This window comes from Myodes glareolus, chromosome 18 (genome assembly GCF_982192425.1).
Source record: "Myodes glareolus chromosome 18, mMyoGla1.1, whole genome shotgun sequence".
Taxonomy (NCBI): domain Eukaryota; kingdom Metazoa; phylum Chordata; class Mammalia; order Rodentia; family Cricetidae; genus Myodes; species Myodes glareolus.
This window is the reverse complement of record NC_142043.1, coordinates 61,701,376-61,842,263: the sequence shown is the minus strand read 5'-3', so window position 1 is coordinate 61,842,263 and position 140,888 is coordinate 61,701,376. Positions and strand designations below refer to the sequence as shown.

The 140,888-nt window shown below is 52.0% G+C and overlaps 2 protein-coding genes and 1 long non-coding RNA gene across 11 annotated transcripts; 1 reads left to right on the top strand and 2 right to left on the bottom strand.

Annotated features, from left to right (window-relative positions):
* Nucleotides 1-45,030: 45,030 nt before the first annotated feature.
* LOC148119173 (uncharacterized) lies at nt 45,031-56,216 on the bottom strand. Of its 2 annotated transcripts, none has more exons than XR_015735490.1 (4): nt 56,088-56,216; nt 54,455-54,537; nt 47,016-47,199; nt 45,031-46,263 (listed from the first exon to the last, which is right to left on the bottom strand). It is a non-coding gene; the product is annotated as an uncharacterized LOC148119173 (long non-coding RNA). The 2 variants fall into 2 exon arrangements; XR_015735491.1 differs by lacking the exon at nt 56,088-56,216 and adding an exon at nt 54,742-55,047.
* Nucleotides 55,223-116,587, top strand: Col18a1 (collagen type XVIII alpha 1 chain). 4 transcript variants are annotated; one of them, XM_087898273.1, is made up of 41 exons: nt 55,223-55,919; nt 74,395-74,939; nt 81,842-81,928; nt 83,815-83,871; nt 85,535-85,664; nt 90,094-90,164; nt 90,414-90,599; nt 91,478-91,504; nt 92,245-92,307; nt 92,410-92,487; nt 92,742-92,795; nt 92,949-93,107; nt 93,571-93,633; nt 94,416-94,442; nt 96,045-96,176; nt 96,691-96,753; nt 97,764-97,790; nt 98,972-99,007; nt 99,513-99,584; nt 99,864-99,899; nt 100,163-100,252; nt 101,291-101,320; nt 101,422-101,448; nt 101,712-101,774; nt 102,022-102,096; nt 102,983-103,009; nt 103,214-103,267; nt 103,619-103,693; nt 104,851-104,919; nt 105,328-105,370; nt 105,862-105,924; nt 108,775-108,818; nt 109,149-109,277; nt 109,752-109,896; nt 109,980-110,053; nt 110,337-110,465; nt 111,600-111,632; nt 112,664-112,909; nt 113,492-113,689; nt 114,243-114,358; nt 115,332-116,587. In XM_087898273.1, the coding sequence occupies exons 1-41, from the start codon at nt 55,223-55,225 to the stop codon at nt 115,543-115,545; spliced, it is 4,554 nt and encodes a 1,517-aa protein (XP_087754399.1). In that variant the 3' UTR covers nt 115,546-116,587. The 4 variants fall into 4 exon arrangements, with proteins under 4 accessions (XP_087754399.1, XP_087754398.1, XP_087754397.1 ...); XM_087898272.1 differs by having other exon boundaries at nt 110,334-110,465; XM_087898271.1 differs by having other exon boundaries at nt 55,223-56,663.
* Slc19a1 (solute carrier family 19 member 1) lies at nt 108,882-137,069 on the bottom strand. Of its 5 annotated transcripts, none has more exons than XM_087898275.1 (6): nt 133,926-134,078; nt 128,503-128,732; nt 126,139-126,883; nt 125,737-125,932; nt 123,739-123,880; nt 108,882-109,059 (listed from the first exon to the last, which is right to left on the bottom strand). In XM_087898275.1, exons 2-6 carry the CDS (start codon nt 128,683-128,685, stop codon nt 108,913-108,915), a joined length of 1,413 nt encoding a protein of 470 aa, XP_087754401.1. In that variant the 5' UTR covers nt 128,686-128,732; nt 133,926-134,078; the 3' UTR covers nt 108,882-108,912. The 5 variants fall into 5 exon arrangements, with proteins under 5 accessions (XP_087754401.1, XP_085535895.2, XP_048307364.3 ...); XM_085679769.2 differs by lacking the exons at nt 108,882-109,059; nt 133,926-134,078 and adding exons at nt 118,340-119,239; nt 136,947-137,069; XM_048451407.3 differs by lacking the exon at nt 108,882-109,059 and adding an exon at nt 118,340-119,239.
* Nucleotides 137,070-140,888: the final 3,819 nt, after the last annotated feature.

The window sequence follows — 140,888 nt, the reverse complement described above, 5'->3', positions numbered from 1 at the left end:
GAGCACCAGCAAGGGTACGAATGCTTCCCTTGGAGCCTCAGCCCTGTGGGAACAGAGGCCTTAGGCCTTTGTGGGATGTCCTACCTGTGAGACCCCTCACTTCAGGAAAGTAAACAAACAGGGCCCGGCACATGGCATAAGAGGTAGTTACTACAAACCTTTGCAACTGTGGACTATAGAAAAGCAAAGTCTGAAGATGTGCAACTGCCCCGCTCCAAGACCACTGCTTCTCACTGCAGACCCTCTTCCCATGAACGGTCCAGCCCCGTACTGCATGTGCTGTTGGACAAGGCTTCCATGGCAGCATCTTTAATCAAGGTCTCCTCCTGGGCATATGATGATTTGCTTTGGGAGTGCCCTATCATCCACTCACAGTGACCAAACTCTGCCGTGACACATCCACACACAGCTCGGGAGGTTCAGCTATCCAGCCCAGGGATGCTTGTTGATGCCCGCCACATTGCTGAGCCCCGGCCACAGTGAGACAGGCTAGAGGGGGGTGTCACCCTCAGGCACATAGGTCCGAGGCTTTCACCCAACAGCTATATTGCCTTTCTATGGGACTATCTACCAGGACCAAGCCTGGAACAGAACTGAGGGGCAGACATAAAGGGGTCAGATGACCCCACAGGATAATCCTGGAGCATCATGAAGCAGTGGAGGTGTGGCTATGCACTAAAGTAAAAAACACGGTCAAAGGACAGCTCACATGGTCACCAGTGCCGTGCGGAGATGGACTGTCATAGAGCCAAGGGACATAGTCCAGCAGGGGCCAGAGCACAGGAATTCTCTGCGGCTCTCAGGAGGGTGCCCGCAGCCTGAATGTGAGTAGCCGCACTGTGTGCTCAGGTCTGAGGACTCCAGGATGGGGCATGACTGAGACTAGACTTCTGATATACACCTGTGCTTTATCCAACTCCCCGGCCCATTCTATGGTGTCCCTCTTCCTGGTGAAAATTTACTTTGGTGGCCATTGTAATGTTTCCCCAAAAATCCACGTGTTGAAGGTTTGATCCCAAGCCTCCGGTGCCATTAGGAAGGAAGTGGAGGAAAATCAAGGTTCTGGTGAAGAATTAAGGCATGGGGCATGCTGTTGGAGGGACTGTTGGGACCTCCACTCTTCCCAGTTTTTATCTCTCTGCTTTATGACCACCATGAGGTGGGCAATCTCTTCTGCCACAGGCTTCCTGTCACGATGTTCTGCCTGGCCTAAGTCCCAACGTGACTGGGCCAACCGTAGTCTGAATCCTAAGAAATTACAAGCCTAAACAAGGCTTCCTTCCTTATAAGTTGGTGTTTTCATGTATTTTGCGACAGCGGCAGGAAGCTGACTCACATGTGGTCCACTCCAACTTTACGGTGCCTCTCTGGACACAGGAGGAGCAGCAGAACCTGTGCCTGATCCCATTGTGCTAGGACAGCCAGGCACCATGCTGCGGACTCATCTCCTCTCTCTCTCTCTCTCTCTCTCTCTCTCTCTCTCTCTCTCTCCCTCCCTCCCTCTCTCCCTCCCTCTCTCTCTCTCTCTCTCTCTCTCTCTCTGTTTTCTCCTCTGTGCCTCTCAGCTGCGGAGGATCAACTAACAGCAGGAGGTTGAGCCCTGCTCCCCCAGCAAATCCCGTATTTTATGTGGAAGAGGAGGGCACACAGCATTAACTGAAATTTCCCTACTGCATATCTGTATTTTCAGCGCCTATGTCCCCCTTCTTTAGCAATTACTTCTTCCTTGTGTTTATGAAGGGAACACAACTCTAATAGGAGAAAACTGTGAATATTATGGGAATGATGGGGACACTGTGTTGACCCGAGAGTAGGAGAGTGTAGAATGTGTTTAGCATCCAGCGTTGCATCCAAGCACCATACTTACATCCCAGAGCTCGTCTTGGCAGTTTTCCTTGTCTGCCACACTGTTTATCACTCAGGTCCTTTGCAGAATCATCTTCCCTGTGTCTGGGAAAGACAACCAGACTTGGGGTCTCCTGCTGCTCCCTGTCCATCACCACCAAATTCCTCCCAGGTGGACTCATCTCTGCCCAGAGGTGTCTAACAGGAGAAGGAGGCAGTCAGCAAACTCTGAAGCCCAAGGGTGACTGGGACTAGCATGGCCCCCACCGTTTTCCTGGGTTCCCTCAGAAACTGCAGACAGCCCTGGGGGGCTCCATCCTGCCACCTGCAGAGGCCTGCTCTTTTGGACACACGGTTGAGCTCTCACCATCTGCCATGGTGGAAGTAGACGGGCCTGGGAGGCAGGCAGAAGACGAGAGCCCCCTCCCCACCCTGTGTGTCTCAGACTCCTCACCTGGTGCATGGCTTCCAGGTAGATAAACATGGTAATAAAGACAGACAGGATCACTGGGATCCAGGACTTGCTCCTACATGTATGCATACATGAATGCATGCCGGCCGACACACATGCACATGCTGTGTGTAACTGTGGAGACACACACACGTGGACTTGGGGTACTCAGAAACACAAAGACCTGCCAGGCACAGCCAGTGCCTAGATCTATCCTCCCCTGAAATAGTTTTGAAAATGAGTGCGGGACCATCAATCATTTTGACACTGTAACACTGCAGATCACAATTCTCTAGCTTGCCGGCTTCCTTTCTGTGCCCTTTTCACCTGGACAGGGACTCCAGGTTTGAAGGCAGATGAAGTGGGGATGTGGGCCAGGTGGATGGGCGAGACTGGGCAGGCCCTGGGTCCGGGGCAGGATCCGGCCTTTGAAGCCTGTGGATGATGTGAGAGGATCAGAATCCCAAGCAGGCCTCGGGCTGCAGCTGCAGCGCAGCAGGCAGGGGGAGGGCAGAGCCAGGCTGGGTCAGGAGGTAATAGGGGGAAAGCCAGGAAAGGAGGCCTGAGAGGGGCCTCGGAGGTTTAGGAGGGCCTTGGGTTGAGCTGAGAGGTGATAGGGAGGGACTTGGTCTCTGGTCTACAACAACAAAAAGGAATCACTTCAGGTGTTACAGGCTGGGGGTGGGGCTGTGAGGGGCTGGGGAGTCAGGCTGTGGCTCTTCTCTGTGGTCCAGATGAGTCAGGCCAGGAAGGACAGTGGGGGATGGGCAAAGATGAGGTCCAGGAGTTTGGGGGAATGTGGCTAGGTTAGTGGGAATGGCTTTCTGGAATCTCAATTTGCTGTGTGATGGATGTGAGCTTCTTTGGTTTTGTTAAAGGCCTGTCCGGGAAGGTCATGCTGTCCAGTTGCTGGAGGAAGGAGGTAGGTAGGGCATCAGGAGTGTCAAACTGGTGGGAGAGAAACAGGGTCCTGTGTGTGTCCTCGAAGGTGCTTCCTCATCTCTGGGTGTACCAAGTGTGGGGGTGGAGGTGGGGGCAGGGGTCACCCCTGGGCATGGCAGGCTTCATAACACCTGTACACCTGCTGGAGATGGGTAAGGAGCGACCAGTGTCTCTCTCCAGTGGCCACTGGGGGTAGATGTCTTTCTTCAAATAGCTGGCCTTCCTGGCAGTCCTCACGGACTGAGCACATGTCCTGCAATAGACTGGAATTAATGAATGTGGGGGGTTGTCCCTACACTTTGCTCTGGGTTTGAGCCTGGATCTCACATGTAGCCTCTGGCAGCTTCGTGAGGTAGCTTGATATGAGGGAAGAACACGCATTGAACACATTGAGCAGAGGGAGAGATTCCCATTCAGGGGCTACTAGAAGCTGGGATAGATATCTGTCCTTGTCCACCCTGCTTGTCCCTAAATTCCCAATCCACCCGACCACTCACCGGGCTCTTCCTGGCCCAGCCCAGCGCCCCTCCCATTGAGCTGTCTCCGCCCCTCTCCGCCCCGCCTCGGCCCGCCCCTGCTCGTCCCTGCCCGCCCCTGCCCTAGCCGGCAGCAGCGATCGGAGCGCTGTGGGCAAGCGGCTCACCGAGGCTCTGGGCGCAACATCAGGGGGGCGCAGACCGCCTGGCTTGCGGAGATGGCGCCCAGGTTCGGGATTCTGGCGGGTGAAGGGCTAAAGGGTACGAGGGGGTAGGAGGCGCCCGGGGCCCGCTAACCTATGGTTGTTGTCCACAGGTGGCACAGACTCCGGAGGCGGCACCTTCTGGACGTGCTCACTAGTTTGGTCTTGCTACTGGTGGTACGCGTGGCTTGGGCAAAGCCAGGTAAGCTCGAGTGGAAATATAACTCGGTGCCCCAGTGCCCGCCGGTCACCCGTGCCCTTTGTGCAGGTCTCTGGCTTATCCTGGCGATAGCCACCCTTTACTCTGCGCTCGGCAGGGAGGCAGCAGGGGTCGGGTCCCTGCCTAAACGCAAGTGGCAGGTGGTGGCTGGAGCGCGCAGGAGTCTCGCGGTGCCGGCACTTTCAGCGCTGTGCTGCTCACTTATGCTAGCCATTCATTCTCTAGACCCCGGGCGCCTGGGGTCCCGGCGTGCGGTTGGACCAGGGTGGTGCGAGATGTCCGCCTCTGGACTCCCTCGTGGATTAAACGGCTCTGGGGAGAAGTTTGTGCGCTTCTCCAGCGGCACGCTGCCGGCGGCCAGTAAGGAGCCGAGGCATCCGCCAGTGGCCCACCTCGCCGTCGTCGCCCTCCCTGGCCTCATTCTCAGCAATGCTTGAGCTAGCGGCTGCCGCGGGGTCCCTCCAGATTCTCAGGAGGGACCGTGGGCGGGATTTGTCACGGCTGAGAAAGACCGAGGAAGATCGTTAAGTGCATGGCGTCATCTTTTGAGTTTCCAACCTGTTGAGGCAAAACTGCGCGCGTTTGCCCAGGGCCGGACTTCGGTGGCCGGCTAGTCTTTGTGCGCCGCTGCAGCGCAAGGCCCCTGTCCCCCGCGCCTGCGGTGGTGTCGGGTTGCTCGCGGTTCTCTTTGATGCTGCTGAGCGCCAAGCGCAGCCAGACGGGCAACAATGCTCCTAAGCCCACGGATTCGTTGCCTTCTCCGCTGTCCCATGTGCGCACCGAGGACTTCCTTTGCGCTGAGATTCAGCAACTAACCAGCAACTGGCTGCTCTTCTCCTGCTCAGCATGCCCACAAAGCCCCTGAGTAGGGGGCTGGTGCAACGCCAGACTGCCAGGGTGGAAACCCCCGCGCTTTATCACAAAGGCGCCTGCGGGTGACCTCCCCAAAGAACCAAATTGGAACTCTGCGTACTCTCTGGTTAGCAGTGTCACCTGCGATGGTCACCGGCCTCTTGTCACAGCATCAAGAAGGATGAAAGAGGAAAAGAGGAGGGGAATCACTCTGGGAGGGAAAAATGACTTGGTTCATTGCTTCTGTGGCTTAGACACTTCTGGCTTAATAGCAGTCCAGGCCCTTTTAAACAGCAGATCTGAAAAACACCTGTTGGTTGGTAGCAGCTAATTCTTCATTTATTTGTATTAACTACGGCCAGGCCGTTCTTACTGACCACATGGCACTTGGGGCTATTAATCAAATGAAGGCCTGGCAGGGGCTGCAGACAGGGATTTGCAGGCTTGGGGCCTCTTCTGTGACCACTGATGAGAAAGGAAAGATGCTGGAGAAACCAGCACACCCCAGCCCCCAGCTAGACTTGATTTCAAGCTGAGAAAACAAAGGTGTGATGTGTTTTAATTTTAGCCTTTGGGTGGAACAAACCTGTGTGTCTGTAAGCTTTGGTGAGATCTAAGGATAATGCTTGGGGAAGGTGGCAGGTCTCTGGCTACTTTGCTGTGGCTTTTGTTGGGGTTTTCAGCCTTGTACCCTCGGGGGCAGGAAGGTCCAAGGAATGCAGACTTCAGTGTCCTGGAGGTTGAGCCAAAAGCTGCTCAGCGGGGCTTGTCTTCTTGCACCGGCCCCTCCCCCAACAGGGCCAAGACTTCTCATCCTTGTGGGGGCTGAGTCCCCTGGACCAAGATGAGCTCTAAGTTACTGGGAGAAGAGCTGATATGCCTGAAATCCAGACTGGCAAGGTGCGATTTGCTTGGGATATGTAGAAACTGGCCCCACCTACCTGGAGGCCTCGCTGTGTCTCCCAGTGTCTCTAAGCTGAGCAAAGCCCTCTTCTGGTTTTCACTTGTTCTGTGGTCCTGTGATTCTGTGGTCCAGATGCTCAGATGGTTCAGAAACAGCAGAGTGTACATTTACTCTTGAACTGCCTTTGGTGTTGGAGCTGCCACACCGCCTTTGACTCCTAGGGTGTATAGGGTCCCCATCTGTCTGTAGTTTCTTCTCTTGTGGACTCACGTATGTGCCATGTGGTTATGGACTTTTGGGAGGGATCTGTGAGGAAAGAGGACATGCCAAGGAGGCATCTAGAGGATGCTCACAGCAAGCCACACTGGAGCTACCTTTATACTTGCTTGTCCCCAGCTTTTGAGGTGCTTGACTCCCCTACCAGATTCCCTGTGCTCTGTGTTGGGTTCCTGCACCACCAAGACGTCCCACTGTCCAGGGATCACTGTCCAGGGGTGCGTTAGTGCACAGCAGTGCCAAGCAGTGCCCTGGAGCTGCATCCCCTCCGTAGGTCTGCAGGAATAGAGCACCTGGGCACTGGTAACACTAGGCTTTAAGTTAGTGGGAAAGGACTCCCATTTGGCTCACCCACTGGGGAGTCTTCAGGATTCAGATGCAAAGGCCTCAAGATAGTTTTGAATTTCAGCAAAACTTGTTTTTCAGGGTACTCTTGTTTTCCTTCAAGGGAGGGAGGACTGAGAGAGGGGAAGCCCTCTTCAAGGAGACCTAGAAGGAGTGAGCCAACCTCCCCAGAGTGCAGGCTAATCAGGCCAGAGTGCTGCCTCGCTCTCCACTGCTCCACTTTGAAAATGTACTATACAAAATGAGTATTCATGCATATATGTGCTCAGTGCCCATAAGTTCATCCATAAATGTATATGCAAAAATGTACATACAGATAGCATACATTAGTTCACACAATGCAAACCACGCATGCACTCATACACATAAATTCATTTACATTTGTGCCTCCATATGCCCACATGTGCATTCATACATAAATATGCACACAAATCGGGCAGTGGTGCCTCATGCTTTTAATTCTAGCACTCAGGAGGCAGAGACAGGAGGATCTCTGAGTTTGAGGCCAGCCTGGTCTGTCAAGTGAGTTCCAGGACAGTCAGAGCTGTCCTATTTCAAACCCCCATACCCCAAAGTGCACATGAACAGGCACGTATTCCCACAATCACACACAAATGCACACCATACATGCACACACACACACACACACACATATGCAAGCCTTCCCCACCAATGCAACTTCATCCACAAAGGGAAGCACAATACATACTCATGCATGGAAGATCATGGGGCATGCCGGAACAGTATGCACACGCATGCATACATGCACACACACACATATTCTGTGTTCATGTAAGGTGCTGAGTTCAGTCTCCATCTGGGGTGGGTTCCCTGGGTCAGGATCCTGTGTGATTTCATGGTGTAAGGACCACTACTCCATGAACATCTCTTGGACCAGAGATGCAGACTCAGGGCTCAGAGCTTTACCCTAGGCTCTCTGTTAGGGGTAAAGCTTCAGTTTTTCTGTCAGAGAAGAAACAGATAGCAACAATAGTGTCTATCTCAAGGGTGAGCCTGGTACTCTAAAATGGAATGATGTTTTCTGGCTGCCACCAGAGAGACCTACTGCATAGGACCTAGCAGAAATTCCCACGATTGGATGCTGGAGTGTGTGTGTGTGTGTGTGTGTGTGTGTGTGTGTGTGTGAACATGAGCATGTGTGTGTATGCATATGTGTGAGCATATGTGTGTATGCATGCGTGTGCATACATGTGTATGAGCATATGTGTGTGCGTGCGTGTGCGAGTGTGTGAGCATGTGTGTATATGTGCGTGCACACGCTTGTGTGTTAGCATATGTGTGTGCATGCGTATATATATGTGTGAGCTTGTGTGTGTGAAACACTAGAAAAATAAAAATATGTTTGGTATGTTATGAGGTTTAAAAATTTGGTACACTTTAAAACACAGTGGCATGGCTAGATAATAGAACAGTTTGGGGGCACCTAGCATGTACCCCATAGCCTGAACGGCTCTGTTCCTCTGGCCAGGCCAGCTTCTTCTCAAGATCTATCTCCCACCCTAGTGTTTCAGGGCTTGGGATTCAGCTTTGGTCAGGCCTGGATTCCTCTCTTGGAGCCATCTTGGCAGGCTCCCAGGCACTGTAGTGAGGTCATGCAGCAGAACATGGGGCAAGCTTTGTGCTGTGTGTTCAGATGGTATGGTGGCTGTCACCTATCCTTGAAGCATGGGTTCCCCATCATCCCTCATAGGAGAGAAGAAGGAGCTCCTTGCTAAGTGTCTTGGGCAGCTGAGGACCCTTGGTCCTCATTCACACTGCTCTGTGTCTTTCTATGATTCAGTGTGTCTCCCCATCTCACTGTAGGACTGTTTTCATGATATACAATGTATCTGTGCAACTTACACTATGTCCCTCCTGGGGTAGGCAGCCCCTTTAGGCAGGGACCCTAGGTATTTTTTTGTCTGTAGCACTAGCGCAGGCTAGATGGGGATGTGGGAGTCGGGTTGCTGGCTGAGAGATGCATGTCAGGTTGGTGGGTCTGTGCTCATGTGGGGTGGCTTTTGATCACAGATGTGCTGAGTCAGGTCAACTTCAGGCTGCAGGCGCATGTCTAGTCTTTGCCTGTGGGAGCATATCTTCTCCCTGGCTCCTTCACATGGACAAGCCTAAGCAGAGCCATCCTGGCTGCTGCAGTCAGAACCCTAGCGTGGAGAAGCAGTCCACAAGCCTATACACCTCTCTGGAATTCCGTGCTGGCAGATGGGGGTCACTACCAGGCTGATCCCCTGTGGGTACTTTGTATGTGTGGGGGAGGTGTTATAATTGGTCGGGTCAGGGACACCCAGCATCAGGCTGGAGCAGGTCCTCAGCTATCCCCAGCTTCCAGAAGGTCAGGATATTCTGGCAGAAAAGGTGCTGGCTAGACAAAAGGCTCAGAGAGGCTACAAGATGATGAGATGAGGCTACCTGTGGAGGGGGATCAGTGGTGGGTTATGGGTAAAGCCTAGGTTTAAATGCCTTTTTCCCCCCCTGAGATAGGGTTTCTCCGCATAATAGCCAGGGCTGCTTGTAGCTCACTTTGTAGAACAGGCTGGACTCAAGTTCACAGTGATCCACCTGCAAATGCTGGGATTAAAGGCGTGCACCACCATACCCTGCTAAGGTTTAAATTCTACAGGTAGAATTTGTTCATCTACACATCCTTTTTTCTATCTGTCCATCTACCTATCCATCTGTCTATTCATCCATCCTATCTATCCATCCATCCATCCATCCATCCATCATCTATCCATTCATCTACCTATCCATCTGTCTATTCATCCACCCCCCATCCATCCATCCATCCATCCATCCATCCATCCATCCATCCACTCACCCATCCATCCACCCACCCATCCATCCATCCACCCACCCACCCATCCATCCATCCATCCACCCATCCATCCATCCACCCACCCATCCATCCACCCATCCACCCATCCATCTACCCATCCATCCATCCATCCACCCACCCACCTACCCATCCACCCACCCACCCATCCACCCGTCCACCCATCCACCCGTCCACCCATCCACCCACCTGCCCACCCATCCACCCACCCGCCCACCCATCCATCCATCCATCCATCCACCCACCCACCTACCCATCCATCCACCCACCCACCCATCCAACCACCCACCCATACACCCATCCATCCATCCACCCACCCACCCGTCCATCCACCCACCCGTTCATCCATCCACCCACCCACCCACCCATCCATCCATCCACCCACCCACCCACCCACCCGTCCATCCACCCACCCACCCACCCGTCCATCCACCCACCCACCCACCCGTCCATCCACCCATCCATCCATCCATCCATCCATCCATCCATCCATCCATCCATCCATCCATCATCTATCCATCATCTATTCATTAATTTTGATTTAGAACCACTCACTGTTTTTGTTAGGTTTTTGCGTAGCTTCCTAGTTAGCAGCCACCCGGCCTCCTATTTCAAAGCTGAGCTTAGATGTCTTTGAAACAGTATCAGATTTCTGTAGCAGGGTCCCCATCTTCAAAAAGCCTGCCAGCACAAGCCATTCACTGTGAGCAGGAGCAGTGACTTGAACTGTTTGGAAAAACCGACCTGGAGCGAGCGCAGAGTGAGAGCTTGCCTTGGTGTCGCGGTAGTTAGCCTTCCACTCGGCCTCCATGTGGAACAAAGGTGGGTTTAGTGGCCAGGGATGTGTCAATGTGTGAAATCCTGCAAACCGAAATCCGGATGCTCCATGCCTCTAGGACAAAGGCAGATCTTTCCATGTATCAACTAGAGAATGCCTTCTGGGAAGTCATTGCCTGCACTTGGATGGCTGTGCTGCTTGGCTCTGGTAGGGGTGGGGAGGGGAGGGGATGGGGATGGGGGTGGTTGTGTATTGATGGTGTTTACCCTCCTACTGAGAGCTTGGATGGATGTGGGGAGAGAGTGCAAGTCTTCCAAGGCCTTGGTAGACAAAGCCCCAACCCATTCAGATGGCCCCATGCAGATTGGGGCCATGGGAGGAAGGGGTCAGCTGAAGTAGTCCTGCCTTCTCCCAAGGCCCCTCAAGGTGGCTAAAGAGGCCAGCCAGCAGAGTGGCTGCCAGCATTAGTGGGCAACCTCAGTGGCTTCCCTTTGCCTCTGGCTCATCCACACCTGGAGACGTGGGGCAGAGAGGCCACACTGGTCAGCTGGCAGGTACCTTAGGGTGAATGTCAATTCACTGCTGTCCCATTCAGTCATTGATTTTTCTCTTCTCTTGTGTGGGTTTCTGACCGCCTCGGGTGCCTTCTCTGAGAGACAGGAGGAAGGTAGACAGCGTTTGCAGACGCCAGGAGTCTGGGGGCTGAGGGAAGGGTGAGTGGCGACGGGGAGCAGGGCCTTCTCTTATCTCTGTGGAGGCAGAGTGCCAGGGGCCTGGGTTCCATCCAGCTCCGTGTTCTCACGGTCCTTATCTTGGATGCTTCCAGTCAGAGCTGGGACTGGGTGCGGGGGCTGTGGTTGGGCCTTCAGGAGAGGTAGGGCCCTTCCAGATGGGTAGAGCTAATTTTCCTCAGGTCATGTCAGAGCTAGCTACCGGTACTTCAAAAACATTGCTAATTTTATCAAACATTTTGAAGTTATGCTATTTTGACCAGCGTACCACTGCCTTCCTCTCTCGGGGGTATTTCTTCGTAGCGTTGTGTCTGTTTTGTGGCAGTAACTCTGCAGGCCACGTTTGTGTGTTGGCCCGCTTTGTGGTCAGCCTATAATGCGTAGGATTTGCCTTCATTTTCATGACTTCAAACTCATCCCTAGCGGTGGAAGCCTAGACCGGCAGACTCTGCTGAAGGATGGACTCAGCTCAGGGAGGTCATCTTGAGCGGGTTTGCTCATTTTGCTTGTCTGCAGGCAAAGGACCACATGAAGCTAGGTGCCTGCTCTGGAAAGCATTGAGTGAAGCCAGATACCCACACGGGAGGGGGAGAGGGACAGGGGAGCTGGGCGCTGATGTAAGAGAGATGTGCAGTGTGTGTCTATTGCTTTCTGCTGGAGTCCAGTTCTTGTAGCAAACCCTTGTAGAGTTAGCAGATCCCAGGGATTACATCTGGCAGGAAGCCCGGCCATCAGCTGTGCCCTCATAGGTGGTGGCTGGTGGGGTGGCTGTGTTCCCAGTGTTGCGTGACATTAGGTGGCTTCTTGACCCTTTGAGTGGGCTGGTGATGGTTCACTTGCTGCGAGGCAATGTGGAATCTGTGGCCTACCCTAAAGAAAGTATAGTTGTGCCGGATGGTGGTGGCACACGCCTTTAATCCTAGCACTTGGGAGGCAGAAGTGGGCAGGGATCTCTGTAGGTTCAAGGCCAGCCTGGTCCACGGAGTTCCAGGATGTCCTGACAGTCCTCAGCTGGCTTCAGAGGACCCATAATGCCCTGTGGGGGCCTTGTCCGAGTTGTCAGGCAGTGCCCTGGAAAAACTGGCATCCACGAGAGTAGGAGGTGTGTCTCTTACCCAGCTGTCAGTTGGACATGCTACTGATACACGTCACATTAGGAAAAACGGCTACTTCTGCTTCCCAGAGTTCTTCCTAGACAACCCAAGGTACCTGGCGTCATGACACTTACTTTCCATGTCCTTTCAGAGAGATTCCAGGGCCACCTGCCTGCATCTACTCACCAGGTGTCTTTCTAGGGCTGGCATCATTTAAGAGAAGCTGCTGAGAATTTATAAGTTCATCAGGAGACTCCTGGGGGGCTGGTACCTTTTAGGGTTCTATCCAGGGCTTGAGTTCTGGACTTAGGCCCTATATGAGGAATGAAGAAAAAAACCCCTCAGCTTTCTTTTCCTCGTCACCTCAGCTTTTCATCCAGGAACTGAACCTTCGATTACTTCCTGTCTGTGCAAGCCTAGGATCCAGCCCTGCCTGTGGGTCTGGGTAAGGCCAAGGCCTCTCTCTGTCTGCAGCGTCCCTTTTCCTTCTCACTGTGAGGTGGCCCTGGTTTCTTTATGGTCACCTCCTTCCTCTATAGAAACATCTGTGCCTAGCCTAGCCTGAGGGTCTGTGAAGGACATTCCCAAATGGGCAAAGGGTTCTAGATGAGACAAGGAGGACCAGAACAGGGTCCCGTGAACAGTGAGGTCCCCTAAGCTGGGAGAATTCAGAGCTGAGAGCTCACAGCCTCACTTGTATGTCTTCAGAAGCTACCACTGTTTTCTGAGCCACTAACTCTTGGAGGAGGAGGAGGAGGAGGAGGAAGAGGAGGGATTATATTGAGCCCAATGGCCTCTGAGCCCAGACTTCAATCCCCCACCATATGACCCATCTCTGCTTGTCTCTGTCTCTTTTTCACTTCCACGACGCATTAGGACTACATCTTGCTGGTGGGGTCTTAGGTCACCTGATCTTGGGAGGCAGCATTAGTGATGACCTCTGGTTCCTTCTGGGTTCTTGGAGACCAGCCCTTTCTCCGGGAGCACTCCCTTCTTCAGGCTCACCACAACTTAATTATTTTCTTGATGAAATGAATCTTTACCCCAAAGGGAAAGCAAACCCCAAAGTGGAGCACCAGGGGAGGCTTGTAACTGAAGAGAAGACCACCCACCTATTCTGCATCTCCCTCTCCTGTCGTTGTTGCAAGTGGGAGATGCTCTTTAGACTACAGGCAAGGCTTGAACCCTGGTACTGATGCTGGCGTAGGCCTGGCCCCTTGTGGACAGCTCCTCAGCTGGTTAGTAGTCGGGTCTGTGCCACAACCAATCTACTAGTGAGGACAGACACCAGACTCTAAGGATGGGAGACTCATCCGTCATGTATATTAGCTTGAATAATGAGTGTCCCCCAAAGTGGGCCTCATCCTCATCTGCAGACTGCTTTGAACTTCCAAGTTCAAAAGCACATTGCACCTGGGTTTAGATTGGGGATTTTGAGGTGGGAAGATGACCAGCCTTTGCGGTTGATGGGATTGCAGGGTGGGCATCTGAGGTGGGTGCTTTGAGGACACACAGTTCAGAGAATGCTGTGCCGCTGACCTTGAACACGGAGGCAGCCAATAGGTGACATACCTGCCTCTTGACACCTTCTGGGGAAGTTGGAGTGGTCTGCCCTAGAGTCTGGAGACCCCCCAACTCTGCCAGTGCCTTGATTTTCTATGTATGACCTCCAGAACTGTAATAGAATACATTTGTGCTGTGTGTTGCTTACTGTGGGCGTTTGTTCGCGTAACCCTTGGAAACAGATGTGGAAATTCATTGGCTCGCTGAAGGAGAGGAAGTAGCAACTTTAGTGGAATAAGGTCTCTGCCATGGTGTGAGGACCTCTGAAGTGTTTTGAGGTCTGGTCCTTTCCCAAGCAGGATGTTATGGAGAGCTGTCTAAGGTCCCGTGGCCAGGATGCTGTTTGTTCCTTTCAGAATAGCTAGGGACTAGCATAGTACTTGAGGCTGAAGGTGCTCCATCAACAAGCTAAAGATGAGCTCCCACCCCGTGGACACTCTCTGACCTTCAGTGGACTATTCATTGGCAGGTCCCCCTAACATAGCCTGCACATCAACCTCTGGAGCTCCTATACTTCAGGACTTGTGCTTAGAGCCAATTGGCCAAAGTGGGAGAGCGGAGGGCAGCTGCCGTGAGCAGAAACCCCCTTTCAGCGAGTGGCTGCCGGGCTGCTGGGCACTGATGGCCACAAATGCTTTCCCTGCTGTCCCTGAGATCTAGTGGGAGTTCAGCTAGACAGGACTTACAACCTCGGGCTTTGCAGAGTGGGTCAGACTATCCCAAGTCAGACAGACAACTGCCTGGGACAATGAGATACTTAGTATAAAAGTTAGCTCCTTTCCATTCTGCCTAACAGTTCGGTACCTTCAACCCCTGGAGAGCAGCTCATGCCAGCCTGGGAGATGTAATGGCAGTGGGACTGGCAACATTTTCCAAAAGGAAAGCAGATGGCTGTGTGCCCAGCAGGCTATCAGTACTCCATCAGCTTATCTGTGGACCAGCGGCTGCCAGTCTCTGGTATTCTGAACACCGCCCGGGCCTCAGCTGTGTTGAGTGATTCATATATCCTCCGTTATCCAGAATTAACCTGACAAACTCTTAGTCAGTCCATTGCAGAGACACGGTGGCAGATGTGGATCTAGGAACTGGACCTTATTCCTTATGAAAGTGACCAAATTGCACCTACCACCTAGCAAGTGGGCTTCTGGAAGTTTTAAATTACGTCTTTCATTTGCATTGCACCAAACTGGCTATGTCAGGCTCTCCTGGGGTCGTCAGTGATGTTAGCCTGGACTTAAAAGTCAACCAGCGCTGGCAACTCTCCTGGGGGCCACTGAGCTGGCTGGAGTACTGGGCCGCATGCAGACTTCGGAATAGGAATGCTGCCATGCTAGGGTTTTCAGGGAAATAGCACAGGCTTGAGGCCATGGCCTGAGGACAGTAGGGCTTTTTCTCCTCAAATGCAGGAATCGAAGATGCGGAGTGTGTGTATTAGATCGAGGTGCTGATGCTGAGCTTCAAATGTCTTACCTGCCAGCCTCCTAACATCCCCTCACTTCCCTCTCTCCCCCTCCAATCCCTACCAGGTTCCCATGATCCTCCTCTCGAGCCTTCCCAGCACCCCCACTCTTTCCAGTCCCTGTCCTTCTATCATCCTCACCCCTTTATCCCTTCTCTTCTAGGGCCCCTAATGGCATCACCTCATCTTTCCAAGTCTTCCAGTACCCGCTCCCCCCCCCCCCCAATCCTCTGTGGCCAGCCTATATCTCAGCAGGTGTTACATTCAAGCCAAATTTGTTTCTGAATGTCAATTATTTTGCAACAGTTAATAGTTGAATTATAATGCCACAGCCAGCCCCTCCTCACATTGTGGCCTATTTGCCCCCAGCCCCTTCCGAAAGACTCCATTTCCTCCTTTTGCATTTCATTGTTGGGGGGGGGGGGGTTGGCCAGCATTCCTTCTGAGATAAGATGAAAGATACAATTCTTTCTTGTGCTTTATCTCTTGAGTTCTCAGCCGCTCTATTTGACCTTTGCCCTCTAGTTTCAGTGAAGGGTTTCAGCCGTTTTCTTTCCTGTCCGGGGATTGATTGCTCTGTGAAGGACTCTGCTGAGCTGGAGTGGCCCATTGCTTCACCACTCTCAGCTGCCTTCCTTACCCTGCTTACAGGGCTCATCTCTGTCAGGCTGTGTCCTGACTCACTCAGACCTGACCAAAATGTCACCAACTGGCATCATCTAGGTTCTGGGCCACTTTAACCTCTCTTCCTGGGGAGCTGTTGCAGTCTGGGCTTCCCGAGACCTTCATTGGGGCTCCCCATCCCTTGTCGGCAATCACCCGGGGTTTGGCTTGTTCTTTTGATTGAGACAGGGTTTCTCTGTGTAGACCTAGATATCCTGGAACTCGTACTATAGACCAGGCTGGCCTTGAACTCAGAGATCTGCCTGCCTCTGCCTCCTGAGTGCTGGGATCACCTGGGGTTCTTTTCTTTTTTTAAACATTTTTAAAGTTTTGTTTATATATACAGTCTTCTGTTTGCATATATGCCTACTCGCCAGAAAGGGGCACTAGATCTCATTACAGATGGTTGTGAGCCACCATGTGGTTGCTGGGAATTGAACTCAGGACCTCGGGAAGAGCAGTCAGTGCTCTTAACCTCTGAGCCGTCTCTTCAGCCCTCACCTGGGCTTCTTTACTTTCTTCTTTGGAGCCATCCTCCAGCAAAGCTCTACAGACCTGGCCTGTGGGCCTGCCTGCCTGCTGCCTGTGAGCCTGTCTGCCTGCCTGCGGGCCTGCCTGCCTGCTGCCTGCCTGCTGCCCTGTGGCTGGGCAGTTTGGGTTTCTGCTGTCACTGTGGCTCCTGAAGGGCCCCCTAGCCTTTGTTTAATATGGCCTGTGCCCACTTCTGATTCCTCCCATACTTAAGGGGATCTTTAAAGCACCTGACATCCCGCGCTGAACCTGTTATTAGTGACCACACACCCTGCACACTATTAATCTGATCTCAGCCAGCAAGGCCGTGGCTTGGTCTGATTTTTTCTGGGCAGAACTAGGCCCTTTCCGTGAGGAATCCTGAGCCAAGCCTCTCCCAGACCTGCTCCCTGTGACTCTTCCTTAGTACTTCCCACCCTCCACCCCAAGCTTTTCCTGTAAGCCTTGGTGACCTCTGTGTGGCTGATGAGTCTTCTCCTGAACCAGTGACACCCAGTTGTGTCCTTGGCTGCACTTGGCCACACAGGTCAAGAGCATCAAATGACATGGTTCCCCACATTAATACTTGTGTGTCTGTCATTGTCACATGAGACCTGCAGCTACATAATAAATGAATGGAAGAAACACACACATGTACCAGGGAAAGGAGGCTACCCACCAGCACCCAACCTGCTATGGCCATTTCTTTTTTTTATATATATATTTATTTATTTATTACGTATACAATATTCTGTCTGTGTGTATGCCTGCAGGCCAGAAGAGGGCACCAGACCCCATTACAGATGGTTGTGAGCCACCATGTGGTTGCTGGGAATTGAACTCAGGACCTTTGGAAGAGCAGGCAATGCTCTTAACCTCTGAGCCATCTCTCCAGCCCATGCTATGGCCATTTCTGTATGTCACCTTCTTTCATGAAAAAGGAAAGAAGTGACCGAGGGGTGTCTGCAGTTATGGGACTTGGGTCTGATTGACCTTTCGGAGATCTGTGGTCTCAGTCTCTTCTGGCCCTGGGCATGACCTCAGACGACAAGTACTGGTGACCATGTGTTTTCTCCTGGGCTCTGTCATCTGCCTAGAAACCTGAGCTTTAGCAGGACCAATGCCTGTTTGAACAACTCACCTTCTCTTCTACCCCAGGGATCCTCACGTCCTTAACATGGCACGCAGGAGGTGGTGCAGCTCTATGTGGTGCCTGGAGTCCCAAGCTAGAGATCAGTTCCTGAGGCATTCATGTGCACAGTTGATATTGGATAGTTAATATTTTAAAAGTTTTTTTTTTCTTTTGGTTTCTCGAGACAGGGTTTCTCTGTATAACAGTCCTAGCTGTCTTGAAACTAGCTCTTGCAGACCAGGCTGGCCTCAAACTCACAGATATCCTTCTGCCTCTGCCTCCTGACTGCTGGGATTAAAGGCATGTGCCACCACTGCCCGGCTTTAAAAGACATATTTTTGAGTAAAATATTTGCAACAAAATTTCACGTCTCACCCATGCATGAACTCTATGACAGAGCAGCCCTAAGTGGTCCTGCTGCTGTCCAGCCGTCTCCCGGTCTCCCTGCAGAGCTGCCAGCTATGTAAGGGAGCCAGGCTGCAGAAGGTGCATTTGGCACAGGACTCCCTAGTGGGCACTGGACCAGCATCTTCCTGGTCCTTTTCTCCTGACACTGGGAGACACTGGTACTTCCTGCTGAGCGGATTACTTACCTGTGACTTACTTATTCCTCTCTCACATCCCGTGTCCTCTGCCTCTTTCCATCAGCTATTTTAAGGCTCAGCGCTATCACCTCCAAGGGGAACCAGTGTATCTCTAAGACTGGTTGGTTCCCTCTTAACACTGGCTCCCTTCTGCAAACCCTCTACATAGCCCCTCCCCTGTGCATCCTTTCTGTGTGGCCCCTCCCCTGTGCATCCTATCTGTGTGGCCCCTCCCCTGTGTATCCCCTCTGTGTGGTCCCCCCTGTGCATCCCCTCTGTGTGGCCCCTCCCCTGTGAATCCTTTTTGTGTGGCCCCTCCCCTGTGCATCCTATCTGTGTGGCCCCTCCCCTGTGCATCCCCTCTGTGTGGTCCCCCCTGTGCATCCCCTCTGTGTGGCCCCTCCCTATGCATCCTCTCTGTGTGGCCCCTCCCCTGTGCATCCTATCTGTGTGGCCCCTCCCCTATGCATCCCTTCTGTGTGGCCCCTCCCCTATGCATCCCCTCTGTGTGCTCCCCCATCCTCACTGTGTAGCTCCTCCCCTGTGCATCCTCTCTGTGTGGCCCCTCCCCTGTGCATTCTTTCTGTGTGTCCCCTCCCCTGTGCATTCCCCTCTGTGTGTCCCTCCCCTGTGCATTCCCCTCTGTGTAGCCCCTCCCCTGTGCATCCTATCTGTGTGTCCCCCTCCCCTGTGCATTCCCCTCTGTGTGGTCCCTCCCTGTGCATGCCCCTCTGGTGGGGCAGGCTCCACCTATATGGATCCCTACAGAGGGGCTTGTGTTGCACAGACTCCTCTAAGGCCCCCTGGACCGCTCAAAGAGCCAGAGGATGGGGAAGTAATGCTCTCCACCGAGTAGCCAAGGCCATGGTCTTTTGGGGCTTTAGCCTAAGACAGGGGTTGCAATAAACCGGTTTTGTTCTGTCTTAAGAGATGGACCTGTGGGAAGCTGGATGGCCTAGGCACTCTCTTTCCCGTTCTCTCAGAGACAGGTCAGACAGCTTCTGGGTCCATGGAAGGCCAGTGCTCTGGTTTGTGACGGGTATACAGAGTGCCCAGGAGGCTGTTGTCTATCCTCCTGCTGAGCCTCAGGTCCTCTTGGTGGCCTGTTCCATTCTTAGGGCAGAGAACAGTGAACTGAGTTCACGTGAGCGCTCTCCCTGGGGCCACTGGTTGCCTGGCTGAGGCCGCCCTTCCCTGTTCTTGTCGCGTGGCGGAAGCTGGGTTCTAAGCTGGACTTGGTATTTTTCACCAGGTGCACGTGCTTCTTAGCGGGTTTACTGGACATTTCAAATGTAGGCCAGCAACACAGGCTCATAGAGGAACAACCCTTCTCAGAGCCTCAGTGAGCATGTGCTTGAAGCCAGACTGCACCCTGGCCTCAAAGATTTGATCCCTCTGTCTCAGCCGCTAAGTGCTATGTGTGTGCTCTGCCCTGCTCTGTTCCAGCGTTAGTTTCTTCATTGAGACGGTGTAGCTTAACGTGACCTTGAACTCACCCTTCCCTATCCCTGCCTGAGCACCGGGATGGCAGGCACGCATTGCCATGCCTGACTGAGCCACCAGTATCCAGATGCAGGCTGTTTAATCACATCCGTAGCCACATTCTTATTATGGGCCTGGCTGCTGTTCCAGGTGGGTCTGACTCAGATGCTCAGATGAGCTGTTTCGATCCATGTTTGGGCATACAGAGCCAGGAATCAACTTCAGGAGGACCATGAACTTAGGCACAGGTGTGTCCTGGTCCCCCCACCCTCCCAGACCTCGTGTTAGGAATGACTTCTCATGTGCTTGAGCACCTGTGGAAGAGCAAGGCTTCTCTCTTTCAGAGGTAGCCTTGGCTCCGTAGCGCTCCTGACAGTTGCCAGCTGAGGTAATGCTGTCCTAGGCTGGTAGCTGGGGAACCCCTGCCTGAGTAGCCTCGGGCACCTGTTGGACGTGTTTGCAGTGTGAGGTGGGATACCTGGCCATTAGCTCCAGTGCCTATTTGCCCAGCAGGACTGTGGGCAGCACAGGGTTAACAGACAGGCTCCCTGCAGGCGAGCCCAGTGCTGGGAGACCGCGGATCTCCAGTTCTTTCTTCTTCAGCTCTTTCTGTGCTAATTGAAGACGTGACATTCCGGGGGATGAAAGCCTCTTTGTGTGGAGCCGGCAGGCAGCTGGGCTCACAGCCCTAGGTTGGCCTCGGACAGCAGCCCCCAGAGCAGGTAGCACATGGCCCTGGCTGAGGAATGTCCCCACGAGGCTCCAAAACACAACTTCCTCTTTGATTCCCGCTATCAGCTCACAGTGCCTGCCGATTTGGGTCCCAGTTGTAGGTGGAGAACGGGGGAAAGGTTGTGCCGTCTAGACACTAATCCTGAGATTGGGTTTCTTCTGCACTGTATCCCAGCAACAGGATTACAATTAGTGGGAGGTGGGGGTGAATTCTCTGGGGCTGGGCCAGGGGACCCCAGCGCCTTCTATTCCATACAACTTTCTGGTGTGGGAAGTAGGGCAGAGGCAGTAAGGGAAGCCCCTGTGCGGAAGGCTGGCAACCAAGAAGACTCCATCAGGTCTAAAGTGAAGGTGGGTTCACTGTTCCCCAAGGTCTGCAGTGGAGTCAGGGAGACTGAGCAGTAACCCGAGGAGCCATGGGCAGCAAAGACCTTGGTGGGGTCCATCTGTGGTCAAGGGCAGGCCCCTGCTCTGCTCTGTCCCAGGCTGCTCATATGTCCTGACTGCAGATTGCTGTCTTTTCAGGGACCGGAGGGCAGCCTCTTTTGGCTTCTGCCTGTGGTGTGCTCTACTCCTCTAGACTTGAAGACTCCAGCCATGCACCCCCTCCCCGCCTCTTCTGATTGGCTTCCACTGTGACTGCATTAGCCCCTGCACAGTCCCAGGGGATTTGTGTCTGCCTGTCCACGTCACACTTTTCAGGCTCCTTGAGGAATGATAGGCTGGCTTTCCATGGGACGGCGGGACTGTGCCTCAGGACTTGACCCCTCCTCAGGCAGTGTGGCCCTTGCAAGTGTTTGTTTTGCCTTTATTACAGGAGGACTACAGTTCAAATCAGTTGTCAGCTATCTGTGCCTCTTATATAGGGACTTCCTGCTGTGTTCACAGCCAAAGAATTTCCCTAAGTAGTATGTTGTCCTCATGGATGCCCTGGGTGAGAGTCAGCATCAGCCAGTATCGAGATGAGGCAGAGCCACAGAGACACACAGACCAAGCCGTGTAGCTCACATCATCCCCTGGGTGGGTACCCTTGGGAAGGCAGGGAGGAGGCAGCTTTGTAGATGGACAATCAGATGTGGGTATGTGTAGATGAAGCCGCAGTAACAATCAGACCCCATGCTTCGCCGGTGGGACAGAGAGGTGGTTGGTGGTTAGCTGTTGGCTGGAAGGAAGGCTGTTTGGAGCCAGCCAGCATTACACATTCTCACCCTTTTGTGGAGACCCTGATTGTTTTCACCTCCCAGCAATCAAGTAGCCAGGTGGATGACTGAAATGAGGGCAGCTTTAAACTCCAAGGCCCTGCCATGTAGGAAGAAGCTCACTTATCGTCTCTGCACCTGGGAGCTTGAGACAGGAGGATTGCTTTGACTTTAAAGCCAGTCTAGGCTGCATAGTGAGTACGTCTCAAAAAAAAAAAAATCAAGAACTAAACCAAGACAAAACACAAACCTCAGCCCTAACATTTCAGGACCGGCTGTCCCGTAACACTTGGTCTTCAGCACCCACGGGTCCTTCGGGTATTCTTTTTAAGACTGTAGGTGCACATGTGTGCATGGGTGTACACATGTGTGCAAGTGCACATGCATGTGTTGATGCTTGTTAGTGTGCCTGTGTAGACCAGAAGCCAAGCTAGGTGTCATTCTTCAGGCGCTGCCCACCTTTTTAGTTCTTTTTTTTTTTAAAGATTGATTGATTTATTATGTATACAGTGTTCCACCTACATGTCCAGAAGAGGGCACCAGATCTCATTGTAGGTGCTTGTGAGCCACCACAATGCTAGGAAGTGCGTGCTAGGAATTGTACTCCGGTCCTCTGGGAGAGCAGCCAGTGCTCTTAACCTCTGAGCCATCTACCATCTGCCATCTTTCCAGACCCTTGTTTCTGTTTGCTTGTTTGTTTGTTTTTTGAGATAGGGTTTCTCTGTGTAACAGCCCTGGCTTGTTTCTGATTTTTTTTTTTAAGATTTATTTATTTATTATGTATACAGTGTTCTGCCTACATGAAGGCCTGCAGGTCAGAAGAGGGTATCAGATCTCATTACAGATGGTTGTGAGCCATCATGTGGTTGCTGGGAATTGAACTCAGGACCTCTGGAAGGGCAATCAGTGCTCTTAACCTCTGAACCATCTCTCCAGCCCCCTTGTTTCTAATTTTTTGGTACAGGTTTCTCATTGGCTCGGAGCTTAGCAACTTGGCTATACTGGCTGACTGGTGACTCCCAGGCACCCTGTCTCTCCCTCCCCAGCACCGGCATTACAAGTGTATACCCCTGTGCCTACATTTTTAATGGTGTTTTGGGGACCAAATTCAGTTCCTCATGTTTGCATGGCAAGTACTCTACCAGCTGAGTTGCCTCCTCAGTCTCCTGCCTCCGGGATCTCTAAGTACTGTATGTCATGCACGTAAAACCTGTAGGGCTTTCATTCACGCTCCATTGCTGTCCATGGCATGGTAGCCCTCATCTCATCCCACGTTAGCACGTGTGTGCATACGTATGTACCTATGTATGTATGTATGTATGATACATATGTACGTATCAACCTAAGGCTTAATGAACCCTGAATCCCTGGGATTTCCAGAGACCACCTCCTTTCTCCCCTGTCTCTGCAGAGCCCCAGCTGCCCTGACAGCTATTACAGTCAACTCAGCAGACAAGGCTGGCGCTCAGTTCCTGCGGGTTGGCGCTCAGTCTCTGTGGCAGGATCAGAGGTGGTTGCTGTGGATGGCTGTCTCAGCTCAGGATGGACATACATACACTGGCTCCCTGGCTATCACTCAGTGCAGGGTAGGGGTGAGAGGCAGAGGGTGGGGAGGAGACAAGGGCTGAGCTCTGTTCATGATAGGGTAGCAGTTCTGGGATGCTGGCTTAGCACCCTAGGCAGATGTAGCCACTTGGGTGGGGTACTGTTCTCTAGAACCCTGTAGGGAGAAGGGAGTCTAACTTCATGTAATCCAATTGGCACTTAAGTCACCGGCACAGAGGCTCCCTTTTCATTATCCACAAGGCAAATTGAATTTGCAAATGGCCTCTGAGCTTAGGGGAGTTGAGGAGGGCCAAGTGCATGTCTGCTATCATCAGTTCCTTGAGCTGGGCCACCATCTTTTACTGAAATGGGTGCCTTCTGGAGCTGCTGTTGCTTGGCAGAGAGAAAGGTGTGGGAGCCGGCGTGAGTCACACTAAGCCGGGCCTTTGACTCCTCTGGAATGTGGCCTCATTCTCTTGAGTCTGTGTCTACCTGATAGCTCCTCCCCCTCTTCTCCCTAGACTCTGGGCCACTGAGTCACCATTAGCACTGAGTTCTTGGCTTGAGCTCCTGTCAAACATTAACAGTTGAAGCTGCCCCTGGTGAAGAATAACCCGCTTACCCTTCAGGCTGTGATGTCCCCAAAGGCCTGGCTGACTGTGCCCTGGAGCTGGCCAGTTTGGATTCTACTCTGATCAGGAGTGTGCGTGGTCCTTACAAGCAGTGGCTGGGCACACCCAGCTCCCCTGGCCAGAACACTTCTTCTGTTTGGTGTTTGGATGTGGAATCCGAGATGTGGGCGGTGGGTGCAGTTGTTTCCCGACGATTCAGATGCGCAGGGCAGAGAGCCATGGTGCTGGGTTATCGGCAGCTGTCCAGCAGCCAGCCAAGTCTGGGAAGCCCGGCAGTTGGGGCTGGCGGAACAGTCCTACGGGTTAGGCACTGACCTGTGGGCTCTGGAGAGCCTCCTGGTAGCATCTGATCAGTCACCTGTGGTTTGCCCAGGCAGCTGAACAGACTTACACTTCCTAACGGGGGCTGATGTGGCTGGCAGGGCCGCACAGTGCCAGCTCGCTCCTGTTTCTGGGGAAGCAGCAGCTTAGGTGTCTGGTGCCTGTTCTGTGACTTTTCACCCCTAAACCTTCTTGTTCCCCATGTGGATTCTGCCACCTTCCCATCACTGTCCTGTGTCCACTGTGCAGCAACCTGAGGTGCCCTGGAAGAGAGGGAGCCCAACCAGAGTGGAAAAGTCTTACCGGCACCCTCATCTGACATCCCTCAGCTTTTCCGCCTGTCTAGGTCTGGCTCCTGGTGAGGGAGGAATGAGGATGGCAGGCTCTGGAGTTAGGGTAACAGGAAAGAAGTTCCTAGAGCTGCTGTGGAGGGCCTGGGGTCCATCCCCCCATCTCCCAGGGCGACCAGACCAGACCCAGTGTGAGGGTTCTTCTCAGGGTCCCCAAACAAATGACTGAGCCTTGATTTGAACTTGGGTTTCAGTTTTAAACCCTATTCATAACATAGGATGCAGGGAGGAAGATGGAGAGATGACAGAGGAGGAAAGACCGATACTAAAGGTCCCATCAAGGCTTCTGTCCTCGTTGGGGATCACAGAGTGGTTCGTTAGTGCCTGCCGTCTTGTGTGAAGGGTCAAGGACCTACCTTGACTGTGGACCTGCTGCCTGGACCTGGACACAATGTCTGTTCTGGTTGACACTGTGCCCTCTGATGTGGGAGAATTTAGGAAAGGGTGGCCTCCTTCCTGGTCCTGACCTGAGTGTAAACCAGTGTCCCTTCCTTCCTTCCTTCCTTCCTTCCTTCCTTCCTTCCTTCCTTCCTTCCTTCCTTCTTTTTTTCTTTTCCATTTCTTAAGCCACTTGTTTTGCATGGGAGTCCTCTGGAGATCTGAGTTTCTTTGCAGAGAAGCAGGTTCCCTGTGCACTCCTTTCATTGCCAACACAATGTCCAACGCGTGATTGAAGCAGGAGCTGCACTGGGAGCCTACAGAGTCCCCAGGCCAAGGGTTTCACCCTCTGACATCTGAACTGACCCTAGGATGCTGGGGAAGAGAGGGAGGGGCTGGATCCCACTTCACTTTCAGGTGAGGAGTGACCGTGCCCTGAGACCACAAAGCAGGGAAATCTCCTTCTGCCCTGGACCGACCAGTGTTCTGGGGAAGGCCAGTGATCCACCAACGATGGGGTGAGGACCCAGGTAGCAGACCGAGCAATGTGGCTTTGGGCCAGGTGGTGGCACACTCCTTCAATCCCAGTACTTGGGAGGCAGAGGCAGGAGGGTCTCAGTGAGTTTGAGGTCAGACTGGTCTACAAAGTGAGTTCCAGGTCAGCCAGAGCTGTTACACAGAGAAACCCTGTCTCCAAAAACAAAAACAACAACAACAACAAAAAGAATGTGACTTTAAGTGTCTCTTAACAGGGCCACATCTGGTGTAAAAGTCTTACAGTGGCAGCTTTGACAGTGCACCTACCTAGATGGCAGAGGAGCCTTAAAGAACTCTGGAAACATTGAGAGAGGTGACCGTGTCCTGATAGGCGAGTAGGCGCTTCCTGGAGTAAGTTCCAGGGACTTTGCAACTTTAGAAAACACACCCCCAAGTCTGCCTCCACAACTTGGCCAGCCACCGGCTACTCAAACTGGCTAGCAGGGGAGCAAGTGGACACTTTGGCCCTAAGCCAGCAGGTCCCCAAGAGTGCCTTAGGGCTGGAGTTTTCAAGCAGATGCGTTTCCTTTGGTTGGTCTTTGTGGCCCTGAATGGTGGGGTCAGCATCAGGAGATGGCACTCATGACGTCAGGACAGAGCCCTCATGACAGAGGAGGCATTGTGTAGAGGGGAGTCCTTTCAGGAATGCTCCCAGGCCCAGATCTCACTGCTTTCAAGATGAACCAGAGGAAAGCATGGGCCCGGGTACTTGCTGAGCTGCCCAGACTGGCCCTGCCTGACTCCGGAAGCAGCTATGATCCTGTCCTGTCTGAGAGGTGATGGCTGGACTTGGAGTGCTAGCTACTGAGGAGAGACCTGGCCTGTGGGTCTGTAGCATCTGCTAGGGACGTGGGCTGCCTCTGTCTTCTTCTGGATGTATAGGTTGGCTGGCTATTCTTTATCGCAAGTTTGAGGCTTTGCCCAGCTCACTCCAACTCAGGCTATAATAATACAGGGGATTCAGCTTGGCCTGGAGTGAGCTCAGCTCAGAGAGCTCTGGTCATTCTGTGTCCTTTTCTCCCACGTTCAGGGCCCATTCCTGAGACCCATGCCTTTCCTCTGTGGATGTAGTAAGGAGGTTGCCATGCAGGTGGGCGGTTGTTTTGAGAAGTTACACCCTGCTCTACCTCTTGGGTAGTAGCTATTGAAAAGTTTTTACACCCTGATAAGCTTCTCTGCTGATGATCTACTCCAAATCCGACCAAATCAAACCAAATTAGAAAAAGCCCAGGTTTAATGGATAAAATGCTCCCGGATGGTTTTCCAGCTCCCCAGAGAGGGGATGAAGAAGAGATACCAAAAAAACCATGTGTCTATTTAAGGGGGGGTTGCTAAATACCCCATGGGAGTGGTCTTGAGCATCTCTGGGGGAGGGGGTCACCGTTTGGTGGGCTTTCTGAGACACAGCAGGGTTTAGCGAGAGATGGGGAAGTGGGTAGGGGGTAGAACTTCCACCAGAACAGGAATATCTGCACAGAATCTCTTGGGGCCCTGTGTGCTGTCTGCCTTTCTTACCTCTGCCTCAGCCAAGGAGACCTGAGAAGCTGTGATCGTCTGTATGTGACGGATCCCCCTTCCCTACTTCCCTATACCCTCCCCCGACCCTCTGCTCCTGCTACAAGATTCTTTTGGCTGGGTGTCAGAGCATACTGGAAGCTATACCAAACTGGAGCTGACGTGCCCCGCGGTGTGGGTTGAGCTTGTAGCTGCCACATACTGATTGTGGGCTGCACTTCTGGCCTGCTGGGGTGTTGTTTATCCACGGACACGGCTTGCTAGTCACTTGGGTGATAACTTGGGTTTGCCCTAAGTTCATCTCCTAATGGCTGTGTCCCTCGGCATTGGTGCCACCCGCCTCTTGCCTGGCATGCTCTTGTTCCAGGGCGGCCTCTGTCCTTTCTCAGGGATCTGTGGTTCAGAAACCAAGACGGACTGAGAGTGTGTGTGTGTGTGTGTGTGTGTGTGTGTGTGTCTGTGTTTTGTGACACTGAAACTCTCACACATGCCCATGAATGGGGATGAACGGGGGTGGGAGGAACTGTCAGGTTGGATGTTGCTCCAAAACCCTGTCCTATTGGCCGAGAGTCCACCCAGGAAGATGGGCTCCTAACAGCACCAAGTGCTTCTCACTTCCCTTTTAACCTTTTTTCTAAATTTTGCTTGTATATTTGCCGTTTCTTAAGTCAGATTCTCAGGTATGTTCTTGAGGGTCCTAGTCAAGTAAAGTATGCAATGTCCACAGTCATGAGTGGGCTGCCCACCGGCCAAAGGACCATACTCCTGTTTAAGCTTTCTTGTGTTGCATCCCTTACCTTCTTCATCTCTTACTCAAGGTGGCTATGGACCTGGGAGGCTGAGTGAGGCCACCATAGTTCACTCTCTGCCAAGGGGTGTTTCCCCTAGCCCCCAACCCCCACTTTCACCTAAGCGACCAGAATCTAAAGGGCTCAACGCTGCGTTCTCCAGCTCCTTCCACCCCCTCCCCCGAAGAAGCTCCTTCTTGCTCCACGCTCTCCCATGATTTCAAAGCCTCTGCAGCTGGGTGGGTGGGCGCAGACTCCAGGTGGGAAGTAGAGCTTCCTGAGGTTCTGCATCTGCAGTGACCGTGAACTCAGCTGTGGGCCGCAGCTGTGGGCCGCTGACCGTGCCGGCTCTCGCTGTCTGGCCCTGCTCTCTTCTCTGTCCAGGGAAGGTTCCCTGGGGATTCTGGCGGTTGTCACACTGCGCTCCCTTCTGTTTCCTCTACTCCCATTTTCTTGTCATCAGTCTGCTGGGGCAGGCGCTGGGCCCATGTTGGGTCTTCAGGCTGAGAGCGCTGCTAAGCGGGAGGCTCAGGAATGCGCTGGCACCTGGCCACTCCTGGGCTCTGAGCTCAGGTCTGACTAATGAAGTGACTCACCTGAGCAGCCTGAGAGCCCGAGGCAGCCTCCCTGGTAGTTTGGTCCCTTACCACAAAGAGCTGGGTGGACAGGAGGCACCCTGGATGGTGACACTGTGGGCCTCTTCACAGTGAGTAGTCAAGGCCATTAGCACCACCTCCTACACGGCTCATCCTGCATGGTTCACCTTCCTCAGCCACCCTTGGTCACTCACTGTAGGGCACCGTGACTGTGCACCTTGCTGTGTTGGTCAGGGTGGTGCCCTGTACCTCCTGTGGGTTGGATTGGGTCCGCTTAGGTTGGAAGGTGTTAGGGTTTGGATCTGAGCTGTCCCCAGCAGGCACATGTTTTGAATGCTAGGTTCCCAGATTTTGGTGCTACATGGAAGGCTGTGGAACCTTTCGAGGGTGGGGACAAGCTCTTGGGAGTAGAGCAAAGTAGGGGGAGGAGAGCATTGAGGAGTCTGCTCCTGCTTGTCTTGACCGGCTGCTTGCGTCATGTGGGTAGCCAGCGCCTCACCTTCCCACCACCCTGAACCCCGTCATGTCTCCTTCCCTGAAACTGAGTCAGAACAAACCTTTCATCCCAACATCATTTCTGTCAGGTCTCTGGTCTATGCAAAATTAACTGATAGCAGAAACCAGCACCTAGGGATTGGAGCCATTGCTGTGATCTATAGGCCGTAACTAATTTGTCAAAGGGCTGTGGTTGGTAGAAGACTGAGAATTCAGTAAACAGACGGTAATGGACAATTCAGGTGGGAGCACGGAAGTCCAGTACACCAATCGACTGACAGAGACACGGGCGGTAAACACCGTGTTCATGAGGTTTCAGTGGGGAACAAGGATTCCATTGGGAACGGGGTTACAGGACCGTGAAAGGGATAGCATGGCCTTCTTCCTATAACCTGAAAATTGGAATAAGGTTGAACTGAAAAGTAATGGACTGATGTACCTGGCAGAGAGCCCTCCCATCAAAGGCTCTGAGGTTTCAAAATGAAAATGCGTTAGAACTTCATCTAAAAAGCAAGAGCTAAGGGTGCCCAGCCAGGAGCTCCCAAGGGAAAGGTTTGTTCAGGTTTAGTCAAGGGCAGAAGTCTTTGCAGCTGTGGTCCAGCGGTGCCGGCCGCTTCTTGAGTGGGCAGCAGAACTTGGTATTGTCTGTGCAGTGCTGACTTCACAGGCATGAGGAGCATTTAAGAGTCGAGGTTAAAAAAAAAAAGAAAGAAAGGTGGGCAGTGGTGGTGTCTCTTTAAACCCAACACTTGGGAGGCAGAGGCTGACGCAGCTCTGAGTGCAGTGCCAGCCTGGTCCTGGACAGCCAGGGTTACACAGAGAAACCCTATCTTAAAAAAACCCAAACAAAAGAGTTGTGAGGTGTTGTTCTAGAGCTTAAAAACAAACAAACAAACAAACAAACCCAACTCGTGAGGCCAGCAGTGTGTACCTGGGTCTGATCGCCTGTGGAGGCCCCCAAACAGGGCGATGATGCAGGAAGTTTTGAGGGTGAAGCCCAAGTTAAGTGGAGACCCCAAGACATCGACAATGTCAAGAACATGAAATATTTGCCAAGGAAAGCTGTAGGTACTTGGTAGAGCTAGTCCAAGTACTTGGGAGGCGGTGTTTCCTGCCAGTGACAGGCCCATAACGGCAGCGCTATAGCTAAGCCAGTTGGAGCTCACAGCCCAGCGTCCCACAGATGCTGGACACGAAGCTGCAGGGATTGGTGTTTGCTTGCTTTGGCCAGGTCTTTCCTTGCTATCCCCCACATTCCTCCCTCTGGGAGTGGGAGTGTTTATTCTGTGTATTGTGTGTTGTAACTATGCAGTTTCTTTCCGATTTTTACTGAGACTCACCGTTAAGGAGTTTGCCTTGTGCTTCAAGAGATATTTTGGACTTTGGAACAGTGCTAGGGCTGTTAAAACATTTTGTGTTGTGAGAGATGGCCAGAAGCCTTTGTGGGGCCGACCAAAGAAATGTATGGTGTATAATGGAAATATCTCCTATGGACTCACGTTTTGAGTGTGTGGTCCGTGGATTGTGATGCTTTGTAGGAGGTTGAGGGGTCTTTAGGAGGTAGGGCCTGCCTGACAGTTGAGTTTTAGGGGTGAACCTTTAGAAGTTTGGTCCCTGATTCTGTCCCTTGTTTCTCTGCTTCCTGACCGCACCTGGGAAACGAGCCTTTGCCTCACACTCCCATGGCCATAAACTTCACTGTGCGTTTCCCCCTCATGATGGTCTCAAGTACCTCAAAACCCCAAGTCCAGATGAACCTTTTCCTCGTTGTTTCTGTCAGGTATTTGGTGAGGCAAAGGTAACTAGCAGAGATGTGCTGAGGAAGAGGAGGTGTCTGGGGCTTCAGGCAGTGCTATGCTTGCTGGAGACCTGACTGAGCAGACTCCAGGGGAAGGCAGGTTGGGAGGGCCCACCCGGACTGACTGGAACGCAGGGTGTGTGCAGAAAGGGTCTACAGGCTAGGAGACTTCCAGAGCAACCATGACACGTGGTGGTGGCTTCCTCAAATGTCCCGTGCTTCGTCTTCTCAGCATGGGAACCATAGGATCCTTCTACTTTGTCATCGAGGGAAAGTTCTCGTGGCAGAAAACTGAGCATCTCACAGTGAATGGTTCAGGGGTATTTGATGTTGTCCAGTAATCACTGTGATCTAGTTTGAGAACATTCTCATAGTCCCAAAAGGAAACCCAGCATCACTGATGGTCCCAGGAAACCTCTGATCTATGCCACTTCTGACTCTGTCTATTGTCGACTCCTGCTTGGGCCGAATATTCCAGGTGGAACCTGCTTGTGCACTTGGAGACTGGTTTCTTCATGTCCGTAGTGTCTCTGGGTCTGCCTGTGTAGTGAGCGTCAGGCTGCACTCGGCCAACTGCCTGGTGATCTATTGCGCTACTCTCTCTTTGAAAATGTGTCTTCTGAACTCTGTGTCTCTGATTGGAGACTGTGGCCTCTTTACAGCCCTGGTTTCTCCTGGCTTCCTTCTCCACACGGCTCCTAAGCAGCAGCCTTTGGAGATCACAGTGAAGGTCCCAAGGCACAAAGGCTGTAGGTGTCTAGGAGGAATAGTGGACCTCTGTTCCCTGGGTTGGAGCTCATCCACACTGTGGGAATCCATGTCTTCTGCTGTGCCCCCGTGAGAGAGGGGTAGTTCCCTGTGGAAGAGAAAGGAGAAATAGAGAAGACTGTCAATCAAGGACAGTTCTCAGGGTGTATTCATTCACTGGTGTGTTTGCCCATCCTTCCTTCCTTCCTTCCTTCCTTCCATCCTTCCTTCCTTCCTTCCATCCATCCATCCATCCATCTATGCATCCATCCATTCTCATTCCCCTGTGTCTGCTCTGAATCCATTCCCTGTCTTGGTAACACCAGTTCTTTCTGCCCATCCACAAGGCTCACTAAGGGGTTGGATGATCCTTCTCTGGTTCCAGGCTCACATATTCCACACCTAACAGATCAAGTGACTCCCTCAGGCTGCAGGCTCCCCTGCAGGGATGAACAGTACTGGGTGTTTTCTTCCTTCCATGATCAGAATGTTGCTTTCTTTTCAGGTCATTATCCCCATTGTTAATGTCTGGACCTGTGGGTTTCAGTTTCTTGGTAAGGTATAGGATGGCCACCTTGCTTGACACTGATGACAACTTTGATATTAAATTCTTCTGCCTTCCTGGAGCTTCTGCTTTGGCGCTTGGACCAGCCCTGGTCACCCCTGACACGGCTTTCCTTGATTTCCCAGCATGCTCTACTGCCTTGCTGGATACTTATGTGGGGATAAGAGTTGTGTCCATGTCCAAGGGTGTGACCCCATGGCTAGGGGTGTTCTGCCTCTCTAGTGGCCTCCTACCTTCCTTGTGTGTGCTGGGCTCTCCCTGTGGTCAGAGCTATAGTTCCTACCCGGCTGAGGCCCCTAGCCCATGACTTGCAGTGCTTTGATTATTGACAGCCTTTTGTGGAGAGTCACCATCAGGAAGAGGGCCTTTCTGCCTGCCCTGGACCTCAGCCACCTGTGTGTTTGAGTGGCTCATTCAAAATGAATGTCCTGGAATGATTCTCCACCTGAGCCTGGACAAGCAGACAAGGAGGGAGGTGGGATTAGGCCCACCCAGGGCAGGCTTGGGGTCATTCTTCGTGACCCTGGATCTGGCTACAGAGGCAGATGGAGAGCGTGGGTGGCTGGCTAAGTCCCTGGAAGCCCAGGAATGTAGAGCAGACTCCTCTCAGCCTGGGGTCCTAGGGTGGGTAGTGTGTATTTACTTTTATTCTTAGTAAAGAGCTCGGAGTGGGAGCTTTGAGGGCAGCTGGCAGCTACTGTGGCAACCCCGGGCCCAGGTCTCCATTGGCCGAGCACATGTCCAGAAAGGCAGGTTTGGTCAGGTGGGCGAGCCTGTCAGATCCATAGACAAGCAACAGAATCTAAAAGGGCAGGAATGGCCCCCTGCCGACAACACAACCCAAGGGGTCCTTCCATATCTAGTCCACAGCCAGCCCTAACTACCTGCCCACAGGGTGGGTCATTCCTCTTCCGGTGTGTCTATATCTGGATGACTGGCAGGGGAGAGTCACATTCTGGTCACAGTGGCTTGTCTGGTCTATAGGTTGTCCAGGGAGGGGTGAGGCACAGAGCAGGGTGTAGCCTCTTTGTCCCCTCCACTATGGACTGATGGATGCTTTCACTGAGGTCCGAGAGCAGGAGGGAGGGATAGTGACTCCCACCGAGAACCTGTTGGTACAGGGACCAGGGAGGCAACAGGCATCACCTGACCATGTGGTAGCTGTGCGAACCAGGGAGAAGCTAGACTGCTGTGGCTCAGAGGGAAGATTTGACTTTCTCAAGGCCCCTCAAGCCCTGTATGATTCTCCTCAAGGTCTTGGATTTAGAGGGCATTATGTGGTCACTAAGGCTTTCAGTGTCTGCCTTTGATGTGGTTTAAATGCCTGAGCCCTGAGTGGTGGTGGGGACAGTACAGTCACTGCCTTTGGTCTCTGGGGCCACAGCAGAGACACACCATCTGGTCCTTCTTTGGGTACTCATGAATTCACGTGGGAATGGAGAAGGCTGGTGTGGCCAGCATGCTTCTGTCCAATGGTTGCTTTCTAGCCTGGGGTGTCAGCCATCTTTATTCTTCCCTTACCCAGGAAGTCAGAGCCCCATGGATACCCTCTGTGGGCTTCTGCCCCTATAGTCCCTCCTGCCATGCCCACTCACTTCCCTCCCAGCGCTTCAGAGCAGAATGGCTTGACTGAGGGTTTTGGGAGGATCCCAGCAGGGTCCTGCCAGAGCTAGGTAATTGGTGCGCCCCCCCCTTCCCCAGGGTCTTGCTGAGGTAAGGCTGGCAGAGCTGGTACTCCAGGAGAAGGTAATATCTACGATGCTGACCCCAGCCTCCATGTCTTAAGGTCACTTGGTCCAAGTAAGTTACTGTTGGGTTTAAGCTGAATAAATACGAAAGGGGTAAATGGTGCTTAATCTGGGGTGATGATGCGTCGTCTGCAGGTGGGGCTCCTCGTCCCCACACACGCGTGTTCTACTGATGCCACCTCTGGTCACACAGGCTTTGGAGAGAGCCACACCGTCACTTTCCTCTTCTGCTCTTATTTTTGTGTGAGTGACCCTTATGTTCTGAACACCAGGTCCTCCAGCTTGCCTCTGCTCTGTTCTTGGAGTCTAGGAGGGCTGTCTGGGCCACACAGCTTGGGAAAGAGCCAGGACCAGCAGGCAAACAGTCGCTTTCTTTCTGTTTGGTCTAATCTATCACTATGGAGGTGGAAGCCTCCTCAGGCCCTCCCTGGGCTTGCAGCACACCTTTTAAGAAGGCGGCACAGGGCATCTGCAGGCTGAGAGGTACAAACTCCTTTTGCTGTCGCCGTGAGACCCTCAAGGTGAGGTGACGAGAAGACCCACAGCTCCTGCTTGAGACCTGCCACGTTCCCACGACAGAAACCAAAGAGTGAGAACACAGAAGTTTCCAACACCTTGCCTAGTCCCCTCGTCACCCTCTGGACTTCCAGAGTGACTGAATATGCCATAAAAGTCTACCCGGAAATGTCTGCTGCAGGCAGAGGCCCCTGGGCCCTTCCCTGTACTGACTGACAACCCTTGATAGGGTCTGAAAGCCAGCCGTTCCCACACAGGATTGTCGTCTTTGGAGCTCTGAAATCAGCTCAGCCAAAGAAAATAACAACAACCCTTCCCTACTGGAAGGGTCCGGGAACCCTTTAATGTTTAACTTTGTTTGACCTTGTCAGTATCCAGAAGGACAAGGAGTGGGCCCTGCTGTTTGTTCAGATGGCCATAGACACTTGGAGAATAAAGGGACATTTTATTCAATTTTTAAACTGGTTAAAGAAAAAAAAAACCCTCTTTATAGTTGACATTCTTAGGAGATTTTAAAATACTAAGTCCACAGACAGGAGGCTAAGGACCTGAGTTTGCCCACCTGACAGTGCCCCTGTCTGGGGACCACTTCTCAGAGAGCGGGAGCCCGGAGTGCAGCCGTGTGCACAGGGCTCCAGTCCCCAGCCCGGTGTGAACTCTGTCCTGTCCTCTTTACACTGACCACCAACGCCCCGTCTTCCCTCAGAGGCCCCACTGGGTCACATGCCCTCTTTAAGCCTCAGTGTTTCTCTTCTGCAGATGTACAGAGAGAGGGATAGAAAGGCTCAGCACCCCCACAGAGGTAGGTGCCTTTTGTGGACAGAGCTCTGGAAGCCTCTATGGGTGGTGTTGCTGGGTGTGGGTTTGGAGGAGCAGCCGTTTGATGCCCCTTCAGCGTTCAGTGCTCAGCCATGTCACAGAGTCCTGGCAGAGACCCATTGAGACCAGGCAGCCGTACCGGTTAGCTTGGGAGGTAGGGTGATCGGCTTTGAAGAGGGAGACCCACTGAGCTCATATTTGTCAAATGGGAGGAGGAGGTGGCTGAGTCAAGAGGTGGAGAGGTTTGGTGAGTGCTGCTTGCCGGGATGGCTGCCCTGTCATTGTCAGGGTAGTTTGTGTGCTACCCAGGGCAGCCAAGAAGATGCTGCCTTCTAGGTCCCTCTTCTCCTCCCTTGAGCCCCTCTGAGCAGTATGCGGGTGCCCAGGCCTTGTCTGTTTGTCCTTCACACCAGAATAGGAAGTGCTAGCCGGAGAGTTCCGCTCACCTGGGTCTGTGCACCGGGGCCTGTGGGTCTTCTTGGGGGATGTCCCTAAGGTCAAATGTTTTGGGAGTCTTGAAGACAATGCTGAGAAAGATTTTAAAGACATTTAACGGTCTCACCTACAAAGCCTCCTCATTTCTCCCGTCATCTGTACGAGTGATGGTGGACTTAGCAGTTGATTTCTTCAATCTGTAAGGGGGACTTCTTTGTAAAGTAGGGGTCAGGAATAGATGGACAGTAAACGACCGTGTCACCTTTACCCTTTCTGGTGCACATGCCCTAGAGGCAGCCATTCCTGTGTCCTTTACAGGGTGCATGTGATGAAGCGCTGTCCGTGACGCCTCTTATAAAACATGTCTGTCTTGTGTGTCTTCTGTAAGTCCCTGAGACCACACAGTCCTTGTGATTTTGAAGCTCAGTGTAGAATCCATTCCTAGCTCCCATTGCCGTGTGAAACAACTTTTAACTTGGCAGAATGGGCTTTGTTGAGGCCTGCAGACCGGGGCTAGCAAGACACGGGCAGCTCACTGTCTCACTGTGGGGGTTGCAGACTGGGAAGGTAGAGGAGCTGAGCAGACCCATGGCCAGCAGCCAGGCAGACACACAGCCTCTGTTTCATAGTCCTGTCTGCCTGAAGCATGATGGGCCGAGTCTCCAGAGGGGTGTGTGTTCTGCATCTTACATACGCACATAGGCACACACTCAAAAGTATGTCTCTTGGGGTCTGGTCTTGTGTGGGCAGCTTCTTCCCCACAAAGGGAAAGGTAGGTTCCTGTATCCTTTGATGGCTGCTGATCTCTGTGTGCTTCTCAGGCCTCTGTGTGGAGCCAGCCCACAGTTCCTGGGCCTCACGTGGGCCTCTGTTCAATTCTTTCGGAGGACAGTGTGTTTGCTGAATGGCATTAGCAGACCCGTCTGCAGCTGGAAGATGCTCCATGCTGGCCTGTAACGATGATTTCCAGATGGAAACCCAAGGCTCCTCAGGATGAGGCCTAAGCCTACGGCAGTCGGCAGTCAACAAAGTGCTTGTTCGGAGATTAGTTTAAAAAGTGACATGCTTGAAACCTTTATGGCTACTTGGCGTGGCCGAGACAGTTTTATTATATTTTACAGGATTATTTGTCAATTACAGACAAGGGGCAGGACCAACCCTCCTCATGATCAGAGACGCTGGGGCCCAGAGTCCTGATATGAATAGGAAGTCCAAGAAACACTCAAATCTCATTTAGGATATCCCAGGGCCTCACACAGAGACATTCTTGCAGATGAGGCCTCAGAAGACAACGGGGAGTCACTGGGACAGGGGAGGGTGGGCGTGGCGCAGGGTGGAGACAGGCCCAGAAACTCTGGATCCCAGAGATCGGTCAAGGCTGCAGAGGAGGCTCACACAGCCTCACACAGGTAAGACTGGGCCTCCTGAGACTGCTCTAATAAGCAACCTTGAGTCCTTGGCTTAAGTGTTTATCTGTGCCCAGCTGGAAGCAGGAAATGTGTGTGACTGGCTACAGTCGGGAAGTGTGACAGGCAAGTTCCTGCTGGGAAGCCATTCTGGTTTTTCTGTCACTTAGAATCCACTCACCCCCCTGTGATTCTTCTGCCTCCAGCCTAGCATGGCCTTGGTGGGGAGTCCTTCATACTGGACCTCTTCTCTCCCCACCCCAAGGGAACCCTGTGGGTTAGGCTGCCTCATCTCCCTGGCTTCCGGAGTGAAGATGCTGGCAGTGTCCCTTATGTCCCCTTGGAGATGAATTGCTGACAGGAAGCATAGCAATCATAGCTCCCAAGGACTAGGACAGGCCCTATGGGCATAGTTCTGCTGAACTCACAGAGGAAAAGATAAAATAGATCATTTTAGACCAGACAGGGCTGAGCTGTGGCTCAATCAGAGAGTGCTTACCCGGTTAGGTGGGCAGGAGGCCTGGATTCCTCCCTAGCACTGGTGGAGGCTGCAAGTTCACTCCCAGTGTGGAACATAGGGCAAGGGAGCTGCTCTGTGCTCTGCTGTCCAGATTCTAGGGTCTCCATCCCTTCACCCCAGGGTTCCACCCACTCTTGGAGTTTGCCCTGTACACGAAGGGAAATGCCATCTTCCGGAAGACAGCACAACACCATACTTGCAGCTCTGTGATGCTGGACCAGGCTGTGATGCAGGTGGGATGGAGGCTCAGAGCTGCTGGATGGACTAGCATGCCCACATGCCTTCATCTGAGGGTGGCCCACAGGTCTTGGATAAAAGCAGGGCACAGTAGGGGTCAGGCTGCATTTATGTCTGCGGGCTCCTCCTATGTGTACCTGTGCAGCAGGCCTGTGTCTAGTGTGTAGGTGTGCATGTGTGTTTCTGGCACGTATGTGTGTGTCTGTGTGTAGTTTGTGGGATGTTTCACTGTGTTCTGTGAGTGTATCTGTTGTCTGTGTGGGTGTGTGTTGCTCTCTGACTCATAGGTGTGTGCATGTGAGTATGTGTGAGCAGAGGAGGTGGGCACAGAGGTTCTATGTGTGCGTTGTGGGCTGAGAAGTTATTCTCTCGCTTTCTGAATTACTGTATGTGGTTTCTTTCCTGACACAGTATCCCGCCAAGAGCCAAAGCAAACACCTTATTTGAAAAGCTTGCAAGTGGCTGAGAAATGCTGGGTCTGCAGCTCCCTCTAGTGGCTGGTGTGCGCCTAGGTGGAGAACCTGTTCCGACAGTCTTGCCTGCAAGACTGCACCTCTAGGGGTTTGCAGATCCACAGAGTTGTCCTGGGGTCCCTGCCTCGGTGGACATGTGGAGGCTGTTACGCTTTAGGATGCCCAAGCCTGACTTTGAAAGTTTCTCAGAAGAGACTCATGTGGGCAGCTCAGTGCTCACTAGGGCCTGCTCAGTGAATCGTGGCGTGCCTGTGGTTCAGCAACCTCAGTGGTGTGGGTGGAACTTGGAGAAAGCCCCTGGGAAATGTTTGGGTGAGGGCCTGGGCCACCCACCCACTTCTCCCATGTTGTCAGTGACCCAGAGCTGGTGGGAAGAAGATTTGGGGTGCCAAGGCTGGGCTGGCTGACGCCCAGGTGTCTCCCACCTGGCTTCCAGGCTGCAGGAGATAAAGAATGGGGGTGTGTGGCCCGGCCCTGCTGGGTTGCTTGGTTTCTGGCATCCCTGAACCTTCCTAATTGCATTCCAGGGATTCTAGGTGGAATTATTTGTGTTCCTTGACCATGTGCCACCCGGCGAGGTGGCTAGTGACCAGACAGGAAATCAGCTGCCAGCATTGGCTTGGCGGGCCGTAGGTGGGTTTCCGAGCTACCACTGTGAGGAAGTGGGCTGTCCAGGCTGGTGTCCAGAGATAACTGTCCTCCAGTAACCAGGGACCTTTGTCCCTACCCTCCTGCCGAGGCTTCAGGACAAACCCAGCTGCGCTTGAGAATCACCTAGACGTTTTCAAAGAGTCGGATGGCCGTCCAGGAAAACAGAACTGACCATTGGCCATGGGCCCAGGCACAGCATGGCCCCTCCCTCAGGAGATGCTTTCTTCCAGCCATGCTAAAACAGCAATGGGTCTCCAGGACACAGACTGCTAAGGACCTCCTGCCCTCGTCCTAGCCCTGGGAATTTCCACAACTTCCTGTTGCTGGAGGAGGGCAGAATTCTCCACAGCTCCCAGACCCTTGTTGTTGGTCACTGTCTGGCAAGGAGTTGGTGCCGTCAGATGCCCTTCATCCCTCTGTGCCTTTGGCACGTCTCCCCACCTGATCCCTTAGTAGGCCAACATTCCCGGCCTCTGGTGTGTGAGTGGTGTGGGAGGCCAAGCAGAACTTTTGTGCCCACATGAGCAAGTTGTGTGAGCAGCTCCCGAGAGCACAGGATTCTCCTCCTGGGGGAGATGCTGTGGGCCCACAGGGTCCAAGTAGCTCTCAGGTCTGTGTGTGGAGAGTCCTTAGACTCCCTGGGACCGATTGAGGGGGATTACGGAAGATGGAAGATATCGTGGTTTTGCCTGGAGATAGAATCCCAGGGTAGTTTTGAGCAGGTCCTGGGGCCATATTGACATGTGGTTAAAATGCCAGCGCTGAGAGCGCCTTGTCAGAGGAGAGAAGTCCAGAGAATAGAGAAAGGATAGATAGCGAGAAAAACCCCAGCCCTGCTGTTAGCTCTAGCACGGGCAGGCTAGCAGGTGCCTCTGCGTGTAGGATTGGCAGTGTGCAGGCACACTCAGGTGGGCATGGAGGTGGTCTTTCATGATTTAGTGACAGCTTAGCCCGGTATATTCCCTTCCTACTCTTCCAAGTCCCATTCTTGCCTCTGCCTTTTCCGTTTTCCCACAACTGAAAGAAGAAAGGGAAAGCCTGCTGCGGTCCAGCTGTGAGGTCCCTGGATATTTTTCTGTTCTCACCATGGATCTACCCATGCTACTGTCATTAAGTTTTCAAACAGAACATTCTGAGGATTAAAATGTGCAGAAGCCTTTGTTTGTGGCTCTAGGGTATGGGGCCTCTAACCTAGGTGAGGTACCAGGGCTGGGCTCCCCATTGCTTAATGAGCAGCCTGGGATGGTGGCCAAGGCCCAAGGAAATCAAAGGGCTGCACTGTGCGGAGCGGAAAGGAGGCTTGTGGACAGCGAGGCCCAGCCTGACACCTGGCCCCTCCTTGGCCAGGACCCCTGGTAAGATGAGATTACAGTCATGTGATGTGAATTAGCAATGACCACATGCCAGCCTGGGCTGCCTCCAGCAGGGGCCACTGTGACCCTGGAAATTCAGCCTCTTCTTCCTGCTCCCACTGTGCCTCTGGGGCTGTGGGAGTCTCTGGGGCCTCATAGCAAATTCCACATCCTAGACAGCTGCAAACAGGATTGCAGGGCCTCATCCTGGCTCCCCCAGGGTCCCTGGGATGTGGCCATGTCAGTGTATCCCTCTGCCTCTGTTCTCACGTGATATCCTCTTGGGTCTGCACACCCCTCAAAATAATGATTGTCAAATCCAGGCCCAACCTGGTAGTCCAGAGGGTCTCGTCTTGGGATCATTGAGTGATTACATGTGCAATGTTCCTTGTCCTTGCATGGCTGTCCACAGGTCCTGGGTGAGACAAGGATGCTCGGCCTCCACAGTGTCCCGGACGCTTTCCTAGTTCCCATTAGCCCTGGAACGCTGAAGAGTGATCAGCTCCAGCCCCAAGTTTGTCCTTCCATATCTGCTATTAAAGTCAACGGACCCAAGGTCCAACATTTATCTACTTACCATGGGCCTGGAGTCACCTAGTGTGGGAGTCTCCAAGGGGAGGTTTTGGTGAGCATAGGAGAATTCCGCCATAGATACAGTGAGGGAAATGCCCCCATGTGGCCCCCCAGAGGGAATAGATGGGATAGAGAGGATCTGGAAGCATCCCATGCATTAGCGGCTCCCTTGCAGCATCTGGCTGGTCTCCATACTCCTTACCGCTTTGGATCCCCTACAGAATGCAGGGGAGAGTGATATGGATGCAGAGGGACAGGTGAGACAGGGCTGGGGCAGGGTCCATCCAGAGGAGAGGCCAGGCCTTGTAGGGTGCTCCCCAAAGCTATCCCCAGGAACGCCTAGCATCGTCCCCAGAGGGCTGTGACCAGCTGCCCAACCAGTGCGACTTTGTGTGGACGAGCTTTGTTTCTGGCTATCTGGAAGGGCAGCCTGTACCTGGATACTGCTGTGCATGATGGCCACTGCCCCCCTGGTCACTGCATGCGATGGATGTGAATGAAACCAGAGTCTCCTCCCGTGCCTGGCTTTTCTCCCTGAATCTAAAATCTGCTTGTGGGCTTTGAACTCGTGATTGTAAAGAAGCCAAGAGGCTGTGTAGTTCCTGACTGCACCAGCTGCATTGCCATGGCCCCTCTGGCCTCCAGTCCATCCTCACTTGAGCAATTAGCTCAATTTCAGCCAGTTCCTCCATGGTGATAGGGTTTCCACACTGTGCTGTGTGTTCCCCCAATAGATAGACTTGGATATATCCCAGGCACTGGGGTAGTTTTGGAATAGAAAGAGGGTTAGATGGGCGTGGATATATGAGGAATTGTGGTTTCTTGTAAACAGAGACTGCACTTTAGTTTTCTAGCCCCCTAGACCTTAATAATCAAATAGAAATTATATTAATTATGACGCTGTTTGGTTAATGACTCAGGCATATTTATAACTAGCTCTTACATCTTAAATTAACCCATTTCTATTAGTCTCTGCTTTGTCACGAGGCTCTGGCATTATCTCATTTTTCTGCATGTCTTGTTTCCTTGGAGGCTGACTTGCAGCTTTCTCCTTTGACAGCTCCATGGTGTCTGCCTGACTCTGCCTTCTTTCTCCCTGCGTTCAGTTAAGTTTCCCTCCTAGCTCTATTCTACCCTGCCGTAGGCCACAGCAGCTTCTTTACTAGCCAGTCATACAGAGGGGTTTCCCACATCAGCTCCTGTTGCTGCACCCTCCCTGTTACCACTGTCCTGATTCACAGGGGCTTCATTCTGCCCTGGCCAGCTGCAGGTCAGTTGTCTGGGTAGCCTTGCTGACAATGACCTTGACAGGCAGCCAGACTCTGGGTCCCTACTGCCATTGTATGTGTACACAGAAAGAAGACACTTGTCTTGTGTCAAGTGATAGCTATAACTCCAGGCCAGATCCAGTTTCTTCGGAAGCAATAGTGTATATGCTTAGCATAATCTTGAGGTTCCCAGGCCCCAGAAACTGATAGTCTCACTCAAGAGCCTGCCAACCTTCTGGACAGCTGAGTGGCCCGAGCAGGTCCAGGCCATGGCTATGGGGTCACAAAGGTAATAGATTTGTAAGAGAATGTGGGTCATGCAGTGTGGGTCCTGGCTCCAGGGTGTGCCTGACCTCATGGCCTTACTGAGGCCCCACTAACCCAGTTATGGCAAGCCCTCATCTCCCCACCCTTGGGAATCTAGTAGCGTGAACATGCGCTCCATTCTTCCGTGAAGGGATCCAGTTAATAAACAACTGTTAAAGCCTTAAAAGCCAAATGGGACATTCACCAAGGCTGTCTAGCCAGGGCATCCAGGAGGCCTCTGTGCTATTTACCACCTGCAGCCCACAACTACCGAGGACCCCCATCCTGGGCAGGCGGCCTCAGGCTCTGGCCTCTGCTCTAGTCCGTGTGTTCTCCTAGGTACTCAGGTCTGGGAAGTGAGGATGGTGCTGTGCCTATTCTTGGTGCGTGTGAGTCATGCCCCACGAGAGCCGTTGCCCTCCCATGTGAAGGATGAGGTGATTGTGTCTAGTCAAATATTAATTTGCTGGGTCAAGAGTCTTGGCTTAGGGGAAAGCCCAGGCTTTCTGTGTGCAGTCACAGAGAGGGACAGTTGATTCCAGGCAGCGGGGGCAGTGCCCTTGGTATGTGCCTAACCCAGGGTGCATCTCGCAGAGACCCTGGCGTCACTTAGCCCCAAGGCTCCTAGGAAGGAAATGTCATCCCTGCCTAGGCTGTTGTGCTCCCGTCCTGATGTCACCCACAGCCACCTTTCTGCACTTGGCAGTGGGCCTCTCCGTAACTGGCACTCCAAGGCCATGATACTGAGACCCTCCATTGTGTGGTACATCCAAAAACCCAGAGCAGCCAGGGTGTAGTTGCTGAAGGCTAAAGGAAAATGTGTCCACGTGACAGGAGGAGCAGAAGGGCACAGAGTGCTACTGTCCTCTCTTGTCATGGTAGGGGGTCTACGTGATGGTGGGTGGGAGGGTCTGAGCCTGGCAGCTATGTCTAAAGCAAGCCTCAAGCGCTGGGAGCCCAGGTTGCTGCTTCGGATGAGGCGCGGTGGGGGCCGCAGAGGCCCTTAGCAGCAGTCTGGTTCCTGAAAAGGCTGCTGTTGCGTTGGGAAAGCCTGTTAACTGTATCACTAAGGGAACTTGTAATTAAGGACATTATGAATAACTTCCTTAGAAAACGAGACCGAAGAGATGTGAAAGAAATATTTTGTAAAACCCTCAAGAAACACCGGCCTCATTAAAGATCAAATACATGCAGATTAAGGATCTTGGGGTTTGGAAATGTGGGAGTTCTCTTGCTTTTTCCAGCTCTGTTGACATCATTCACAAGCCTGCCACCCACTCATTTAGAGATATAATTCATTGTTTCTGGTGCATTCCGAGGTAATACTATCAACTTTAGAACATTTCCTTAAACCGTTCGGCTTTCAGCCCCTTCCCCAGCCCCTCCCCTCCGTCAGTTTTTGGCTTTCTGCCGGAGTATTGCCAATCCTGGGTATTCTGTGTGAATGACTCACGGCGTCTGGCTCCTTTCACTCAGCAAGGTGTCTCTGGGGGAGTCTAAATCATCTTTCATCCATAGCATAGCACATGCCAGTGCTTCGTTCCTTTATGTGGCTGGATAATATTCCATTGTTCGGACCACATCCACGCCGGTTGGTAGTGGATGAGTGGTTTGCTGTTTGCACTGGGCCATCTTCCCACATCTGCTATCTTTCCGCCTTTTGACTGGCAGCCTCAGTGGGTGAAAACTTGCATTTTCGGTGGCTGAGGGTTTAGCGTCTTTGGCTGTACTGGTAGTTTATCTCCGTTGAAAATGGTGTTTATTTGGATTCCTTGATCAATGGTAATAGAATTGCGTACTGCTCTTGTATTGTGAGTTCTTTGTATATCCCAGCTACAAATCCTTATCAAGTACACAAATGCAAGGCTTTCTTCCATTCTTGATGCCATTTCACGGTCCTGAGGCGCGTTTGCCTTTCTTTCCTTGTTGCTCAAGCTGTCTGTGGTCATTGTCTAGGAATTTGCCACATCCAAGGCCACAAAGGTTTACTCCCATCTCCTCTTCCAAGAGTTTTGTGTGTTTAGACCTTTGAGTCTTCTTTGGTAAATGGTGTGAGGCTGGGGTTGGCATCATCCCTGACACTTGTCCACCTTACTGTACTATCTGTTCAAGGTGACTCCTTCCCCACTGACCAGTCTTGGTGCTCACGTCAAGAGGCAGCAAACCGTAGATGAGAGGGTTTGTTTCTCTCGGTTCCGCTGCTCTGATCTGTACACCTCCCCTTGTCCAGCTCTATGGTGCCTTTGCAGTTAAGTGTGGAAACTCAGACATCTCGGTCCCCCAGCTTTGCTCTAACACAGGGCTGCGAACAGATGAGGTCAACTTACGTGATCAGTGAAATGAGTGTGTTCCTAAAACGATACTAACTTGTTAAACTGAGTCAGCAAGAAATGGACACTTGATCGACATATGTGAGTGTTAACTGTCAACTGGACAGAATCTAGAATCACCTGAGAGACAGGTCTCTGGGCGTGCCTGTCAGGGATTGCCTTGACTACATTAATTAATAGGGGAAGACCCATCTTGGGCTGGGACCGTTCTCTGGGCAAGGGATCCTGGACTGTATCTCTATCGCAGAGAGGGTGAGCTGAGCGCTGGCAAGCATGTGCGCTTCTGACTTGGATATACTGTGCCCAGTTGCTTCTGACTCCTCCATGGTGCCTTAGCTTTCTGCTGTGCTGGATCCGAGAGCTGTGAGCTAAAGTCAGTCTCTCCTCCCTGAAGTTACTCTTGTCAGGGTCTTTAATCCCAGCAACAGGAAAAGGAAGTGAGACAAGAAACCAAAAGCAGGCAGGGAGACTTAATAACACGAAAACGGTCTGTCAAGAAAAATCAGCCACCTATCAGCTCTTCACGAACTCTCAAAAGACATAAGAATAGGGACCTCCCCACCTCACCACATTCCCAGAGACAGGGCTTCACCATGTAGCCCCAGCTGGCCCACCCCCGACTCATTTTTGAGATAAGACAAGATTATTCCTGGTAGCAAAGTTAGGCAAAGACATTGAAAAGAGAGAGGGAGAAAGGGAGGGAGAGAAAAAGGGAACAAGGAAAGAAGGAAGGAAGGAAGAAAGGAAGGAAGGACAAACTACAGTCACAAACATACAAACATGAACATGGAGACAGAAAAATTTAACAAAACGATAGCAAATCAGGCTAGACATGGATGGATGGTGCACACCTTTAGTTTTATCATTTGGGAGGCAGAGGCAGGTAAGTCTCTGAGTTTCAAGGCAGCCTGCTTGCCCTACAGACCAAACTTCAGGCCAGTCAAGACTGCAAAGAGAAACCCTCGCTTAAAAAAAATAGCAAACCAAATCTAGCAACACATCAGAAAGATTATACACCCATGACCAAGTGGGATTTACCCCAGCAAAGCAAGGTTGTCTTAACATCTTGAAATTATACAATTGCATTATATCGATAGAGTGACAATATCTCATGGAATTCTCAACAGATCCAGAAAATGCATTTGGCAAAATCCATACCCCCCGCCCCCCGGAAAGAATTTCATCAACTTATTAAATGACATTTATGGAAAATGGAGAGCTAGCCCAGCTAAGGCTGGACACTCCCTCTGAGGTCAGGAACAAGGCAGGGTTGTCTGCTCTCACCCCTCCTATTCACCATTCACCACAGTCCTGGAAGAGCAGCCAGGCCAATTAGGCAAGAAAAAGACACAAAAGACACCCACATTGGGAAGCAAGAAGTGAAACCATCTCTGTTTGTAGATTCTGGGCCTTGAATTATAAAAAGTCTCAAGGAGTCCACCAGAAAGCAGCCAGAACTAATGAGGTCTGCAAGCTTGCGGGACACCAGAGCCATAGTCAAGAGCCAGCGCGTGAGTACCCTGGCAACAGACAGCCCACAAAAGTTGAGAAAAAGCCTGCTTATAATAGCTTCAAAAATTCATAAAATATCAAGGGATAAAGTTAACAAAAGAAGTGTAAAGTGTATTTCGAAACCATTGAACAACGCAAACATTAAACAACAGCAATCAAGGACGTCTGAGAAGGCGTCAGTAGTGCAGCCCAGCTGCTCACGGATCTGCGCAACTCTCACCAGAATTCCAGCTGTGCAGAGCCTCGTGGGGCCCAGAGTAGCCAAATAATCTTGGTTCTTGAAGGCTGTGTTTGGGACAGGTGTGGATGGTTCTAGAGTCTGCAGTCATCAGGGAACTCTCAGATCGGTTTTGGGCAAGTGAACGTTAAATTTCAACTCTGAGAGGTTAGGTCCCTCGCGGGCCCCCACCCACCGCTCTGAGTTTAGTTGTAAGGCACTGCCTCACTCAACTTCTCCTGGAACTTTGCCTGGTGGTTTTGAAGGCTCTGTAGGAACAACTTCTTGAGCCCCGGGGGGTGATGCATCTCTTCCCACCTCTGCTGAGTCATCTTGAGTCCCTGAGGTGAAGAGAGAAAGGAGTGTCCCAAGAGGATCAGAAAGAAACCTGTTTCCCTAATAAACAGTTGCTGCATTCTTTTGGATCCACGGGAAACTTAGCCACATTTCCTACAGGCTCCCTCTTCCCTGTGCACACATCCACACATATCCATGTACATGAGTATCTGTACACAGAAGTATCAGTGTGCATAGCATATACTATACCATTCTGCCAGGGTTTCTATTGCTGTGAAGAGATACCATGACCACGGCAACTCTTATAGAGGAAAACCTTTCACTGGAGCTGGCTTAGAGTTTCAGAGGTTTAGTCCATTGTCATGGTGAGGAGCATGGTGGTGTGTAAGCAGACATGGTGCTAGAGAAGGAGCTGAGAGTTCTACATCTTGCAAACACCAGGAAGTGGTCTGTAACACTGGGAGTAGCTTGAGCATAGGAGACCTCAAAGCCCACCCCCAGAGTGACACTCTTCCTCACAAGGCCACACCTACTCTAACAAGGCCACACCTCCTAATAGTGCCACTCCCTTTGGGGGTCGTTTTCTTTCCAACCACAACACATACATATATATTCATGAACATACCCATACATGTACACATGCAATCCACATACACAGAACCACACATGTCTCTCTGTACATTTCTGTTTAAATGGAACCCAGGCACACAGAACCATATGTATCTCTCTGCACAATGTTATTTACTTGTAGTTCATGCACACAGAGCCACATGTGTCTCTGTATACTGCCACTTACATACAATCCAATGTATGCATATCCATGCCTGTGTCTGTGTCTCCGTACAGCCGTGGGAGTCCACATATGGGCTTACATCCTTGTATGTCCACTTGCAGGCCTTTTCCTGTGATAAACTGCACCCTTAGCATGCTTGTTTGTGTCCTCTGAACATTCTCTTTCCTGAGAAGCTTGTGGGACCTGTCTGCCATGCAACAAAGGACATAGTCAGATGTTCCCAGTATCCCATCATCCCAATATGTGCTATAGATGCTTTAAATATGTTCCTTTTAAAATATTTTATTATTTTAAAAATTGTGTGTGTGTGTGTGTGTGTGTGTGTATGTGCAGTGCCTGTGGAGGCCAGAAGAGGGCGTCAGACTCACTGGAATGGGAGTTACTGGCAGTCCTGAGCTGTCTGATGAGGGTACTGTGAACTGAACTTGGGTCCTCTGGAAGAGCGTTATGTGCTCTGAACCACCAAGTCATCTGTTTTTTGGCCTCCTAAAATGGCTGCATGGTGGCATGTGTTGATGACAATGACTGGTAGCTTCCTCCTTACCCTGACTTGGTAGACACAGGCATCTTTAGATATCTTTGGATACCCACGTATCTGGGAGAGTGTGACGCTCTCAACACATCCAACTGATTTCTTCTGTTTGACTTTACTCAGGCTCCTGCTGAGATCCCTAGACAGATGGCCGTGTGTCTTTGCAATGGTTGCTCAAGGGGAGAGGACTACCTAAAGGGCTGAACAGCCCTGGAAGCCTGGTCATGTCGTGTGTCCCCTTCCACCCCTCACCCACCCCTTTTGCTTCTATCCGTCATCCTGATTACCCTGGCTGTCTGCCTCAAGGAGGCTCAGTGGAGACCCCATTGGACACATCTCTCCTGTGTGTTCCTAGACACCCTCAGCCTGTGGGTGGGACTACTGCTTGGCCTTTAATCAGGAGCCAAAAGTGTATCACTGGTATGTCACTAGTGAAGAATCTGGATTGAGGACTGGGAGATTCTTCTTCCCACCTACAGTCTCCTGTGCTCTACCAGGCAACCCCAGGGCCTGGGTGATGATGGGGGTGGGGTGGGGGTTGGCTTGGCCTCTTACCTAGGAGGGGGGAAGGGTTACAGGACTGAGTAGAGACAGAAGGAGGGTTCTCTAGGACGGTGGTTAAAAATTAGATGGGATGTTGCAACGTGCCCTCTTTTGCCTTGGATGTTGGGTTGTGTGTTTGGTGTGTGTGTGGGGGTGGAGTGCTGTGCAGGCTTCTCAGGTGATTGAGCTACCAGGGAAGGAAGAACCTGGAGCCTTGTTGTGCAGCCCTGGTCACCTGGCCTCTCATTGTCTAGCTGCGCCCCCTAACTACTACAACTGCTGCTGCTGCTGCTGCTGCTGCTGCTGCTGCTGCTGCTGCTGCTGCTGCTGCTGCTGCTTCTTCTTCTTCTTCTTCTTCTTCTTCTTCTTCTTCTTCTTCTTCTTCTTCTTCTTCTCTTCTTCTTCTCCTCCTCCTCCTCCTCCACTCCTTCCTTCCCCATCCTCCCTTTTTTTTCTTCCCTCTCCCTTCTTTTTTCCTCTTCTTTCCTGAGACAGGGTTTCTCTGTATAGTCTTTGCTGTCCCGGAACTTGAGCTATAGACCAGGCTGGAGATCTCTGAACTCACAGAGATCCTCCAGCCTTTGCCTCCTGAGTGCTGGGATTAAAGGAGTGCACCACCACTGTCCAGTTAGCCACCTCATCTTACTCTCCAGCAAAGTTCCAGGGACCCTAACAGCCAGCCAGGGACCAGAAAAGGCACTGCCTGACTCGTGTGGAGCCTGGGCTGTGAAGCCCGTGGAGCTTCTCCAGCTTGTCTGTGAGCCCTTTCTGAGTGGAGGAGCCTGGAAGGGGCATCACCAGAGTGTTCATCCTTTATCCTTGTGTTGGAAAACTTTGCCATGAGTGCAGTACCCAGAAGAGAGTTTATGGCTGTGCTCAGATGGTGGCGGTTTTTTCTGGCACAGAGGAGAGTGGAGAAGCAGTGTTTCAGTACTTTTTGGATGAATTGTCTCCCGATGGAATGACAGAGTGTCCCCTCAGAGGCTTGGGGACACTTGTCAGGTCTGACTGGGTCAGTGAGTGGAACCAGGATCAGGACCAGGACACTGTTCCAGTGCTGACTGACCTTCTCAGGCCCCTGTGTAGCCTCTGTTTCCAAAGGAAGGAGTCCACAGAAGACCTGAATCTTGCCAGAGTGGTCTAGTTCACACGGGCTGGTGGACATGGGGGAGAGCCACGAGGAATGCAGGGAGCGGGCTGTGGTGACTTCCTGGCTCCTCCACCACTGTTCTTCCCTACTCAGCTTTGGGATAGGCAGTGGCTAGCCCTGAGAGACCCGTGAAGCTGTAGGGAGTCCAAAGATTACCGTGGGCTAAGTCTCAGGGTGGCTTCGGCACAAGATGTGACCCACCTGGCAGTGATGGACGTGCTTCTGACCCTTGAACTCGCAGCTGTCTCCCAGAGCCACCCTGGGGCTCACAGCCTCTTCTGTCTTAACGGCTCACTCTGCTAAGAGCCAGTTCCTGCTCAAATGTGGGTGTCTTGGAGTTTTTAATGAAAATAAAAGACTGCATTATTCAGGAATCCAAACCAGACGGGGCCAACAAGACAGAACAAACCCTTGCTTGGGGCAGGGGTGCGTCTTGCTGCTGCAGTGAGAGGGTGGAACCTTCTGGAAGGGACTGAGTGCTGGGAGGAATGATACACACAGAGCTAATGACTCCTTTCAGATGGGTGCTTGTCCCCCTTGTCCCCATGGTGATGGGAGGAGGGTGTGGCCGCCAAGGCAAAGTGACCCTGGCCTACTGAAGATTTGGTGTTTGCTGAGACAGTAGAGGTTGTGCCTTGCTGAGCTATAGAGATGCCCCAGGGCACACAAGGAAGACCAGGGGGGTTGCAAATAGGAAGTAGCAGAGTAGCAGGGACAGTCTGGGCTCCTGGCATTGGCAGGGGAATTTGCTGGATTGAAACACAGCTGAAATGATGCCTTTAGGTTCCTGATTTGGTAGCTCTTGAGTTCCCAAGAACCCTCATGCCCCTGTCATTCCAGAGCTGGGACTGATGGTGCAGAGGGAGTGGCTTCTTGCATGGCAAGAACTTGCTGTGGCACACACACCCAAGGACCTTGGCAGGCAAGGGTGAGGGACGGCTCGTGTCTTGGTACCTTGATTCTGAAACTGAGATAAACTCATTTGTCCTCCCAAATGCTTCTAGGTTCACTAGAGGTGACTGTTCCCCAGAGTTTTGCTACTGTCCCCTTTGACCAACTCTTGAGCCCTGTTGGAGCAAACAAACAAATCCACGGACAAAAACAGAAGGGCGCTATGAGCCTGCACCCCACTCCTGGGTGTGAGACTAGGTTCGCTAGAGGTGACTGTTCCCCAGAGTTTTGCTGCTGTCCCCTTTGACCAACTCTTGAGCCCTGTTGGCATGAGGAGTCACATGTGACTATAGTCGCCAAGGGCCAAGAGAGGACTATCATTGACTGTCTGCTGTTGTAGGGAAGCTTGCACCAGTCCTGGAGGCCACATAGGCCCCTAACTCAGGAGGCCTTCGTGCTATGCTGGCTGCTCAGTTGACTCATAAGTGAGCTGGGCAGAACACGGCTCTCTAGAGGTCAGCACAAGTGTGGTCCCATGGAATGGCTTGGTTTGCAGGTTCCACACTATGGTAGCTCTGCCAAGAGGAGATTCCGCTATGGCTTCCGGGATGGTTAGACTTGACAGACTACCTGGGCTATGTCAAACAAGTCAGGCACGGGTGCCTAGGGATAGAAGTGACGTGTTTCCTCACAAGGTGGCGGGCAACAGCAGGAGAGCCAGCCCAAGGTCAGACTCGGGTGCAGTCCAAGAGGGCCTCAGGCCTTTCCTTAAGTCACGGGTTGCCAGTGGATGTGGACTTCTAGGAAAGTTGTTCTCACCGCTGCCGGAAAGAAGAAAGGGAGCTGCAGGCCGAGGGTTGGGAATCTGGGGTGTGCGGGAGGCCTGCTTTTGTGACTTTGCTTTTCCTGGGGGACACTGTGTGTTGATCCCCAGGTTTCTGACCAATTCTTCCTGTTCTCTAGGAGCTGGAGTGGGGGCCTGGGGGACACTGTGACTGAGCTTGTGATGACTTAGTTCCTCAAGAATTCAGATGTTTGCTCTAGGGCCACAGCCCCCCATCCCCAGCCTCCATGTTCAGCCCTCAACCTGCACCTGCCAGGGAATGAACCTGAGTCAGATGGGCAGGTACTCCAACCTGGGCATCTCTCCTCCTCGCCAGGTTCTTATCCTTAGACACCTTTCCTTGGGTTTAGGGATCTCTTTCTCTTTAGCTTGGGTTCTCTCCCTGGCACTGTGGCTGCTATCACCTGGGCCAGGCGGTTTCCATGCCGCTCACAGATCCTGCATCCTGCATGACACTATGCAGTCCATCTCCAAAGGGCCTGAGGTCTCCCTTGACCAGGCTGTGGCAGGGAAATAGATTGGTTCTGCTCCTAGCTCCTCAGTTTCTGTCCTCTCTCCCAGAAGGGTGATATGTTATTTGAAACCCTGACCTGGTCTCCTGTGGGCACACAGAGTGATACCAGATGGGACCCTTTATACAGAACTGGGTAGGGCTGGGTGGGACAGAGATGACAGCCTCTGGTAGGCTCGGACCTTGACTCTCCCTGAGTACACATGTGTTTTTATGAGCATGTGTGTATGTGTGACTGTGAGCATGAGCATGTGTGTTTGAGTGTATTGAATAGGCATGTACGTGTGTGTGTGTGTGTGTGTGTGTGTGTGTGTGTGTGTGTGCGTGTAAGTACACCACACACCTGTGTGGGAATGTGTGTTCGTGAGTGTGTGCACACGTGCATATGTATATAGTGTGCAAGACTCCTGATGGAAGCCAAAGCTTGGGGCCTGAGCTGTGGATCCATCCATGGTGCTCGTGAGGGAATTGCTGAATATTTTATGTTTCTGAAATGAGCAGCAAGGTCAGGGAATGTTAAACACGAGTGAGTGCTGGGCACCGTGGGCACTCAATGTCGGAGGACCTCTGTCCTCCTACGTAGGCCTATTTCAAAGTTGAAATAGGAGCCGCTGCCATTGCATTACCTCCATCCCTGGCTCCTGGCTTTGCCCGGGAATTTCTTGCTGAGTCCCTGGGTGCACAGCCAGCCTGCCAGTCATGAGGTTCGAGGAATAACCATTTGAATGAGACAGGGGTGAGGACATGGCATGAGTTTAGGGTCCTCTTCCCTCTTCCCTGCTGTGGGGCTGAGTCCCCTCTCCTCGTACATGCAGGGGAGGGGTTCTGGACTCTGTCCTGGGATTTTCCAGCAACACTTGGAGGCATGAAATCACATTAGGGAATTTTCAAGCAGACTGTTCACTGGACACTTCTAAAACAGATGTGAGCGTCGTGGGGGATTAACTTGGAGACGTAGAAGGCAGAGGCACAGATGTGTGCACATGACTGCCCGACTGCTAGAGAGGGACTTGGTCTCCAGCTGTTTGCAGCTGAATTCTGATCCCAACAACACGGCCCTGCCCTTTAGACAGCCATTGATCGATGACTCCCCACATTTGATGTGAGGACAGTTGGGGACATGCCTTTGGGGCTGTTTCATCACATGGCAGCATTGCCACTGCACTCAACCTTGGGGGAGGGTGGCAGTAACTCTGGAGACAGCCAGCGTAGAAAAAGTAGGGCCAGGAAGGGGCAGCTGGCTGAGGCTAGAGAAGTCACATAGTGTAGACCCTGGGGGTAAAGCTATGGCATCATTACATGAGAATGGATGTGTGTGTTTTTGTTCATGTCCACGCTGCCAGGTATCATTTCTTCTCTCTTATAGTTCTGGGCTCTTGAGCCAGGCCCATGGCCTCTGTGTCTCTATTTCTTCACTCTGCTAAGTGGACTCTTACAGGGTGCTCGGCATGTGTCTGGCTGGTGTGGGGATTCTGCTGGGCCTACGCTTGTACTCCGTTCTCTAGGATTGCTAGCTTCATGGAGTATGGATGGGAAGACACTTTTGTCCATCTAGATTTTTTCGTTACTGGGGAAACTGAGGAAGGAAGCCACAGAATCTATAGAGTGACAGCTGGAAGTAGGGCTGGAGTGGAGTCCCGTCCCGCTTTGAATTATTGCTGGGAACCCCAGGCCGAGGGCAGGGAAGGGATGAATGTAGGTGAAGCCAGTGCTGGGGAGGAAGTGGCTGAGCTCTGTCCCCTCTGGTGGGCCCTTCCGAATGGGACTGAGGGTGGTCATCTTTGGCACTGGCTGCTCTCCAGAGTTCATCTCAGAGTAACCCTTGCCACCTTCCTGCCTGCTGGACGTCGGGCACCTGCTTTTATGGTGATGTTTTGACCTCTTATTCTTGGGTATCTGCCTGACCGAGTTCCTGCCCCTCCTCTTCTATAGCTAACCTGTTTCTGTTGGTCCAGGCTCCTCCTGGTCCTGAGACTTCCCTCCACCCTCCCCTCCCTGAGGGCACAGGCTCCAGGCACCATGCCCTCCCTGGAGTCGCTCTCAGCATCCGGCTGGGACAAGAGGGCCTGGAGGAAGCCTGAGCAGCTGTCCCTGCTGCCCCAGGATAGCTGGGATCCATCCTGGCTTGGCCTTGGTGCAGAGCTGGGAAGGAGCAATATTCTCAGATAAAAGCAGGTCTTTCCTGAGTTGGGGGGTCCTAGGTGCTGCTCTGGTTGGAAGAGTTCAGATAGATATGGGGTACCTACAACATCCTAGAGAGGCCAAGCCCATCCCATCAGACCCAACATCCATAGAAATGAAGCCAAGGAGACAGAACGTCCTGCAAACCCCACATTCCATGGTCCTGCTTCTGGGACCCCGCAGGGCACAGCTCTCTGCCTCGCTCCCATCACGACAGAAATGGGTAAAACTTGTACCCTAGCTGCGCCCAAGATGGGGTGAATGCAGTAGAGTAAGGAGCATGGGCGCCGTGAGTGGCCCTGGTCCCACTTCTCTGGTCCCATGGACCAGAGCAAACTGCGGGGTTGACAACCCACCTCCAGCTCCTGGTTTATTCTAGACAGAATGAGGTTTTATCTGAAGCCGTGTGAAGGGAAGGATCAGAAACGGCACACGAAGCACAGAGCTGCGGACTGACCTGGAGAAGTATGCGCCTGAGCTATGCTGGAGCAACCTCTGTGTCCTGACTCTGTCATTCCCGGAACATAGCCTGAGGGGATGCCTGGTAATGGTGGTGCCCCAAGGCATAAGAACTTGGTCCTAGCTCTGTTTTAGCCCCTGGACTCCACTGAGGCTGTGGGCAGGACTCTCTCCCCAGCCTCACTTTGAAGGACTTGGGGTGATTAGAATGTCCCCACAGGCTACTAAGCAATGCCATGCCCTCTACACAGAGCTGGACTCCGTAAGACAGGAGGCAGAAGCCCGCCATTGACAGCATATCCCTTGAATGAACTCCATATATTTCCTTTACCTTCTTCTTGAGGCTTAACTGCTGCTCCAGTCTGCCAATTGGAAGCAACTCCCAAGAGTTAGTTTTGAAACACTTGCAAGGACCTAGAGACACCAATGAAAACAGGGCGGGTCATGCGAGAGAATTTAAGAATAGAGAAAGAAGTGATATGCCCATCAAGGCCCCAGTGGGGACTCTTGGTGTCCAAGGAACAGGAATTGATGGCTGAATTGATGGATTTAGGGTTTGAGCAGGTTAACTGGGGGACTGGGGATGGGGAGGGGGTGAGGGAAGGGACAGACACCCACCCTTTCTCTGAAGCAACAGCTGTAACAGCAAGCTGAGCCTTCTTCCAACTCCATTTCATCACAGAACGGTGGCCAGCCACCAGGACTTCCGGGTGTTCTCCAATGCAGGCAGTAGGAGCTGGGGCGTGGCCTCCGTGTCCCCTAGGACCCTAGCCAGGCCCCCCACACCCTCCCACACACACTCTCAGCAGAAAACTCAGCAGCTCTAAGTGGCATAAACTGGAGTTCCACCGGGTGTCCCTTGACTGCCTTTCAGCTCTGTGTCTGCTCCGGGAGGTGCAGAAAGGAAGGAGTTAAATGGAATCTGAAGGTACCAGTTGGTGGGTCACCTTGATTCTCAGGCTGGGTTCCTTCCCTTCTGCCAGAGGGAAGTGGCAGAGGAGTGAGACTGGGAAGCGTGCTTGGGGGAGGGTGGGGACCTGGCAGGCCCCACCTCCAGGACCACAGGAGCCGCCCCAGCTCAGAGGCTTGCACTGCTCTGATGGCTCCCGACCCCAGCAGACGCCTCTGGCTGCTGCTGTTGCTGCTCTCCTGCTGCCTTGAGCCTGCCAGGCCTGACAAGAACCCCCTGAACCCCTTGAATTCCCTCAGGCCTCTGGAGTGGTTGTGGCCCACCAAGACCGACAAGCCAGTCTCCAAGTCCCAGATCAGTTCACCTGTGCAGTCCACAGGGAACCCCACCACGCACGTTGTCCCCCAGGATGGCCTTACAGATCAGCAGACGACTCCTGCCAACTCCAGGCCGCCCCTGGAGGATCAGGAAGCTGGCCAGAGAGGGACCCCTACAGCTCCTGCCCTCCCCATTCCCCCGACGGCCTCTGCCGCGAGCCCAGACATGAAGGAGGAGAATGTTGCCGGCGTTGGAGCCAAGATTCTGAATGTGGCCCAGGGCATCCGGAGCTTCGTTCAGCTGTGGGATGAGGACACGGCTACCGAGAACTCTGCTGGGACAGAAACCTCAGCTTCCTCGATCCCTATGGTCCTCCTCACTCCTACTGAGTTCTCCAGCGCCCCCCAGGAGGATGAGACCACTCTCTGGCAAAGCGGAGGCAGTCCAAGTTCTCCAGATGTTCAGACAACCGAGGCCGGCACCCTGGCTGTGCCCACCCAGCCACCTCCCTCCCTGAGCAGCCTCCAGGCACCACTGAGAAGACCCCCAGGGCCACCAGCACCCCCAGGTAGAGCTTTTCTCTCTCCTACACAAACCAGGGCTCCTCCCTGGGGGAGCCAGAAGCCCCCCAGGCAGCCCCAGCATCTGGAGGGGAACAGACTCTTGCCTATTGCATCCAGGCCCAGCCAGCAGCACCGACACTCTGATGTTCACTCTGACATCCACGGGCACATACCTCTTCTGCTTCCCCTGGTGACGGGTCCCCTGGTGATGGCTTCTCTGAGTGTGCACGGTTTACTCTCTGTCCCTTCCTCTGATCCCTCAGCCCAGCTCTCTCCAGTAGCAGCTTTATCTGAGCTCCCTGGTGCTTGGGTTTCCCACGTGGTTACCTCTTCAGGTGCTGAGCTTTCCAATGACTCTGCAGTGCTGGGAACTGGCTCTCTGACCTCTACCAGCCGATGCCTGCCTCTGCCACCCACTTTGACCATCTGCAGCCACTTAGGTATTGGACACTTCTGGCTGCCTAATCATCTAGACCACAAAAGCAGTGAGGAGGTAGAGGCCGCTGCACAGGCATGGGGGCACCTCCTCCAGACAAACTGCCATCCCTTCCTTGCCTGGTTCTTCTGTCTGCTGCTGGCTCCCTCGTGTGGCCCAGGCCCACCACCTGCCCTACCACCTTGCCGTCAGTTCTGTGAGGTCCTGGAGGATGGATGCTGGAACCACCTAGACGGGGGCAGGCTGCCAGTCAACTGTGCCTCGCTCCCTTCTCAGGAGGATGGGTACTGTGTGTTCATTGGGCCAGCTGCAGGTAACCAAGTGGCCACCATCTTCCCCTTTCCATTTGGTTTTGTCAAAAGAGCTCAACCAGGGCTGATGAAAGCTTGGCATAGGATCCCCGCCCCTTCCTCACCGAGCCTGGTAACGGCACTGGAGAGGCGCTGGGGTATGGTGTTCTGTGAAGGGGAGGAGGCTGGGGTCTGGGCGTGGCTATGCCCACAGGTTCTATGTCTGCAGCAAGTGTGACAGACAGGTCATCACCTGAGACAGAGAGACAGTCCCTGCAGAGTTAGCCACGTGCTGCCTCCTCAGTCACAGACTGGAAAGGGAGAACCAAAGCAATAATGTGATGGAGGAGCTTTGATTCCTACCGAATTCCAGCTGCTCCATCCTTGTTCCTAGCCTCTGAGCCACGCTCTCTGAAGTTCTCCCTGTGGCCCCAGCCAGCCTAGTCAAAGGGCTAAAAAGTGCCAACCGCACAAGGAGGATCATAGGCCCCGGCCAAGGTCTGAATGAAGCTCTGGGGTACAATGCTGTGTGATGGGTAGAACAGAGGAGGGGGTCATTCTTCAGATTATCCCAGGATCAAGGCAGGGCAGGGACAGTTGGACCAGGTCCCAGCTAGCTTTGTTTTGTGTCCGGTCAGGGACCAGGCCCCTGGATAGTGCTCCCAAGCTGTGTTCCTGGCTCCCCAGCTACTGTTTGCATTGGGAGGCCTTGGCCAGCCTGCAGGGAATGACATCTGTCCTCTGTGGGAGGGGAAGTGGCCTTGCCCTTTAGTCAGTGGCTCAGGAGCTGGGAGACCATGCTGGGCTCACAGGGGTGTCTGCTGTAGGTATGTCGGCATGCAGCCACGAGGGTTCCCTGGGACTCTGCTGGGAATCATCTTGTTGGATGCCAGCAGGATGAACTTGGATGGTTCCTGGCAAGTGGCTGGCTCAGAGCCTGGGGCTACAGGTAGGGCAGGATCAGGCCCTAGATAGATAGTACTCATTCCCAGGAAAGAGGCACACAAGGAACTGGAATGGAGGAACAGGTGGGCGGAAGGACCACCCAGAGGATGAACAGGTCTCTGGCTGAGAAGATGCATACAGAGGGTGAGGGACGGGCTATTGGCAGAGGAGCTGGAGGTGTGGCCCCGCTCCAGGAAGGGCCTGGGCTGTGCAGAAGCCCAGGGGATGCTCAAGGCTTCATTAGGGGCCACAGCTGAACCCGAGAGGGTGGGGCTGCCCCAGGGCTATAGGCTCAGATTTTACCCAGCTGGTGTCACAATGAATCCCACACACATTCCATCCTTGAAATAGCTGAATGTGGAGTAGCTTGGGCCGCCTCCCAGTGGGAGCCCGCACCTGGCCACAGCTGGCAGAGTCCATCCTGCATGGTCAGCTCCACGGGGATGTGTCTTGACAGGAGAACAACCTACCACATCTTCTGCTGGGGCCTTGCAAGATGATGGGGAATCATGTGGGCTGCTAGCCAGGGTTTGGAGGGCCTGGCCATGTGTCTGCTTCAGGGGCAGCCAGAGGCTATAAAAGCATAGGTCCTGTTAGGTGCTGGAAGGAAGGCCACGCCTCCTTTGGGTGAGGGCTCAGCCACATGGGGTGCAGGGCCAGAGCTGGCACATGGAGTCCGTACAGTGGAGCTTCATGGGACACTAATGTCTTTAACTGTGGCTGCCTGGTCAGCCAGTGACTAAACATCTGGACACTTTGGGCTGCATCCACAGCAAGGTCCTGGGGGACTGGTCCATCAGCACTCATGCTCCCCATCCCTGTAGGCCACATCTGGGTGCCAAGCCTCATCGAGCAGAGGCCCCTTTCCAGGCAAGGTGGATGGGGGAGACGTCCATGGAAACTCAGGGGTCAGAGTAGGAGAGTCCTTACCTTCTCTGGCCTCTCAGCCTCTCTTTCCCGGGTTCCTCCACTCCAGGGTGAGCCCCATTCCTGCTGGGCCTCTGTGGCAGGCTGATCACTCCTACCCCAGTGTGGAATAGGACAAGTGGAGTTCCCCGTGGCACCAGAAAGAAAGACGAGGACGAAGATTTCACCCCTACCCCACAGTGTTTCCCTAACCCCTTAGTGCAGCTGTGAGCTTGTAGAGTGGGAGGTGCTGGGTTCGAATCTTAGCCCCATGACCGTCTAGGGGCAGGGACAGTCCTTGACTACACCAGGGAGCACGGGGATTGGGAATAATGAGTTCCTACCAGGGAGTATGCGCTTCCTCCTCGGGATCTGACCAGTACCATGGTGCGTGCTTTCCACTATAATGTGGGCCCTGCCCCATTCCCCTCACCCAGACCAGTGGGGTGTAGACTGACCCAAACTCTGCAGTCACCCTGAGCCCCTGGCCTTGCACACTTGGCCTTGTACTTACACTTCAGCACCCCCATGCGCCCAGACTTACACACCTGACGTCAGTTAACTTGAGTTTCTGTTTAACTTTGATCTGAAGAGACAAGGTGTTTCTATGGAAAAATACCTAACCACCTACCTATATACGCCTGGTGCAGCAGACCTGGCCGTCTGCGTCTACACACCTCGCCTTGCACACCTGGCCCTGTCTAGCATCCTGAGGCCTCTGTGCTCGCTTGTCTAGCCAAGCTTGTAGCTCCACACCCACGTCTTTTCCTCTGACCCCTGAGGGAGACCAGGAAGGGAATGACTGGTGCCAGGGTATCAGGGGGAAACATGACAGCATTCGGTCGGTATGTGAGGTGACAGCTGGGGGGTAGGGTCACCCCATGGGAGCTCCTCCACATGACTAGATCTGCTGGTCAGCATGCAGCTGGGTCCCTGGGAAGGGTCCTAGGTATATCGGCTTGTCCTATGGGTGTATGGGGGGAGAGAATAAGGGATGTGCAGGAGTACAGCACCCAGGGTCCTCGCCCCTGCTCCCACTAGTACTGATCTCCAGCTGCCTAGGGCTACTGTCGGGTCTGCTGCCACCTCCAGGAAACCCTTCAGCTGAGTGGGGTCTGGGAATGATGCGAAGTTTGAGTCAGGGGCTACAAGGACCCAGGCATTTGACCTCACTCTCACCCCTTTGTGTCTACCATGTGAATGACAACAGAGGCTGGTATAATTTCCCAGGGAGCCTGAAAGCTCTTGGGAAAAAGCAAGGTCTAGGGGCTCCAAATCCTGCACCTGCAACAGGCTTACAGACATACTAGGTGCAACTAAGAATCACCCAGTGTGACCGAACCTCTGGTCTTCGTGGACCATGCTGGCAGGTCGTGCAGCATTTGGAAAGCGGTGGGAGAATGTTGTGGGGGGCTCTGGGGGGTTCATCACTCTGACAGTTCACAGATGCCCCAGGTGCTCCTTCTACCCAGGACCCCACTGGCTCCCAACTATTCTCACCTTGGCTTTTATCTGGCTCCTTAATCAAATGTGAGTCTTCGAAAGGCTGCTGGTCTTTAGGACGGTTCAGTTAACTTGGGTTTCTGTTTAACTTTGATCCAAGGAGACAAGACCCCTCCGTGGAAAAATACCTGAATGCTTATCTCTCACTCCTGGCAACCTGCAGATAAATATTATGTGCGTGGTGCTAGCTGAGCTATCCACAGACCTCGCTTCCTCCCAGATCCCCTGTGCAGCTTGGGGATCTCCAGGCTTAGGGCCCAGGTGAGCAGCAGACATAGAAGGGCAGGAGCCTGGAGAACCTCCTGGAACTGACAAACATCCAAGGATTAAAGTGTGCAGTGCAATGGCTTTATATGCAGATATGAAACAGTGACCACTGAGTTATTTAGCATATCCATCACCTGTCAGGGTTACATTTAAAATCTCTCTCTGAGCAGGTGTGTGTGTGTGTGTGTGTGTGTGTGTGTGTGTGTGTGGTACTGGGGATTGAACCTAGGGCCTCACACATGCCAGGCAGGTTCTGAACCACACACCAGCCTTCTTTAAGTCTTTGCACATAGTATAGACTGTCATCTGTAGTCACCCACTGCACACCAGGTCTGTGAACTTGCCCAGCTGCCCGACTGGAGCTCCTTCTTTGCCTTGGATTAATGTCTCCCTGTTTCTACACCTCCACCAGCCGGAAAGCCATCCTTGTGTTCAACGTCTTTAGGTGGTGAGAGTCTACCTGTGAGGTTACATGGTGTTTGTTCTGTGACCAGATTGCTTCATTTAGCTCAGTGCTCACCGGATTTCTCTATGTTGACACAGGATGGGAATTCCTTCATGTTCAGTGTTGTGTGTGAGCACAGCTCTCTTTCTCATGTCCATGAACACCCATGTGGGTTCTGTGTCATGGTCGCTGTGACTACCGAGAGCTGCAGTAAAACTGGGGTATGGGTGTGTCTTCACAGCCTGGCCTCAGTCCCTTTGGATGCGGGAGATCACAGTGGTTCTATTGTGTGTGTGTGTGTGTGTGTGTGTGTGTGTGTGTGTGTGTAAGTGTCACCACGTCTCCCCTGGTGACTGACCTAGATTCCACTCCTGCCAGCAGTGGAAAGGGTCCCTCTTTTCTCTCCACCTGTTGCTTCTTGCTAACAGATGGGTGATGGCATTCTGTTGTGGATTTTGTCTGTGGCTCTGGTGACCTGTGACCTGGAGCAAGTGTAGACCACTCGGGTCTTCTTGGAGAAGTGTCTGCCCAGGTCTTTTGTTCATTTTAAAAGTCCAGTTACTTGCTTTTATATTGAGCTGTGTGAATTCTGCACCAGCTCTGGAGATTTATCCTTTCCTCCCGTGCTGTTTGGCTGACAGATTTCCGGTCTATGGGTCATCTCTTTCTCCTGCATGAAGGAAACTGGCATTTTCTTGGTCATTCTGTCAACATCGAGGTGTTGGCGTCTTTGTCTACAGGGCTTGCCTATGGTGGTAGCTTACTGTCACCGTGGCACATTACCTGTTAGAAGCTTAGGGGAAGAAAGAGTTGCTTTGGCTCATGGCCCATATGTGTCTGGCTGCATTACTATGGTCTGTGGTGAGGCCCAATCAAGGGCATGGCAAAACAAAACTACTCACTCTATCTAGGAATAGGAAAGGCAAGGGACCAGGGACAGAGTGGCCTTCAGAGACAGACCCGCCGCAAACCTTTCTTCCGGGCTCTATCTTTAACAGCCCATTCCTGGATTAACCAACCACAAGAAGTGACTCCCTTCATGACCTAGTCACCTCCCCGAAGCAGCACCATGTTGGGGCCATGCCTTAACACGGGAGCCTTTGGGGGACATTTTTCATTCGGACCATAACACTTGCTTCCTGATGGGGACAGCTGAGATGGGTTCCAACCCAGAGGGCCTGGTCCTGCCGCAGCAGCTCAGGCAGGTGGGGACGGTGTGTGATTCTGGCCTTGGTCAGCTTTGGCAGAAGATACTTGAGGAGGAATAAGAGTGCAGCTCTGCACACCTCAGGGCCAGCAGAGTCTCCAAGTGAGCCCGAAGACTGGCTCCTTGATACCATCCTTTCCGTTGGCAGCTGATCGTCTATCCTCCCGCCTTGGGGAAGTCACTGCTTTCACATATTTTTATGATGATAAAATATACTCAGCATAAGACATACTGCACGGCCACTGCTCCATATAGAGGAGGGTGCTGTCACCACCAGCCACCTACCTCCAGAGCGTCCATATCCCCAAGCTGGAACTCCATCTCTCTGAAACACTAAGCCCTCCCCAAGCCCTGCTATCCATGCATCCGCCTTTGGGGAGAATGTGTATTCAAGTCCTCGGCTCAGTTTTGACTCGGCTTCCTCTGTTGTCAAGTCTGAAATGCTCTCCTGCATGCTGGGTATCAAATGTTACACTAGTTACCACTCACGTTGCTAGGGCAATACATTTGTCAGAAGCACCTCAGGGGAGGAAGAATCTATTTAGGCTCACGGTTTGAGGATGCAGTCCACCTGGCAGGGAGGCGTGGCTGCAGGAGGGAGAGGCAGCAGGAGTTGCACCACCATCAGGGAAGCAGAGAGCTCGGGTTGCGTTTTCCTTTTTATCCAGTCTGGGGGCTCCAGGCTGCTGTGTGTGAGCTGCAGCATGTGTAAGTCATACAGACAGGATGCTATGGTATACAGCCAGGATGCTATACTGTGAGGATGCTATACAGCCAGGATGCCACACAATGAGGATGTTATACAGTCAGGATGGTACACAGTGAGGATTCTACACAGTGAGGATGTTATATAGCCAGGATTGTACACAGTGAGGATGCTATATAGCCAGGATGCTATACAGCCAGGATGCTACACAGTGAGGATGTTATACAGCCAGGATGCCTCATAGTGAGGATGTTATACTGTCAGGATGCTACACAGTGAAGACGCTGTATAGCCAGGATGCTACACAGCCAGGATGCTATACAGCCAGGATGTTATACAGCCAGGATGCTATACAGCCAGGATGCTACACAGTGAGGATGTTATACAGCCAGGATGTTACACAGTGAAAATGTTATAAAGTCAGGATGGTACACAGTGAGGATGCTACACAGTGAGGATGTTATACAGCCAGGATGCTACGCAGCCAGGTTGCTATACAGCCAGGATGCTGTGGGCAATGGCAAGGCGGGTGCAGCCCTGATGGTAGAGGAGGTATGGGCTTTGGGATTGGGAATAGCTTTCCATCATTTGAAACCCAACTTTGTGTTGTGTACGTGTGTGTGTGTGTGTGTGTGTGTGTGTGTGTGTGTGTGTGTGTGTGAATGTATGCTTAAACTGTCATAGCGTGAGGAGGACCTGCCAACATTAAAGCCTATAGCTTTGTAGCAAATAGTCATCTGGTCATATTTGTGATTTCTGGGTGCTGATACTATCTCATTGGGTTGTGGATTTGTCTGTCTTTTTTCTTGAGAAAGAGTCTAGTATAGCTTAGGAGATCTTGCTTGGGCCCTTCTGGTGATGGTTACAGGATATTACAGATATGCAACACTACACTGGGTTCATATATTTGTCCTTATGCCAGAGAGACAGTGTTGGTGACTGTAGTTTGGAGGAAGTTTTAAAACCAGAGATTGTGAGTCCACCAACTTTACTCTTGTCAAGAGTGCATTGAATTCCTTGTGGTGTGGGAGGTCCTTCTGTCTATGTGTTGCTTTTATTGGTTAATGAATAAATAAACTGCTTTGGACCTATAGCAGGGCAGAACTTAGGTAGGTGGGGAAGACAGAACGGAATGCTGGGAGGAAAAAGGCAGAGTCAGAGAGATGCCATGGAGCCACCACCAGAGATAGACATGCTGAAACTTTGCTGGTAGGCCACGACCTCGTGGTGATGCACAGATAAATGGAGATGGGTTAAATTAAGATGTAAGAGTTAGTCAATAAGAAACTAGAGTTAATGGGCCAAGCAGTGATTTAATTAAGACAGTTTCTGTGTGATTATTTCAGGTATAAGCTAGCCAGGCAGGCGGAATGAACAAGGGAGCCCTCCTCCTATATCCTTGAGATTTGGGTTTTTCAGTTTTGAGTTTCAGGATGAGGTTTTTCGTGTTTTGTAAAAGCTATCATTGGGAAGCCTGAGGCTATAGCTCTGTGGTAGAGCATTTCCCCACATGGGCAACATCCTGGGTTCAATCCCCAATGCTGCCAAAACCCAAAACTACCATTAGGATTTTGGTAAGGATTGCTTAGAATACATAGGTCACCTCAGACGACTTTTACGCTGACTATAGTTTGAATGTGTCTCTTCAGAATCTGATGCTGCTGAGGGGTGTGGCCATGGGGAGATGACTGTGGGCTATGGGCTCCCGAACGAGCTTAACACCCCCATGAAAGGAGACGAGCTTAACACCCCCATGAAAGGAGATGATGTGTGTGTACTACCTACCCTCTGTTCTTTACTTTGTCTGTGCAAGGACACAGCCTTTTGTCCCCTCCTGAGGACACAGTGAGGTGATGCCATCTTGGAAACAGAGGCTAGGTCTCAAAATGCCTTGGCCCTGATGCCCATTGCCGTGAGAAATTTGTTTCTGTTATGTATACATTGCTTAGTCTTGGTTTGCTTCAGCAGAACTGTGAGCGGGGGCGGTGTTTCATTTATCTGCCTTTAATGTCTTTCAGCAATCTTGTGGTTTTCACTGCATGAGACTTTCCCCTTCTTGGCTAAGTCGGGTTCTAAGCATTTTATTCTGTTCGGTGTTACTGTGTTGTGGAATTTTCAGACGCTTGTTGCTGTGGATGAACACAGTGATTTCTCTGTTAGCAGGGGAGCCCTACTGGCTCATCCCTTTGTTCTGTTATCAAACTTGGAGGTCACAGCCTGTGCCCCAATTCAAGTCTGGTCACCCATCCTCAGAAAGCAATTAAGAGCCAAATTAAAAATGGAAAGCATAAAAAGGAGATTTATTCAGTGGCCACATAGGGAAGAGGGAGGAGGAGATCCAGCAGACCTCATAAGTCTGTCTTCAGGTCCTGATGTGAGATCAAAGTTTAACAGAGAGCCAAGGAAGCGCACATCTAAGCAGCCCCGGTCAATCCTTCCAATCACTGGATCACTAGTCCTGCCAATCACTGGGCCTTCTGGGATGGATGCTGGGCTTCTGTCTCATCCTGGAAGGTGGTTTGACAAGATGTAAGGACCTTGTAAAATCTCTTTCCCTGAGACAAATTCCCCCTTTGGCAGGTGCCTTTTCCTTCTCCCAGTGTGGGATTCCTGGGAGGAAATTCCCCTTTCTTTGGGACACTTTGTATCAACAGTTTGACAGATTGAGAAACACAAGGATCTCTTTAGAGTTCATTTCTGCACAGACTGCTTGTAGAGTCTTTGAGTGTTTGATTATTCAAGGTTGTACTGACAACTTCTTCCTTTCCAACCTGCCCCGCCTTTGCTTTTGCTTTTGCTGCTGCTGCTCCTCCTCCTCCTCCTCCTCCTCCTCCTCCTCCTCCTCCTCCTCCTCCTCCTCCTCCTCCTCCTCCTCCTCCTCTCTCTCTCTCTCTCTCTCTCTCTCTCTCTCTCTCTCTTTCTCTCTTTCTCTAACGCACCATATACATACACATCACACCATACACAAAGCTTGAACAACGGCTAAGAAGATAGCCTGCCTTGCTCCTGCTTCCTATAGACCAGGCTTCTATCTTTCTGAGTCGGGGACTCATGTAGCTCAGGCTGGCCTCAAATTTACCACGTAGCCAAGGATAACTTTGAGTTCCTGTTCTCCAGTGCTCACCTGAGGAGTCCTTCAGTTTTAGGGATGCACTACCATGTCCACCTGGGAATTGAACCCAAGGCCCCATGCATTCTAGGCAAGTGCTCTACCAACTGAGCTACATCAGCCAGCCTGCATGTGGTGCTTGTTGTGGGCTCATCTGATGCGGAGATCTCTAGTGTTTTCATCGGGGAATGGTGCTGCAGCTTGCCTAGTGCTTGTCCTGCATCTGCTGAGATGGTTGGTTATTTCTGCATTCAGCATGCAGCATGATTGCACTGATGGAGCTCATGTGCAGACTGCCCCTGAATCCCAGGTATACACTCACTTAACTGACATGCATGGGTCTTTCAACATACTGAAAAGGTTTGCTGATAATTTTGTTGAGAATTTTTGAAACACCCTTCACTGGGAAATACTGGCCTGTAGATTTTTTTTCTTGTTTTTAGCATCTTTGCCTGGCTGTGGAATTGGAGTAATACCTGTCTCCTAGATTGAGATAGACAGTTTTCTCATCAGTATTTTGAGATAAGTTTAGAAGAATTGATGTTATTTCTTTGAATATTTTATAGATTTCTCAAAAGCAACACCCCTGGGCCCAGGGCTTTTGTTGGAAATTTTTAAAAATTATTCTTCCAGTCTCCTGCCTAGCTGTGGGTCTGTCCAAACATTGAGTTTCCTCATGGCTCAGTCTGGTAGCTTTTGTATGTCTAGAAATTTGCCCCCTTCGTTTTGGTTTTGCCATGGTCTCTCACAGCCCATTCCACCCACAGTTGGTGATGGCCCCACTCTCCTGACCTTCGCCACGGGTCACTTTCCTTTTCTGGGTCTGCTTTACAAGGTCCATCGGTTTTGTTGATCTTTCCAAAGAGCTGACTTTGGTTCCATTGATTTTCCTCAGATGTGTTCCCGTTCTTCCTTCGCTTTGTTTTGTTCTCCCTTATTTTTCCCCTTCTGTTTGCTCTGGAATAGGTTTGTTGTTGTTGTTTTGGTTTTTCCTTTTTTTCTTTTTCCTAATTCTGTATACACAATGAGTTGTTCATCTGTGACCACTTGTCTGTTAATGAAATGTTTGTAACCACATATTTCCCCTTCCAGTGATTTTTTTTTAAAATTGCCCCACCAGGTTGTGTGGGTTTTGTTGTTGTTGTTCGTTGGTTTGTGTGTGTGTGTATGTGTGCAACATTCTGATTTTTATCATTTCTGCATATTTTTTCGTGTCTTTCTTGATTCTTGTATCCTAAAATGGCTGTTTAAGAGTGTGAGGTTTAACTTCACAAATTTGTAAGTATTCCAGTTTTACTTGTTTTTAATGTCTAACTTGATCTCAAAGTGGTTGGAGAGTATATGTTAAATATGTTGAGGCTTTTAGTGGCCTGACATGTGCCTGTCTTGGACATGTTACATCTGCACTAGAGAGGAGCCTAGGTGCCACTGTGGCTGGCAGTGCCCTGTGCACGCCCACAGAGATGAGGAGTTAGTTCTTCCTTATCTGGTTGTTCTGCCCTTTAGTGAGAGGGGGTGTCAGTCTCTGCCATTGTAGAGCTGTCTGCTTCATGTATGTTAGTGGTCTGTTATGGCATAGCACCCTCCTGTATTGGTTCCTTCCCTTTTGTAACACATTGGTTTAAATTCTATTCTGTCTGATATCATAGTAACTACCTTGTATTCTCTCCACACGGGTGGTCCTTTCGCTTTCAATCTGTTTGGATCGAAAATGTTTCATGCAGACAGCATATGACTGTGTTTTTTTAATTACTTGGCCAGGCTCTATCTTTAAATTTTTAAAATTACATCTATCTATATTTATATTTATTTAAATAATTTTGTGTGTGTGTGTGTGTAACACATACATGTAACGTGGCTTACATGTAGAAATTGGAGGACAACTTATAATTACCAGTTCTTTCCACCGTGTGAGTTCCTAGGATCCATAGCAGATACCTTTACTTGCAGAGCAATTTCACTGGTCCAAATCTCTTCTCTTTAGATCAGCACTCAGTCTGTTTACATTTATTGTATTTGCTGCTCTGGAGAACTTCACTGCTGTTGATAATGCTGCTTTGTGCTAATACTTCTGTTCCTCATTTCCTGCTCTACTCTCTGTTTAGGCGATTTTTTAAAAAATGATTCATTTATTTTATGTGTGTGTTTTGTTACATGTATGTATGTGTACTATATGTATACCTGGTGCCTGCAGAGTCCAGAAAAGGGCTCAGGATCCCCTGGAACTGGAGTTAACTGTCATGAGCTGCATTGGTGGGTACTGGGAACTAAACCCAGGTTCTCTACAAAGATCATTCAGTACTCTTAACTACTGAGCCATCTCTTGATGGCTGAGCCCTTTATTTGATTTTGTAATGAAATGTTTAAATGCTTACATGTCTTTTTTATTTTCTTTTTATGAATATTCTGTTACTTTCATGTATGTGGTTACCATGTATAGTTTCACACTTGTCATCTTCGAGCTCTCTACTCTAATCTGAACATATACTAGGTTAACTCCAGGGGTTCTCAAATGTAGCTCTGTCTCCAACCCTTTTTACTGTTGAGGTCCCTTCATGAGTTTTTTGCTGCTTTTGAGGCAGAGTTTCTCTGTGTAACAGCTATGACTGTTCTGGAACTTTCTTTGAAGACCAGGCTGACCTTGAACTCACAGAGATCTGCCTCTGCCTCCCTAGTGCCAGGATTAAAGGCGTGTGCCACCACTCCTGGCTCCTCGATGACATTTCTGGACACAGGCAACCCAAAACAAAATGCGATAATCCCTTGATTATATTTAAATTAGGTAGAAAACAAAATGTAGAGTAGCCTGGTGTTCTTAAAGCAATATAGCTTTAATGATTGATTGTGGCTCATCTTTTATGGGGATCTTTGATCCTTCATGTGGCCATGTGACTTCTAATCCCTGTCTGTCCCTTGATTTCACAGTGTAGTATTTGAAAGTTCTGGTGTGAAAGGGACACTGCGACAGATTGTTAGGGGTAAAGAGTCTCTTAGAAGAGTTGTTGGTGCCGTGGACAGACGGTCAGATAAATACCAGTACGAGGTGAACTCTGAAAGGGAATCAGGTCCTCAGGGTAGGAGTTAGGATCCCTTGTAGCTCTCTGAGGAAGGCGATTTCGCAGCCAGGCTCTCTGATTCCTCTACAGGATCAGGGAAGGGAGTGGAGAGTTGGCCTTGCGTAGATGCCCCGTTCTCAGCATTGTATATCTGATGGATTTAGCAGCACCTTTCCCTGCTCCAAAGAGACCATTCCTGGATCTCTCTGCTCTACTGTGAGTCTTCCAGGAACTCACTTGGAAACATTTCCTTCACAAAGGCAAATCTTAAGACACCATTAGCTCAGATTATGTGTCAGTGACTAGCCTAGGTGCCTGAAGGCACGAGGCTCTTGCAGTCAGCATCTCTGGCCCAGAGCTCAGCCTCCCCCACCTGAGCACGTGCCTCTAGCCTAGAGTGAGGATGTCCATGAACGTGTGGATAGATCTGGTTCATCCCCATCTCAAGGCATGCAACACAAGTCCCACTGTAGTGGTCCTTTGTGGGGTAGAGTAGCATTCATTGCAACAGAAAGAGAGAACAGGCTCTCTTTGGGAGCCCTTGTTCTGTCCGCTGAGGTCTGTGCATGTATGTGGTCACACACAGGAGCACACTGAGGTCTGTGCATGTATGTGGTCGCACACAGGAGCACACTGAGGTCTGTGCATGTATGTGGTCGCACACAGGAGCAGCTCCTGTCACATAGTTCTGGTGTCTCAGGAGCTGCCCTGCCCTTTTTTCCTGTGGCTGCCTGCTTCTGGCATTTTCTTTAACACCTAGGGATAATTCTACCCACTGAGCATCTTCAGATGTTTCCCGTGTCTTGTCTTAATGGCCTGCTTACCCTTTGGCTCATTGGATTATCTGCCTGTGTAGACTAAACCCTGGCCCAGCACCTTAAGCAGGTCCTGATCTGGGTCTCTGGGACAACCCTCCCCCAGGCACTGCCCCATTCTCAAGACCCAGGACCTTATTCTTCCAAGCAGGATCATACCGGAACACATCCTCCTCACCAGAAGATACCCACCAGGACCGTTGTTGAACCACACTGATCACATGGGGTTTGGAATATCATGGAGGGGGTGGGCAGCAGGTCAGCCCAAGCCTTCACTTGCTTAAGTCAGTTTTAGTCTTTCCAGCAAGGTGCAGTGCTGTCTGGGAATGTTTCGTTCTGTGTCTTTTTCTTTTGATATTGCGGCCAGGCGTGTGCCCACTCTGGGCTTGTGTACTCTCTAGTTGCTTCTGGGCTATAAAATAGCATTAGGGGACTTCGTAAAAAAACACTCTGGAGGCTCAAGACTTCCCATCTCGCTGAGATTGTCTCTTTCAATTTCAACAGAAAAGGTGCCTCGGGAATGTCATTAAGACACACCGTTTTGCTGTGTGTGCTGAGGGCACCATTGCCAGATTCATGTGTACCCACGTGGGCAGTTCCCAGGCAAAGGTCAAAGGTCGGCTTCAACCTGACCCTGTTCTAGGCAGTGTGCTTGCAATGCTTGCCTTGTCCCTGTTGTCTACATCTTTCCCCTCAGGCGTCCTGTGCAATTTTTGCCAGATGTTTCTTCACTGTGCCATTGTCTGTGTTTACCTGGACACTTTTGGCCTAACTCACGACTGTCTTCCACCTGGGAATTTACAGTATATTCAGGTTGCTGGTCGACCTGAACCCAAGCCACCCTCTCATTTTATGCTTTTTATTGATCATGGTATTTCTTTTCCTCTCAGCTTTTGCCTTTTCCCTGCTCTGGCTTGGTTATAGTTTCTCAATTCCACAAGTACTCTGAATATCTCTTCAAACGGCTCCATTCAAGGCTTCACAAAACTAGCCCCTGAGGCCTCATTCCACAATGAATCTAGTGCAGCGGAGCCAGGCCTAGGTGGAAGTAATAAAACTCTCCATGCTGGCTGCTTAGTTCCAATAACTCTCTTGAGCCTTTCCCCACAGCAGTGTAGACAGTCACTCGCTGGAATGTTTCTGGAGGTTTCTCTCCCACCCACTGGTTTTTGAATAGCCACTCTGAGGCTTAATATTAATTACAAACTGTTTGGCCTATTAGCTCAGGTTTATTATTAACTAGCTCTTACAACTTAAATTAACCCATTTCTATTACTGTATATTTTACTACAATGCTCATGGCTTGTTACCTCACATCTTGTGTCCCCCCCCCCCCCCCCCCCCCCCCGGCGGCTGCTGGCCTCTCTCAGACTCCACCTCCTTTCTCCCCCTCTCTCTCTTGGATTTCCCTCCTGGCTCTATTCTGCCCTGCCATAGGCCACATCAGCTTCTTTATTAACCAATCATACAGAAGGGCATCCCACATCACTGGACTACTGGCTGGACTTGTACCCCTGGATTCCGCAGCTGTGTACTAGGTGACCATTGGGTACCCAAGCTGGGTCCAGCACAGATGTTACCATCCATCCCACGTCCCTACACAGCAACTGTATGTGTCTGAATAGACCCCAGAATTTAGAAGCAGGGAGGGACTGCTACGATTCCCTCTGACTCAAGGAACATATTTGTTTGAAGAGCTAGTTTTTTTCCAGAAGGTTCCATAGCTGCTGCTTGGTTGGCAGTTGGGTATCTCAGATATGAGCCTGTCTGGTGCTGGACAGGAAGTTCCTTCATGGTGACATCTCCCTGGACTCTAGGAGCAGCAGATGCTCAGCCGGGACCCAGGCCTAGGTTCTTTGGGGCAGGGCTGCCGCAGTCTGAGTTTTACATGGTTGGGAGGCCAGAGAGACCAGGGACAGGCTGCCATAGCCTGAGTCCTATACGCAGCAGCCCCCAGAGCATATGAGGGGGAAGTGAATGACCAGCCCAGGGAGGGATACACAGTCTGTACCCAGGCTGCATCCCTGGGAGAACCAATTGACAAGCTGGGGGGCCTGGTTGTCAGAAGCCCGGCACATAAAGATAGATCTGCTCCATTGCATTGGAGGAGTCAAGGACCCCTGAGCAGCCCATGGGCTACTGGCTTAGCTGGAGGCTGTTCTCCAGGGCGGGCAGACTGGATTGGCCAAGATCCTTGTTGAGAGAGGGAGCGTCACCTGCTTAGAGATGCACTCTTGTCCTGGTGCTGATGATTCATCCTGCCACGATCCCTGTGAAGGGTCTTTTTCTCATGATGTTTGCCAAACTGAGACCTTGCCAAAGGGCTATGCCATCTGCCCTCATGTTCTAGAACCAGGCCCTGCTGCTGAGGTTGGCAGTGAAGATGCTGTGAAGTCAAGTGTCTGGAAAGTTGCACTGGGAGATGGACTGGCTGTTGTCCCGGGAGGGAGGCTGGCAGGAGCTCCTGTACCACCAGGAGCCTGGTCCAGTCAGGTGGGAGTACCAGACAGTCTTCCTACTTGTCCCTCCAGAGCCAGGTCTTGATGTTCTTGTGAGGGGATGTATAGTGGTACATTATTTGTGTTTTAATAAATAAAGCTTGCCTGAACATCAGAATGCAAAGCGGCCACACTAGGCAGCTATACAGGCCAGACTGTGGTGGCACACGCCTTTAATCCCAGCATCCGCATTAGTTAGTCATAGAGGCCAGCAATGGTGGTGCATGCCTTTAATCCTTGCACTAGAGCAGAGTATACGGTGGGAGGAGACTGGTCTCGCTCAGTCTCAATCTGAGGATTCGTGGAGGCAGAATTCGCCTGTTTCAGTCTGAGGTGGAGGTAAGAGCCAGTGGCTGGCCGCTTTGCTTTTCTGATCTTCAACTTGAACCCCAATATCTGTCTCTGGGTTTTTATTATTCATGCTACTGATGTAGCATGATGCTGGTTGTAATTGGTCCCACATGTAGCTCAAGGGTGTACATGTTTGAATACAGCCCTTTCAGAACTGTACCTGCTTACTTCAGGGGAGGTGGGCTTAACCAGGTAGGACCCCATTCCTGGATCTGAGGTCAGACGGGTGACTAGAGGAGTCTCCACTTACAAAGGGACCACCGTCCTCTAGAAGGCCTCTGAGCCCTCAGAGCATGGCACAGGCCTTGCTCCTTACCCACAAATGAGCTTCCTGGACTAGGCAGCCAGGCCCTTCCCCCATCACGATGCTGTAACCAGAGAGCAGAGCCAGTGATCTTACTGCCCTGGCATTTGGCATCTACTCCCAGCAGAGCTGAAAAGAATTTCATAGAAAGGAAATGGAAGGACTTGGGAAGAGCTGACTGTAGGTCTCTAAGGACCCAGGGGTCATCATGGCACACACTGGTGCCTTCCAGCCCAGAAAGCCAGCAGCTGTAGAGTCCTGTGTGCTGGGCTAGTGGGGCGCCAGGGATTTTTTGCTGTCCTAGAAGGAGGGGCAGAATGGCCTCATCTCCCGCACTCAGGCAGCACGCAAGACTTGGCTGCAGAATTTCAAGTGTGAACTCCAGGTCCCAGCATTTCTGGTGAGAAGGAAACACTGGAGCAGCTATGATTGTGACGGATCACTGACCTCCCAAGGCTAGCCCACCACCCTTCTCTGCTCTCATCTTGAAGGCTGCAGACACTCAGCTCTTGCAAACCGTGCCCCCACCAACTGTGTCCACTCTGCTCCTGGCCAGTACCATGTCTGGTCAGCACTTAGGGCTTAAAGAGCATGTGACAGGATGAGACTTACCGGGACCCTTGCAGCAGTTCAGGATGTCCACTCGGCACACAAAGCTGTTCTTTGTCCCCTGAGGGATGCGCTCTATGGTGGCTCTTGTCTTCTGGTTTCGAGGGGCTTGGTGACTCCACTTGTCCTGTGAAGGTGGAGGTTCAATATTTCCCATCTCCTACTCTGTTGGGGCCTTGTTATTCTAGCCCCACAGTCTGACATGAGGCATGGTATCCTTACACACTCACATACTACCAAGCACACCTGCCTCCAGCCATTCCTTCCTAGGAGAGCTCTTGACTATGAACCTTCTCCTTGCCCAAGCGCCTCCTCCCAGGCTTTGTAATGCTGGACTGCTTGAGTGTGCTGAGTGGCCCTGGTGGCCCTGACCTAAAGACAAGAAGGGCTCATACATCTGTGCCCAACTCAAATGGTGCTAGGAGTGTTGTGTGTAAGTGAAATGGGTCACTGGCCACCCCGGGGCACTTTAGCAGAGTTGTAAATCCGGGAGAGTCTGTACTGGGCTGCTGCGGCCTGCCGTCTTGCAGCCTTCTGCACCGCAGTGTGGTGTTAAGCTTCAGGGAGCAGAAATGGCCAAGGAAGAGCATATCCTGAGGAACAGGCGTGTGGGGAACCCGAGTGAGAAATTGATGGTAACTTAGAAACCATAATGAAGAGATGGAGCCAGGGAAAGCCAACTTTGGAGCCTGGCCGTTTGAGGCTCCCAGGTTCGATTTGTCTCTAGCTGACTCCCAGACCAGGTGGAGCTTCAGGCAGGAGCCACCTTGTGTCGCCTCTTCTCTCTTTGCCGTAGAGAGGTCTTACTTCGTGTCTGTGTCCCTCCTGTAGAGTCAGAGTGGGGGACTTCATGCCCCAGCCCCTCACTTCCATCTTGGAATATTTGCTTTGGCCTGGGAGTCCATGAAAGCAGGGAGAGATGGCCGCACAGACCTGGATTAGGGGTGGTTTCATGCTCTGTGTCTCCTAAGATGCCACTGTGACTGAGTCTGCTCCCGTGCAGCCACCTCACTGGATGTCTTTCTCTTTGCAGAGAACATCGCTGAGGAGGTGGGACTGCCACAGCTCCTCGGGGACCCTCTGCCCCCGCAGATCCAACAGATCGAAGACCCCGACGTCGGGCCAGCCTACGTCTTTGGACTAGACTCCAGTGGTGGCCAGGTGGCCCAGCACCACTTCCCTAGACTCTTCTTCCGTGACTTTTCACTCCTGTTTCATATTCAACCGGCCACGAAGGCTGCAGGGGTACTGTTTGCCATCACGGACGCCGCGCAGACAGTGGTCTCTCTGGGCGTGAAGCTCTCGGGGGTGCAAGATGGCTACCAGAACATTTCACTGCTCTACACGGAACACGGTGCCAGCCAGACCCACACGGGTGCCAGCTTCCACCTGCCTGCGTTTGTTGGCCAGTGGACACACTTCGCGCTCAGTGTGGATGGAGGCTCTGTGGCTCTCTACATAGACTGCGAAGAGTTCCAGAAGGTGCCGTTTGCTCGGTCCCCGCAAGGCCTGGAACTGGAGCACAACTCTGGCCTCTTCGTGGGTCAGGCTGGAGCAGCTGACCCTGACAAGTTCCAGGTAACCTATGCTGCCCTGCTGTGTGCTGAGCCAGGGGAGGAGGGGGCTCTGGGGACCAGGGAAAGCAAGTTCCTCCAGTTGATGCTGCAGCCTGGGGCGCCCACACTTGTGGCTACAGTGGCTTCTGTTCCCACTTTTGCCCTTTGTTTGATATCCTGGATGCCTCACACTGGGCTTGTCTGAGTTCTTTGAGACTTTGGGGTCCCCCAAGATGCTGCTGGAGGCCGTTTCTTCTCAGGCTCTCATCCTGAGTTGATCCACATCCCCTTCTCAGGTATGAGCCAGGGCCTGGGGTGAGCTGGAGACACCAAGCTTAGGCTAGGAGAGTGTGGGGCTTTGTAGGGGCTTAGCTGCTTCACCTGAGAAGTAAGTGCTCAGGCATCTTGTGGAAAAGACAGGCTTGGGGCCATACACCTGCAATCCCACCTGGGAGGGGACGTACACCTGTAATCCCACCTGGGAGGGAACATACACCTGTAACCCCACCTGGGAGGGGACATACACCTGTAACCCCACCTGGGAGGGGACATACACCTGTAACCCCACCTGGGAGTCAGAAGGAGAATGATCTTGATAGTTCCAGATTCATTTGAGACACTGTCTCAAAACCAATGACAAAAATTACTCATTTAAAGTCAGCCTCCCGGGCTGGAGAGATGGCTCAGCGGTTAAGAGCATTCCCTGCTCTTCCAAAGGTTCTGAGTTCAATTCCCAGCAACCACATGGTGGCTCACAACCATCTGAAATGAGATCTGGTGCCCTCTTCTGGCCTGCAGGCAGACACACAGACAGAATAAATAAACAAATTAAAATAAAGTAAAGTCAGCCTCCCATAGGGTCCTCCTTTATCTGCACACACAGTCGAGGAGTACCCTGCTGGCAATGGGGACTGGGACATCATACAACAGACCTGCTTAGGTCAGCCGGTCTGGGATGTTTATTATTTTAGTGACGACTGCGTCTAGCTCCGGTCTCCCTGGGTGACAGTGAGAGGCCCGTGGCTCTCTCCTATGTTCCTACGTTTCTCGTAGGAGGGCACTCTTCCTGAGATCCCAGCTGGGAGCCCAGCCTCTTGGGAACAAGTGCGTGGGGACCCTCAGCTGGCACTGACTCATGGCTCCTGAATCCAGTACGCCAGCCATCAGCAGCTGGCCGCCCCTGCCCACCCCAGACAGGGGTCCCTGTGTGTGCAAGGAAGGACATGTCCCCAGGGACAGACAGTCAATTATGACCCAGACAAGGGCCTGCTGTTGTAAGTTGTTCTAAGTCCTGTGTCCACAGCTCTGAAAGCTGACCTTCTGCCTCTGGCAGGAACTTTTAACCCACGGGGTTCAAGAGCTACCGGGACTTTGGCACCAAACTGGGCCCCTGTGTGTTTTCCTTCTGCTCTTCAAACGCGATTCCCAGAAAGTTGAGCGTCATTGTTTCCAGAGTGGGACGTTTGTGCAGTGCTGTCCCCATCTTTTCCCAAGGGAATGGCAAACCTCAGAGGTTCTGTACGTCTCCGACTTCCCCAGGAGAGCTGGTGAGAAGTAGGGAACATGAGACTCAGTGGTGCTGATGGAGGTACAGCCACGCTGAGAGGGGTGGGCCCAGACTGTATAAAAAAGGTTTGCCCATTGGATATGTAGACACGCTGTATCGTTTTCCTTTTCATTTCTTGGTTTGTTTGTGAACGTGAGCTCCCCCCACCCCCCACTTTGAATTTTGGTGGGGGAATTCAGCCGTTCCTAAACTGATTTATACAACTCTTCATGTTTGAAAGAAACTTAGCCCTGGCTGTATATGCACACATTTTATTTCCCAGCCTGCCATTTGTCTGTTCACTTAAAAAATAACACCATTGGGGCATTTAAGGTGTTTGTTTTGTTAATTTGGGTCTGGAGAGAAAAGAGAAAAGCTCACAACCTTGAATATGAAAACTCTTTGGTGGTTAGAGCAGGGATGCAGAGAGCATTCAGGGAACTGTGCCGGTCATTGCAGACCACAGATGCCTCCCCCGCCGACCTCAGCAGTCTGACCCTGCCTGCTGCTGTGCGCTAGGTCTCAGAATCCCTTCTGTTTAAAGGACGCCGGCTGGAGCTGGGGAGATGTGCTGGTGACAGAATAGGAGATAGCTGGATTTGCAGACTTGGTACTGAGGTCTTTGGGGGAGGAGTCACTGAGTCATGTGATTCATGGCATGACCAAAGCTAGCCCAGAGCTCTGCGGAGTCAGGGAGCCAGGGAACTGAAGAGCCAGCAGGCTGGGATGGAAGCCAGTGGGAGGGGGGCTGGGCTTCCTCTGAGTCATCTCCAGTGAGGATGCTCTGCCCTACCTGCACCCACACACTGCCAGGGAGAGCCGGGCTGTGCCTACAGCTATCTAGTCCTGGTCCTTGCTGGGTGATGGTCCTCACAGAGTGATGTCATTGTCTTCTTGTCTGTCCGTTTGAGTTTGGTCATGAACGCCATTCTGGTTACCAGTTCCCTCAAAGCATGGCTTCCGGCTGTGTTTCAGTTCAGGCGTTCTGTTGGTTATGTTGTGTGTCTTGTAGTTATAATTCTTCTTGACTACTTTTTTCCTGTCAGAGGTGTCTCTACTTCTTCTCATTCTCTTGGTTTTCTTTTGTCGTTCTTTCCTAGTGTGGGTGCTAGGGAGGACTAAACCCAGGGCTTCCCACATGCTGGGCCAGTACTTCCCATGGAGCCCAGCCCAGCCCTGCGTTGTCTTTATGAGGTCCACACCTTCTTGGCTTAAGGTTCCTTTTGTGGTTCTCTTTTACCTCCAGCAACCCCCGCCCCCAACCCTTGGTGCCTTTGACCCCAGGAGAGACCCCGCTAAGCTCAGCTTTCCCGGTATTCTCATTCAGCTGAGCATCTCAAGGTCAATTTTCATTTCCTTCATCCAGACTTGAGGCTATGAATTTTCCTCAGGGTGCAGCTGTGGCTCCATCATCAGAGTAACGGATGCGTGTGCTGGTGCGGTGAGGTGGCCCCAGCCCTCAAGTGTGTGATGTCAGAGCAGGCCTTCCTGTATGGGAGCTGGAGCAGGCAGCAGGGGTCAGAATCTGACCCCAGCCCTTCTCCTGTTCCTGATCGAGAACCGAGCCCTCATAGGTCTACTCTCAGTCCGTCTCTCCCAGTGTTTCTCAGCAGTCTGTCCCACTGGCTCCTGCTCAGTGTTCTGGCAAATAAAGCTCCACAGACCCCTCTTCTATGCATCTGAAGTAGCCTGTGATGGGTACAGTGCCGCAGCATGTATGCCATTTTCTTCCTGGGCATTGTGAGAGACCAAAGGAGGCTGGCTGTGATGACGTGGCCTGTCGGGACTTGGTATAAGGGCAGTAGGGATGGATGCCAGGCATTAGCAAACAGATCAGGCAGCATGACTGGGTCACACTGCAGCAGGAACTGGCCATGGGAGGTCGAGAAGGGAGGGAGGGAGGGGAAGATAGGCTAAGGGGAAAAGGGTGGAGCAAAGAGGCCACCCTGAAGGCCATGGGGGAAACTAGGACACAGCCCAGGAGACCTCACTAGCAGGTGGCCCCACTTCATGGCTTCAGCCTCTGACCTCTGCTGGCTGGGACACTGCTTCTGCCATGACAGAGCCAGGTGAGCCAAGACGGTGTTGGGCCTCCTGCTGACGGTGATCTGTTTTTAGTGACTTCCCCACGGCTAAAGCACTGTTGGTCGGTCTGGCAGGAAGAGTTTCACGTGGCACTCATCTCTAAATGTTCACGTCCCCCATTTTCCAAGGTCCAGATTGCATAACTTCTGGGTCCAAGTCCATTCAATATTTGCAGTGGGTCTTATGGTTTTTGTACAACTGACATCGTCCCCATTAGCTGTTGGGAGAACTCCAGGCGGGGGTGGAAGAGTCACAAGGGCAGGAGACAGAGCTGAACGCAGCGCAGACACAAGTCTTTTCTGCCCTCTGGAGGCCTTTTCCAGTCGCAGGCACCCCCAGCCTCGGCAGAGAGAGTGGCACCGTCCACAGCAGTGAGCCCGTCTATGTGGAACGCTGTGTCTATTGCTGAGACCACCCGAAACACCCCTGGCCAGCTCTGCCCTTAGGAAGCTGTTTTCTAGTGTTTAAACCCAATTCCTCCTGACCCTGGGGGCTCTCCACTGTCACCAAGGCACCGGCTGCAGCCGCTCGGGGGGGGGGGGGCTTCTGAAGATGTCCATTCTGTCCCCAGATGCTGTGTTGACCTGAGAAAGCTGGCTGACAAGAAGTGTGCCTCTCCCTGTGACTGTGGCAGGGACTGATTGGTGCAGGGCTCCTGGGCATGGGTGATACCCACCCTTACACACACACACACACACACAGAGTCATATGCTCCTTCTCACACAATTGTATGTACTTACTGATGTGTTGTCCTGGTGTTACTAGCTTGGTAGAACTCCCAGAATCCGCTTGGACCCAAATCCAGCCAGATCATTCTTCACCTGCTGGTCCAATACTGTCCCTCTGATCTTTTTAGGGAGTACAGATACCAGTTCTGTTTCCCCCTGACCTAGAGGCCTCCCGAATCTCAGACCACCATAGCACATGGGATAGAGGACATGTAGTCCCTCCTGTCACAGTGTTGGTCCTGCGAGGTCAAGCCCTGTTTCTTGAGGCCCACAGGGTTGACCTAGCCTAGAACTTTCTTTCTGTTGCTCCTTGCCAGAGACTCTCCTCTTGTGACCTTGGATGGGGCCTGGGTTTCCTCATGGCCAGTACATTGAAATCTGTGGCTTGTGAGGATGGGCTCTGCTGGCCCAAGGGCTTTGTAGGGATTCTGCCCCTGTCCTCTCAGGTGCCGGGGACTCTGTAGATTGTGGTGACTTTGGGAGAGAGTGGGGGTAGGCAGGTGAGGGTAGAGAGCATGCAGAGGGACCTGTATAGTCTCACTAGTTTGGTCTAAGCAAGGGACACTAGTGTCAGACCTGTGTATCCCAGCTACTGAGGGCAGCACCTGGGAGATGGTGGTCCCCATGTCCCATCACATGGGTCACTGAGAGCAGCTTCTCAGTCTGCTGCTGTCGAGTGACGTCACCACCTCTCTCTCACATGCCTGGGGATAACCCAGTAGACATCAGTGTCGGATAGCGTCAGATAGCTGTCAGGATTGCAGATATCTAAGGACCTGAAGCCAAACCACCCTCAGTGTGGGCCTGCTGGGTGCTGCAGGTGTGAGCTGTCCCATGCAGGTGTGAGTCCCATGTATGTACCAAGCATGAGTCCCACATATGTACCTGATGTGAGTCCCATGTATGTACCTAGCATGAGTCCCACGTATATACCTGGCGTGATTCCCACGTATGTACCTGGTGTGATGTACCCCGTGTGTGTATGCTTTTTCACTGCCAACGAAGGCCTTGCCCTGGCTGGAAATGACCAAGTCAAAGTGTTTGTGGTGAACAGGGCTCTCCTGAAGCCTGCCTCCCTCTCCCCTACCATAACCATCTAGCAAGCCAAGCTGTGTGTGTGTGTGTGTGTGTGTGTGTGTGTGTGTGTGTGTGTGTAAAAGGGAGAGAGAGAGAGACCTAAGCAAGCATACATGTACACAAACATACTTTGCTATCCTCAACACTGGGAAGAGTCGTGGAACGCGGGGACCAGGGTAGATTTATCCCTGAGTGGCTTTGACCCCATGAACAGTGTCGGGGGAAGTATTTCTCAGAGAATCCAGACTGAAGCAAGCTTTGAGATGAGAAGAGATAAGGGGGACCTCAAGCCTCAGGAACATCCACCGGGGGATGGAGGTGGGACTGTTAACTGTCACATGTCTCTTGTGGGGGACAGGGAGGTGTGGTTGGTTGAGTCTCAGCTGATGAAAACATCTGGATTGGGGACGTTCCCTGGAATAAACAGGACACTGACTAGTCAATGCAGCATGGGCAGCCATCGCTGGCTCCCGCACCAAGCTAGGGTGATGGCTACATTTTCAAATGGCCGGAAGAATCAAGAAGTTATTTTGTGATGTGTGAAACTGGGTATGGAATTCAAATTTCAGTGTTTCCATGACAAGTTTCGTTAGGACAGTCACACCCTTCCCTTAGTGTTGGTATGTATTGTTCACACAAGCAGACTGAAAAGCCAGAGGGAGGCACTCCCCATCGGGCCACATAGAAATCTGCCCGCCTCCATCCACTCAGTTCTGGCTGTGATAGGAGTCTAGAAAATCTCTTTGGAATTGAGGAAGTGCGGTCTCTATTTAGTAAACTGAAATTAGCGTAATAGAGTACAGTCAAAGTAAGAACATAAACACGGGGAAAGTGCTGTGAACTCTAGCACATCCTGTGGGAAGCTTGCAGGGTGCCCTCAGACAGACACCCCGGAGCCTGCATAAGAGCCAGCGATCTAGGCAGGAAGTGTGAGATGCGGCCACGTTCATTGATGAGTGCATCTGATCCTCAAGGCCTCCCTTGCCTTGGCCCAGAAACTACCACAACTTGAAAGCCGTTGAATGAGTCTGCTCCTTAGTCTTGACAAAAGGGAGCTTCCCTGGTAGCATCAAGCTAGGCTGGGGGCCAGCACGAGTCAGAGGCTCTGCCCAAGCTTCTGCCTCCAGGGCCCCAGGATCTTACTCTCTCTCCCTGTTTTTGTAACCGAATATCTGACCAGGAACCACTTAAGAAAGGAAGGCAAGTGTTTATTTTGGCTTTGCAGTTTGAGAGGTGTCTGTGACGTGAGGGGAAGCCCGGCTGAGGCAGCTGGTCACATTGCAGCCAGGAAACAGAGTGGACAGGAAGCAGGGTAGGGCTGGAAAGTGTCAAGGCTGTCTCCCAGTAACCCAATTCAGTGAGCCTCCGCCTCCTAAAGATTCCACCACCTTCCCAAACAGTGCCACCAACTGGCAACTGAGTGACCCAACACCTAATCCACTGAGCAACATTTCATTTTCAAGCTAATGACCGTCTGCCTCCCTCCAGGGAAAGATCTCAGAGCTGAAGATACGACAGAACCCCCGGGTGAGCCCTGTGCACTGCTTGGATGAAGATGATGATGACGAAGACAGAGTAAGTGACTGGGGGTGGGGTGGGTATCTCCCCGTTCTGAGCAAGGATCCCAAAGTGATACGCTGGGAAAAGCCAAAAGATGCCAGCCAGTAGGGTGCCAGGAATCTATGTGTTCAGACACCACTCCTGCCTTAACTTTCCATTTCGGACCACCTGGAAAATGTAAATGTCAGAGACCAACCCACAGTGACACAGTGTGATGGACAGATCACACTGTGGAAAGTGCATACGTGCTTGGTTGTGTGTATGTTTATAAGCTATGTGTGATGTGTGTTTATGGGGGGTATGTCTGTCTGTTGTGTGATTGTGTGTATCTCTTTATGTACTGTATGTGTCTTTTGTATGGTATGTCTGGTCTTTGTATTTTTTGTCTGCTGTTATCTTTGTGCTGTGAGTTGTGTCTCTGCACAGTGCATCTCTTATGTGTGGTATGTGAGCTGAGTAGTCTGTGTGTCTCTCTGCATGTTGCTGGTATGTTTGTTTTTGGTGTGCTGGGCATCTTTCATGTGTGATCTGTATGCACTGTATCTCTGTGCGTTCCTGTTTTCTGTGTGTATGTATATAATATCATGACACCCGAGGAAAACAATCTACTTGTTGCCAGAGGACAGGATTGGGGGGATGTCCCAATGGAGACAGCACATGACAACACCCCAGTCACCAGTTCCTCTTGGGCAGAGCCTGGCTCCACGTTGGAATGCCAAAATGTTGTTTGTCTTTTACCCTCTTGGCTCTTCTGGGGGCTCACCACCCAGCTCCTAAATAAATTACAAACGGAGGTTTATTATTGCTTATAAATAGCTGGCCTGAGGTTGGCTTATTTCTAGCCAGATTTTCTTAACTAATTATCCCATCTACCTTTTGCCTCTGGGCTTTTTCCTTTTCTTACTTCTGTAATCTTCCTTTCACTCTTACTTTGTGGCTGACTGTGTGGCTGGATGGCTGGGTGAATGGCCCCTAGTGTCCTCACCTTGTTCTTTTGCTCCTCCTTCTTGTCCTCCCTGATTTCTCCTTCTGTTTATCCTCTCTGCCTGCCAGCCCCACCTATCCTTGCTCCTGCCTCACTATTGGTCATTCAGCTCTTTATTAGACCATCAGGTGTTTTAGGCGAAGAATCATAGCTTCACAGAGTTAAACAAATGCTATATAAAGAATGTAACACATCTTTGCATCATTAAACAAACGTTCTACAGTATAAGCAAATGTAACACATCTTAAAATAATATTCTACAACAGTGATTACCTTTTCCAGGAGAAAAATCAGAAATGTGATTGGCTTCTATCTAGTACCAGTCTCTAGTGCATGGGTAACGTTCACTCATGAGCATGCCATCCAGTGAGTGTGCACACATGCTGCCCATGCTGGGTGTCTGCAAGACCATCCCTCCTGGGCCACCCTGGCATCGAGATGTCACTATGGGCTCTATGGGCCCGGGTAGTATTTCTCCCTTGGGTTTATATTAAGTTATCTACCTTAACAAGAGGAAGGGCTGGCCCCTGGCTTCCCCAGAGCTCCTGGAGGCTGTAGGGAAGGGAGAGCATGAAAGCTGCCTGTCCAGGCAGATGATGGGTGGGGCACGGTTGTGATGTATGTACACTCCATGTATGCTTCTTCAGTGTCAGCCTGGACTGGGGTTGCCTAGGGCAACTTCCTACCTCCCTTGCCTGTCCCCTAGGGATGGCAAAGATGGGGCAGTCATGCCACAGGACAAGAGTGCACAAGCCTGATCTACAACCTTCTGGTCTACAACCGGGCCATCCTGGCTTGTCTGAGCAGCAAGTCTGACTGATTTAGACCCAGGAGGAGTCTTATTTGCTGTCCAGTTGCTATCCTGCCATGAGGCCTCTGGTCCTGACTTCTTCCTCACTTCTCTCACGCCCTGCAGGCATCTGGAGACTTTGGAAGTGGCTTTGAAGAAAGCAGCAAGCCACACAGAGAGGAGGTGAGTACCTGTAGGTGGTGAGGCCATCCCTTGGTTCAGGCAGGGGAGGGGAAATATGGTCTGTGTATAATGTGTATAAATGTGTATGACATACCAGCAGTCCTGCGTCATGCCAGTACATGCCCAACAGGGAGGCACCAGTCTGTGGCTGATCTTGTATCCCCCCTCTGGCTCTACTGTCTCTTGTCCTGAGCCAGAAACTCTCCTCCAAAGAGAGCTTTCTCATCAGCATTTTGTTGATGCTGTTGGCTAGTATGGGACCATAACTGGTTTGTGTCTAACATGAGGACCAGACCAGTGACATTGCAGGGAAGTTTCTGGACAAGCCACATTGCATGCTTTTTCCAGTCCAGGGTCCCAAGAACACAGAGGGACTCTAGATAGGAAAAGAATGTTTGAGTGAACCCCCTGGACCCTTCTGGGCCCCCAGCATCTAGTATGCAGAGCCTGTCTTAAAGGTGGACCTTGGGTGTTAGGGCCAAGAAGACTGCAGGATGCTAAGTAGCCTAAGGATGGCCACCACGGCCAGAAGAGGTGCTGGGGCTCCCTTAACGTGTGGACTGGGGTAGGGACAGGCAAGTTTTTGGGATAGGGAACATAGTCATCTGGAAATCTGGGACTACATTCTGCATCCCTTGATGGTCATAAACTCTTCTCCTCACAGATGTGGGTTAGATTTGCAAAACTCTATTTCTACACACGGTGCCCTGGGCATGGCAGATGCTGGAAGCACAGATGTGCCTGTGAGTGCCTTGTCACATCAGTACTGTCTTGTCTGTAGACCAGCTAATAACTAGCTTGGGCTCTCATACCATCCTTCCTCGTAACCTGCTCACTCCAGCCAGGAGCCTGACCCTGCAGTCACAGGCAGTGACTGTGTGAGGGGTTCCCTGAAGGGCCCAGCCAATCCCTTCAAAGGGTGAAAGCTGCGGACCTCTGGTGTCCCATGCCCACCCTGGTCTGTGATGTCTGTGGTGTGACAGTGGCATCAAGCGTCCAGAGGAGTCCTTGTTCAAGCCCCAACACTACCGCAGCCTAGAGACTCCCCAGGGCCCAATCTACCTGGACCTCACTGTTACCGATAGGAAGTCATCAGGAATCTAGGTCATGCTGCTGTGTGCCACCAGGTCCCCTGAGTGAGTTTGAAACTGGCACAAGGCAGAGGATCTGCAGGGTAGACCAGCAGCCTCCACTAGAACAATAAGAAGTCAATGCCCGGCCAGTGCTTGGCTGGGGCCGAGGGAGAAGTCTCTGTCATGACCCTCCTTGAGAGCACACTTGCTCCATACACCCAACTGTGATTCCAGAGGACCCTACTTTAGGCTTCTCTGATGTTCTCCAGCCACAGGAAGTATCTGTACTAGGCCCAGAAAGGCTCTTGTCCCTAGTTCTCTGGCAATGTCAAGTTTTAGGAATTAAGGACCATTGAGGTGTAGGACCCAAGCCTCCAGGCTGATGGACACCTTCAGCAGATAGCTCTGCAGAAAGTCCTGGTGATTCATCTCAACTAGAGTGAAGGTTTCCTCATCTTCCTCAAAATCCTGTCAAGCAGCCCATTTCACAAGCTGTAAACCCCAAAGCCAGACGGAACTGCAGCTCATACATGCACGGCATAGTTGCGCTTCTGAATAACACAACCAGATTTCCTGCTCTCCTCTTGCAGGATATATCTCTAGCACCCAGGCTCCCCCAGCCACCCCCTGTCACTTCCCCACCCCTGGCTGGAGGCAGCACCACAGAAGACTCTAGAACAGAAGAAATGGAGGAAGAAACCACGGTAGAGTCTATAGGAGGTAAAACTTTTCTAGATGTGCTCTGTGTGTATGTGAGTGTGTGTGTGTGTGTACGTGTACATGTGTCGTGTGTATATGTATGCATATGCTTGTATGTGTGTGTGAGCATGAGTGTGTGTATGTGTGTGTATGTATGTATGTGTGTATATGTGTGTATGTATGTGTGTATGAGTGTGTGTGAGTGTATATGTGCATGTGTGTGAGCATGAGTGTGTATATGTGTGAGTGTATATGTACGTATGTGTATATGAATGTGTGTGTGTGTGAGTGTGTACGTGTGTGTGTGTGTGTGTGTGTGTGTGTGTGTGTGTGTGTATTGGATGAAGACTGCATCAGGGCCAGCACTGTCCCCACCTGCCACCCTTCTGCCGTCTAAGAAGGTCCTGTTGAGGCAGGTTTCTGGCTGGGCCCCAGGAATTCTGAACCAGGTAGTTGTGACATGTCCTTCCTCAGGCTCTCGCTCTGCATTGTCTTTGTCTGTCATGTGTAGGCACCTTTCCAGACGTGCCATCTCCTGGTTCAGGGCCATCAGGTTTGCTAGGAGAGTGTTAATTAGTCCAAGAGAGGAGAGATGTAGGAGAAAACACATCCTTAGTCCAGGCTGTGCCGCAGGTCAGCATATAGGGTGATATATGTCTTGCACGGAAGCCACTGTCTGGGCGATGTGCACAAGGCTCCCAGTCTTTAGGAGGCAGGGCTGGGAATGCCTGAGGCCAGTCAGCTATGAATGGTGTGTCTTGGGCTGTTCTCTGCGTTGCTGATTATAGACCTGGTAACATAGCAGCATAAATGCCTCCTTCCAGCTCTGTTGGGCTGAAGCGCAGTGGAGCCTATGAAAGTCTCTGGGAGTCTCTGGGAGTCCCCAGGGCTTCCATAGGTTCTAAGGAGAACAGGTTCCAGCTCCTGATGCTGACAGCACCCAAGTACTCACAGCTGTGACCCCAGGTCTAGATTTCCATCAGTCGCCAGCCATGGCTGCCTTCCTTTGTTAGCCCACAAGTCAAGCAAGGCGGGAAAGTAAGCCACTCATGGAGTGGGGACTTACATCCCACCTGGGCTGTGTGAGCCCACGGGCCTTGAGGTGAGCTCTGCCTTGACTCCCATCTGTCAGTGTTCACGGATCTCAGGGAAGATAACAAAGCATGACCCCCACGGTGCCAGGTTCCCCTGGGCAGCCCCACTCCCCACTTTGTCTCTGCTGATGGAAGGCAGAGACAAAGATGCTCTGCCTTCCATCAGCACAGAGAGTCGTCCTTTCCTGGAACTTCACACGTGGGGGAAAGCAGTAAGTATCTGGGTTTGCTTGACACTGCGTCCCTTTGAGAAAAAGCATTCACATTATAGAGAGATAGTGGTTGGCCTATCATCCACAGTATGGACAGACCACAGTGTATTTGTCTGTTTACCTAGTGATGAGCGTGTGCACTATGTCCGGTTTGAGGACATAGCGATGGTTGTATGTGCTATGTCCAGTTTGAGGACATAGTGATGGCCGTATGCGCTATGTCTGGTTTGAGGACCTGGTGATGGGCGTGTGCACTATGTCCAACCTGAGGTGACTTCAGAGGATGTTGTTCTGGGTCTTCTGTCTCAGCTGTCACTGAACCATTTGCCAATGATTTGTGTGTTTACTACCCACCCCAGTATGTGGGAGTCTGTGCACCTCACCTCAGTGAGGTCATTAGACATGACTGTTATGGATGTGAGGTGGCCTGCCCTGCGCTCTCGTGTGTGTCTGTGATAACCAGCATCTTTTCGTGGGCTTACGTCTCAGTAGATGGCTAGATCTTATGCCGAAGTTTAATGGGCTGTATGATTTCTTATTGTTGAATTTTGAGAGTTCTCTATGTATTCTGGATTTAAACACAATCATTGTCTTCTTCATATTATCTCTCTCCCTTTCTTTCCTTTCTTTGATTTTTCAAGACAGGGTTTCCTCTGTGGAGCACTGGCTGTCCTAGAACTCACTCTGTAGACCAGGCTGGTTTGAACTCAGAGATCTGCCTGCCTCTGCCTCCCAGTGCTGAGATTAAAGGCGTGTGCCACCAGTGCCCGACTCCCTTTCTTTCTTCATCTCCTCCTAGGATATGGATATATACCTATATCTATATAAATATCTATATGCAATACCTAAATAAATAGATATAACATCTCTCTATATATATGTATATATTGATATCTCCATGTACATGTGAGTGATTTTGTGTGTGTGTGTGAGTGTGTGTGTGTGTGTGTGTGTGTGTGCATGTGTTAAGCTGGTCTTGAACTTGTGACCCTCCTGTCTTTGCTTCTCAGGTGCTAGGATTACAGGTGTGAACCACAATATCCACCTTCATCTCTTCTTAACAGCATCTTTAGAAAAGCCTTACTTTCTAATTTTTTGCTGAAATTCAAAGATCTCACTTCTAGTGTCACCTGAAACTCTGCCCAAGGTGATCCAAAGACCTACTTTCAATCTTTAAAAAACTGTTTCCCAACTTCTGTCACTGTTAAAGCCCCTTTTCCCCTGCTGAGCCGACTCTGAGATGTGGGTCATCAGCCTCCCACACTTGAGTCTATTTCTGGTCTCTCTTCTGTGCTGTAGATCTCCACGCCCATCTTTCTGTACCATCCTGTCTGTCTCTCTGCCCACCTCTCTGAGCCATGGCTCTCCCTGTCTGTCTTGGCTGCTTGTTGCCACATCCGCAGAGAAGAAAAAGCCTGCTGGAGTTTCAATGGGGCAGAGAAATGACTCTCGAGACCCGTTGTTGCCTTTTCTTTAGGTCTTGTTTGATTTCTCTTAGCCATGTTTGCACAGTTTTAAATGCCCCCTAAGGCAGTGCTTTTTAGGTTTGCGGAAGCTGAAGTTCCAGGAAAGCTTTGCTGCTTCAGGGAGAGCCCATGCTGCCCTCTTGTGGTCAAACACAGCAGTGGTGGATGGAGGAGACTTACTCCTTACTATGCAGATGATGAACCCATGACCTGGTGTGGGCAAAGTCTATCAGTGGCGCCCCTCCCCCAGAGAACAATGTCAGCCTCAGAGGCTAAGAGCAGCATTCCCTAGAGAGCCCTGAGAATGAGTAAGGGGCCCGAGCACAGCTCATGGGATGTCCCACTAGTTTGACCAATCCTCATTTGTGGCTCCAGATCCTATATCCTGCTAGGACTGAACTCAGCCATGAATAACCGTGTGAACATCAATTCTAACCCAAGATAGGAGGCTCTGTGCCCCAGCCAAGGAGCACTAGATGTCTCTAAATAGTAGAGCCTCTAATTAGAGACCTAATTGGTCTCTAAGAGGTGTGACATGTTGGCATGATAAAAATTTATACTGTCTGCTGCTAGTGAGATGTCGTTAAGATCTGCTTCCAGGTATCACCCTACAACCCTCTTATTAATCACTAGGGAATGGTCCTCCATATTTTCGGAAGGACCTATCTTGTGGTTCCAGTGAGGACAGGCTCCTGAGGGAAGGCAAAGGAAGGAGTGACAACCGCTATTGTTGGCCAACTTCTATTTCAGGCTCGGGGTCAGCCATGTTTCTTTGGCATTTTCTGTCTCTGACGTTTGAAGAGTTTCTTGTTTATGCATATCTGTAAGACCCACTCTCGGCTCAAAGGCTGTCCAAAACCCGGTAGCAGGCTCCCTGGGCTGAACTTTGGCTCCAGCAGCGCTTGCATGTTGGACACATATAAAAGGCATGAAGCCAGCATAGCAGGAGATCCTGGTTTGGCGTCTGCGTGGTTACTGTTCTCAGAGAAGAAGCCAGGGGAGTGTGGACCATTTATCAAGTCACTGCTCCTTTATCAAGGTTGGATCCCTGACTGTGACCGTGACCGACTTGTGACGGATAGCCTCACCCTTGCGAAACACCATAGTCTTCGAGGCAGAGGTCATAGCAAGTGCCACAAATGTCCAGACAGTTCTGCAGAAGAAATGGCGTGTGTGTGTGTGTGCGCGCGCCTGTGTGTGTGAATTCACCACTGTGTATGTGCATATGTATGTCACACGTGCCTTCATCTGTCAGAGGCACCATGTGGATGGTGGGGTCTAGGTGAGCCTCTGCAGTTCACCTCTCAGCATTGCTACTGACTTTCTGTTTTTCAAATTGCACGTTGGAAGAGGAGAACGTGGTAAGAAGGAGTTTTGCTGGAGAGGTGTTAAAACAAACCCAGGCATCTTCTCGAGGGTTTCGGTTGTCACTGGACTTACTTTAAATGGCTGTGGTGACTTTGGTTCTTCTGTCCTGTTGCCCGTGTTAGGTGGCCATTGCCACTCACCATTCCCCTGGTCCCTGTCCTCAGGGCTTTTGGTGGGTGGAAAGGCAGATGGCCGTTCTCATAGCCTTGTCCCCGGGACTCTAGCTGGGTGGAGAAGCAAAGTTTGGGCAGCAAAACCAAGAGCCTGGGGCTGCTTGAAGCTTGACAATGCCACCTCTACCTCTTCCCAGCTGAGACCCTTCCTGGCACAAGCGGAACATGGGAAGAGAGTGTCCAGAATCATGGGAGTGGCTTGATAAAGGTGAGGCCACTTCCCCATGACCTTGTCCCAGGGCACCTGGGAACCCTCAGTGGCTTCAATGCTTCTCACTGTGACTTGACCTCAGGCCCACACTCCCTCCCTTGGCCTGCTGCCCTGTGCTCTACAATGCTTCTACCCCCAACCTGCACCTCCATATTCCCAGGAGGCCTGAGATTCAGTCCCCTGAGAATGCAGCATGAGGGGAACTTGTATGCAGATTGTGGCAGCGGATGTCCTCTTTGTCTCTAGGGAGGTCTGAAGGGACAAAAGGGGGAGCCAGGTGCTCCGGGCTTACCAGGCCCAGCTGGGCCCCAGGGTCCTGCAGGCCCAGTGGTACAGAATCCCAGTGCACAACCTGCCCCTGGAGCACAAGGACCCCCAGGGCCTCAGGGGCCACCAGGAAAGGATGGAGCTCCAGGAAGGGACGGTGAACCGGTGAGTCCTGGCCTCCCCTTGTGACCTGGGCTGGAGCTGAGGTCTCTGACTGGGGCTGGTGGGAGAGTTGGTTGGAATCACAGCAGTAGCATCCTTGGATACTGGAATTTCTACCAGCCTTCTGCTGTGCCCTGGAGCCTGAAGGTGGTTAGAGCACGGAGGTCAGGGATGCCCAAAGTCGACCCTGGACCTAAACTCTACTGCAGAAGTGCTGTCTGTTGTGGGTCTGGGTCACTCAGAGATTTGCCATAACCATGAATGTATTTTTAATAAAAGGAGGCTTTATTAAATAGTGGTGCCAGCTACCCATGGCTCCAGGACTGCAACCGAGAGCACTCCCAAGATGCAGCATCTAGTTATATTCACCCATGGCTTATAAAGTCAGACCGCACATGATTAAATGTATTCTGTGTACATATGGGCAGGGTCTAATTTTAACATATATGTCTTGCCCTTGTCCTAGTAATTGAGCAGAGTGAGCAAGTTTGATTACTAAAGTGGAAAGAGCAGTTGGTCTTATGACCTATCTTACCAGAACAACAACTTTTACAAGATCAGTCCACTTAAAAATAGTCTTCAACCTGCCTTTAATCCCAGCACTCGGAAGGCAGAGGCAGGTTGATCTCTGCTAGTTCGAGGCCAGCCTGGTCTACAGAGCAAATTCTAAGACAGCTAGGGCTATACAAAGAAGTCATGTCTTAAAAAATAAAAACAGAACAACAAGATACTTTCCAGTGTCTGGAGGAGAAAGGAAAGTGGGTGCCAGGTTTACATGTTAGAGATATTTTTTTTCACTTTTTGGTCTCTTTCTGTGCCCAGTCTTGTGTAGTGGCTTCAGGGCAGTTCGCATTCATAGTGTCTTCTCTTGCCCGTTACAGGGTGACCCTGGTGAAGATGGAAGGCCGGTAAGTTACTGTTTTCTCTGCACCTGACACTACCGTGTCTCCACGGAATCCGCAGGCCATCGGCACACACCGCAGGGTCGTGGTTTCCCAGAGAGGACACTTTAAAAAGGTGGCTTCGCTTGGGTTGTACTTTCGATGTAACTAACTACAGGCGGCTAAAAGCAGACACAATGTGGCTGCCAAAACCACAGGGTGTTGTTCCCAGATTTTCGGAGGGGCTGGGGTGAGGGCTCACAACAAAGAGTGGGGAAATCGGAATGCAAGAGAGGGGCCGCAGCGCTGAGGAGATGGGGTCCCCCGCACTGCCAGAGAGGCCACAGGGAGCTCTTGGTGCCAGACAGAGCCGTGTTGAAACTACACACAGTCCAGGCTCAGTGCTAACCGGAGGTTTCCCTAAGCCCAGTGTGTCCATCACGTTTGCACAGACGCATGTGCATCCCATACACACGCAGTGGACTTACCACTCCACCACGGAGATCTGTGGTTCCCACAGATGATTTCTCTGAAGAGGATGTGTGCTATCCATAGCCAGTGTTGTCACTTTTAAATCCTGTTTTTTTTTCCTCTGGGGCCGTCTTGGAGGCATGGCCTCTCCTGGTTTATTAGGCCTCCATGAATCCCTGAAGGGCTTGGCTCCTATCTGCCCTCTGCTCTGAAATGAGAAACAATTGGAGCTCAAGATTCATTGTATGAAGGAAGAGAGGTGCTTCCCTCTGCCTAACCCCATCCTTGTCTTCCAGGGTGACACTGGACCTCAAGGCTTCCCAGGAACCCCAGGAGAAGTGGGCCCCAAGGGTGAGAAGGTACGGTGTGCAGACCAGAGCATGGCCCCTTTCCTGTCCCAACTCCTAACTGAAGGTGGGGACCATGTGTCCTCAGTGTGACAGATTCGTTTTATGTCCCAGGGAGATCCTGGTGTTGGAGTTCGAGGACCTCCAGGACCCCCAGGGCCACCAGGACCCTCCTTCAGACAGGACAAGCTGGTAAGTTTCCTCCTTGGCCTCCTCCCCACCAGGTCTCAGTACTCAACCCTATGGACCGGTTCCTGATAGTGTTGGCCCAAGAGCATGGGTGCCTGCTGCGGGCTTAGGAGGGTAGCCAGTCTGTGGGGCAAAGCATGATGCCCCACCTGCCATGGCAGGCATCTTTGGGTGGTTGGGGACAGCTGGGTGGTGCTATCTGGTACCCAGGATGAGGAATTTATGTCCTGTGGTGGCTTCTCTCGCCCTTCCCTCAGACCTTCATTGACATGGAAGGATCTGGTTTCAGTGGTGACATGGAGAGCCTCAGGGTAAGTGGCTACACCCCACACCCACTGTCACTGGGCAGGATGTCTGAGACATTGTGGGGGGGACCCTTGGGGGTGGGGCAAGACTAGCAGGGAAGGTGATCATTGCCCAGCATGGCTATGCATTCTATGATGGACTGTATCTCTCGTGTCCAGGGCCCACGAGGCTTCCCTGGCCCCCCAGGACCCCCTGGTGTCCCAGGACTGCCTGGTGAACCAGGGCGCTTTGGGGTCAACAGTTCCTATGCTCCAGGACCTGCCGGCCTTCCTGGTGTGCCTGGGAAGGAAGGGCCCCCCGGATTTCCTGGTCCCCCGGTAAGTTCTGCTGCCTGCTCTCCCCAGAGCATCCTCTTGGCTAGGAACAGGGTAGGAGAGAATCACATGAGGTCTCTAGCTGGATCTTCCTCAGGTCTCCCATGTTCCAGTCTCCACGCCTCAAGGTGGAGGCTGGTCTCACTTTGGGTCACTCTCATTATGGGGGTGGGGGCAGGCTACCCTCTAGTTCTAGGGGTGCTGACATACTAGGTGACTCTGGGACACACATTTACCCACTCTAGACTGAATGGATGCATGAGCCTCCCACCTTAGTTTCCCCAGCATAACCAGCAGCCCCAATAAAGAGCACACACAGTGGCCTCTACACTGTACCTCTGAGCTGTGCATACACGAGGGGGGGGGCTGCAGTTTACATCCTGACTCTCGGGAAGGCTGGGTGCCAGCTGTTACCTGCTCACCATGGATCCTGTCCACCCTATCTCTTTGTTCTTCTGTCCTCCAGGGACCTCCAGGTCCTCCAGGCAAAGAGGGCCCACCGGGAATGGCTGGCCAGAAAGGCAGTGTTGTAAGTCAGCTCCTATGGTGTAACTCAGCACACACTTGTAGCCAGCGGGTGGTGGGCACTGCGTGCTTGGGGTCTGTGGAGAGTGTGTGCCATAGGGTGAGCCCATGGACATAGCCTGCATCTTCAGCTTAGGAAGATTCTAAGTTGTGGAGCCGGCAGGGCTCGGGTTCAAGTCAGGGTCTCCCTCCATATGTGTCTTACCACTACAGATGGACTAGCAACTTAGGGGTCGGCCATTCATTTGGTTTGAAAGGGTGATTTCAGGTTTCAGTGTAGCTGGATTGATAGATGCCTTCAGAGGCTGGCCAGTCTCTGCTGACCACGATCTACTGTGGTCTCGGGCTGACGGGGTGGGGGTTGGGGGTCAGACAGAGAGTTGCTCCCACCACTTCCTGGGATGGGATGAGGAAGACCCACATGCTTGGGGGAGCATCAGAAAGGTCCTTGTAAATGGACTATTCCCAGAGCTTGTCTCTGCTTTAGTTAAAACCAGCTCCCTGGCTCAGGAGGTGTTCTGAGAGGCATTCATGGGACTGGTGGGTTTAGGTGCTCTGGCCTTGGGCTCTCTGGGCTCCCCTCCCTGCTGAGCTTCCCAGGGGTTACTGTCCTTAAAAGACAAGGGAGGGGGGCAAGAGCAGGCCCAGAGAACACTAGAGTCAGCATAAACCAAAGACAGGACCCTTTGAGGCAGGCAGTCACCACAGGGCTGTTGTTTTGTTTTTCTCTGATTGCTACATACATGTCTGAATTTATTGTAATCCTATCCTTTTTTTTCCCCATAGGGCGAGGTGGGCATCCCAGGACCCAAGGTATGAGTCAGTTTTCATTCTGGCAGAGTTGGGGCTACCTGCTTGATAAAAGTATTCAGGCAGGATATAGGAGGCACCCAGCCAGTGAATGCATTGTGTGTGTGTGTGTGTGTGTGTGTGTGTGTGTGTCTATCCACTCAGTTCTGTTCTGCGAATGCAATGGAACCAGAGGTGTTGGGTTTAGAAATGAGCTCCCAGTAGGCAGGTACAAGGGAAGGATCCCTGGGAACTCCTGGGGTACCTCAATCAGGTACCTCAGGATCATAGCTGCCCAGTTCATCATGGTCCTCGGTGGCACTGCCAGGTTCCTCCCCCATTGCTGCACAGGGAAAGCCATGCTGGCTCTCCTGTGTTCTGAAAGGCATCCTGGCCGATGTTCAAAGAAAAGGCTAGGGCTGATAGAAGAATCCAGTGAGGGAGAAACGAGAGCAACAGGGTCATCAGAGGGTAGATGAACATGTCAGAAAGAAATAAGAGATGGGTTGGTGTGGGCTGAGTATGTAAATCTGCACGCACGCTTGTTTCTCTGTTGCATGCATGTGTCTCTGCACAAGACACTGGTATCTGCACTCATGTGCTTCCGTCTGTACACGCGCACACCCTTGTATCTGCACGCACACACAAGGAGAATCTTCAAGGACAAATAAATGAAGTGTTTTACTGAGGTTAAAGAGGAAGGTTAAAGAGTGAACCTCTGTACCTGGTACCCACCTGAAATGGAGTAGTTACATCCATAGTTGGAGATCCCACACCCACATAGATGCCCGCATTCTCATTATTTCTGAAGGTGCCCAAAGGTAGCATCTTGTGTAGACCAGGCTGTCTTTGAACTCAGCTAGACCCTTTGTAAGAAAGTTCATGCAAGCGAGGCTGCCTGTGTTCCAGCTGGGTTCAGGACATCTCTCATGCCACACGTGCCTCTCAGCAGCCCAGGAGAGATTGGTGGTGGTCTCAGTTCCCACTTCATAGAGGTGACTTGACCGCCAGCAGGTTCCCTGGGGCATGCTGGCCCACCAGGTCCAACTTCAGGGCTAACCTGCTTGGAGTAGGGCTTTCTGAACCAGGACTTCCCTGCCTGAGTGCCAAGTCCCTGCCTCAGTCTGCTTTCTTGATCTGGTCTCTCAGACTCCTAGACAAGTCCTGTGTTTGCTTCTGCTCCCCAAGTTCTTCAAACTCACAAAGTCATAGTAACACCTGTGCCTACGTTACCCCAAGCACTTGGTGGCCACAGGGTCCCCTGCAGACCCACCCTGTATCTTCCAGGGGCCTGTCCATCCTCTTACCTGCTTTATCTGTTTCTTGCTATCCCTGTTCTCAACTGTCAAAGAGCTGGGACCCAAGGTTACAGGCCATGGTGGACAGCCTGCTTTGTGATTCTTGTGTTGTGGCCAAAGCCATGACGTCAGGCTTGTGCGCCTGTGAATCTCACTTCACCCTGTTGTTTTAAGTCAGTGAATTGCCTGGATGGCTTTTGTGGCAGGTGATTTATCTCTGAGTTTTCAGATTTTTGAAAAGCATTGCAAGGAAGTGCATGTTCATTGGGTTGCCTGTAGCTTTGCTGAGGCCCAGAGCCACGGTGACCTTGTCCTTCTGTTTGTGCAGGGGAGCAAAGGAGATCTTGGGCCTGTCGGTGTACCTGGAAAGACTGGCCTGGCTGGACCCCCTGGGCCAACTGGACCACCAGGACCCCCAGGACCTCCGGGACCACCAGGACCAGGATTTGCCGCTGGATTTGTGAGTCACTGGGGGGCCCCCAGAAAGCCTGGGCCATACAGCTGCCTTCCCTCCAGACAGCTCACAGCCTGAGCAGAACCCCCTAAGCAGGGCCCAGCTCTTGTCGCGTGTGGGTTTCTCCTATTCCCATCTTTGGGCTCCCATGTCTGACTCAAGTACCTGAATGGGTTAGCTCAGTTCTGGATTGGCCTCACTGCACTCAAAGCACATATGTTTACGCTCAGATGTCCCATCGTCTGTGGGTGCTGTCCCCAACCCTTCCACGCTGAAAACCTGCCTATGAACCCAAGTACAATTTCTCTTGCACACGCACAGGCCAAATAGGATGCGTACCCACCAGGGTTTGATTAACACACACACACACACACACACACACACACACACACACACACACACACCCCAAGCTCTGTCGGTCATCCACTTCCCTTTCCCCCATCTCCCTTTTCCTGGCCTCAGGGAAGTTTCCTTCTTAATAAGGCTCAGGCACTGAGCATCCCTCTTGTGCTCCCTCCAGGATGATATGGAAAGCTCTGGGATGCCCTTCTCATCAACAGCCCGAAGCTCCGACGGGCTGCAGGTACTGCCCATGGGCTGGGGTAGGAGGAGGGTCCCAGGCCAGTGGTGTCTTTGGGACAGCCTTATATAGGGCAAGGAACCACCAGAAGCACGGGGATGTGAGCCATAGTACCTTCCACCCCAGAAAGACCTGCTCACAAACTGTCCCTAGGGATGGGGGGTCGGAGTGGGGTGGTGACAGGTTCATAGGCCTTTCCCTCTCTGATTTCTTCCATGGCTGTAATTTGAAGAAGTGACAGATATTTGGCCAGAGTAGACTGGAGTTAATGGGGCCTTTGGGGGAGTCACCCCACGTTTCTCTGTTGACCTGTGTGTAGTTTGGATTAGGTCAGCAAAAAAGAGCTGAAGTCCCAAAGTCCCCAAATGGCAGGTATATCAGGGCCCTTGTATGCAGGCATGCACAAACTCTACGGCAATGTCTAGGATACCACTTTTCCCTGAGGAACAGCAGTTATGTCCTGGAGGACACCAGCCTGACCTCTAGTCTCTGGGGCCATCACAGTGCTACCGTGACAGTAGCTAAGTATCATTATCATTGCTGTAATTCTTTTTTTTTTTAAAGATTTATTTATTGGTTATATACAACATGTTTTCCTGCACACCAGGAAAGAGCACCAGATCTCATTACAGATGGTTGTGAGCCACCATGTGGTTGCCGGGAATTAACTCAGGACCTCTGGAAAAGCAGTCAGTGCTCTTAACCTCTGAGCCATCTCTCCAGCCCTGCTGTAATTCTTTGTAACTTTTTCAGTATATAGTTTTATTTTGAAACAATTTCAAATGTAGACAGGTTTTAAGGACAACAGAAAGAACTCCCATGTAGCTTTCAACCGGATACTCAGTTAAAGTTCAGCTTTTACAATAGAAGGCTCTGCTCAGAGCTCCTGTCACACCAGCCTCCTGCCTCAGTTTTTGTTGTCCCTGGAGTCAGGAGGTTTGGAAAGGGCTAATGAATGTGGGATAAAGCAGATCCAGGTCACTCACTAACACTTGTTTCCTTTGCTCTGGCAGGGACCTCCAGGGTTGCCAGGACTCAAGGTGAGTGAGGGAGGCCTTTCTTGGAGACCTGCCTAGCAAGTTAATACATTGTGAGCTCAGCATGAAAGTTTGCAAAACACAGCAGGCGGCTTCATGGAAAAATAGCCTCATGTCCCTTCCCGTGCACTGAGCATTAGTGGGGTCATGCCCTATCTTTCCAAGCCCAGGAAATGAGATTCCTGCCTGCACACATCTGAACCATGCTAAAATTTTGAGAAGGAGACCAGAGCCTCTCCACGGTTCTCAGCTTTAGGGACCCGTAGGGTGGTGTCCCCTTCTGGAGGATCTGAGAGTTTTGTTCTCTGCTTCCCATGTCATCCTTGGGGACACTAGCCCACAGACTAGGCCCCGTCCTTGGCCCCCACCTTCCCTTGCACTCAAGTCAGGCTCCCCAGGGTGGGGGCAAGGGTGGAGAGCAACAGAATAGTCCCCACCAGGTGTCCTTACTGCCCAGCTGGCCTCTGCTGTTGCCCTACTTCTAGAATGCTTTTCTGTGACTTACAAAACACTGGATGAACATTTCAAAGGGCTGGATTTTTAGATGGGCCCAAATTGGATTTCTTTGTATAGCTCTGGCTGTCATGGAACTCACTCTGTATGCCAGGCTGGCCTCGAACTCAGATATCTACCTCCCTCTGCTTCCTAAGTGCTGGGATTAAAGGCGGGCTTTTTTTTTTCTTTAAAAAAAATCTCTTCAGAGGGTTTGTTTCTTTTCTCTCTCTCTCTCTCTCTCTCTCTCTCTCTCTCTCTCTCTCTCTCTCTTTCTCTCTCTCTCTCTGTTTTGTTTTTAAGACAAGGTTTCTCTGTAGCCTTGGTTGTCCTGGAACTAGGTCTTGTACTCCAGGCTGGCCTTGAACTCACAGAGATCCTCCTGCCTCTGCCTCCCGAGTGCTGGGGTTAAAAACATGTGTCACCACCACCCAGCTAGAGGACTTGCTCCTTATAGTGGAGGGGGTGGTACTTGCCACCAGCTTCTACAATATCCAGAACTATCCAATCCCCATGATTCTAGGATGTATTTTATACCTTCCACCAGTGTGGGTCCCTGGGACATCTAGGGTTCTAGAAGGGCCCAAGTGCTGGGGCTGGGACATCCTGGGTGATTAATAAAGGGGCATGTAGCTTGGTTTAGGGTTGAGCCAGCTGACACCCCAAGCTCATAGAACTTTTTGTCCACTTAGGGGGATCCTGGAGTGGCAGGGCCACCTGGAACCAAGGTAGGTACTTCACCCAGAGTCGGGTGTATTGTCCACTGGGGATGGAGAGGGGTCTGTAAGGATAGCAAGCATGCCCCACAAACCTCATGTGTCGGGCACATCTCAGAGGCAGCCTAAGAATAGCAGGCATGGAGTGAGATGCTTGTACAGTCCTGGCCTCATTGTTCCTTATACTTTTGTTTCTTTGTAATTTAACAAGCCCGATTCAGAGAAAACTACCCAGGTCACACCCCCATATACCCGCACCAGTTGTGGGAAATGAGCTTCCTCCCCTCCCCTCCTTACCTTCCCTTCCCTGCCACCATCCTTCCTGTCTTCTTCTTCCTCATCCCACATGGATGGGATGCTATATCCATGGAGAGAGCTATATCACCCTCCACGGCCTGAGCCAAGCCAGCAGAAGCCTAGGCTACGGTCACATCCATGGTTGCTGTGACCTCTTCCCTGAGAATCTCTGCTGCCTGGCTGCAGGGCTGACTCTGGCCCCTCCATTTGTCTGTCCCAGGGAGAAGTTGGAGCAGATGGAATCCAGGGCATCCCTGGCCTCCCAGGAAGAGAGGGTGCAGCTGGACCCCCGGTGAGTGAGAGGCGAAAGGCTTAAAAGAAGCCCCCAGGAAGAGAACTGGCATCTCAAATGGCCCTTCGGGGTGTCCTAGACATCTGTGTCCCCTACCTGCTACACTGTGGCCCCTGGAGCCAACTGCAAGGCTGGTCAGGGTTTGGGTGCCCATCTCTATTCTCCAAGGTTGGCGGCAACACAGACTCCCTGTCTGTATTGGAAGTCAGGCCCAGGTAGGCTGGTCCCTGAAGGGATTCTGGTTCTGTCTACGATGACCCATTTTCTCTGTCTCTGCAGGGACCAAAAGGAGAGAAAGGGACCCAGGGAGAAAAGGTAAGTGTCTGTAGCCTTAGATGCGCAGTGAACAGAGTTGAACTGCCTAGGCCTCAGGGTGAGGAATCCCATCCTGCCACAGCCTCAGGCCCAAGCTACCTGGCCACCCATGAGACCTCAGAGAGTTGAGGAGAGACCCTTAAGTTAGTAGGAGTAGCTCTCAGCAAACTACTGTCTGCAAACCTAGTACCTGGGCTATGGGTGGGCTCTGGGGTACTGGCTGGAGAAACTAGAATGATTACTTCTCTGCCGTTCTCTTCCAGGGAAACCCAGGAAAAGACGGAGTGGGGCTGCCAGGCCTCCCTGGCCCCCCAGGACCTCCAGGGCCTGTGATCTATGTATCGAATGAGGATGTAAGTACACTGTGAAATGCAGCGGGGCTCATCCCTCAGTCTAGGGACTGCTTGTAGTTGACCTAACTGCCTCATCAGAATGGCGTGAGGAGCGTTGGCTTCTCAAAAGAAGGCTGTGTTGGCTAGAAGCTCTCTCCTTGCCAAAGCTTCTTGACCTTTTGTGGTACCTGCAGCAACATAGTCAAGTGGCCTCGCCTCAAAGTCAGTGGGTCCCTCCTAGCCCCAGTGCAGAACCCCATGGTCAAGCTGCTGCCTGTGCTCAGTTCTCTGCAGCAAGAAGCCCAAGTCTCTGGTTGTCAGATGCAGGGCCCACGGGAACTGAGACTGCAGGGGCCAGGCTGCCCTAGACAGAGCTAGAGCTTGGTTGGGGTGACAACTGGGCTCAGATCCCAGCTACAGTTGTCACCAGTGATCCTGGCTGGTTACTTCACCTTCTGCAGTCCTGGTACCCTCAGTTCTGAGATGGGGACAGTACAGTCCTGGGAGAAGGCACTGAGCGGTCACAGGAGTGCCTAGCCCAGGCCTCATGCTGGCAGGAGTGCACAGACACCATGGAACTGATAAAAATAATATGATATTTTAGTGAAACCTGGGGGAAGACAGGAGCAAGGGCTCTGGGACCAGGGGAAAGCGAAGAGCAACAACTGGTCCTCTTCATCAGGGGCACTGGTATGACAGTGAAGCCTTAGAAAAGGCCCCAGCAGGTGGGGCTGCTTGCACGTGAGGGACCAGAGTGTACGCCCCAGGCCAAGTGTGTAACACGACAGGAGAGTGACGCCAGCTCTGGCCGCTCCATGCTGGGAGGAGGGGACCCCCCTCCCCAGGAAGGGAAGGGGACCCCCCAGGAAATGGGTCACTTTTCACCTGAGCACCTGCAGAGAGAACCCAGGCATACTGCTGAAAGCACAGGTTTTTCCTAAATTCTACTTTGGATGTGCTTTGTGTGCCTGTGGCTAATGTGATACAGGTGATTTTAAACTCAAACGCAGCTTTCTTTTCTTTTCCTCTACTTTTTATTTCCCGATGGCGTGGGGACAGAGAGCAGTAGTGAGCACGCCAGGACCTGAGGTAAGTGCCATCTTGCTTCCACGGAGGGTCCCGGGGAGCTGGGTTAGAACACCTGTGAGAGCCGTGTGTCCCCAAAATTCACGGTGCCCTTCTTTCCACAGGGCAAGCCAGGGTACGCAGGCTTTCCTGTAAGTAGCTTTGCTTCAGAGCAGCATGCTTGCCCAACAATGCTCTGCACTGGGGGGTGGGCATGGGCTCTGCTTGGTATGGTACATACAGGATGGTAGTGTAAGCTTGGGTCATTGTCATTGAGGACATGATGCTATCAGGAAGATAATGGGGGCTGGAGGATATCGCATGGTCCCCTTGCCATCTATAATTGTTCAGGACACTGAAGGGCTACCTTGATATTGGGTCAGGGACCCTCATTTCTATCTGGTCTTCATTGTAGGGACCTGCCGGGCCGAAGGGTGACCTGGGTTCCAAAGGCGAGCAGGGTCTTCCAGGGCCCAAGGTAAGGGGCTGGGGTGCCATCTGCCCCTTTCCTAGAAACCACAGACCTGCTCCGATGACTCCTGAGGCAGGCTGGGCCCCAGGGGTACTGGGACATGCCATCTCTATTACCTTAATTCAGAGGGCTCTGGTCACAACCTTCCCACGTAGACCAGGACTCCCTTCCTCTGTTTCTGACTTGGGTCTTGGGGGTATCTGAGGCCTTATGGCTGAGCCCTGACCTGTCCTTCTTGTCCTGCCCATTTCAGGGTGAGAAAGGCGAGCCAGGTGCTATCTTTGGCCCTGATGGCAGAGCCCTGGGCCCTGCCCAGAAAGGAGCCAAGGTGAGAATGGGATTGGGGTTCCCTGACATTGTGAAGACAGAGTGGGTGGGTGGGGCATCCTGACAGAGAGGCAGGATCACAACACAAACCTTTCCTGAATGGGTTTCCCAAGCCTCCCATGGCCTAATTCTGTTCCTCTCCCTTTGCCTCTTGCAACCATCCTGGGTGTGTCCTCATGACCCCCAAAACCTGCCAATGGCTTGCATTATCCCCTTGCTACTGTTGCCTGAGATCACTATAGAATGGTTAGTGATATAGGCTATGGCCTAATGTACTCACTCTTCTGCCTGGCCTTTGTCCATGGGAGATGAAGGAGCCCAAGGCCTACTGGGGCCACCCCATGTGTAGGCAACCAACAGGTTATACAGGTAGATGTACCCTGTATAACCGAGGTATCTAGACCTCCTCCTTCCTGTGGTCCTGAGCTTGCAGCAGCCTGAGCCCACGCCCAGCTGGCCAGGACTTGCTCCTCAGACTGTTTTAGGCTTCCACCCCCATCAGACCTTCCAATTACCAGGGGAAGGGCTTTGGGAAGCCTTGGTGGCTATGAGGAATGGATTGTCATTGGCCTACAATGTTGTCAGGGAGTGAGCCAACGATTCCTCAGGCCCAGAGAACCCCCCTGCTGACAGAGGCTCTGTAGCTGAATAAGACCTGGGTGACCTTAGCTCTACATTGTCCAAGTTGGATCCCACTCTCACCAACCCAGGGCACATCCATCTGTGTCTCAGACCAGACCTGGTCCCAGTGCTGGTTTCTGTCCTGTCCTGGCATAGCCAGCAGCCTTGGCTGCCAGCTTAGCACATCCACATGGGTACAGGAACTCCAGAAGGCAGCAGGCAAGGTTAGCCATAGCTCACTGACGTACCTCTGATTCTCTATTCAGGGAGAACCAGGCTTCCGAGGACCCCCGGTGAGTAATGCCCTTTTGTTTACACTGGGTTTGTGGCCCAGAGTTTGTATCAATTGCCACATTGAGAACATGGGGTGGGGGTTGGTTGCCTGGATGACAATTGGCAGTTCCTCAGAGAAGGCAACCCTGGCTCTTTCCTGGGATGACCCCTCCCTCTTCACTAGGAGGCCTCACCCACCCTCCAACTAATCATTCTCTCTGTAGGGTCCTTATGGGCGACCTGGGCACAAGGGTGAAATCGGCTTCCCCGGACGGCCGGTGAGGATTTGGTGGCCTACAAGTTGGAGATAGTGGGTGGAGAGCACCTGGGGCCTGCAGAGGGCTGGGCCCTGGAGAAAGTGGACAGCTGCCCCTCCTGTCCTCCCCTTGGGTACAGCGATCATATCTACGTGGCCAATGTCTTAATATTTATCTGGGCTAAGAGTACACCTCATCTGGCACCCCATAGAAGGCCCTGGGCAAAAAGGGGGCTCTGACCTGGGACCTTCTAGTCAGTCTCCTGCCTCCTCTAGCTTCTGGGCAAAAGTGTGAAGACTTGACCCTGGGAAGGAAGGGGCTATGTACGGGCTGTCCAGTGCCCAACAAGCCCTGTTACTCTATTCTGCTCAGGGTCGTCCCGGAACAAATGGATTAAAGGGAGAGAAAGGGGAGCCTGGAGATGCCAGCCTTGGGTTCAGCATGAGGGTAAGTGTCCTGAAATGGCAAATGGGTGGCTTGGAAGACCAGAGAATAAGAATGGCTAGGTCAGGGCCTCTCAGGTCACCTAGCAGGCTGTTTGAGATGGCTGATGATGTAGCTAGATATGTTTGTCCTGACTACATTTGCATAAATACTCACATATGTTTGTGGGCACACCCACAACTACACGCACATATCTGCATGTTCCTATACCCAGGAGAGAGAAACATGGGATCTTAGGGCATACCTTCTCTGGATCCACCAACACAGGTTTGTGTCTTTTAAAATATCCACTGCCTTTGACTTAAGGGATTTTGTCTCATGGCATCTCTTGCCTTTCTATTGGAGCCAGCCACTCAGAAACTCAGGGGCTCCCCTGAGCATGGCTGTGTCCAGCTCTGACTCCCACCTCCCACTTGCTTTGCCCAGAGCAGAGATAGGCATGGAAATCCAGATATGAGTACTCCAGAGAGTTCACATTTGTGATGATCATGGCTGCTGTTGGTTTCTTGCCAGCTGCCTCCCCTGTGCACTAATGCCTACTAACCCCGTGCAAAATCAAGAGCAAACTGCGGTGTTTGCAGAGCTGCAGGGCCAGCAGTCATGGGCCAATCGCATCCATCCCAATGGAAAAGACTGGCTCTTGGATTTCATCCTCAGCTAGGATTTTTGAAATCAGGTTAAACACTGTTTTCCCTGCGGGGAGTGTATCCCTTAGTCTGAGGTACCAGCCAGTACACAGATGCTCACAGCCCTCCCCCCAATCCATGGAGCTGTCCTGGGGAAGGCAGGCCATGCAAGGTGCCTGGTCATGCCTATTCCTTACACGGGTCCTCGAGAGGTCTTTTGCAGAAGCAGTGTATAACCGTCAGAGCATGGGCCAGGCTGTCCCTTTCATTCAAGTCAAAGCCTTCTTGAGTGACTTAGCCACTCCTAAGTGACCTCAAGAGAAGTACAACTACTGGCCCTGGGCAGGAAACAGGCAGGCCCAGCTGGCAGGCACATAAGTCAGCAATGCAGTCTTGATTTTTTACATCATCAAACGCATTCAGCTTTCTGATCTGACTGCTTCTCAGAAGAATTTCAGCCCGTGTCTGCTGCCCTAGCCTATACTGATGGTTAGCTGTGACCTTGACTAACCAGAAACTTCTGTCCCTCCACAGGGATTGCCTGGCCCCCCTGGGCCTCCAGGCCCCCCAGGTCCTCCGGGAATGCCCATCTATGACAGCAATGTAAGTGGTCAGAGCTTCATTGTCTGGAGGCTTCTCTCCCATTGCTGCCTCTGGAATCCTCTCTGGGTATCTCTGGAATGGGTCTGTCGGGTAGGCTGCACCTGGAGGCAGTGGACAAGCAGTGAGTCCCCACGGGACTAACTCTGCGGCTTCGAGTCAGCCTCAAACTCAGCCTTAACAAGGGGAAGAGGTGACCAGTGAGGGCAGGTCACTGTGACTAGGACTCTGGACACAGACCCTGTCCCCGTTTAGAACGCCTATGGAAAGAGTTCTGGTTTGATTCTGGAGAGGGGGCCCTGGGATTTCTTGCCTTGGGGACCCTGGTAGTCTTGCTTTCTAGAGCCCTGTCCTTCAGCACTCCCCTTTCTTCCCCCGCCTCCCCCCCCCCCCCCCCGTTGTTCTTTGTAGGCATTTGTGGAGTCCGGCCGACCTGGACTACCAGGACAGCAAGGTGAGGGCACTGGGGCTCACAGTGCATGCGGAAGTCTGGGGCTCCGGTAGGAAGATGGCAATGGGATAGTAACCTCAAACTGATCAGGAAAAGATGGAGCTGTGGGACTTGACTCTCTGCTAACTCTGGGTATCCAGTTCCCGGGTCACGTTCTCAAGCCTACCCTACTCCTAATATCACACACCGGGCATAGCTGTCCAGGGATTCTAACTAGAGGCTCTGGTGCTGGACATGACCACCCAAGATTTCTCAGAGAAGGTGCAGGGACAGCCCCAGTCATCTATCAGTAGGGACATGGAGCAATGGCTCTCCCCAACACACACATCTGCTCCTCCTGAGCTCTGAATCTGACTATGTCCCCCACCCCCGCATCTTTCCACAGCCTTTCTGGTCTAGCTTCAGCCTATGTACACAATAGCCAAGACTGGGGACATTAGTGGGAGGGGCCTTGACCGGACTTTCACTGATAGCCTTGGGGTCTCTTCCCCTAGGTGTGCAGGGGCCTTCAGGACCGAAGGGTGACAAAGGAGAGGTGGGCCCACCTGGGCCTCCAGGTGAGCATACTTTGTGTGGTCCAGGCTGAAGGTTGTTGGGTACAGTCAGCCTCAGGGTGGGGCACTAGAACCTGGGGGTACTGGATACCTGTTACATCATGGTTGCTGCCCAATGCTCTGGAGGGGCAAAACACATGCTTTCTCAGCTCACCGAGTCCTGAAAAGACCTGGATCTAGGGATCAGTCTCCACCAAAATCATCTGGAAAAACAGGATAAAAATTGAGATGGAGGGAGGACCAGCAGGGAAGAGAGCTGAGGCCACTCCCCTTGAACCACAAAAGCATTAGCACTCATGGGCTAGTGGAATTCCCTACTCAATACCAGCCCAATTCTCCCCATCAGCATCACTCCGAGTGTGTGGTGTGGTAAAGAAGATACAGGCACTGGAACCAAGACAAGACCGAACCAGAGATGGAGAGACCAGATCCCAGGCCTCCTGGTTACCAGGCAGGGACTAAGACTTAGCATGTACCATGTCCCAAAGCTAAAAGGAAAGAGAATCAGAGAGCAGAGGGCTCTTTGGGTAAATCCTGGGACACAAGAGTTCAGAGAACTTGGGGAGATGATTTCCCCCGAGGACAGCCAGGGTCAGCTGGGAGAGGCCATCTCAGCACCTCGCCAGTGGAAGCACAGATTGAGAGATGAAGTCCACAGAGGGAGGACACAGCAACGGTCTAGCGTGCTTGTCACTGGAGAACCAAAGAGAGACAGCAGTTGAGGGCAAAATGGCCCAGAGTTTCGAGACTGAGAAAAGATTTGCAGTGTTTCTCACAGTGAAAAGACGTACAAGAAGACCAGCAGAGATGAGGAAAGCCAGAAGACCCTGCGTGTTTCAGAACATCAGAGGGAGGCTCACGCCGCAGAATTCCACAGCCCAGGAGTATGACTCTGCACCAAGAGGGTGGCCTAAGCAGCAAGCAGCCTGATGTGCAGTGCAAGGCTCCTGGGAGAGACAGAAGCGGTTCCCAGAAAGGGGGAGGCAGGCAACAGCTGACCAGCACAGCAGGCAGAGGACAGGCTGCATGGCCACAGGCCCGGACTCTCAGGAGCAGTCTCTCTGATGTTTAGCTGAGGTCAAGGGTACAGATGAACTTGAAAGAAAGCCAAAAACAGAAGAATGTGCCCGATGCACAGATAAATGATACCAAAACACAGAGCAAAGATGATGCAAATCAAGACAAAGAGGGAGAAGGAGCCCAGAGCAGGAGCATGTAAAAAGCAGCAGTCAAAATAGATCTGAACCCCCAGGTTTTCAGCAGCTGAACATGGGCGCTTCTGTTGGCGGTCGGATGGGAGTGGACTGGCTCCCAAGAGAGACACAGAGAGACCTCTCCCTTAGGACAAAGGCAAGCTAGAGAATCAGGATAGAGGGAATTGTCCCAGGAGAAGGGAGCGAGCAATGGTTGGCAAAGTGTGCGTGTGTGACCGAGTGGATCTTAGGAAATAAGCTGGAATTTAAAAAGCTCTCATCTTGATCCAAGTCCATCTGCCAGAATAATCCGGTAACTGAACTCTTGTGCCTACAATAGCAGAACCTCGGGATAGGGAAGACAAGGAAGAAAAACATGCCGTCATTGGAAAAATTTAACCTGGAGTTGGAAGGGCTCAGCAGCCCCAATGCTTGACTACATCATCTCTGGCCATATGCCAGTCACAGGGACTAGTCCCTGCAGGCAGAAGCATTCTGCACATTGAGGGGGGATAGTCTCGTGAATCTAGTACAAGCCCATGGTGAGGGAGCACCTGCCTTGGAGGACTGCCCCAGAGCAGCCCTGCTCCAGGCAGTTTGCATGTCAAAGGAGAAGCAAAAGACCCGGAGGCAGCCTGGGGTGGTGATGCTGACAAAGCCTCTCTCAGAAGCCTGAATAGCTGGGTCCTCTAAGTCTCTCATGGGCTGGGTCAGTGGGACCCCTTGCTCATAGGTCATAGGGTCCCACAGACCATGGCCCAGTTCTACAGAGGTCCTAGGACAGGGGCTGAGGCTTGGGTCCTCCTAGTGGCCACTGTCACCTCCAATCCCAGGTGGCACACTTGTAAGATGACTGGGCAGGGGGTGGGCATGAAATCACTGCTCTTGCCCATTGGAGCGAAGAGCCTCCAAGACAGAGACTCCATAAGGACATCAGCCTTGCAGGAGGACAGAAACAGGAAGACCTGACCCAAGGTTGCTACCCCTGAAAAAAGGGGTTAACCCCTCTTCACAAAATACAGCCTTAAATGGAATGTTATTGTGCCTCCAGGCTGAGGTCCTAGGAAGCAAACGTCACATTTGATGAAAACAGGAAGGCATTTTAGAGACAGAAATAAATAAAGTCATGTTTTATTTATGTATAAAATAACAGAGATCAAAAAGAAAAGAAAAGAAAAAAATCCAAAGATGAAGTTAATTCTTTGAAGATGCCGAAACATCTCCCCACCCCTGTAAACTCACAGAGACAACAGGGAATGGCTTAAAGGAGCGACCCTGGGCCTTGCTGACCCTATGCCTGCAGTAACAGGACCAGGCTTCTTGAAGCAAGGCGTCTAGGGAAAGAAGAAGCCAGTTTACACAGATACCAAGTCTCCAGTGTACACAGCCCTGAGGATCTGTGGGGTGACAGTGGAGTGACTGCGTCTCTCCAGGCCACCAGATAGGCAGCCATTAGAAAAGCCACTGGCTGGTCATAAACATTTACAGGTGCAATTCTGCAGAAACACCAAATCCATTAACCAGGATTAATTTAAGATGTGTGGTCCTTACACAAATCCATGAGGGCGGGTGACCCAGGTGGGGTGGGGGAGGGGAGTACAAACCGTGGAGTCAATGCTGTCATCTCGGTTCACTCCCAACCTCCCTTCCTACCCTGCAGGGCAGTTCCCCATCGACTTCTTCCACCTGGGAGCGGAAATGAAGGTGGGTGAGATTGCTGGTCAAGTTGAGGGAAGGTGGATGTCCTGATGGGGTGGCTGGTGTCCAGGCAGGTGCCTCTGTCTCTGGTGACAGGAGTCTACTGACATGCAGCCAAGCCGCTTTCCTTTCTTCTGGTGCCATGAGGAATGCTGGCCTTGCGGGAGCGTCCTTCCCTCTGAACACTCATTGTCCCAGGCTGGTGGGGGTGGGGTCGATACAGCAGGAGATGGGAGCCGAGCTGGATCTGGAAGGGGACCAAGGAGGTGCCCATGACTTGGGGTTAGTGCCAGCCTGTCATCCCCACCTGGCTCAGATAACCATTTCCACCTGTAGGGTGACAAGGGAGACCGAGGGGACACTGGACAGAAAGGAGAGCGGGGAGAACCTGGGGCTGCTGGTGGTGGATTCTTCAGCTCAAGTGTGCCTGGACCACCTGGCCCGCCTGGCTACCCTGGAATTCCGGTAAGCCTGAACCCCAGGCCTCCTGCAGGCGTCCACACATCATGCCTGGCTGTGTGCCCTAAAAGACTCAGACCAAACCCTGCAAGCTCAGCTGCCTAAGACTCCACATCTATTGGCTCCTCTGGGTACGAAGCTAGGTGGGCATATGGATCCTGGTGGTGGCCTCATTTGTTCCTCGTGGCCACTCTTCCTGCTGTTACCTGTCTGCTACTGTCCCTGGCTTTGAGCAGCATTGAGCAGACTCCAAGGGTGTACCATCACAGTTGTCATGAGGGCTGGAGGGAACAGGACCACTGGGGGGCCTTGGGGATGGTTCTTTGTCCTGGGACCACAACCCCAGCAAAAGGAGCCATGTGGTAGGCCGGGCTGTACTGGTCTTAAAGGTTACTTCCACCTCCGGGGCTATGAGCAAATAAATACAGTCCCAGCCTGGGGCATGCGGGATACAGTGGAAGGTTTTCTTGTTGTTCCTAGGGTCCAAAGGGAGAGAGCATTCGGGGCCCACCTGGCCCTCCTGGTCCTCAGGGACCTCCTGGTATTGGCTATGAGGGGCGTCAGGGACCCCCAGGACCTCCAGGACCACCAGGACCTCCCTCGTTCCCTGGTCCTCATAGGCAGAGTAAGTAGGAGAATGGGAAGTGGGCCTGGGTCCCTGAGGGTTACCCATGGGGCCAGGAGTTCCCAGCTTTATCTCTCTTGTAGCTGTCAGTGTTCCTGGTCCGCCAGGCCCTCCGGGCCCTCCGGGTCCCCCTGGAGCCATGGGTGCCTCCGCTGGGGTAAGTGTTCAATTGGCCAAGGTCTGAGGATCTGGATTAGGACTGGGGAGGTGGGTGGCATCTCAGGAAATCCTCCCCATCAGTCAACTGGGTGCAGACACCAGTGTCTGGGATCATGGGGTCCCCAAGGTACCCACTTCTACAACCTCTACTCCTTCTTGGGGTGATAGCCTGACAAAGATGGGTGCCTACCAAGAGTTACCCTCTGGTCTCCCAAATCCTCGGAGCTCTGGGTACTCGGGATAGTAGGTCCGACATTGGGCTTGGGTTGGGGTTCCAGCAGGTGAGGATCTGGGCCACATACCAGACCATGCTGGACAAGGTACGCGAGGTGCCGGAGGGTTGGCTCATCTTCGTGGCTGAGAGGGAAGAGCTCTACGTACGTGTTAGAAATGGCTTCCGGAAGGTGCTGGTGAGTTCTCAGGGACCATCCCCCCAACAGCCACAAGAAGGATGGAAGGTTTTCTTAACTTTAAAGAATAGTAAGCAGGTTCCTCTGCATTTTGGGGGTTAGCAGTAAATGAATGTTTATTAGTTACTTTTATCATTGCTGAGACCAAATTCCCAGCAAGAAGTACCTTAAGGGAGGACAGGTCACTTTGGCTCACGGTTTGAGGTATGGTCCAGGGCAGTGACGAAGGTGCAGTGGCCAGGATGTGTCAGACAACTGGTCATACGGCTTCTGTCGTCAGGCAGCAAGCAGGTAGGAAGTGGGGCTACTTCCTCCAGTGAATCTCTACCTGCTAAAGGTTCCACTATCTTCCCAAACAGCGCTGCCAACTGGGGACCAAATGTTCAACATAACCCTGGGTTAGGGTGGGGGCAGAGGGGGGTAGAGTTCACATTCTACCAACAGCAGTGTAACATGAGGTAGGGTCCTAGCTCTAGAGCCCAGGTGGGTCATGGCCAAGACTCTTAGCTGTCCTCTACAGGGCATGCAATGCGACAAAGCATCAGGGCACGTCTTGGCATAGAGGCTACATATGCTCTGGATCCCAGCACTGTGTTATATAAACACCACTGCGGAGGCCGGCCAGATAGCACAGTGGGCATAGACACATGCCACACAGACCTGTCAACCTGAGTTTGATTTCAGAACCCACAAAAGGTGAAAGGAGAGAACCCGTTCTGCAGAGCTGTCTTCCAACCTCCACACACACACCATGGCATGCGCACATATATATTATGCATAGACACATATAATAATAAACACCACTGTGATGAACATCCTTAGTACTGGTGGGATGCCTCAAAATGCATGATGGCTGCTGGGTGCCAGCTTTTGGGTTCTGGTTTCTATGGGCCTGGCAGACCTATCCTTCAATGCCTTTCTGACTACCAGCCCTTCTGTCTGGCCTGGGAGAGTCTTTGGTGTCAGCAGTAGGTCTAACCAGTGCCCACTGTTCACTTAGTGCTAAAGAGCGAGGTGTAGTCACGGCCCTCTCTCTACAGGCCTCTTCCAGAGGGAGGGGCCGTGGGAAGAGGGTGACAGATGAGAGGCTCTGGCCTGAAGCCTGCTGTAGTAACCCCCACTGTTGCCTTTCAGCTGGAGGCCCGGACAGCTCTCCCACATGGGACGGTGAGGAACCTTTTCTCTCTGTATGGCTGTTAGAAGTTAGCACCGGTAACAGAGCTCAGGGAGGTCACATGGTTCCTTGAAGTCCAGGAGCCAAATGCATGTGGCTGGAGGTTTGTGATTGTCCTGTACAATGCAAAGAATGGTCTACAATAGCTTTAGTTTTCAGCTTGGAATGAATGGATTTATAAAGTACACAACAAACGGAAGTAAAAGAATAAATAACAGAATATAGATAGATAAATGAAGCATTTTCAAATTGGGAACGCAAAACATTTGGCAGACATTGATGATTAGGGTTGGGGGGTGCTTTAAGGCAGCCAGCTGGAGTTCCCAGGAGAGTTCTGGGGAGGTGATGTCACCAGGCTGGACATGCACAGCAGCCAGCAGAAACTGACTGGGGAAGTTGGGGCATCAGCTGGAGTTCCTGACTGAGCTTTCTCCCCACGGCTGAGCTTACGGCTGAGCTTCCCACAGTTGACCAGGCAAGCGCATTTATGCCGTGGGACAAACCATGGTCACCTTGGTTGGAAATGGCTCACTTTCTAGCCTTCAAGGGCACTGTGTTTTACTCTGTTTTGTTCCTTTCTTCCCTCCATGCCAGACAGTTAGTGGGGCCATCTCCAGTTGAGGGACCTTGGAGGGGACTTTGAGACAAATATGCTTGGGTTGTGAAATGGGGGGAGGGAGCAACTTCACTTCCAGAACCAGCCTCTCAGTGAGTTCAAACATGTGACGATTGACTAATACTAATAATGTGGGGTCTTAGCCTGAGCAGTAGCCAGGAACCCCAAGGAGGCTGTGATGAGTGACGACTGTCTTCCAAGCGCAGGGAGGACTGGGGACCTGAACAGAGGGCAGTGCCACCCATTCAAGTATCTCGGGCTGGCTCATGCCGCGCCCAGGGCTAAGGGTCCATCTCCCTTCCCATCACCTTGGGCCCAGCCCTGTCCTACCTAAGAGCACAGAACAGACATGGGAAGGGATCGTACCAGGTGAGGAGTTACTCCAGGCACTGTGCACTTCCTTCTCAGGGCAATGAGGTAGCGGCTCTGCCCCCGCTGGTGCAGCTTCACGAGGGCAGCCCGTATACCCGGCGGGAGCACGCCTATTCCACCGCTCGGCCCTGGCGGGCAGATGACATCCTAGTCAACCCACCACGTCTGCCGGATCCACAGCCTTACCCTGGAGTTCCACACCACCACAGTGCCTATGTGCACCAGCCACCAGCCCGCCCCACAAGCTCACCTGCTCACACGCACCAGGACTTCCAGCCAGTGGTGAGTGTCCAGGGTTGAGGGGCATGTGTTCATCCAGCCCTAGTTCTGGCAGGATGGAGCAAATTCCCCCAGAGCTGCCAGAGGAAATACTGTGGACAGAGATCTATGGGTGAGCTTCTGACTAATGTGGGCTACGCATCACTTAGGCCAGGGACTTGCCTTCCCTCTGGTGGGTTAATGACTGTCCATGAGATCAAACACTTAGGAGCCAGTCCCTGCTAGTCCTTAATATGGCAGAGGAGAGAACACTGGATCATGCGTGTGCTGTGCCTCTGCCCTAGAGGATGCTGGGACAACCAGGGATGGGCAGCTACTCCAGTGCCAGCAGACTGAACTGGTCCCTGTTATTGCTCATAGCTATTAACGGTTCTCTTAGGGAGCTGCTGGAACCACAGTGCCTCAGACATCCTTTGATATCCTGGACTGAAAGGGACCAGATAGGGCTGCTTGAAGGCTTTCACTGAAGTTACTGCTGTCTTGCACACTCAGTGGAGGCTGCCTTGTGTGCACTGTGCAGCCTAGAGGCTAGAGGATAACATGTGACATTGCTTATGATGTAATTCTACGTGACCTTTCCTGCAGCTCCACCTGGTGGCACTCAACAGCCCGCTGTCAGGTGGCATGCGTGGCATCCGTGGGGCCGACTTCCAGTGCTTCCAGCAGGCCCGAGCCGTGGGTCTGGCTGGCACCTTCCGTGCCTTCTTGTCCTCTAGGCTGCAGGACCTCTACAGTATTGTGCGCCGAGCTGACCGGGGGACTGTGCCCATCGTCAACCTGAAGGTGGGTGGAGGTGGAATCTGTCCTCCTCCTTGAGAAGACCAAAGTATGTCCCCAGATGTACCCATGCCTTAACCTTTGGTGTGAATTCATAGCTGGATCTCAAAATGCCCCAACAGTCCTCACAAAGCTCCTTTTACCCCCGCACCTCCCAGGGCCCTGGTTCTTGTCCCATGGGTGTTTCTAGTGGTTCCTATGCTGCTGACCACATAACTCAAAGTGGCCTGGAACCATTTCTGTGTGCCACCTAGCCTGGCCCCTTGCCACAGGATCTATCGTGTGGCTTTATTCCTGGGTCTTTATGATTAAAAAAAAAAAAAAACTGGGATTCTTGATGTTCTTGCAGCAGTATTTCCCAGAGCCAGTGATGTGGACTGAGAGATCCCAGTGTCTTGGGCTCGGGAGGGCACCTATGGGTCTCATCCACTGTGATGGGGTGTACCTTTGGCGAAGGGCTTCCTCTGCCTCAATGTGTTCCTTGGTCTCTTGTGATCTCTCTAATATTCATTCCTCTGGCCTGATGTGACAGTGACTGACATCTGTTTGTCTCCTGTAGGACGAGGTGCTATCTGCCAGTTGGGACACCCTATTTTCTGGCTCCCAGGGGCAACTGCAGCCTGGGGCCCGCATCTTTTCTTTTGATGGCAGAGATGTCCTGAGACACCCAGCCTGGTAGGTCTCCCAGCGTTAGATGTGTCAAGACCTCCATCTTTAGACTGACACAATCTATACAGAAAATCACAGGGCTGGAGAGATGGCTCAGTGGGTTAGAGCACTCTTCCAGAGGACCTGTGTTCAATTCCCAGCACCAATATGGCAACTTATAACTGTCTGTAACTCCAGTTCTAAGGGATCCCATACCCTCACACAGACATCCATGCAGTCAAAACTCCAATGCACATAAAACAAATAAATAAACCTTAAAAAAGAAGAAGAAGAAGTCACAGAATCTTAGAAGAACATAAGAATGGCTGGTCACAGTATATTCAAACACTAGCCCGTCAGCACCCTCAAAGCCATGGCAGATATGTTTGTTCATCGCCTGTGACTACTTAATTAACTCTCTTGCTCAGCCATGTAAATGTCATGGAAAAGGATGGATTCTGCAAGACAGCTCCCGTGCCCATAGCCCTTGGTCACAGAATGCACCGGAAATGCTGACAAACGGCTGGGCTATCTTCAGAATGGCATCCTACCCAGCTGGCAGCTCAGACACCTGTTCCAATGACCATGCTCTCTGAAGAGTGGCTTGGGGAGCTACACAAAAGTCCCTAGGTGGCAGTTGAGTTCTGACCACCTGCTTTCTCCACTCATGAGGGCCCTCCTGGCCCCTACATGAGCTGAGTGGCTAAACCTGGCAGCAGGGTTCACTCCTAGCATTTATCAAAGAAGAGTTTCAGAAGCCAGGTCTTGTCGGTGGGTTAAAGGCTAGCCCAGAGGTCCCCTAGCTCAGGCTACATCCCAACACCCTCTTCCTCTGCAAGAGTACACATCTGGGAGGTGACCTAAGTCCTTAAGGGGCCCTTCATTGTCCCGTCATCCCACTACCCCCAAATATAGCGGCTGGCCTCCCATCTTCTTTGCCCCAGAGGGCAGACCTGGAAGGACAGGCCTGCAGGTTGCTGACAGTCTCTATGCCTTGCAGGCCTCAGAAGAGTATATGGCACGGCTCAGATCCCAGCGGGCGCAGGCTGACGGAGAATTACTGTGAGACATGGCGGACCGAGGCCAGTGAGGCCACGGGTCAGGCCTCCTCCCTGCTGTCAGGCAGGCTGCTGGAACAGAGGGCTGCGAGCTGCCACAATGCCTACATCGTCCTGTGCATCGAGAATAGTTTCATGACCTCCTTCTCCAAGTAGGACCTCTGCCAGTAGCATGGTGGACAGGGAGGCACAAGGATGGACACAGTGCAGGGAGCATGTGGTCAGCGCCCAGGGCCTGGCTGCGATACGATCCTGTAGAGTTCACATTTTATGTAATCCTCGAGAAATAAAAGGAAGCCAAAGAGTATATTTTTTTAAACATTTAAAATAGACTTCCTGCTCTTCCTCTCCCACTTGAACTGGCCAGGCTGGTATTGCAGATCTTCCTCCATGCTTGGTGGAGCTCTAGGGCGAAGTCAGGCGGTAGCTGGGTGTCAGCAGGGGGCTGCCCTAGGGCTGTGGCCCCAAACCTGCTGACTTTCTCTAACCTGGCATCTTTCCATGTACAGAGCCTTTAAAAGGCAGTCTCATGTGCGTGCTGGGGACAGACCCAGGGACAGCGCAGGGCAGCTGGGACTTTTCTCTCAGCACCCAGTGGCTGCCAACTGTACAGGCAGGCACCTGCTCACCCAGGTGCTAACTGGGACCACCCATGCTGATTGGTGGGAACCACCTCTCCTGCTTCCCCGTCTCTCCAGTAACAACACTCCCTGCCAGCAGCAGGTTTCCAAGCTTAGGACTCACTGTGATGACCGGATCTGAACCCTGTCCCCTGTCACTGTGTACAGAGGTCAGGAGTCTGGTCAGACTTAGCCTCATGCTCATTTTGCTGGGGGCCAGAAGTGACATGGGGCCCACTCTCAGGCTTGTTTCTCAGACTGGCCTCTCTGGTGACCCATGAGATCCCATCCTGAGTGGAACCGAAGCCCAACCAAGGTCAAGAGCCAGGTTCTGGGAGCACCCTGTCCTTGCTCACCAGCCCGAGGTCCACGAATCTTGCAGCAGCTGCACAAAACACTTGTCTGGCAGAGGGACATGTGTGCTCAGGGCCACAAGTGGCCAATCATAGCCACTATACCTTCCTCAGGCTCTGCTGTCCAAGGATGGGGACAAATCCAATGGGGCTAGTTCTGTGATTCTGTGTGATATGAAGCCATTTCATAGAGGCACCAAATAAAAGTGACCTTTTATACAGACACTTGGTTTATAGCTGCCTTCCCTGTTACGAAAAGGACAAATCATCCAAAATGAGACCTGGGAGCCTCTGTCCCTGCGCTTCCCAGGTGGAGGCCTGCAGAGGGAGTACAGGTGAGTGTGGATATAGTCATGTGTACGTGGATACGGGCCTCTACACATACATGTGAACAGGCAAACAGACATACATGTGTACATGTGTATGAATACATTGGCATACGTGGTCAGGTGTGTATATGCACATGTTTGAATGGGTATACAGAGACTAGGCAGTTATACACAAATGTACATGGCTGGGCACAAAGGTGCATAGGCATACAATGGCATGTGTGAATGTGTGTGTTGTGTATGTGTATGGTATACAGAGGTGTGCATGATATGCCTAGTTAGATGTCTGTGTACATGTGTACAAAGGCATATGCAAGTGTGTATATAGTATATACAAGGTGTGCAGGCATACAATGTATTATTGCACAGATGTATACAAATGTTGTCAGTACCCACCACCTGGTTTCCAGCAGTGCACACAAAGGTGACTTCAAAATCATGACAAGGAGGCTTAGAGAGATGGCTCAGCAATTAAGAGTACTTGCTGGTCTGGTAGGGGACTAGCGTTCAGTTCCCAGCACCCCCATGGCAACTTACATCCCATCCATCCATCCATAATCCCAGTTCCAGGCAATCTGACACCCATCTCTGCCCTCCACAGGCACCTGGCATATATGTGACACACACACACGTGTGTGTGCACGCTCAAGAAAACACTCACATGGATAAAATAAAAATAAATCTCCAAATTTTTGCTGAGATCTGTTCACTGGGCCCCAGTCCTACCTCTTGTATTCACTATTTTGTCCTGACTCTAAGAGACTGTGCTTGCCAAACAGAGAAGGCCATGTCCAAAGCCTCCAGCCAAGTGAGGGCTAAAGAGCTGCAGGCCAGGGTGGGCAGGTGCTGCGGGGGAGGGCTTTTGCAGGGAGAGGCTCTGAGGATGGATGCCAGCAGGTCCTGTCTTGCTGCCCTGGGTGACACTGGAGGAAGGGCAGGTATAGCAGGGGTGGCCACACACCATCTCTGCCTGTGGCAAAGGACAAACCTGTGTCCATCAGTTGTGTCCTACAAGATCCCCAAGCCCAGGAGCTGGAGAGATGGCTCAGAGGTTAAGAGCACTGCCTGCTCTTCCAAAGGTCCTGAGTTCAATTCCCAGCAACCACATGGTGGCTCACAACCATCTGTAATGGGATCTGGTGCCCTCTTCTGGCCTGCAGGCATACACACAGACAGAATATTGTATACATAATAAATAAATAAATAAAAAGAAAGAAAGAAACCCCAAGCCCAGAAGGGATGGAACTAGCCCTCCCCAGCAAGGCTCTCAGGGTGCTGCGGCAGACGTGAATGCAGCTGGCCCAGTGTTCTCACAAACCGTCACTAGCTGGATGTCTGGCCAGCCCTGCTTGTAGCCTCTTCCTCAGCCCAGGGTCCCCAAGATGACCTTTCTCAAATGGACCTTTGGGTAGGTCCTAAGGCACAACTGACTCAGCAGCCCCCATAATCAGCAATTTGGTTCTCTGCTGAGTTGGTCAGCCAGAACGGATATGGCGTGCATGCCCTAGGGGTGTCAGATCTAGCAGTGGAGCTGGAGGTCAACTCAAGGCCACTGAGGGCCTACTCTCTGCAATGTATCCTTGCTTTGGCTGAGGCTAATCAACCCCTTACTCCAGCTTTTCACAAGAGAAAAAACCAAAAGTAGCTCTCATTTTAATGTCAGGGTTTTTTTTTTATTTTTTAAAAAAATCAGATAGTCATCCAAACAAGCACCTCCGATGATGGAAGTGTGACAGAATAGCTAGAGGCCAGGATATAGAAGGACCAGCACCCTGCAGGGCCAGCGTGCCTTGGCTGCTATCTGGGCTACCTCACTAGCCCTGGGGACAGAGATAATTTGTCCTGAACTTCCAAGGGCTAAGGGCAAGCTGGCCTGGTGGGCACAGTTGACCCCAATACAGGCTCTTCCTGGCAAGCAATAGGCAATTCAGGTTCACAGTGGCCTGGCATATGGGTCCCATAAAGCCAGGCAGCTGCTCTTGAGTGTTCCCAACAGGCTTTGGCCACAGCTAAAGCAGGAAGTAGGCTGGGTTTAGGGTCCTCAGAGGCTATCAGTAGGGACAAACTATTGTCCCTCAGTTAGAGCAGGTGGCTCCTAACGTGAATGCTGTGAACATTCTGGGGGTTCATGAAGGCAACACACTGCCCACATGTCTTGGGCAGTGGGACTCAAGACAGTACAGTCTTGTCTTGGCTGGTTCAGGATGGAGGTACATGGGAGGGGTTGCTTGAGTCAGGAGTCCGCCCCGCTGAACTGGGATGAAGCCAGGAAGGTCAAGATGGGTCAGGCCTTGGCTTCAAGTCTCAAGCCTGCCATGCTGTCCTCCACGCCATCCTCTGCGAGTAGCGGTGGTGCTGAGGGCTGTGGTCCCTTTAGGCCTCCATCCTGCACGCTTAGGGCCTGCACAGAATTCTCCAAGGGACTCAGCTCCTGGGGCAGGGGCAGGGGCTGGTGGCGCCGCCGCCGGCAGTACCTCAGGCCGTCCAGCGCAGCCCCAACAAAGCAGATGATGGAGAGCACTAGGAAGTACATGGCGTAGATAACGAACTGAAAGAGAGAGTTTGGGTGACCTCAGGTTTTGTACCCCCACCCTTGCCTGCCCTTGCCCCATCTAGGGGCAAGGTTCTCCATCATTCAGTCACCAGGTGGCCAGAGGAGTCATAGGCTTTGCCCAAGGGCAGATACCAGGGTGCTTGGTCCCTTGTCGTCGGTCAACTACAAAGGGTACCTAGCACGTCCCCAGGGATTTTGTCTGACATATGTCTGACATCTGTGTGGTCCTCGGGGACTGGGCCCCAGGCTCTAATGCATGAAACTGACTTTCTTGGCCACCAGGACAATGATCCAGGGCTGCTTCTCGGTCCTGGCCTTAATCGAAACTGGGCACAACCTTGACTTGCACAGCACAGCAGTGACCAAGAAGAGCCAGGCAGTCACGGGTCATGCCCCTTCCTGAAGGACCAGATATGTCCCTCCCAGGGAGGAACCTAACTACTGCCAAATGTACATGAAGGTCCTGGAACTTGCAGTGATCCAATTGGAGGCAGGTGAGTATCCTGAAGCCCCTTGGGATCCTTTCCTAAAAGATCGCATTTAGAGTAAACCAGAAATGACTCATGAGAGACTTTTGTTCCCAAGAAGACAGGATGGACATCCTTTCCCCATTCTTCCCGTGTCAATCAAACCCCTGCGTGCTGTGGGCAACACTCACTGGGGGTGGGCGGAGAAAAGCATCAGCCAGCTAGGCTTCAGGATCCATTAGACATGGCAAGTGCTGGCTATTTCTCTTTGCTTCATGGATCTTGGAACTGAAGCAGTCAGAAGCCCAGCATAGCTGCTTTCTCTACCCACAGAACCAGCACAGATAGAGCCCAGCTAGAGGGCAGGTACCAGGACAAGGTACATTTCCAGGCATTTCCCTCAAAGCCCCTGACCCTACTACCTCAGGCACAGCAAAAATCAAATGAGGACCTGTGGAGTGGGGCCGGACAAGACTCCGGGGAAGAAACTTGCACCCCACTTCTCACCCTTGTCCTCACAACGTCAGCATTCAGGGTCAGTGACTAGACCCACCACACACACACACACACACACACACACACACACACATACCTGGCAGTTATGAGGTATTTGCTGCCCTCTGCACTAGAGGGGACCGCATGGAATTGACTTTATGACACTGAACAGAAGTAAGATGTCCTGCCCGTGGGCAGTGAGGGGCCCACCGTGGGAGTTAGAATTACTCTTCTACCCAAAGGGCACCAACCAGCACTGCCAGGGCTGTGAGGATAAGGCGCCCTTAGCCTCAACACACAACACGGAGAGGCCTTTGACCTCTGCTGCAGCTCAACACATCCGAGCTGCAGACCTCACACGGAGGCCTCTGAAGATACGAAAACCAGTCGGCAGGGACTGAAGGCATCTGAGAAAGATTTCCAGAGCCACCATGAAATGGGTCGGCAAAGCAGCAACAATGCCCCAGAAATACAAAAGGGGAGAAGGTATCAGGAGAGATGAGAGATGGAAGAGGAATCAAACACTCAGGCCAAAGAAGCAGAACCAAGAGGAACTGATGAGAGAAGGGCTCATGAAAGAGGAGGAAGAACTCCCCCAGGAGACCCCACAGCAAACAAAACCAGCAAACAAAACCCTGCCCGTCCTCGATTTCTCTGTTTGCTTCTGCTTTCTGCTCAGGTGGCCTTGAACTCATGATCTTGCTGCTTCAGCCCCCTGAGAGCTAGCACCCACCGCAGGCCTGGCTTATGTTTTCTACGTTAAATTTGATGGTGAAAAGTGTAACTGATTAACATTGTCTTATGAGATTCTGAAGGTCTACGTGCAAAACATCAGGGCAAGTGGCCTGTCAACAATAGAGGGCGCGGTGATGCAGCTGCCACACGATACATAACCGGTAGTGCAATACATGTGCAGTCGCCAAACACCAGCCTGCTATTGGCTCCTAAAGAGACCGACAGCACAAACTAAGTTCTGCTTTCACAAGTGGATTCAAGGAAAAAAAACGCAAAGTAAAAACAACCCATGAGAATGGCTAATAGGGAAAGGTAGCATCGTGTGCTGATGACGGTCTGGGGAAATGGTTCTCATACCCTGCTGGTGGGATGGGGATGACCCCCCACTGGGAACCCTCAGGTCCACTTCCGGGCTCTCATTCCAGAGAAATAAACCCTACATTCACGCCAAACCTAGGAAAGAACTTGTAATATCCAAGGACTGAACACAGCCCATAGTGCTTCCGAGGCCAGCGGCTATCCCAGGCACATGGACAGCCTGCAGTAATTACAGGAACCATCTGCCCTATCTCAGAGGAGAACAGAGCCGCCGCCTGCCCGGGAGAACACCTATCTTGAGGGCTGATAAGAGAGTAGCTATAGCTATGTAACAACTCTAAGGGTCCTCGGCGGTGTGTGTCTCTGTGTCTGTGTCTGTGTCTGTGTGTGTGTGTGTGTGTGTGTGTGTGTGTGTGTGTGATCTTCTGGATTCTGTCTGAACATCAGCATCCTGACTCTGATGCAGGAAAACAGAGCACAAGGCACCTGAATTGCTGCATGATTTCTCGGTAGGATGAAGCCAAACTTAAAAAACAGAGCAAATATTGAGGCTGGCTCTCAGCCACAGTCCAGCTGGTTCTCAGTGGTCTCCGGCTCTGGTCCCACTGCCTGGACTTCTGCCCTGGCCCTTGTCTGAACTCAGGGCATGAAGGAGGAGAGGGCAGAGCAGGAGACTGTGTCTCTCTTGACTATGAACAAAAAACCCAATGCTTGGAAGGAAACTAGCCAGGGAAAAGCCAGTACCCGTCTCACGATCTGACTGGAGGATGCAGGGACTAAAGCCAGAATGCCCCTCGTCCCTCATGGGGTCCCCTGATATAGTCTGTGCTAATGAGTAGGACTGACCAAGGGCCCCCAAAAAGGGAAGGGATTCTCTTGTGGCCCCTTCCTACTGAGCCCCGTACCCCATTCCTCTGAGGCTCATTAGCAAGGGGGCCTCTTGCAGGGCAGCTGGAATGGGTGGGGGCATAGGCAAGAGGAGGAACACAAGGCAGCGCTCGTCTCTAAGGTCCCACCCATGTGACTCCCACAGTCTGAATGAGAGGCAGGCTATGGAGGGAGACGGGAGACGGAAGGGGCACACCTGCCTTCGAGGCCAGTGACTGAAAGACAAATCACATAAGCGTAAGCTGGGGTCACACTAGGTTCCCCCCGGGGTTCTCTGGATGGCTCCCCCCACTTGATGAGCCACTACTCACCAAAGGACAGAGACAGTCTCCCCCAGGAAGAACTTACGCCCTTCCAAGCCAGTGAACTGTTTCTTAGCCCAACCCACCCAGGACCTCACCCAGTACCGTGAGTCAACCCAAGGTTCCTGTGTGCCCAGGAGCAGCTGGGTGGTAACGGGGAATTATGTCCACTTCTCAGTCTGGATCTACCACCCTATGGGTCAAGGAAAACTTGCCTGTTCTGGATTCAGCCAGAGGGGGTGTGCACCAAGGAATTTAGCCAGGCTGGAGCAGATCCAAGCTTTACATGGCAAGACTCTGGCATCCCCACTTCAAAGGTCTATTCAACTCTTACCAGCCAGCTTCCCAGTGGGATGGTCTGTTCCTGCATGTGCAAACACCTGCTCCATCTGTGCCTCCTCATTGGCCAGCCAGACTCAGTGGCAAGGCTGTACCAACTAGGGATCCTCAGTGGGTTGGGACTTCTTCATGACACACACCAACCAACCTTGGCAGGCCTCCAGCCAAGGGAAACCTGGGCTCCAGGAAGACCAACCAGTTTTCACAGGTTGCTAAGACACTGCCCAGCCACAGCCTGGGGCAGTCCCAAAGGAGCTCGGTTACCACCCCTTCTCATGTTACCAAGCCCATTTGGCTTGGTAGATGCCCAGTTCCTCCATCACGACGCCTCCCTCACAGAAGAAAGATGCTCAGATACAAAAAAAAAAAAAAAAAAAAAAAGCTGGCTGTGGTGGAAAACTGAAAGTATCCCAAGAGAAGTCAGTAGGCCAATGCCACCTGATGCCAACTCCAACCAAGTGGCTCGGCCTTAGCTCCCTCCTGGATATGAACACTTCAGATATCATTCAACCTGGGCTTAAGGCTATCAGGTCTTGACGTGTGAGATAAAAGGCAAGGAACTGTGACGGTATACTTTCAGTGACATAGGCCCAGGAAATGACATTCAAGATCTGATAAAGACTCCTCAGAAATGGCTGACAATTCAGTCAACTTTGGAGGCCCAGCCACTTGGGGGCTAAGTCCCAGAGGTCCAACCTGGACAGGAGCAGAGTAGAGGCTCATGGATAGATAAAAGTGGCTAACCTTGCCACATCAAATGCCCCTGGAAATGTGAGCCTCTCCCAACAGTCTCGCTCCCTGCTCCAATGTGGCCACATTCTGTATACTCCCGTGACAATGGATCTGTGCTCCCTGAGAAGGGATCATAGAACATGGATGTCAGGAGGCCTTGCCATGGCCACATAATGGATTCCCTCCCCCAAAGGTGAAGACTGAAGATGGGGCTTACCTGTTTCCGAACTTGGAGGCCTAGACCCCGTTTGTCGGAGACCACGAGCGTGATGACGGTCTTCAGCACGGTGGCGAGGAATGTGTTGATCCCAAAGACCAAGGCACAGAGCTCCTTAGACAGGGAAGACGCGATCTGAAAACTGAGAGGGGAAAACCACACTGTGGCCAGGTGATGGCTGGCGCACGCCTTCAGTCCCAACACTCGGGAGGCAAAGGCAGAGGCAGGCGGATCTCGGAGTTTGAGGCCAGCCTGGTCTACCGAGTGAGTTCCAGGACAGCCAGAGCCACACAGAGAAACCCTGTCTCGAATAAACAAAAACCAACCAAACAAACAAAGAACCCAAAATATACTCAAGCTACTCAAACTCACTGAGTAGGACAGGGGCAAGAACCAAGTCAGACTGGGCACAGTGACAAAGGTCATTCATTGTCATTCACCCAGCACAGGAGGCAGAAGCAGGTGAATTTTGTCATTCCTGGCCAGTCTGGTCTACACAGTGAGACCCTATCTAATTAAACAAACAAACAAACGAAGGACACAGAGCCAGGGAGACTCCTCATCTACTCAGGGATACACCAACGGACCAAGTCACACAACCCCACCCACCACCAGACTCATGGTTAAGTTCCTGGATACACAACTCTAAAATCCCCATCCACAACCACCAAGTCCCCTACCCCAGCCCCAATCCAGCACACCCATGCACAGCACTGCTCCTGGTCCCAGCCTCTGCCTACACCCATCCACCAATGAACGGTAGCTGACCCAGGGTAGGAGTGGGGCTCAGGACGTGTTTAGAGAGACTGACTCCAGGAGACTGGGAACGGGAAGGTGCTCTCAATTCAGGCGGCGGGAGTATGTGGCCAGAGAAGTAAGTATGCCAGTGGCTGTGGCCAGAGAATGTGAGCAGGCTGTCCAAGGAGGGAAAGTGTTAGAATTGTGCAGCCCTGGGAGGTAAGAGCCAAAGTCTTTCCAGAAGGGGTAGAGGATAGGGAGGCAGAAGAAGGCAAGGGCCTGTGTGTGGTGTGAGCACACGGACATATGCTACGCACAGTGCAGTGCCTGTGTGTGGTGTGAGCACATGGACATATGCTACGCACAGTGCAGTGCTAAGTACATATGGTGTATAAAATCTGTGACTATCTATCTATCTATCTATCTATCTATCTATCTATCTATCTATCTATCTATCTATCTAGCCTGTGGTTTGCTAACCCACATACATGGACACTGTACACATAGATTGTATGGTGTCAGTGCACATGGAGTGGATGGTGTATGTGTGTTGTCTGTTTGGTGACATGCGTATATGTCTGAGAGTCTATTTTGGGTTTCTTTTAGACAAGGTCTCACCATATATCTGGCTGGTCTGGAACTCAGAGGTCTGTTTGCCTCTGCTTCCTGAGTTCCGGGATTAAAAGCGTGCACCACCACACCCAGCTCTGTAAGCATGTTTGATGCCTCTGTGGCATGAGCTGAGTGTGTTCTCAACACTCAGCAGTGTGTGCTCTCTCAGTTCCAGTCTGGATAGGGTCTCAGGAAAAGCATGCTAGTGCCATCCGGAGAGATCACCTGCAGTCAGTACCAGCAAACTCTGCAACAGTGTTCAGAGGAGCTGGGAGAGCACATGGAGCAAGCCCAGGAAAGGGGCAGGCCAAAAGCAGCAGGAGGGATGTCGGTAAAAAAGTGTAACAGGGTCTCCAAGGTGAGGATAAGGGACAACAGGAGAGGGAGGTGGGATGCTAGTCAACTTTAGGTGGTCTATGGGTCAGCAACACTATAGAGGGGTTCGGGAAGGACTGGTGAAGATGGGAGGGTACTGGGGGAGGTAGCGGACCCACTGTCCTTATGGGGGTTGTGGGGCCCAGGAAAGCCAGTGCTGTAGACACAGCCGAGAGTGTCTAGACGGATTAGACCTCCCACACAACTGTCCGCATTGCCTTGTGCTCCCCAACAGAACCTTCCAGAAGCCTCTCCCTATACCATCCTACTCACGTGGCAATGGGCACAAGGAACTGGTAGGCCCCACGGAAAAGCACGTAGGTCACGTAGAGTATCCAGATGTTGTTGTACATGATAACCATACAGAAAACCAGCCCAGCCTGGATGGCTATAACACTTGCGATGACCAGCTTTGACCACAGAGTCCAGCGGATCTTCACGAAGCCCGCGGAGAAAGACATGATGGCGCCTGGAGGTAGAAAGCATCAGCCATGGCTGAGCTTGGGCAAGCAGAACCATGGGAGAGATGGGTAGGGATTCAGGCTTAGTTAGGGTGGTTCTGGAAGAAGGGCAGGGTGGGGCAAAGCACAGGACAGCCTATGTTGGTGGTCTAGCTCAGGGCAAGGGATAGGGCTAGACTACAGCTGGGAAGGGCAAGGGGCCTCCAGCGCATACTCAGCAACGTGGAGGCAGCGTCTACGGCGCCATTGTAGTTGAGCTTTGAGTCAGCTTTTCTCCACAGGACATGCGTGTAGTAGGAAATCAAGTAGTAGCCAGCAGAGTTGAAGACCCACCAGAGGCACCAGAGGCGCAGCTGGGGCTGCCGTACATTTTCCACCAGCTCACGGAGCATGCCCACCAGGAAGGAGTCTTGGCACATGCCCAGCACTCGCTCCAGTTTCCCGGGCTCTGGTCGCACAGGGCCCGGGTGCATCTGGTCCAGCTCACAGGGCGAGGCTCCTCGCCCCAGTGCACTGCGGTTGAAAAAGAGGCTGTGCTTAGGTCGCTTGAGGAAGAGGGAGAGGCCCAGGCTGAAGATGATAAAGCCCAGGGAGATGTAGTTGAGGGACTGGTATCCCAGGGGCCACAGCACCTGGCCCAGCACAGAGCTGGTGAAGACCCCCAGCAGCACGGCTGTCCTTGAGTAGCTGGCCATGCGCTGGTAGCGGGAGGGCTGCACCAGGGAGAAGATGTAGGAGGAGTAGGCGATACGGGAGGCCATGGTGATGCTGTAGAAGACTTCCATGAACTGCATGTGTAGTACAGAGTTGCCTAGCAGCAGCAACAGCCAGACACACACAAAGCTCAGGCATTGCAGGACCAAGATGGGCTTGTATCGCAGGTAGTCTGTGAGCAGGAAGATTGGCACCAGCACGGCCATGTGAGAGTAGGGCAACACCGGAATGATCTCATTGGTCACCTGCAGGTAGACAAGTACTGGCTATTAGTGACACTGGCTGCTCCACTGAGTTCAGTAGAGTTGGCAAGCCAAATTCTATCTTGCCCCTGTCTCCCTAATGATGACAAATGTACCTTCCATGTCCACCCCCTGGCTGTTCAGAATCCAAGCGAGTCTAGGAACCAAGACAGTCTACCAGCCTAAGAAACTGCAGGCCCCAGGCACAACCCACAGAAAGCAGGTAAACTGTGGGAGAAACCACCATTCATTGCATGTGAGTCATAGTAACCCCAGCTTTCTGACTGGCACTCTTCTTAAAGCTAAGTAGAAAAGAGTACAATGGCCAGTACACCCCAGTACAGATTTCTTCAGTTATTTACAGGAAGAAAAGGAAGAGCAAAAGAATACTAACAGGATTGGGATGGGGGTGGGGGAACACAGCAGATAGCTAGGGAGGACACAGGGGAGGGAAGTAAGGCCGGGGGAGGACACCCCATAAGGCAGAAGTGGGCATGCTACCTGCAAAATCCAACCTTCACGGCCTTCACCGAGGCTAACTTCTGGGGGCCACCCTCACCTGGCTCCTGCTGTGGCTCAAGATGGGGGAGCTACCTGCTGCAGGGCGGAGGTCAGAAGGCATTGTCTCAGATGCCACATTGCTGCCTGGGGAGGTGCCAGGGCCCAGCAGTAGCTTGGGAAGACCAAACCAGGTGCCTTAGGCCCCCTGGATGCTCGGCAGGGAGAGCCTCCATCTCAGTGAGGCCCAGATGTCTGCCTGACCTCTCCCTGGGAGGCAGACATGCTTGGCACTTCCCCCTAGGCCAGGATGAGCTTCAGCAGGGACCCCCTTAGACCTCACTTTAGATCTGGCTAATGGGCACATAGGGGAGCCAGATGGGCACTCCCAGTCTCCCAGAGGCTGGGACTCGGGTCCCAGTGACTTTCACGCCAAGGCTAACTCAGCTCAACCACTAGCAACAAGGACTCAAAACAGAACCTGGGTCAGTATGTAGGGGCGGTCTCAAGCAAGATGGATTGCTGACACCCCCAGACCAGCTGCAGGCTACCTCAGGCAGCTAGGGAGCCAGACCTCAGAGGCTTCTCTTCACCCTTCTTCATCTAGCTCTATCAAAAGACAGCATGAGGCACAAGTTCAAAAATAAACAGCTTCCAGGTCTGCTAAGATTTAAGCTTATTAGCAAAGTTTCAATAGGACCCTCTGTTCCCGTGGCTGAGGAAGAAGAAAATGCCTTCAATAATCTCTTTACATAAACAGCTAAGTCCCTGCCGGAGGCAGGTGCCAAGCAAGGTGGGGCGTGGCTGGACATGGGCTCTCTCACCAGGACGGCCGATGAGCCACCCTGGCAATAAAGGTCAGCACTCCTTCATTTGCATTCTTCCTCGTTCCCAAATCAGGCACAGGTTTCCTCTCTTGGAGCCCGGTGACATGTAGTCTGGCTGGGTTAACAAATCAAAGCCAAGTACCTCTGTGTGCTCACCAGAGCAGGTGGGGGGTTAGGGTGGACCAACTCAGTCTCTCCGGCCTTAGTCTCCCGCAGCCTTGGCTGCAAATATATATCAAACCAGGAAAGAACTCCCAGACCACACCGCTACTCCCCTACCCTCCGATGACAACATGCCTGCGTGATTGTGAAGTTATGTTGCAGGAGGTAGGGTGTGATGAAGCTCTCCCCAGGCCGCAGCTGCGCCATGAAGCCAAAGAAGCAGAGATAGAACACGAGACATCGCCAGGACTTGAGTTCACGGTCCTGCCTGGGATCCTCGCATGCCTGTTTTTCTGCCGCCTGGCCAGTGGGCACCATGTTGCCCAGTTCCTCATGAGACCAGGTGACCAAAGATGGCACTCCACCTGGAAGGAAAAGTCAAGAGTCTGAGGTTAGCAAAGGAGCCCACAGGGACACTCTAGTCCCCAATCTCTCAGCTGAGACCCAGTGCCAGCCTTGGGTGGCTGCTGGCCCCACACTCAAATCGTCAACCGGCTCTGGCAACCTGAGAACTACTAGGAACCTAATCCCTCAGACCAGGCCAGCACAGCCTCCAGGAGTCTTCAAGCAAAGCCAAGCCTCAGCCCCACATAGTCCTATTTAACGATTAATCAAAGTCACGTAAACTGATTATCTTACTTTATTAAGTAAATGAATAACATTTAAAATCTAGGTTTGGGAGCACCTCAGCTTCATTCCAGGGGCTTGGTAGCCTGTGGCCCTACAGGTCTTAGGAACAGCTGGCATCAGTTGGTGTCGATAGTGACAATTCTAGCGGTATCCTGGGCGTAGCGAGGACAAGAGGAGGGGGCTCTGCTAGGCTAGGACACCAGGGGTGTCCTAAGACACAACAGGGAGGTCAGTGGGGGTGGCTGTGAGTATACATATCTGACATGCATTCTCCCCATAGCAGGGGAATGCAGTTCTAAAAAACACTTGTCATAAGAAGGAGGGGCAATGGGGGAGGCAGGAGTTCACCGGGAGCTTATAGCCACCATGGGCAAGGCAAAGCAAGCTCTGGAAAGGATTGTGGGACAGAGTAGGAGCTGATCTGTGGGACTCCACAGTTCTCTGTAGGACTCAGAGAGTGAAACAGACCGAAGCCTGAGGAGGGGGTGGAGCTGACGCTCGGATGACTACAGGCTTCCTCCCAAAGGCAGGTGGGTCCAGCCACCAGTGGCCTGTCCAGTTGCTGACCCTCTGACCTCACGCCATACAGGCCCAAAGCACTCTCAAGTATTTGTGGTGCGTGAGGACTAGCCTGTACAGTGTATTTTTCTCTCCCTGATTCTGTTCTGGACACAGGCTGCTCTGGTACAGGTGGTCATTGCCAATCTCCTAATGGAAAGGCAGCAGCAGCATCCCCTCATCAGGACCCCAAGTAATCCTGGTTCATTTGTACAGCCACATCTATACCATATGTTCATATGCTTCAGGCTTTCTGTATAGGGCACTGGTGTAAGTCAAAAGGGAGTGATCATAAAGCTACATAAAGCTATCCTGCTCCTGGAGTAGAGGGTGGGAGTCGTATATAGGAGCTGGGGAGCTAAGATAGGTTGGTGGTGTGTGGTACAGAGTAGCCAGGGGGGGGGGGGAGGAACTATACTGATGGCCTGCTCCTCTACAACAGGTTCCTCACTACAGTCTGCTCCAGGAAGTATCTGCAGATCCGGACTAGGGTAGAACCCTCTCCAACTCCTGAGCAGAGGACAAATAAGACTCTCTTGATGTAAGAACTTTGGGGGTTCAGATTCTCAGTCCACGGACCCTACACTAAGACCTAGGATGTCCTCTTGAGTTCCCACAAAACACAGAGGCTCAATAAAGAGAAGGGACCTGTGGCTCCTCAGTGCGTGCCGTCCCCACTGGGACTTCAGAGTTATACCATGCAGCTGTAAGGACTGCCCAGGATCCCTTCCTGCAAATCCTGTTTCTGTGATAAGGCAGAAGCTGGGTAACACCTGGGCCCCTAAAGAAGCAGGGGTTTGTGGGTTTGCTTGCTGGGAACTGCAAGGAAGGGCAAGCCAGGGTGCAGAATTCCAGAGGTCCAGAAGGCAGGAATGTCTGGGAAGATGTTAGGGCAACAAGTGGCCCCGGAAGCTACAGGGCCTGGGACAGGACTCAAATGGAAACAAGCAGCCAGGCAGGGGGCCTGGCTGGAGAAGACACAAACACAGGCTCCGGCACCTCAGCTGGACAGACTGACCTCTGTCCTGCTTGGCCTCACTTTTTAAAACTTCCCCAGACCTTCACAAAGAGCCAAGGAGAGCAGAGCACCCAGGAGGTTCAGCCCTTGGCATTGACCCCTGCAGAGAGGCCAAGGCAGGTGCAAACAGGGCTCAGCCATTCCCCAACACATAGTGCTAGGGCTGGCCAGATTAAACAACTGTCCACGGCAAACTGCATTTGGTCAACCAAAGCAGTCTCTAGGCTAAGTGGTGACCAGGAATGTAGCTAAGTCTAGGACTCTGTGCCCAGTATGGGCTTAGGAAGCCCCAGGAATTGGTCCTCATCGGAAAGGTGCCATCCCCAGAGCTGAAAGGAACATGTTTACTTGGTGTCCTTTGGTATCCAGGACAGCAGAAGTTATCAGACACCATTCAAGAGCAAATTCCATATTATTCCATACATCTAGCTTCATAGACTCCTGAGGCTTCCACACCCAGGTGGATGGGGGTCGGAGCTGGACACCGTGAATTTATCACGGCCTTACCCAGGGGTCTGTCTGAAGATCTGGCTTCAGAACTTCATCAGGTGCCCAGCCACAGCTGGAAGAGGATCACTCCGAGAACTCCTGTAACCCACATGACACGAACATCTAGGATTATCAGATTGGCAGAGCTGCACTACCCTGACCGGTGCTCAGATGAGCAAGTGGCTCCCGTGCTCAAAGCCCAAGAAATGGACTCCTGTGTGTCCTCTGAGGTCCTGAAAACCCCACCTACCCACCAAGCCCACACTCAGATCTGTTCAAGGGGACATGACCCCATCACAGCAAGATCCTCTGAGATCTCAGGGACTAGCCCAAGCCTCGGGGCTTCTATTCTCAAACCACAGGACTGACAAGGATGTGCTCACAGGGGACACGAAGACATCTCCTATAATCTGGGGAAACAATTCCAAATCTACTGTTCAGTGCCTTCACCTTAAACACCTGTTCAACAAAAATGTCTACTTGCCTGGTGACTAGGAATCAGGGACTGTTAAAGCCCCGGACTGTTACCTAAGCAGAGACTGCCAGTCGGTTTATTCAACTCTACCCTAGGTAGCATCATTTCTACAGAGTCAGTCGGGCTATGATGCAATGCCTCCCCTCTCTACAGCAGCGCCCAGGTTGCTCTCCCTAGCAGAGCTAGGCTCAGCTCAGACAAAACCCATCCCGAGAGGCAAGATGGGAGATCCCGTCATGGGCTTAGCTGAAGAAACTGAATGTAGAGGGAGCCACGCAGGCATGACAGCTGAACCTGGACTCCATATGCTATACAAATGCAGTGTTGCTTCATAACCTGCAACCTCTTCCAGGCAACTGAAAGAAACCCTTGGCAGCCCTGTAGGGCTGTGGTATAGGGGAGGGGCTTGACACAGTCCTCTCTGAGCAACCTAGCACCTGCACGAGAGAAGTCCAGGTAGGGAGTGTGGAACACATCCATTCACAAAATTCTTTCCACGGCACCCCAAAATCAAAATGAAAGCAAAACAGCACCTCCATTTTGTCTTAAAACAGGAAGGTTTATTTTAATCTTGGAAGGCTCATGTTAGGGGGGTGGGGAAGCCCTGTTACTCCCATTGCAGAAGCTGAGTGCTGAATGTATCTTTGCCACAGGCTCTGATGCCCAGAATCAACCCTTGCCTCCGCCCATTCAGAACATAGGCCTCTCTGAAAGAAGTGGGCAGGTGCAAAGCAGTCCCTTGTTGTGGGGCACATGTGGCTCTTCTAAGTGTCTGTCTGTGTTCTGCTTAATCCATCTGGGCTGCTTGGGGTTCATGTCCTCAAGTCTCCCTAGGAGGAGGCTACTTCTTTAAAGTCAGGCAAGCAACTGCGAAGATTTAGTCTATCTTCACTGAGGGAAGCCACAAAACAACTTCCTTGATGGCCTGCTTAAGTTCTGACCCGCATACTGAAGACAGGCAGGTCGGGGCTGGGCGCCTTCACAAGGGTGAGCAGTTTTCATGAACATGGTTTATGCCCAGGCTATTAGCCAGACTCCTCGAGAGTTTTCAACAGGAATGTGGACGGAGTCCTGGGAATGACTCCTGTCACAGAGATGCTGGAAGCACAGCAAGGGCTGGCTGCAGGTGGCTGTGCAGGCTGCAGGAATCTCTTGTTCCAAGGGGAAGTTGTTAGAGCTGTCTAGTGCCTAAAACCTCTAAGCTAAACAATGGGGCTTGGAGACGTGCCACGTACCAGGCGTGGGCAGCGGGGTTTCCTTGCGGACAACACGTGCTCTAAGGCGGCTGGGGCAGGCGCACATGGTGATTCCTAACCTCAGGAAGGTACTTCAAAGGCAAAAGAAACTCGGTTCCAGAGGGATGACGAGAGAAATGGCGCTCAGAGGTCCCACCAGGCAGCCTGGGGAATTTATCCTCGGGAGCGTTCAGCAACTATGCGCCCAGGGTGCCCGCCAGCACTCAGACTATTGCGCTGGAACCTAGGCTTCCAATGCTGAGGTCCTCGCCTGTGCTCGGCATTCACACAAGGACTCTGACACCCCACAGACACCGGCCCGCGTCCCGCATCCAACTGCCCCTATGCATCCTAAAGATCTCTCTGCCGGTCTTCCACCCAGCAGACCCCGCACGCGGTTTTCATTCACTCGGTGGGCTCTAGGTACGCCGCCAACCTTGCCCGGAGCTTTTCAGTCCCTCAAGCGACCCCCTAGTACCCTGCAGTGTAGAACTCAGCCAGAGACCCGCTTTCACCGTCAGGAAGCCTGAAGGACCAGAACCGCGCCTTGTGCTATCCCGTTGCTCCCCAGGCACTCACAGTTTGGATCTGTGTCCCCAGCTCTGCACACCACAGGCCCGAACCTGATTCAGCCAGCAGCGGCAGTCTGGATCGCGCACACGCGCGCACTACAACACCCACAAACCCGCGCGGGCCCGAGGGCCGCATGGAGGTGCGGGACTACTTAGCTACTTAGACTGACACGCCCCAAAGGCGTGGCCACGTGGCGAGACGGGGGCCTGTAGCCGCGGAACTACTAGGGGGCGGAGCAAACACCTGGCCACACCCGCAGCGACTTCCACAAAAGAGTCGTGCATGCGCTCTCCACGCTGCGCCGTTAGTCACAGTCTAGATCATGTGCTTCTCAGTGGCTTGGACGACCCGCGGCGCGTCGGCCAGCTTGTACGCTCAGACTCCACACTCTACACCTCTAGACTCCTTGCCCCTTCAGGACGCTCTCCCTGCGTCCCCTATGCAGTTCTCCATCCCCACGCCACCGCTCTCCACACAGCGCTTCTTCCCCACCCCTCCCCCACCACCCCCGACTGCTCTTCACCCGACCCCTCGGCTCCAGACCTCCTGACCGGTCTGAGCACCAAAACGAGCCCCTTACCCGGCTGGACTGGGTCGTGGCTCACAGCAGACTGCCGGGGTTGATCTAGCGCTGAGCACAGAGGTGACTGCCGGGCTTAGGCCCGAGGCCCCTCCCCGGATCCGCCCCTGTCCCTGCTAGCTGCAGAAGTCTGCTCCGGCTCTTTCAGGCTCGTCTGAAACTCGTGCCCGGGGTTCACCTGCTAAAGTAGTCCAGGGATCTGGGCACTGGCCAGCTATGGACTGCGGGCAAGAGTTGCACTGCCTGCACCACCAGTGCACGCCCCTCGTTTGGGTACCGATGGATTGTGCTTGGTTGTGCAGGGAGACCCCAAGCCCAGGAACGGAGCATTTGGCGCTCACTCTCTCTCTCTCCACACACACACACACACTACCCATCTTCAATCAACCAGACTCTGTTAACAGGGACAGAAGAGGCCTAATTGTTTTAGGTCACCGACATCACCCTTGCCCCCATCCTCTGACATCCCCGCCCCTCCCAATCCCCTTCCTGCAAGGATACGAAGCTAATAATCAGCAGATGGAAGGCCGCTGGCAGCTTGGGATGAGGTAGGAGGGAGCGGGGCTCCACAAGCCAGCCTCGCTCTTGATGGGCTTTGGTGGAGTACTTGTGCAGGGCAGGGGTCACAGAACAATACCCATTAGGAGCAAACAGGGAGGGACATGGGTCCATAGGGGAATGACTGATCAGCAACTCTGGCTTAACAGATCCCAAGAAGGTAGGATGCAGGGTGGTTAGATGCACAGGTCACCTGTGGGTATGGGGGTCCCAGGTATGGATGGCTACTCTTCACACCAGCGCTGCTCCTCCCCCAGCCAATGGCGGCCACGCCCCTCTGGACTTGGGTCCTCAGTGGTACTTGCAAACGTACTGGCCACCTAGTTACTGTACAAGAGTAACTCAACCTTTGAGCCCAAGGCATTGCCTAGGAAGCTAGAATGTTTCTCAGGTTAGAGCTGTGGAAAGCAATGGTGGTATCCTCTCTGCATGTTGGCAGCATCGATGCATGTGTCCTGGAGGCTGCCATGCTGTTTTGGGGAGTACTGTAGAAGAACTTTAGAACTGGGCTAGAAAAGCCATTGAGCTGGGCAGTGGTGGCACAGGCCTTTAATCCCAGCACTCGGGAGACAGAGACAGAGGAACCTCTGTGAGTTCGAGGAAGGGCACCCCAGTTGCAGCAGAAGACCCCAGCGTTTTGAAGACGTCAGTGCCACAGGATGGTCACCAAGAACAGTGGCAGTGGATGAGTGGAGCCAGCCAGAGCCTAGAAGACAAACTGTGTGTGCTGCAGAGGGCAGAGTCAGAGACGTGACCTTTTTGAGGAGTCTGGAAGATCGTGAGTGAACCCCAGACATTGGACGTTGAGTTATTTATACTGTTGGAGTTTGGTTTTGCTTTGAGTTGATTGTGACCATCCCCTGGTTTTTCCCCCTCGGAGTGAGAAAGCATTTATTTTTGGTTTTACAGGAGCCCGGAGTGCCAAAGGGCAGCCAGATGGCCTTCAGCCAGTGGAGAAGAGGAGCGTGGGGAGGAGTTGAGTCCCACTGCCATATAGGATCAGGGGCAATGGTCAGTTTAAAGCATATCCAGTAAGGGGGAAGGGAGCTAAGGTGACCATCCAACCTTAGAAAAGTGAACCCTGGGCCTAAAGTAGAGAGCCGAGGGAGGGGTGTATGGAAAAAGAGACGAAGAGCAGAGAGGAAGCGCTTGGGGTGTATCCAGAGCAGACAGTAGAACCCTAGGGGCCTGGTGCTATGTGTTGGAGGAGCATATGTACCATCTCTGTGGCCAGGATGAATCCCGAATGCCTTAAAGGCAGTGGGATGTGAATATCCCTCCTCCACAGCCCCTGCTTCAGTGACATGCGGCTGCTGGAGCAAGGCTTCAACCAGCATATGGACATGGGCACACGGGTCCACAGGCCTAGGATGATCCTCTATCAGCACTGGCATGGGCATGGGGACAGGAAGAGTAGGCAACTATTTCCTCTGCCTGGGAGCTCTACACTCCCAGGTCAGTGAGAGCTCAGGATAGTGTTTGAGAGGCCCTAGTGGAACAGAGACTCCCAAGCTCATCTTAGGAGATTCTGCTTTCCTATTCTAGGCAGGTTATCTCAAACTTGTCACTGTGGATGGTGTCTCTCATTCTCAGGATGGTCTGAGTAGGCACCTTAGGAGACCTGCTACCCACTTCCAAGCCTCAGGTCCCCTTAGGGAGCCTCCTCTCTAGCATAGGTTTGGATGCTTTCAGTGGGGAGGAAAGGCATATACTAGACCCCGTCAGCAAGGAAGGAGGGTAGAGCAGGCAGCCTGGTGAAGAGCCTGCTGTGCTACACACACACACACACACACACACACACACACACGCATGCACATATATATATATATGCATTCATACACCTCTGAAGTCCCGAAAGGTGATGTGTGGGGCCTTCCTTGTCCCTGGACCCTCAGCACAGCCTTGGTGCCACTTCGGGTTTCAGCATCCAGGCTGGCCTGGACAGGCCTTTCCTCCACCCTTTTCCTAGACGTTAATCTATCATCTCATTTCTGGCCAGCAGCTACCCGGGGAGAAAATGAGAGGAGACTAAAGTGGTGAGCCTTCAGAGTTCAGTCCTGGCCCTCTGGTCAAGTGGTCAGGTGCACTTTGGAACGTGTGATGCTTGTCTTTCCCCGATACCACCCTTCGCCCTCTTCCCTCGTTCTGTGGGTTCCTGGGCTCAGGAACTTCGTTTCTTGTTGGTTTGTTTGTAAAAATGTTTTGTTTTTTCTAGACAGGGTTTCTCTGTGTAGCAGCCCTGGCTGTCCTGGAACTCAATTTGTAGACTGTAACATGAGGGCCGGCTTGTTGGGGTTTCTGTCCCTCCTGGTACCCCAACAGCCGGCAAGCAACAAAGAAAATCACACACAGGACTCCATAAGGTAATAAACTGATTGGCCCATTTGGTCAGGCTTCTTATTAGTTCTTATGACTTATCTTAACCCATTATTCTGATCTATGTTAGTCACACGGGCTCAGTACCTTTTTCAGCTGTCAGCTTACATGTTGCCTCTTCGGTGGTCTGCACAGGAGTGGCAGAGGAACTTTCTTGCTTCCCAGAATTCTCCTGTTCTCATTGCATCACCTCTACTTCCTGTCTGGTTTTCCCGCCTATACTTCCTGCCTGGCCAATCAGCGTTTTATTAAAATATGATTGACAGAATACAGACAATTCTCCCACATCAGTAGACCAGGCTGGCCTTGAACTCACAGAGATCCTCCTGTCTCTTTGACTCCCAGGTGCCGGCATTAAAGGCGTGACCATCATGCCTGGCCTAGGCACCTCTCGTAATGCCGAGGAGTTGGTCTCTGCTGGTGCCAGTCTTATACTCCTCAGAGCCACCTGGGCCGGGAGGGGTTAACTGGGAGCAGACAAGCTATTAAGGTGTGTCCACACTGAGCCGTTAGTAACACGTGTTCCCTGACTGCTTTTTACAATGTGCAGTTCAAGTGTGTCTTCACGATACAGAATATGAAGGTGCCCGATCTGTCCCGTTATCCCCTATGAGAATGGGATGGTTTATTCTGAGCCAATATGAGGGACCATGGCTCAGGAATGCAGACTCGGGCTGCTCTGAATGACACGTTCCAACATAGAAGCAGTCGCGTGAACTTTTATTCTCACAGAACAAAAGGAAGTCATAAATCAAGGCATTTTCCAAACACATCGGGGAGGGAGGTGACAGAAAAGCAGGGACGTCTCTGCTTTAGGCTTCAAATGCTGTCCGATGACGTTTTTAGCTGGGGGCTTGGCGGAAGCTGTCAATATATTCTAACGGGGAATCCTGCAGAAGAGGGGGAGGAAGGGTTGTAGGAGTCGGAGGGGTCAGGGACACCACAAGAAAACCCACAGATCAAATAACCTGGGCTCACAGAGGTTCACAGAGACTGAACCGCCAACCAACCTGCATGGGACTGACCTAGGCCCTCTGAATATATATGACAGTTGTGTACCTTGATCCTCTTGTGGGACTCCTAACAGTGGGAACAGGGACTGTCTCTGACTCTTTTGCCCGTTTTGAGGACCCTATTCCTCATACTGGGTTGCCTTGTCCAGCCTTAATACTAGGAGAGATACCTACTCTTATTCTAACTCAATATGCCATGTTTGGTTGATATCCATGGGTGGAGTGGATGTGGGGGACTGGTGGAGAGGGGAGGTGGGAAGAGGGATTTGGAGGGGAAGAGGGAGGAGAAACAGTGGTCAGAATGTAAATAAAATTATATATATAATATATATATATTATTAAATATATAAATATATATATGTGTGTGTGCATATATATATAAATATAATATATATATATATGCACACACACATATTCTAAAGGTTTTACTTAATAATCTAAAAGGTGTTGGGTCAGACACAGCCAAGGGCAATGGGCTGCTATTCAGGAGACTAAACATAGCCCGAGATAAATTGGCTCCAGATCCGCAACATTCCAGAGCTTTGCAACATTGAGGCTCCAATCAGTGGATCAGTCTGGTGAAATCGCCAACACAAGCACGTGGGATGTCTTGGCTTTTCTGAAAACTACAGTTCACAGCGCAAAAATCCTAATGAGTCTATTGGCAATCCCAGGACTTGGGAAGTAGAGAGAAAAGGGTCAAAAGTTCATGATCGAAAACAAAACAAAACGAAACTAAATTCTGGGCACGGGAATGCACACCTTTAATCCTAGCCCTCAGGAGGCAGAGGCAGGGGGATCTCTGTGAGTTTGAGGCCAATTTGGCTTATGTAGTGAGTTCCAGGAGAACCAGGGCTGTGCAAAGAAACCCTATTTCAAACAAACAAAAGAGTTCACCTTCAACCCCAGCTACACAGCGGTTTCAAGGACAGCCTAGGGTTACATGCAACTGTCTCTTAAAACATGGCAATAGAGACCACAGTACAAGAAAGGTGTTTGTAAAGGACTGGCTCTCAACAAAAGCATCTCGCGAAGGAAAAAGACAGTCTTGAGATGTCAAGGAGTTCAAGAACACCAGAGATCCCTGTGGGAACAGAGTAAACAACGGGAAAACGGGAACTCCACGGCCGGAGCTCACACAGGATGCCATCCCAGGCCCTGTGGGGGAAAAGCAATGCATCTGTATTAACAACTTCAGATGAGCCACGTACCAACTGCTCATCAGTGAGCCAGGAAGAAAAAGAACCAGGCAAAGGCTGGATCCAATAATCTTCAAGGTCGTGCACTCCGTGACCTAAAGACTTCCCATTAGGTCCCATCCTTTGAAAGTACCATCACCATTCTGTAATATCATACTGGGAACAAAGCCTTCAACGCACAGGCCTTCAGAGGACATTCAGCATCCAAACTGTTATGCTATGTTCTGGGACCTCATCTAGAATGCCGAGGGCAAGAATCCTTCCTTTAGGCAGGCATTCAGAATCCAGGAAGTGAAGAATTATCAGGCAGACATCAAGGGTACCAATAAATGAATAACAAAGCAACCCACATCTGGGAGAAAATAGACATGCAGTGCATATATACAGAATATGTAAACAGCCCTCATAGCTCAAGACTAGGAAGATGAGATGCCCAAATTTTAAAATAGGAAAGATCTGTGCCAGCAGATGAGCTAAAGGCACTTGTCACCAAACCTGACAATCTGAACTCAATTCCCAGGACCCCGATAGTGGCAGGAGAAAGCTGACCACTGTGAATTGTCTGCTGACCTACACACGTGTGTTGTGGCAAGCACATATGTACATGCGTGCACAACACAATAAATAAATGTAATAAAAATATGCAAGATTTCAACAGAGGGGTAATGAGCTTGTGAAAATATGCCTGATGTCACTATCATTCATCACCGATCAATGGGGACCACAGTGTGTTCTCAGAAAAGGCTAATGTTTAAAATCAGACGATGCTAAGTGCTGGTGAGGACTCACGGCAGTCTCGGGAGTGAAAGCGGTACGTCTGTTTTGGAAAGAGTCCAGTGTGTACAACCCCCTGTCCTGCACACACAGGGAGCAAAACATGTTCCCACTGTGCTCATGCACACAGGGTTGTCATATTTGAATTCAAACTTGCTGACAATTAGCCGCAACCCAGGCATGCCACAGGAGACAGAGGACAATCCCAATGCCTCCACGGTGACCAGAGCACTGTGTGATTTCTCAGTGTTACTGTCTTGGTGTCAGGATGCCAGGGCAAGAGTCCCTCCTGGGTATGATGTCCAGGGGCAAGGTCCTGTCGTGGCAGGAAGTCTGTGGCTAGCAGAGGATCCTGGGAGGGCTTAGGTGGGAGCCCTCTGACAGGCAGAATGGAAAGGGTGTGAGCATTAGTCACAGCCTCTTTAATCAACAGTGCATGCGGCTCTTGTCTGTGAACCACACCTCAATAACATTGATTTTTTTTTTTTCTGTTCTGCTGTACATGGGCGAAAGGCCTGGGGTGGGGGCAGATTGCAAGCTCCTCTCTGTCCTACTGGATTCAGGCCAACCCAGCCATGAAGGAGACAGCAGCAGGAAGCTGGGTCCTGGGAGGCCATGGGTGGTAGGGACAGTGGCCAGCTGGATGGTGATACTCTGGCCTTTGGTCACAGGCGGAACACAATGTCCCAGAGTCAAGATGTAGGGTTCAGGTCCGGTATGTTTCAGTCACAGAGATTTCCATGTGAAAACTAAAAGGAAAACTAAATGATTAATTTTCTTCAGCGTGTTCTCTGGTGAGGAGCATCAGCAGTGTGACGTGGTCTCATGGCCGTTAGTCTATAGCAGAATGCTGCTCTTGTTTGATTTCCTCTGGTCCATGACTCAATTAGACAAACAATTAAAATATTTTCAATGTAATAATCTTTTACTCTGTGCACACATGCATGTACAAATGTGTTCCTTCTAATGTATTGACAGATGTTGACACTGGGTATCTTTATCGCTCTCCACTTTTTAAAAAAATGTATTTTATTTATTGTGTG

Excerpts from the sequence above, each read along its gene's own strand:
- Slc19a1 (XM_085679769.2), bottom strand. The coding sequence starts at position 128,685 with ATGGTGCCCACTGGCCAGGCGGCAGAAAAACAGGCATGCGAGGATCCC. Across the intron at positions 123,881-125,736 it reads TTCCTTGTGCCCATTGCCAC|TTTTCAGATCGCGTCTTCCC; the intron begins GTGAGTAGGATG and ends TTCCCCTCTCAG. Across the intron at positions 119,240-123,738 it reads GCCTCCAAGTTCGGAAACAG|TTCGTTATCTACGCCATGTA; the intron begins GTAAGCCCCATC and ends TCTCTCTTTCAG.
- Col18a1 (XM_087898270.1), top strand. The coding sequence starts at position 55,223 with ATGGCTCCCGACCCCAGCAGACGCCTCTGGCTGCTGCTGTTGCTGCTC. Across the intron at positions 83,872-85,534 it reads GCAAGCCACACAGAGAGGAG|GATATATCTCTAGCACCCAG; the intron begins GTGAGTACCTGT and ends CTCCTCTTGCAG. Across the intron at positions 99,585-99,863 it reads AGGGTGCAGCTGGACCCCCG|GGACCAAAAGGAGAGAAAGG; the intron begins GTGAGTGAGAGG and ends CTGTCTCTGCAG.